The 144,179-nt window shown below is 39.9% G+C and overlaps 1 protein-coding gene, 2 long non-coding RNA genes and 1 pseudogene across 3 annotated transcripts; 1 reads left to right on the top strand and 3 right to left on the bottom strand.

The window, feature by feature from the left end:
- Positions 1-23,904: 23,904 nt before the first annotated feature.
- LOC125893873 (uncharacterized) lies at positions 23,905-126,669 on the bottom strand (annotated as a pseudogene).
- LOC125893877 (uncharacterized) lies at positions 43,111-44,869 on the top strand. The gene is made up of 2 exons (XR_007449936.1): positions 43,111-43,210; positions 44,807-44,869. It is a non-coding gene; the product is annotated as an uncharacterized LOC125893877 (long non-coding RNA).
- On the bottom strand, positions 93,533-94,526 carry LOC125893876 (uncharacterized). The gene is made up of 3 exons (XR_007449935.1): positions 94,454-94,526; positions 93,855-93,919; positions 93,533-93,681 (listed from the first exon to the last, which is right to left on the bottom strand). It is a non-coding gene; the product is annotated as an uncharacterized LOC125893876 (long non-coding RNA).
- Positions 126,670-128,770: 2,101 nt separating the features above from the next.
- On the bottom strand, positions 128,771-141,943 carry LOC125893874 (fucolectin-like). Its single transcript, XM_049584825.1, has 6 exons — positions 141,815-141,943; positions 133,326-133,361; positions 132,888-132,905; positions 131,978-132,042; positions 131,575-131,857; positions 128,771-129,168 (listed from the first exon to the last, which is right to left on the bottom strand). The coding sequence occupies exons 1-6, from the start codon at positions 141,910-141,912 to the stop codon at positions 128,994-128,996; spliced, it is 675 nt and encodes a 224-aa protein (XP_049440782.1). The 5' UTR covers positions 141,913-141,943; the 3' UTR covers positions 128,771-128,993.
- Positions 141,944-144,179: the final 2,236 nt, after the last annotated feature.

The following is a 144,179-nucleotide window of genomic DNA, read 5'->3' as shown; positions in this document are numbered from 1 at the left end:
GGCAGTCCATCCACATGCTCTGGAATCTCGTCTATTCCCTGCTCTGAACTGTCCCAATCACAGACTTACCGTGCAGACTCAGCGGCAGGCGTACAAACCTACACCTGTGACAGTAATAAAAGGCCCCCTCCCTTCTGATTTCCTCTCACCTACCTTTTCTGTCAATTACCATTCCACACATACATGGAAAACTGCAAATCTCAGCAGTCTGAGAGCCATCTCTACTTCAGCATTTTTTTTATTCTCAGGGTTTTGATTGCAAAATTATGTGAAAAGCTTGAGGTAGTGGCTTTTGAGGATAGTTCCCTGTGGAATATAAGGGCTTACAAATGGCTGCCTTTAAGTCCTAACTGAACATAACAAGGCCCTGGAGTTAGAAAAAAAAGAAAAAGCTCTAGGTGAGCTTGACTGGAGTTGAGGAAACTAGGGGAAAGCATTTGCTATATTGGAAAAAACAAGACTAAAAATGGAATTTCGCCAGCACATTATTTTCCAAATGAAAAGAACCATTTATTTCATAAGAGTGAGCATGTGCCCACAGTGAAAGAATAGATGTCACTTAGGAAGACACTATCTCATTCTGTTCTCCTTAGCTTTAAAGGTGAGAAAAAAAAAAACAGAGGAGGATGTGGAAGACTCAGCCTAAATGTATGACTTGTTGCAAACCCACAGGATGAATCAACCGCACAATAGTTAAAAGATACAACAATCTCATTTCAATTTTTTTAAACACATAGTTTAATATTTTTTCTAACTTAGCAAATAGCACTGTGACATGTAACCAAGGTAAATAACTAACAAATCACTAAGCAAAATGAATAACGAAAACACAAATAAAGGATAAATGAAAGAAAAACACTCATACACAAACCCTCAACAAGGTATCAGATATTATATCAGAAATAATAAAAAAGTGTCTAAATACAAACATTTATATACTATCCAAACCCCTGCACCCCCAAGTCCATGCAATTCAATCCCTGTATACTTCTAAGTTCATATTAGAAAACTGAGGGCAGAAGTTCATTGAATAATCACAATTAAATTCATGAATAACTCATAATTCATCAACGAATTGTCAAAATGATAAGGTTAACAATTTGCTTGGAAAACATGCTGTTGATAAATGAGTAAATACAAAAATTAAATTAACAAATAATTTGAAAAAAAGAAACCAAAAGCAATTAAACACAGTGTTCCCCCTATTTGGTTGTTGACTCTTACCAGTATCTATTAATCCAGCAGCAATACATTAATTGCTCCATTTTTTTTTTTTTTTTTACTTGTTCCACTCAGCCCCTCAATTTCTCTACACTTGGGCTTAGTTTCTGGAGCCAGTTTTTTTGTTAAAAGTTTCAGAGCAGTTATCCTCAGTATTCTAATGAGGTATTGATCTTCAAATTCAACTATCCCCTTTGGCATTTTTCCTAACAGGATGAACTCTTGACTTTTTAGGTCCATTTTTAAAACATTTTTAATTTCTTTAGAAATATATTTTCAGTAAGTATCTAAAACTGGACAAGACCAAATGATGTGACTATAATCGGCATGGTTTTCTCCACAGTCAAGGTCAAGGTCAAGGTCACATTTATTTCTATAGCACATTTAAAAAGACAGAAGTCACCAAAGTGCTTTACAAGAACACTGTGAAAATTACAAAACCACATAAATAGAATGATAAATACCAAAATATAAAAACATACAAAATACCAAAAAAAAAAAAAAAAAACCAACTGAAAAACTGAGACAGAGCATACGTATATTGCACAGAGTGAAGTCTGGCTCACAACGGGTTCAAAAGCTAATGAGAAAAGGTGAGTTTTTAACGATGATTTAAATCTTCCCAGGGATTCTGCATGTCTAACATGCAATGGCAAGCTATTCCAGAGCTTGGGAGCAGCCACTGAAAATGCTCGGTCGCCTTTAGTTTTAAGCCTTGATCTGGGCACTCTCTCTCTCAGTCTCTTCAACAATTTGGTGTTACTGATTGTTGGAGTTTGGCTTGTTGAACAGGTGTTACAGAATATCTCATCTGGAATTTCCATGCATGTTCTCACCAGAACTGAGATGCTGTTGTCGTCTTTGATGATAGACTTATATTTCCCCATTCGATATTAGACTAGTCCATATCCATTGAGTGCACAGTTGCCCACGTACAGTTTCACATGGTGTGTGTTTGGGATACAGGTCATAGGAAATTGTAGATTAAATAGTCAGCTGAACCCATTAAGAAGAGCAATGTATTCAGACAGAGTTTTTGTGAATTTGATAGTACGATTGCTTTATTGGAAGTACAGTAGTACCATTGCCAGTAGTGGGATAGTTAGTGGGCTAAAACTGTACATTAGTAGTTGAGGCAGCACGTTGAAAGGCAGATAGTTAAAGTGTTTATATGTGGGGGTGCACTAGTAGTTCACATGGGAAAGGTACAGCTAGCCCTTGTTGGAGCCACAAGGGGTTGGAATCCGGCCTTCGTTCATTTTTCTGTTGTTATAGCGCCACCCAGTTGCCAATTAGAGTTACATTTCTCCAGTCACCTTGAGGCGTCCTGTTCTACATATCTACCAAGTTTAGTAAAAATCGATATGGCGGTTAGGCCTAGATAAGAAATTAGCTCTCTAGCGCCCCCATTTTGTTTGATGGGGTCAATAATGGAGGGGTCCCCTCAGATCATGTGTGGTCATATGCCTACAAAGTTGCGTGGTGATCGGTGAAACCCTTGAGATGTTATATACCTTTATGTGATGAGCCACGCCCTCCGCAATATTCATTGCCTCAGTTTTAGTAAGTTTTCCAACTTTTGCCAAGAGGGAACTTTAGATATTGGTCCCTAGATTATGTTCACGAGTTTCATGCAGATCGGTCAAACTTCCTAGGAAGATATCGATTTTAAGTGTTTTTCGAAAAATTCAAAGTGGTGGAAAATCTGTATAACCGGAAGTTCTTGGTTCTTGGCAAATATGTTTCTCATGAGGAGAGGCATCTCTGTGCAAAGTTTCATGTCTCTACGACATACGGGGCATGAGATATGCCCATTCAAAGTTTGCAATTTCAATCAGTTGCTGTAGCGCCCCCCTTTGGCCAATTGATGTAATATTGCTTCACTCGCATCCTCCCATGACCCTCTACCACTGTACCGAATTTCACATGGATTGACCAAGTCAGTGAGGAGAAAAACGTGGAACAGAGACACAGACACACCCACAGAGTTTTCATCATATATAGTGAGATAGTAAGATAGTGTTAAGTTGAGTTCTTCTCACCATCTTATTTTTTCTCTCAATTCTTCTGATTTATTATCACCTTGCAGGATATTATATATCACTGAAATTTGATGCTTAACACCTCCACAATGTATAATTTTAGACCTGTGTCAAAGGGTGAAGTTCTGTAATGGTTCTGTAGTCTTCTTTATATCACTATTCTTAATGTAACATCTGACTTGTAAATATCTAAAAAAAAACAAAAATGCGGCTAATCATATTCTCACTGTAATCATTCAAATCGCACAATTCCTTTGTGGTTGATAAATTGTCCAAATATACTCAACCTTTCTGATTACGGATTTTAAAGATGCCTTCCTCTTTGTGTGGGATGAAGTTGGGATCTGCTTTTATTAGTCTCAATACCAGCAGTTCATTATGAATCTTAAGATCCCTGCTGACTTTATTCCAGACTTTAAGAGTGTTTTGAAACCATTTGTCATCTATTTTTGGTTCTAACTTTTTCTCAAGGAAAGGCAGGAGTTTCTCTGTGCCTTTGTAAGTTTTATTATTGTGGTACATCAAATTTACGATGTGTAATTGAGCAGAAGAAGTAATGCATCAACTTGTTTATTGTGCAACCGTACTGCAATATGACAATTTTCCACTACCATAAACAATGCACAAGGCACAGTATATTTCTGTATGACACTGTAAATAGTCCTAGCGTTATTGCCCACATAAAACATATTTCTGTCCCAGCACTGGTCTGATGACTGTCCAAAAGCTAGTTCAGACTAAGGATTCATTACCATGTCAATTACTTTGCTATTGTTTTGTTTGTCCTTATTTGCATTTTAGTGATGGGTCTGTGTATTTAAACCTAATTGACATTGATTCCACAGAAAGCGGCTGGAGCCCTGCCCGTAACACAGTTGTTTCCTCGCTACTTGACAGTCAATTACAGCTTCATGAATAGACCTGTGTGGTTAGCATACACAGCCCACCACCATCCATGAAGTTCACTTATGATTTAAAAGCCACGGGTAGCAAGCCATGAAATCTCACAATCATGTCATAATAACATTTCCATTTTGGAAGCTTATTTACACATCATGACATACAGAAATAGCAACAAATGTTTGTGATGTCACACTGGATGGTTAGGGTTATAAATATTAAAAGAACCCCAACTGATTTCCATTACCCTGCTAGCTCTGCTCCACCTAATAAAGCAATCAGGATTTACATTGGTGTGATGCTGCCGGTAAGCCACCTTCTCTACCCAGATTGACTGTGTGTGACAAGGAATGATTACAGAACTCAACCAAAGCAACGGTCCAAGCACTACATATTTTAACTTTTTTGGTAAGATGCACTGATGAATTACTGTTCAGGTTATCGGCTCTATTTCTCCCCAGTGTGTCCTATAAATGCAGTTACATACCATTTTTCCATTGGCATTCTTCGCCACACCGAGTAAAGTCATGTTGCGCCGATTTTTCTTTTCATTGTCAGTTTAGTGCCATGCTAAGCCAGGCTGGAGATGGACCTTCTCAGGAGTAGGTCCAAAAGCCAAGCCGTCTGCCCACAAGTGGGTAGTGGTGGCGTCTCGCCAACCGCAGCAAACCCCGGACGACCCCCATTCTCCCCCCTGAACAAGCGGTGTATATTTTGCAAGACTCTACTCACCTCTGTCTGCAGGAGACCAGAGAGAAAGGCGTTTTTAGAAGTCTCTGTGCATTTAGCTCTCAGTCCTTTTGTAGCTTCTAACTGAATCTCTGTGTTTTGGAGTTTAGTTTCTCTCCTGTGTCCTGTTTTCACATTAGATATTGGTTTTATTTTACTGTGTCATATTCACTATCGGCCATATTAGAAGTTGTGTGAAGTTGCTGCTTAAAAAACTCAACATTATCTTGTTTTGCTGCTCCACAATAAAAGTTCTACATGATAATATAATAGGGGACTTTCACTGTGAAGGAAATAGGAAATGAAATGTGTCATTTCTGAATTTGTGGAACTTTGTTAGCAGCTTCTCTTTAGTAAAGGCAAGTCTACTAATTTGGTAGGGAGAAAAGTTAATGTAAAAACAGCCACAGTGAGATGTTGATGAAGAGCTGCAGATAACAGGCTCTTACTGCACCTCTGCAAACAGCTCACCTCCAACAGGTAAACTTCTTTACCTGCCCTGCTTTGGAAAAACACATGCAGCAAAAATAACATGGGACTTTAGCCATGGATCAGCACTCAGCACAAACGTCATCACTCAAGACAAGCCATCACCAGTTAAAGACACACCTCCAAGAAGATAGCCCTGTTGTAATGGAAATGCAAATCCCTGCTGTGCTGGGCTGATGGCCTGAACCAAGCCAAGCCAGCCAGCCCATGACTGTCAAAAAGGGGTATTCGTCTAAATTACAGTTTCTCCTGATGATGCAGAAATGTCAAAAATGTTAGATACATAGTACATTTTATATGTTGCTCATAGTATCCTCATGCAATGGTCCATATGTTATCTTACTAAAATGCACAATCAACTGTCTGTATAATATCCTACAAATGAGTGCCCCATGAATGACATTACGTACTGAACTTAAAGTTATATTCAACATCAAGTTATGTAGGTTTGTTTTAGGCAAGGAACATTACATAGGTTAGGTGTAGGAAAAGAGGAGCCTCCACCCCTCCCAACCCACCTCTAGGGTGACCAGGTCCCAATAACCCAAATGTGGGACAAGGAGTAGTTTTGTGAGGGACAATGTGGGACACCCACCCCCAGCGCGAAGTTTAGTCATCAGAGACTTGTCACGGTACCAAAATTGGGACCCACGGTACGATACCAGTGAAAGTATCATGGTTCTGAGTAGTATCACGATACCACAGCGAGAATGAGGCAGATGTGCCTTTTGTCATTTATAAAAAGATCAATCACTTTTCTATAATACACCAATGATATTTCAGTGGAATAAATTACTTATTCACTTATTCATACTTCAAAAACAGCATAAATAAGTGATTAACATGGGGGGACTGAAACAAAATGAATAAATAAGAATAAAAATCAAGCAGCCACCCTCCTCCCCTGACAAGTAAAGAACAGTCCCTAAAATGCGGTGAGGTTTGTGGGCCGTTACTTGCCACAAAGAGAGAAATGTGAATGGCTCCTTTCTCCTCTGACACATCACATGCCTGTGTGCCGCTACGGCTTGGCTGTTCAGGTATTTCTGGGCAGTCATGAAATCAACAAAGAGGAAATTATTGGACCTGGAGCTGGACTTCTCCGTCGCCGGTAAGCCCTTATCTTGCGCTGTATTTGACAGGAATACAGCGTCTGTGACCCCCGTTCAACCCACAACCGGCAGGATTTGCCTTTCGTTTCTGCTGCTGGTTGAAATATGTACTCGCACAGCGTGCTCCTGAATGATTTGTTTTCCTTGCGCAAAACTATTTTTGGTCACAAATGCGAGTAAAATGCTCGCACCATAGAGCTCTGTGGAAAACAAATCACTGTAGCATATATAAACAAATCTAACCTACAAGTAAATAGAAATAAATAATAACTTTCACTGCTTAAAGATACTCAATAGCTCAGCTAATACCTGAAATGTCACTGGATACAAACCACATATTGAGTGCCAGGTGGCCAGCGTGTGCGCCGTTATTGGACGGCGCATGGACACTCAACCTCTTGCGATTGGACTTTGAACTTATCCCACAGTAGTGGTACCGTGAGGTACCATAGTACTATAGTACTCCAACAATGCTAGCGCGGGTGGCAACCAATCATGAGGGACATGGTCTCAATTTGCGTGACGCGTGAAAAGAGACAGAAATGCTGTGCAGTCCCGCACAATGCGGGACGTCTGGTCACCCTACTTCCACTGCCACTTGCAATCAGCAGTTAGTAGGGGGGCCCAGTAGGGGGGATTCCGACGTGTTGTCGTTGTTGCAGTGTCTATAGGGGTTCCATCATATTGTCATTGATATGGACCAATGTCAGCCGTCTCTGGGGGCCCCCTTCCAGCTTGGGGCCCTAGGCAATTGCCTAGTTTGCCTGTCCGGTTGCGACGGCCCTGCGGCCCAACCTGCCTCCTTATGCTGACTTCTTCCTTAACTAGTGTCAGTGTATTGGTCATATGATCCCAGCCTTCCCAATTACATGAGTTATACACAGATTACTGGCTCACGTTCAGTGGGATATGTGTGAATTGCGGTGGGTTATTTTTCGTAGGTATACCTATGAGCAGTGCAGGAGAAGAGCCTGTGTTGCTTTATGCAGCCAAGATGGCTGCAACTTTCACCTTCTGCATCACAAACCTCATCCATCAAACACAATGGGACATCCCATTAACTCATTGATTATTCAAATACAGAATCCCACCTGGTAGATCCTTTGCCTTTCATGGCAGAAGGGTTCAGTGAACAAGAGCTGGACAGAAATGAACTCGGATGTAAATGTGTGGGTATCACCTCAGATTTTTCTCACTGAGGGGATGACTGATGACTGTTTTTCTGCCCGACTGCCACAGTGGGTTAAGACAAGGGGCTTTATGATGCATGGACATCCTTCGTTACTAATTAACCTTCATACCACACTAATTAATTAGATTCCAGCAAGGTCAAGGTTTCTAAATGGGACAATTAAGCACCTTCCTCATACAGTATTGCACAATAAAGAGCCTAACAAAGCCTAACAAAGAGACTGGGTGTCTCCACTTTAAAGAGGAAATGATTGAATGCTTTGCACATTTTTTCAAAGTACTTGTGATGTTATTATGTGCAAAACTTTGATGGTTTCAGTTTGACTGGATGCTGCTAACTATTCAATTTTCAGGATTTTGGTAATGCATTTAAATACCTGTTAAATTCTTTAAAATATATATATTGGCAGAGATGTAGTAGACTGCTAGACAGTCATCAGATTGCTGCTTATAGCATGCACTCCAATTTATAAGGACCTACAAAGTCTGTAATGAAGCCATGGAAAGACTTTAGTATGCTTTTAAGGTGTTCCATTAAAAAACAACAAAAAAAGTCATTGTCTATTTAAGTAGTATCCTGTGAGGAGATGCTAAAACAAAAGATAACATGTATGGTTTATTCATGTTACAACAGCAAAAATCCTTTTTTTGTATTCTGAATTTGCATGTGACAGTGACCATCGATGGATAGGGGTGAGAAGTTCAAACAACAGATGATAAAAAGAAGTAAATCCACTGTGGTGTGCGCCAACACAATAGAAGACTATGTATAGCAACGAAATATTCAAATGAAGCTAGGAAATAACGTGGCAATGTGAACATGCTGAGGGCCAAAGAATGTCTTAACAACACATTAGAGATTTCACTAATGATAGTGGTAGATGCGAAGCACTAAACATTAACACACATTTTCATTTTCTTTGAAATGCCTTACAGATCTATTACTAAAAAGACGTCGTGAAAGAGAGGATGCAGGAGTCAGGAAATTAAGCTTGCATGAGTACACACACGCACATTTTCACTAGCAGGCGTAATGGACCAGTTGGACAGGACAGCTTGCTTATGCTCAGAAAAGAACTTGTCAAAAAATGAAAGGAGCAAATGCAAGCACAAACACACATGCACCACACAATCCTTTACATACACAGATGTATAAACATATGCGTGTACAGTATGCGTGTGTCTCTTACACATTTGCATACAGTGCATAAACATGTGAGCGCACAGTTTGTGGGGTAGGTATCATTTAAAAGACTATTCCCCCTGTACACTTGAGTCCATATCTGACTAACAGTGTGGAACCAGCCAAATGTGGTAGCCAACTGTTCCCCATCCTCAGGCTATCCCTGGACTTGGCCCGAGTACAACAAATTGTATCATTGTGGTGTGCATGTGTGTGTGTTTCTCTGTGTGTGTACACTGGAGAGGGATGCAGAGAACAGTGGGTTTGTGAAATAAAGTAACCTCATAGAGTAATGCAGTTAGCTTGAGGTTATGCATGAGTATGTAGAGAGATGACATGGCATCTACTCTCTTCATGTCTTTAGACTTGAGGATGCTAGTGGATCAATGTTAGGTCTCACTATCAATGCCGAAATGATTAATGTGTTAATCAGTTCGCCAATGAAATGCTACCATTTGATGAATGGCTAATTGCTAAAATAATTTATGAAGCAATAAAAAACTCGAAATCAAATGTGAGGATTTTCTGATTTTTTCTGTTTAATGCTTTTTAAAAAAAAAAAAAAATATATATATATGTAGGGCTCTGGGAAATTGGGAAATGTGTGTTTTTTAAATATATTTTTTCCAATATTTTAGTTCTACAGACTGGTTGCAGCTTTAGAATAACAGTAGGTGTTCTCTTCCATGATACTGGGTACAAGAGTAATGCGCCAAGACATCTTGCTTATGAATGCTCAAATGCTTTTTGGGAGATATTAAGTGTTAGTTAGAAATGCTTTGGTGGCTTGTAAGGGTTGTGTCAGGCAGCAGTTTCCCCCTCCACTCTGTCTACTAAACAAACAATGTCATAGCAACCATCAAGACTTGATGTATTTTCTGTCTCATTTCTTTCTTACTTACTTTCTCTGTCCAGGTGTGCATGTGTGTCTGTAAATCTATGATATTTCTTAAGGGGAATTGTGTGTGTGTGTGTGTGTGTGTGTGTGTGTGTGTGTGTGTGTGTGTGTGTGTGTGTGTGTGCTTGTTCTGCAGACGTCTAACTGTGCATTTGACAGAGATTAATAAGCAGTAACCCCATTTTGGGACTACCATGGGGCTGTAACCCTATATTTTACTAAACCCCACATAAATAAAACCACAGGGTGCCATTTGCTAGTAAAGACAAAAGGTTCTTTACACACCTTTGGCTAACTGGAAATTAAGCAATGGTAAAGAGGTAACAGGAATAGAGAGAGGAAAATCGAAAGGCGGAAGTTTTTTTTTTTTTCCATTTCACTGGGGTCACTTTGAGGACCGAATTCTTCCAGATGGTGTTTTATAAATTTTTATTTATTTCTAGGGAGTGATGTAGTTAGATGACATGGCTGATGAGAATATTTCTATGATGCGCCCTGGGACAAATGAAACGCTTTAAAGAGTACAAGGTTAAAGAGCCTATTACACAATCTGCTTAGATCACAGTAAGCACTGCAAGTCATAACAAAATGCCCTTCTCAAAGTCCTTTAAGGAATTCTCATTTTGGGAAATAGATGAGATCAACATCAGTTTCATTTCTGTGCGTTAAGTTGAGGGACTGGTCCGAGGCCTGGCTCAGTGCAAAACATCTAGCCAACATCAAAGATGCCCTATAACAACCCTAAAGCTGTTGCACTTTTCAACATGTTTAAAAAGTGTATCTACAACCTGAATATGAGGAAAACAACAAGACGCATTATTAGTTTTTTCAGTTATTTGCCCCAACACTAGAGCTTTGTGCACTTTTCAGCCATTGAGTTGATGATAAAAATACATTGACATGATGTGCATAAACTTTAAATGGGCACCCCAATTCCCAGAAGAAGTGTAGGCATTGTGTGTTTCCGCAAACCATGGATACGTTACATTCGCACTACATTGGTGCCATGCTGCATTTAATGTTGGATTTAGAAGAGATCATGTTTTGGCCTTAAAGGAACTATATGTAAGAAATCTAAAGCAAATAGTTGTAAAATCCTCCTAATATGTCACAGAGACTAAGGAATAATGTTCATATAACATACTGATCTCACCGACAACAATAGTACGGCCAGAATATTCACATTTAAAAAAATATTTTACAGTCCGCAAATCATGTTTATGTTTTGAATTTGTGTTTTGGCCTGTTGCGCCACCCACCGCCATCTACCAGTCACACAGTCAGTAGAGTCTCAGCATCAGTTACAGTTACGACTGAGCTACAGCAGCACGGCAAGCAGCATTAGCAGTGTCCCGGTACATAGCATTATCAGCTGGCTCCTCCTCCGCTGTATCCCGGCAGCAGCGTTAGCAGTAGAGAAGCTGGACTTACTCGAACGGTCCGCTGGAAAACCGAAGATCAAGGACGCGGCGACGCGGCCCTGCCACGGCAGGTGCCCGTGGGCAAACAAATCAGTCTCCAGCGTGCTGCTATCGAGCAACCTCGAATCTGTAGGGGAGGCGGGGCGGACACGACTCATGGCAGTATTTTGAATTTGAGTGTAGTAACCGTTTTGGCCACATTCTTACAGCGCCTTTAAATACCCTGTTTTGGGAGTGCAATCCTAGCAGTAAAAGCAGTGATGTCTCAGTAAAACAAAACTTTTCATGTCCAGGCAGGAAATGCAAAAAAGTCCTGGTAAAAAAAGACCACTTTTTGTGGCACTACACCTGAAAACACCTACGTTTGGAGTCTAAAAAGTTCCTGGAGAAATGTAGACAGGTGGTGACAGAACAACCGTGTTTGGGGCCAAAAAAGCAGATGGAAACATACCAACTGGTTGCTTTAAAATATCCATGGTTGGAGCCTAAATAGCCATTGGAAAACTGCAGATTTTGAGCCTAATAAGCTGATATAAATACACTGACGGGCCGCTACAAACACTCAAGTCCATGACTTGTTTTGTTATATTTGTTTGTCTAAAACAGCAGATTGTAGCCTGGCAGGTGTCTCACCTATGTGACCCGCATCCACCATCTCCTCCAGAAACTTTGTCACGGGGAAGTATTATATATTTAATATCTAATTATAATACATCTTTAGAAACATGGATATGATAACTGTGAAATGGGAAATGTTGTATTTGTGGTTTGAAGAAAAGTTCAATGCCAACATTTTCTTCTGGCGACTGGGCTGAAATTGAAAACTTTCCTGAGATTGATGTGAAGCAGTCAGTTGTTTCTCTTGAGCAGAGTTGCCATTCTTGTTTGCAGCCAAGTTTCATTTTAGCCATTACAGAATTAACATTAATACACAGATGTTATAATTTGCTGCCAGTGGTGTTTGCCATAGTTTCCTACATTGGTCTTTGCTTTATGCCAACCTGAAGCTGAATCCCACATGTAACCAGTTATGAGAACCCAACTTCACCAATATCTAATCTAAATCCAGATAGATAAGAAATTTGATGATGCATTTCCCAAAATATGGAATATTTATTTTTCAGATAATCAGTGTTTGTAGTAGCCTGGTTCCAGACCATAGACCCCGCCCACTCAACTGAGTAGGCTTGCATCTCTGGTCTGGCATACTTCAATGAATTTGCGATGTATCTCGTCCAAACGATGGACGGACCAATGAACGCCGGGGGTCTAGCGATTAGCCAATCAGCGCCATGCTGATGTCAAGCTGTACGCTGGTGGGTAACTGGTGAGGATAGCAACAATGGCGACCGCTACAGATCCTACAGACCACAGTAACGATGCTATCAAGGTATTTCGCCACTACTCGCGTTAATGGAGGACCAAATTAAGGAAGCTGCTAAACTGGATTTAACGGCAATGCAGCTGGGCATGCACGATGACGGAGACATTTTAAACGGGCAATGCTCGCTTGTTTTTGGCACCCCCGATGCATGGATACTAATGACGTCAGATTCTGGGTGAGTTGTTGATCTCTACTGATTGGTTAGGGAAAAATCAAATTCCCTCCCCTTTGTAAATCGCCTTCAATGGAAGCCATGTCAGACTGAAGGTTCTGGGAGCTTCAGTCTGACACTCAGGCTATGTTTGTAGATACGCATGGTCCATTGGCACACTGTAATACTTGTTATGACTGCGAGATTGAAGGCATTATGACAAAAATTATAAGAGGCCAGTCAAGTTCAACATTTTTAAATCAGCCAGTTTGCTCACTGCAATTGTCTTAGAATAGTGCATAGTTTTCTATAATATCCAGGTCTTTATAGATTTTATAAAGTCTATTATGCATGTGTAACCTGGTGAAATCCTAAGACAGAGAGATCGAAAGTATATGTGGGTGTTAGCAAGAGAGAGGAGGGAGTAATTAGAGAACACACTTGTATTATATTCATTCATCCACCAGGGAAGTCCAGCAACACAATGCTTTGGCACACAGAGACAAAATGCCACATCTCCAGGTGTAATTTATTAAGGAGTGACGGTAGATAATATGGATGCCCTGGCTCACACAGGAAACAATGTGTTATCCAGTTACCATTACACACAGCTAGCACGGCAAGGGGCTTAGATTAATGATGCACCCGTTTGGTCTATATGGAGTACACATTACAAGCCAATGGCTTGCATGTATTAGACCTTATTAAGAGACCTGAGATGGAGAGAAGGAGAGGTGGTTAGTGGGAGAGAAATTAAAAGATACGATAAGAGGACATGAGAGAGAAAACAAGGAAATGAAAAACATAAGTGAAAGGAGAGAAAAGGGAAAGACAGTAGGAGGAGGAAATAGATGAAAGACACAAAATGGGAAAGTAGAGACGGATTGGGATAAAGTGAATTGTTGATTAACAGTGGAAAATACCCCAGTGCTCCCAGAAAGCACACTAAATTAATCAGATACATGTACATAGATGCCACAATGCGTATATTATTATTATTATCCCAGAGACCATTGTGTTGGCTTTACTATAAATTAATGTCCATTACAGAGCAGGGTTCACAATATAGACAATAAAGAAGCATAATCAGGGGACGAATTTATCTCTCATAATGACAAGAGGTCATTACAACCATTGCCATTAACAGGGACAGTAGTTTCCCTTATTAACTAGTGGTAGTACTTACATAAATGTAACAAGATTCAAAGTGAGCGAGAGTTCTTACTGCTGCTCTTTTTTGCAATGAACAGCTGTTTATCATAAGAGCATAAATATCATCTTGAAGAAATAGAGTTTTCAATAAAAAATGTATCCAAAGTAAGCAGGTTTAGATCACAGATAATGAAATATCTCCAATAATAGCACTAGCAATTCAATAATAACATTATAATTTATCCTTATATGAAAAACGTATATTCGGTGTCCAATCTACCAAATACAGACTGATGTTCCTTTTACCCCACCATGAAAGAAGGAACTTTTTTCCCTCAGACTATTAAGAAATGACTGATAAGGAGGAGTGACAATGATCCAGCCTCTATGACAACATGCTATCATTACAGTATCAAATGACCCCTTGGGCTATATTACAACCACCCAGTGTCACCAATTACTAAACAAAGATAAGTTGTAATATCGCCAACGTGCATTTATACTGTCTGTTGTCAAATGTTAATGTTGCAAAGAGGTCATTTGGGCACACTTTGAGTCAGTATTGAGGCATTTGATGGACGGAAATAGAGCAAATTGCACATCCAATGATTGGTGGAGAGCTGCTGAGGCAGGACAAGTAGGGCTGTTATTATTACTCATAAAAAAGGAATGAGAAGCTAAGATATATCCTTTCGGGCCAAGACTATACTGCTACAGTTTCTCAAGGCACATTGTTTTGGAAATAAAAACAAAGGTTCTGTCTGCTGATATCCAAACACCCATCCCCTTTTATATCGCTCCATATCCCTCCGTTAACTGTGAAATGCAGTTTGATATTACGAGCTAGTTGTCCAAAGTCTCATTTGATTGGATGAACTTTTGTAAATGCCCCCAACGGCAGGATGAATCTGTTGCTTGTTTCATGGGTGCCAGAAGTAGGGGGGCCAGGGGGACATCCCCCCTTCCCTTATGTAATGGAGTGAATGAGATTGCATGGGTGCAGACCCATGATTCTCTCCAGTTATAGAAGGGCCCAATCCCCCTAATTGAACATTCTTTTTTGTTGAATATCTTCAATATAGTTTGTGTCTTAATTGCAAAAAATAAAAAGTCAGTGTCTTCTGCAGAGAGGAGATGAGCTGCCACCACTGCTAAGGGGTTCTTATGCAGCAAACAGCACCAGCGGGCCACTGTGGCTTGTTTGAATTGTCACCGATTTCAGCCCCGTAGTACCCCCTTAATCGCCACGCCACTCTGAATAAATTTGGCTCCGAGAGTTTTAAAAGCTGGCAGGTTATCTGCTGTTCCTCTCTTTCCCTCACTGCTTTTCGTCATAATAAAAGTGCACAAAAAAATAAATAAATTTAAAAAAAAAAAGATTAAAAAAATGCAGCCCAGATCAGTGTATTTCTGAAATCAGTTAAAAATCAAGAGGTAGTGACATCATCAATACCGATGTCATCACTCTCCCTCTTTCTCTGCATGTGTGTGTGTGTGTGTCATTTGGTAGATCGTGACCTGGGCCTTTGAAGTGCAGGGGGATGTTGTTCTGTAGTGCGTAAGCTACCCATATTCTCTGGATGAAAACCGCATTGGGAAGTTGTTTCATATTCAGTATCTGTGATGATAGAGGGTTGTCATAGATGATGGCTTTGTGGCCTTTTTCAAAAATAGAATTGTTTGTTGCTGCTTGTGTTGTAGACTGCCATGTCTGCTTGGTTATTGTATTGATTGCATTGAAAACTCACTTGTGCAAAACAGGATTAAAACTGAGAACGAACTACGTATCTTCCATTTTAATGGACTTTAAAGCCCATATTTTGACAACTAAATTACAAAATGCAGTACTTCAGTGGCTTGTACGCGAGACACACACACATGCATACATAAAATGCCTTCCAAAAGATTTAAAGTATCACTTTACATATTCAAAATAGAACCAGTTAGTAGCGGGGACGTAAATATAGACAGTGCAGGCAGGGCAGTTGCACTTGGGCCCATATATACTACATAAACTCTAAAAAGACATTCAATTAAATAAATAATTCATTTTTTTCCCTTTAATATTTTTGTCATATATGTGCCATGATGGTTTCTGGGTAATATGTTATTGGTGTTATCCAGTGTCAAGTATCTATTTGATCAAGTGAGGATAAGATTTAAAAAAAAAAGTAAAATATATTATTAAAATTGATCTGACAACTTTTTTTTAATTTAAGTTGCCTCAAGACTAAGGCAGATCATGGACTGACTCTGAGCACCCAGTTTCCTTGGCATCATCGGTTATTTTAGGCTAAAATGCAGAGATAGAATAGCCACTACCCCACTACTCTGAACTGCCGAAATAGATTAAAAAAAATCTCTCCCAAACCCCCATGGTTGCTGCTGGATCTCAATTTAAAATTGGTCCTGGTTACAGCCATGTTAGCTCTGCAGCTTAAGCTGACACACTGCAAGTAAAACATTCCTTTTAAGGGTTTTTAATAATTTTGCAGTCACCTGCATATCTGTAGTTTTTATTTTCCCTAACTTAATAAATAATATGACTCGTGTTGAATTGTGGTTTTGGCCGATAACATCTGGGATGGAAGTCAATGGATGAATGAACCTGTGTCTCAGACTGCTCCCTGGCCTCCCTTATGGACCTGAAATGACAAATATACAGTCTGGCTAATCGTCAGAGGAGTGCACTTGCTATTACACACTGCACAGCCCCACAGGGACGGTCGAAGAGAAAAGAATGGATAATTTGCTGATCTGGACATATTCTTTCTCTCCCTCTCTCCTGCTGTGCATGTATACGTGTGTCTGTGCCTGAGTCTGTGTGTGTGTGTGTGTGTGTGTGTGTGTGTGTGTGTGTGTGTGTACGTGCAGAGGTAGTGAAGTGAGTATGTGCACATGTGCAGCAGAGGGAAGAGAGAGAAAGAGAATAAATGACTGTAATAAATGAAGATGAACATTCCAGGGCCTCTGCTCTCTTCCTGTGTTTTTCTCAATTTTTCTCTCCCCCACTGCCAAATATGTATTGATTTCCATGCATATTTATAATCTGCGCTGAACCAGTGGGTCTCCAGTGTTTTCAGAGGTGATAGGCCTGCTCCGTGGAGCAGAATCAACAATATCGAACACACACAGAATCTCCAATCCCTCCTTTGAGCTCTGATGATGTAAAGCATTCACTTCCAGTTCCAGTTTGTTCGCGCATTGTGTACCTTGGGTGTGGTGGAAGGTCCATTTAGGGTTTTATGTTGCAGTCAAACATTATTTATTCTGTTTTCTCTTTTCAGTTTTATTCTCTAAATCTAACATAATGTGGATTTCTGTACTCTATTCTAATGTAGTTTGTGCACTGTATGCATTAGCATCCAATTTATTGGGTTATCTTATGTTGCTTCCTTTTCCACTCTCCATTCTCTGTTCTTTACACCTGACACTATATGTGATTATGTCTTCATATTTGCCTTACTTAAGTCTTCAAGCTGGTTTATGGCACTTTGATGAGACGACATCCCCCAAAGACACCCAATGTGATTAATTCTCCACTAATTCTGTGATTAATTGTAACTTTACACAATTATGTCCTACTTTTCTACTCTACCTTAACACTTATTCCATTCATTTCTCTTCCACCTGACACTGAGAGCAACTATGACTTCATCGTTTATTCCCTATCAATGGACTCTTTGAGCATTGAGCTCTCAAAGGGGAGGTACGGGATAAAGACAAGAGACAGGTCTCCTAAGTGGCTCTTCATCTGCCTGCTGTCAGGCTTGACCTTGCTCTGATGGCTTTCTGGATGTGTGTGTGTGTGTGTGTGTGTGTGTGTGTGTGTGTGTGTGTGTGTGTGTGTGAGTGGATGTTTCTTCTTTGTATTTGTGTGTAATAAAAATACTCTTGGCTGCTTGTGTGTGTGAGCACAATACTCTTTGTATGTTTACAACTTTGTGGTGGGCATGGATTGTGTAAGTGCTTATAAGCTTATGTGTTTGGGACCAAATGTAGTGTCTATCTTATTAAGTTGTGAGCCTTAATCCCTCAGAGAGCTTTTTTTTGCCTTTCTGTAATTTGTGTTACATTCTCAAACCAAACATTTTTTTTAGATACTGACCTAATCCCTTAATAGACCACCAAGGTGCTGCACAACATAATGGATTCCAATTTTGTCTTGTGTGTGGTACACTGGCCATAAGTGGTCAGTGATCACTGCACACAATAAGACCATACTGTACAGTCAAGCACAAATGTATGCATGTCATCGACATAGAAAATAGGCATCTAGACAACAATGCACCATCATGCACAGCCACAGACACATGTAACCAAGATGTATTTTGGTGTCCAGTCTTCCATGGAGTGATTAAATGCTAGGTGGAGCACGAAGCACTCGTGGTTAGAGGGGAGATTTCCCCTGACGCCTCATCCCTTCACTCGGTGGATCAAAACGGAGAGACAAGTGATGGAAGGTTACATCAACCAAATGCTATGTCACATGTACTGAGTACACAACAAGTCAGCCCAGCAGCTATGCACCGCCTTTTATGTACATAGGAGGACCATGAAGAGTCAGGCAGCTAATTACCATTGCACTTGTTCTGTGACAAAGCACATGAAACATAACTCAGTCAGTTTGAAGGTCAAGTATAAGAGATGTTTTGCTACAAGCCAGAGAAAGCAGGAGCTGAAATGATTTTTGAGCACAAGTCAAACAAATTGCTGTCCTGTATCCAAATGATCGTATTCATTTTTAAAGTGAATAATGTCAGCTCCATGATTTGATTTTATACAGAGATTTTCTACATATGCTATAATGCTTTATTATGGTATGTTGGGTCAGGGTCAAGGTAAGCACCCCCACTCTCGCTTGCTAATCTGCAAAGGCATTGTAAGACAGGACTGGCTCTGGAAAGGAGAAGCAGCATCAAGACAACAAGCACTGGCAGCAGAGGACACAAGAGCCGGTCTAACTGGTAATAAGGATGACTGTAATTACTTAATGGATTTGTAATGACTTAATGTCTTTGGTGGACATTGTGCACACAAGCTGCAATGGTGGGGATTTCTGAGTTTGTAGATGTTAATGCTTGTGCCAGTATTTCCTGTACATCACATGCCTATAAATGTCTTTATCTGCTTATTTATACATATATTTTTAACACAGTAAATTTACAGTTGGTGAGGTTGTGTGTGCAGTTAAAATTAAGTTTAGCAATGATAGAACACCCTTCTTGTTGAGGATTTGACAGCAAGTTACATAAAGCCAGTATATTGAACTGTATGTTGGAGTTATTTGATTATGAAAAGATCAAACCTCTTAGGGAAATAAAGAGAAGACAGAAAAAAGACAAGGGAAAGGGAAATACATGCATGGCACATATTATAGTTTTCGTCTAATTACACCTTGATAGACTACAATTTCAAAGATAGGTGGATTGTAGGATATATTATCAAGGATCAAGGATCAATCAGGGCCTTTATTTTTGTTAATTGATCAGTGTTAGCTTCATTTATCCAGTTTATTTTCTGATCCTTGTGTTGCTGTATTCCAATGCTTCCTGGCATATTATTATCAATTAGGCACTACCCTGTACTTAAACACAGGAACCCATAATTATATTGTAAGGACTGTTACTTTGAGTTAAAAAGGCTTCTTCGTATCGCCACTAGCTATTTATTAAATAGAAAAAAAACGCCCCGGCTTTTTTTTTTATTTCTTTCAACCAATCACAATCGTTCTGGGCGGTGCCACAGCAACAGTGCGCTTGCAAAAATATTGCTGGGGGGAAACAGGTTTTGGTGTAACATGCCCACAAAAATATTGCCTACAGGACGCGAACCATGGCAGAAAAATGGCTACATCCCCGCAAGATCAAACACCGCAAAAGTTAGTAAAGGACGTGCTGAAAACTGCAACCGGAGGTGGTAGGGCGGGACTTAAGCGGGTGGCTCGTTCCGCCCAATGAGAGGCTGATCTATGCAGCGAACTTCCGCTCACACAGACTAGTGTTAACTACATTTATCCAGTTTATTTTCTGATCCTTGTGTTGTTGTATTCCAATGCTTCCTGGCACATCAATTATCAAAAATTAGGCACTGCCATTTACTTAAACACAGGAACCCATAATTATATTGAAAGGACTGTTACTTTGAGTTAAAAAGGCAGCTGCTTTCTCAGCGGGAACTGCCCATTGGTCTGACAGCCCATTGGTTCGACATCCCATTGTTCCGACCATATTAAACCCATTGTTCCGAAGTCCATTCCGAAGTCATCATGATGCCCTGTGGTTAAGGTCTGGTTAGGTTTAGGCACAAAACCCACTTGGTTAGGGTCAGGAAAAGATCATGGTGTGGGTTAAAATGAAAAAGAAAGTGACAAACACATAAGCCGTGAGCCTGCTCCGCTTCAAGCCTTTCCCAGCTGACCCAGAGCCGGTCGCGGCGCACCATATGCCCGCCGCGAGCCGTTCAGCACCGCGGACAGTCGGACTTATGGGATGTCGAACCAATGGGCTGTCGGACCAATGACGTGGACCCTTCTCAGCAATAGCTTGCAGGTGTAAGACGTGTACAAAGTGGTACAGTTAGTTGAGAACTATATTTGTATTTTAGGTAATTTGTTCATGCTGGGGATGAAAAGAGGATGTCCAAAACTTACCCAGTCCTGTCTGCCAGTAGTGACAAAATAAGACTCCTCTCTCCATGGACATCTAGCTAAGCAGCATAGGACAATGCACAATAATATGGAATCATGGAATATGGAATTAAATATGGAATCAATTTAAAAAGAAGCCATTCTGCTTTTAGAAGACAGTAGTGATGGGTTTTGTGTTCAGTAATTTCTATTGTAAGTGAAGCATCATGTCAGCTGTCATTGTTTGATGCTGGTGGCAGTTAATATTCATCCTGGGGCATCGGAATGACAAAAGCAGTTCTTGGTATGTACATTTGACAGGATAGTATGGTATGACACACTCTTGCACTTTCTTTGGTTCATCCAAAACTGACCGGTCTTCCAACTTTTTAAGAAGCAGAGGCTGCATGGATGTGGAGCTGTCAGCCCATCTCTTTTACTCCCCGTCGACTGGATGATTTATTTGGCCCCAATGAAGCCTTGATGTATGCTGGAGAAAGGTTTCCACAGCAAGTTGTTATATCCAAGAAATACACATCTGCAGGCAAAAAAAAAAAAAAAGTAAGTATTGGGGGTTGTAGGGGGGTTGGGGGTGGGGGGGCTACTACCGACCCCCCTCTGACAGTGGCCCAGTGATGGAGCGTTCATGTTGGAAGCATTGCTGCTGGTGAAACTGATGGATGGTATGTCATATCTTATGGTAGCAATACCCAGAGAATAGGTCTGACGTATGGATGTGCTACAGTCATACAGTTGTAAAACTAGGCGCTGAGAGGGAGTGACAGCGAAAAGAGATGGGGAGCTGTGAGTGAAGTAAAGAGAAAGATACAAATCTACAAAGTGAACAGTTGTGGTCGATTGAGATGAGAGCAAAAAACAAAAAGAGAACATAAGAATCAAGAAGGTGTGTTACAAGAATGTAAGGAATTAGAGTTCATTGCTTCTGAGACATACAGCAGGAGTAAAGAGGTGTAACAGTTACCTTCCTACTGGTTGGAACTCCTGCACGGAAATGACAATTGCTAACATAAGCTAATTATCTGAACAGACACATTACAAGCATTAATAAAAAGTCACATTTGCATTTTTAAACATAAAAGCAAATGTAAACTACACAGTCCAGCACTAGACGGGCATGATGGGAAATGAAGGCCATCTTATCACTACAAGACTCTCAGCACCGGCAGAGTGTGCATCACAGTTGAGCAGATGATGAAGCAGAGTCAAGCGATGTCTTCACAGTTAGTTGCTGACTAGTTTGTGAAATACATTTCTGGGACATTAATTAACAATGACCCAATCATTTTTAATTTTTCACTCATGCTTATTACATCTGTTTGCTGTGTTAGTGAGGTAGCTAGGCAGCTATAGTTTGACAGTAACATTGCAGACTGAGCTGCGGCCAAGCCAGCTGTCACTCGCATCTCTGTGGTCAAATAAGCAAATGCTACGGCTGTAGTGTATCCATATACTGACATTAATATGCATTGCATTAAATAATCCATTCAAACAGCCCATAAGCTGACAGGGAGGAAACTTTGCATTTCCTAGGATAGCAAAGACATGACTTACCCTACCTTGGCTTACTCTAACTCTAACTTACGGCTCACCCTGACATTCCTCTTCTAACCTTAACCAATCCCACTCCTCTTGCCTAAACCTAACCAATCCAACCAGCAAAAGCAACAAGTACTAGCCAATCAGATGACTAGTAAGGCAGGTCATGCTTTTGCTATCCTTGGAAATACGAATTTGTAATGGGGCAAACTAGCGACGGACCTCACAAAGTTAGCGGAGGGATACACTTGTGTTTTATGTCCGATTTTCAAAATAAGGTGTTGACATGGCTACCACGCCTGGTTTTTATGGCATGCCGGCCTCTCACCAGAGGAAATCTGGACAGATTTTGGGTACAATTCACCTATCCTGATAATTGCAGGGGTGCTACCAATTTGAGGCTGGTCTGCCCAAATGATCCTGTAGTGGGAGAGTTTGGGTGGACATAATCTTAATGTTAAAGGGATAGTGCACCCAAAAATGAAAATTCAGCCATTATCTACTCACCCTCATGCCGATGGAGAGTAGGTTATGTCGGGGCTTCAGGACACTTGGATCACTACGTATGAGCAGTATGGAGAAATTTTGTGGTTTAAATTCTGTGTTCTTGAATGTTTTAATCTGGGGCACCGTCAGCCATTAGGTGGGCAGTTGTGCTGCTACCCACTACCTCATCGGATTTCCGCAAGTGTTGTGAGGACTCTGAAACTTCACCAGAGCCTCCCTCGGCATATGGGTGAGTAGATAATGACTCAATTTCATTTTTGGGTGCACTATCCCTTTAATGTCTTAATGACTGGATTGAAATCTCCTCCATTTCAAATTGGAATTATAAAAAATGTTTGATATTTATGACTTGAAATCATATAGTGTGAAAGGAACAGCAATGGAATATTTATCAGAAGCCAGCAATAGCCACTGAAAGTGGGCTGACCAGGAAGCGTCACTAAGCAGATGTTGGTACCTGTGTAGAACAGAAGCACGGCTGCCAACAGCATGAGTACTTTTGGTCCCCGAGCCAGGTGGACCACCATTCTGAAATTGTTAAGTATTAATGCCAAGTGTGTGGTCCTGCGTCTTGACTGAAGTGTCTGGTGTGCACGTTTTTACGATTAGAATATTAAAAGTCTGTTAAATCTGTCATTATGACTGTGGTCATTTTTGAAATCAGTCAGGATCTGAAAATCCTCTCGTATTAATAAGTACAACCTGACGTAAAAAAAAAAAAAAAAAAAATCAACTACTTTTCCTTGCAGTCTATTTTGCCCTGACAGAAAAGGCAGAGCCACGAGGTCCATAAACAAGCATCCAGTGATGAAGTTTGCTAGTAAGGTGAACAACAGCTGAGACAGTCTTCAGAGGCTGACAGTATTCAGGACAAAACATTGTTCCATTGACCTTTGTTCCATACATGCACAGATGTAACCCATAGTTATTTTAGGTACCCAAAAATTATAAAGGAAGAATGTAGTTTGCCTGTTTGTTGGTAATAAGGTCATTTGGAAACAAAATGGCATCAGATTGTTAAGTGATGCAGAAGTCATCACTCCATTTTCCTTGAAACGTCCAGATGTTTGCTTAGTATTATGGTAATACTGTACCCTGTAATAGTAACAGAATAGCTACCCAGTAGATAAATAATACCTACACATATTGGTAGGCACTGTACTGGTACACTGCTGGTACAAAAAGATTACACTCCTTATCTAAAACATTTAAACAGCTGATAAGCTACTGTATATGCTATTGTTGTTGTTGTTGTTGTTGTTGTCTGTATGTTGTGCTTTTAATACCCCAAAATGATATCCCTTTTTATGTGGGAGCAAATAAACAAAACAAAGATGAATGCCTTTTAAAAAGTCATTTTTATTTTGCAAGTGTAGTAGATAGTGAATCAAAATTATGAAACAGGTCAAAGAATAATGACAACACACAATTTCAGACCTTTGCACCCAAGAGAGCTATTTTGCTGACTTTTCTCAGAGGACAGTAGCACAGCATCAAGAACTGAATCCATGAGAGACTTAAGAGTGTCAACTGATTTCACTATGATCTCAAATGTCAAATTTTACAATTACCCTAACAGCATCCACAGTATACTTCTTTGTCAAACAGGCAGAAGGTCTCCCGACTCCCTTATAAATTTGTTTGGTTTTTTTTAGTCGTATAGTATGGGGAATGTAGAGTATGGAGAATGTTATAAACTTTCTGAAAAGCTGTCTATGTCAAATTCACATAGCACAGCCAAAGACAAGTCAATGAGAGCAATGAGAGTTAACAAACAGTAAGGTTGCATTACATCTGGACAGAGTCAGCTTCACTATTTTCCTCTGCTTACAGTCTTTAGGCTAAATTAGTGTGCATGTGGGACAGGTGTCACCATCACTCAAGTACATAAACAAGAAACATGGGAACATAGGAGTTATTTAATATCATGTGAGAGGACCTCAAATGACTGTTCAGCAACAACATTGTCATAAATCCAGGCGCAAGGTGTGTTTGATTTCCGGTACTGTAAAGCAAATTATAAATTTGCTATAATGGTGAATTGCCCATATTAATATTCAAATATGCAAAAGAAGCAGAAACAAGCAAAGATCAGCTTCAAAATTACGTGTACGTGAAAAGGCGGAATCATTTCAGACTCAGTTACACACATATTCAATGACACCATCTGATTCATCTGTCCCGGTGACTTCCACCTCACACAGTGTCAGATACTCTGGTCTTCCAGGAATCACAACGTTCACATACTGGCCCTGCATTCCATTACACATAAATGTTTTGGAGGTCCCAGCTGCGATAGACTGGATAACAGCACACCTGAAGAAAATGAACATGAAACAGAATTATGTGTAAAACTATGTTACCAGATAATAAACTATGCATAGTTCTCAGCAGTAGTTTTATTTGAATAGTGATGATGCATTTGCTGTGAAAACTATTGCTTTCTATGGGGAATATATGTAGATATCCAGTGCACTGATTTCCTGTGGCATATACAATCAATGTAAGATGTTCAAACCATACAAGACAGAAAGTGCAGTTACCTGGGATTAGCATTGCCATTGTCATTGAGGGAGTTTCCAATGCGGATCTCAGCACCATTAAGCCGATCGTGGCAACAATCTCCTCTGTTGGTGATGGTGACAGTGTTAATCTTATATGTTCTCAGGAGGTCCAGTCTCCACCATGGTTTTCTGTCAAGGTTTGTGTGGGTACAGGATCCTTGTCCATAGATGCTTGCCTGATTTCCATCAATTGCCTTTTCAGGGGGGCCATTCCACCCCACGGAGGACTGAGTTGCTTTTCCATGTCTAGCAATATTAGCACCTGGACAAAGTTACAGCATTTGTTATTAAAGATAGTTTCAAGAAGGCACAGATGTCTTGCACATTTTGATCTGACCAAAGCCATTAAAGAACAGGCAGTTAGCAAGTTATTGGAGAATTTGAGTGGTACAAATCACCAGTTGGAGCAGTGTTTCCTGAAGGCTGACCAGTGACTTCCACCTCACACAGTGTCAGATATTCTATTCTTCCAGGAATCACAATGTTCACATACCGGCCCTCCATTTCATTACACACAAAAGTTTGTGAGGTCCCAGCTGGGATAGAATTAATAGAGGCACACCTGAAGAAAAGGAAAATGAAACAGAATTGGGTGTAAAACTATGTTACCAGATAAAAACTATGCATAGTGCTCACCAGCAGTATTTGGATAGTAATGATGCTTTTGCTGTGAAAACTATAGGTTTCAGTCAGAAAATTAGTGTGATATCCAGTGCACTGATTTCCTGTGACATACACACCAATGAAAAATGTTCAAACCAAATATAAGATAGAAAGTGCTGTTACCTGGGATTAGCATTGCCATTGTCATTGAGGGAGTTTCAATGCGGATCTCAGCACCATTAAGCCGATCATGGCAACAATCTCCTCTGTTGGTGATGGTGACAGTGTTAATCTTATATGTCCTCAGGAGGTCCAGTCTCCACCATGGTTTTCTTTGTCCTTGTGTGTGGGTGCAGGATCCTTGTCCATAGATGCTTGCCTGATTTCCATCAATTGCCTTTTCAGGGGGGCCATTCCACCCCACGGAGGACTGAGTTGCTTTTCCATGTCTAGCAATATTAGTACCTGGACAAAGTTACAGCATTTGTTATTAAAGATAGTTTCAAGAAGGCACAGATGTCTTGCACGTTTTGATCTGACCAAAGCCATTAAAGAACAGGCAGTTAGCAAGTTATTGGAGAATTTGAGTGGTACAAATCACCAGTTGGAGCAGTGTTTCCTGAAGGCTGACCAGTGACTTCCACCTCACACAGTGTCAGATATTCTATTCTTCCAGGAATCACAATGTTCACATACCGGCCCTCCATTTCATTACACACAAAAGTTTGTGAGGTCCCAGCTGGGATAGAATTAATAGAGGCACACCTGAAGAAAAGGAAAATGAAACAGAATTGGGTGTAAAACTATGTTACCAGATAAAAACTATGCATAGTGCTCACCAGCAGTATTTGGATAGTAATGATGCTTTTGCTGTGAAAACTATAGGTTTCAGTCAGAAAATTAGTGTGATATCCAGTGCACTGATTTCCTGTGACATACACACCAATGAAAAATGTTCAAACCAAATATAAGATAGAAAGTGCTGTTACCTGGGATTAGCATTGCCATTGTCATTGAGGGAGTTTCCAATGCGGATCTCAGCACCATTAAGCCGATCATGGCAACAATCTCCTCTGTTGGTGATGGTGACAGTGTTAATCTTATATGTCCTCAGGAGGTCCAGTCTCCACCATGGTTTTCTTTGTCCTTGTGTGTGGGTGCAGGATCCTTGTCCATAGATGCTTGCCTGATTTCCATCAATTGCCTTTTCAGGGGGGCCATTCCACCCCACGGAGGACTGAGTTGCTTTTCCATGTCTAGCAATATTAGTACCTGGACAAAGTTACAGCATTTGTTATTAAAGATAGTTTCAAGAAGGCACAGATGTCTTGCACGTTTGATCTGACCAAAGCCATTAAAGAACAGGCAGTTAGCAAGTTATTGGAGAATTTGAGTGGTACAAATCACCAGTTGGAGCAGTGTTTCCTGAAGGCTGACCAGTGACTTCCACCTCACACAGTGTCAGATATTCTATTCTTCCAGGAATCACAATGTTCACATACCGGCCCTCCATTTCATTACACACAAAAGTTTGTGAGGTCCCAGCTGGGATAGAATTAATAGAGGCACACCTGAAGAAAAGGAAAATGAAACAGAATTGGGTGTAAAACTATGTTACCAGATAAAAACTATGTATAGTGCTCACCAGCAGTAGTATTTGGATAGTGATGATGCTTTTGCTGTGAAAACTATAGGTTTCAGTCAGAAAATCAGTGAGATATCCAGTGCACTGATTTCCTGTGACATACACAACCAGTGTAAAATGTTCAAACCAAATATAAGGTAGAAAGTGCAGTTACCTGGGATTAGCATTGCCATTGTCACTGAGGGAGTTTCCAATGCGGATCTCAGCACCATTAAGCCGATCATGGCAACAATCTCCTCTGTTGGTGATGGTGACAGTGTTAATCTTATAAGTTCTCAAGAGGTCCAGTCTCCACCATGGTTTTCTTTGTCCTTGTGTGTGGGTGCAGGATCCTTGTCCATAGATGCTTGCCTGATTTCCATCAATTGCCTTTTCAGGGGGGCCATCCCACCCCACGGAGGACTGAGTTGCTTTTCCATGTCTAGCAATATTAGTACCTGGACAAAGTCACAGCATTTGTTATTGAAGGTAGTTTCAAGAAGGCAAGTCACAGATGATTCGACCAAAGGTATTAAAGAAACGGTTGTCATTACTTGATTAAACTCTCACTGTGATCCCTGGACATAGAACTTCAGAACTGCTCTTTTACAGTAGTAAAATACTAAAAATCATCATCATTAATTTCATTGAACCAATTTAAAGAATAATCTCACCAGAATGGCCACTGGCCTGTCCTAAAACAGCCAACCAGACAAAGACCACAGCTCGAGTCATCATTCTGTGAAGCAAGTTGACACTCAAATAATCTTACTGAACCTTTATTTTAAAGCCTCTACATATATTTCTACACATGCATATACATTCATATACATAATGTACAGATATGTTCTTAAAGGGATAGTGCACCCAAAAATGAAAATGCAGCCATTATCTACTCACCCATATGCCGACCGAGGCCTTGGTGAAGTTTTAGAGTCCTCACATCCCTTGCGGAGATCGGCGGGGGGAGGGGCTAGCACACCTAATGGCAGACGGCGCCCCAGACTAACATCCAAGAACACAAAATTGAATCCACAAAATATTTCCAACATGCCCATCCGTAGTGATCCATGTGTGCTGCAGCCCCCACATAAAAAGCTGTTTGGAAAAACTCTGTTTTTAGCCTCAGTGTAGCCTGTAGCTCTTACTGCTTCTCTGTGCTCTGTGCTCATGTGTGCGCGCTTGTGCGAGACAAGAGAAAGCATGAGCTTTGCTTACTCATGTTTACATCACGTGACATCATGTTTGTTGAGCCGTATTTGTTTGATCCGAGTATACGGACGCGAAACTCAGGCTACTGGATGAAGCAGCCGCCACAGCTCATGAGCCTAACCCTCAGCCAGCCGCAGAATACCGCAGTCGAGCACTGGAAACCCGGTGTAGTTGTTTCAAATGCACAGCAATGCCAACGGATGAGGAAAGTCTTTGCTGGTCAGACTGGGAATTGGCGATGCCTGCACTTGACAATCTGAACATCACTACTGATGAGACTGCTGCTCTTCAGAGACCGTGCATCACCGATCACCCTGAGCGCACACATGTGAGCGCGGAGCACAGAGAAGCAGTCAGAGCTACAGGCTACAGTGAGGCTAAAAACAGAGTTCAGATGACGTTTCTCAAAACAACTTTTTATGTCGGAGCTTCAGGACACTTGGATCACTACGGATGGGCATGTTGGAGATATTTTGTGGTTTCAATTTTGTGTTCTTGGATGTTAGTCTGGGGCGCTGTCTGCCTTAGGTGTGCTAGCCGCTCCCCCCGCCAATCTCCGCAAGGGATGTGAGGACTCTAAAACTTCACCAGGGCCTCCATCGGCATATGGGTGAGTAGATAATGGCTGAATTTTCATTTTTGGGTGCACTATCCCTTTAACCCAAACTAACCTGATCAGGAAGACAGCCACACCTGACCACTACCTTTATATTATCATTTCCATTCTTTTTCATATATGTCCAAATAAACCTGATTTCTTTCTGGCACCTCACATCTTCCCCTTCCATGAAACAACGAGGGGTCCAAGCATCAGGTGTCTGCTCTCTAGTTTATGTCCCGACTAGGGGTGTAAGGCAAAGCTACCTTGTTTATCTGCATGTGTTTGTGTCAAAGGAATATCCCTATTCGTGTTTGAGGTATACTGAAAGTGCGTCAGATTTTTAGTCCTCATGCATTTATCTTTTCTGCAAACTAAATAAAGTAATATTTTAGCCATGCACCTTAATTAAACAAATAATAAAAGAGAATTTGTTTTTGAACCTCACCTTCAACCAAAGAAAAGTAAGTCTAAACAAAATATACATTTAAAGAATAAGAAAGCTATTGAAAAACTTGAAAACTTGCCCTGGTCTGTTGGCATGCAAACATGAGACAGTCTCTAACATCAGCTTCTTAGTTTCCTGTCTTCAGTCAAGTTAGGCACTGTGACAATTTTTAATATGGGAGGTGTGATGTAAAAATAACACCTGTGGAACATAAGTCCCACACTTAATAACTAACCCAGTAAACCCTGATAAAAATGCACTGAGGATGTGACTCTGTGTTTAAATATGACTATGTGTTTCAGAGTTATGACTCTGAAAAGAAATGGTGTTTGGTTTGTGGTAAATTGTGTGGAATCGATGGGAAGACTGGAAGTGTTGGTGGAGCAGGAACATTACTGCAAAAATTCTCATGTTTTTTTTGTTTTTGGTTTTTTTTTTATATATCTGTTCAGAGCACATCATCTGTGCATATCCGAATAATGTATAATTAAAGCCCTAGTCTGGACTCTTTTTAAATGGCTTAACGTCAGAACCAAGGACAACAGAGTTCTTCCTACTACCCTTCTTCTAAATCCTCAATAATTCATAATCAAAGTAATGCTTGTCTATATGCTATCTATATGCCAAATGATGCAGGGTCTTTTTCTCTCCAAAATAAACTCCCTCCCACCTAGAGCATTTTCAGACAAAACATTCAACTGACACAAAGTAGATTTAACCTGTCCTTATAGACATCACGATCAACACATCAAGGTCCCAAATATGAATAAGCATCGAAAAGAAAAATAGGAAGAACAAAAACTGGACTAAAATTAACATGATTATTAACATCAGTATCACTTGATTATCAGTGTATGTTGGTCCCATTATATTTATATATTGTTATTTTAACACTTACCAAGCTGTAATGTAAAGTGGTACCTGATTTCCTTTTTTAGTGAAATTATTAGAGAATAAAAGACGAATGATCAATAATTCCACCAAGGACCTACCTGGAAGCTCTCTGACTCCCTAGAAGCAGCTGCGATCTACATGCGTGCCTGGAGAGCAGTAACTTTTATGTCACTGTGCAGTGCATGACAGGCAACTGTTTATCACTCTAATTGTCAGTCTATTCAAACAAGTGTTGTTTTTGTATCTGCTTTAATGCCCAATGTGCCTGTCTCATCATATGATACTGTTGTCCATGGTGTCTTTTTCCAGAGGGCACACCCTTTGCTCAAATAATGGTTGACGTATGTGACAGGTAGTCGAGACAATGCACAACTAAATATAGTGCATGAACTCTGGTGCAAGGAGTTTGAAAAGACATACGTATATGTGACAAAACAAACTTAAGATTGATAAATGCTACAACTCTGAATTAGTTTAAGGATAAATGAGCAATTACTGACTGGATGTTGCTCTGTCTGCATTTGAAAATCAAACTGCAAATATTGATCCCATTAGAGGATGTAGTTTATGGTGGTGTTTAACTGTAGTGAACTGTAGGGACGGATGTTTGCTTTATTTGGCCCGCCCTCAATGATATGAACGGTGTGGACAAAATCATAGAAACGCCTGTCTTCAAAAGGATCATGTTGAATCAACACCCGTCTAAAACACTTTCAACAAAACCTGAACATAGGTTGCATGGAGGTATCGCAGAACTGTTGTATTAGACTGCATTAGTTTTAGTCATAGCTGTAGCTAACAGAATGGCAACTGAGCGTATGTGTCCTTCGGTTGTATGTTCTGTATTTGTGGTGTGTTTCATTATTTTGTACGTAAGCTGTGAAATTGATGATGTTTTTTTCATTTCAATGTCGTTTTGTCTGTTTGCATGTGTCGGGGCCACACCTTAGTTTTAGTGTCCTGACCTGATCTACTTTAAGTCTACCTTAACCACAGTGTATTTACAATAACTCTAATATTTTTGTAACCCTAACCACATCTTTATAAGCACAGATGCACAGTAAAAAAAACCAACTAAAAAATAAGTTTGTGTAACAGATCCTAGGTGTGACACCTGTTGTCAGATTACAACCTGTTTCCTAAGGATACGGAGGAAAGTTAGTCGGGATGGCTACTGAAATCCAACATAGATCCAGTTCTTACTGGTCTAAATCACACAGCAGATTTTGATGCCTTATTTTGGTGCTGGACTGTGTGCAAGAGAGTGAGAGTGAAAGTGACAGACAGATGGACAGACAGACAGAGTGTGTGTAACTGTTAGGGCCAGCCGTAGTTTTCATTGTATCTCTTTTGTTGTGTGTGGCAGCAGTGATGTTTTAGGAGCTTGAGAACTCTCGTTTCTAGTGAGGATTTTTGTTTTCCTCCAGGTGCACTGATCCGTGACATCGCTGCTGTGGATTGGCTGAGCTTGGGGAGTGTGGTGTGACACTGCTGCTCCGGACTGGCGAAGCTAGTGGCTTGTCCTATTTAACATCCACTGTAATCTGTGTTACTCCAAGAGAGCTCCTAACATAGCCTAAAAACTTTTAGTAAGGAGTCCTAGCTTAGGAGTGATTTAGGAAAGTGCTCAGAGCAACTCTGATTAAGGAAGGGACAGAGACTTTTATCTTACTGAGAGGGCGTGAATGACCCTGTTGCTAGGTGTGATGCTTTGTTTTAACAGATGTGATTAGTTGTCAAAGACACACCCTTTTGTGAGCCTGCAAGGTGTGGACACCCAGTGGAAATGAAATGAACTGCATCACAATATGAGATTCAAAGTGTTGTCATTGTTAGTGTGATCACTCTGCTGATCTCAGGTTGAGACAGACAGAAGTCATCACTGCTGCACCGTTGAATTTTTCCAGTTTTTCTTAGTACTATTTTATTTCTGGCGTTATAGCGTTGTTTTGCATATCCCAAATGAGAATCAACTACAAACATTATCCTTGCACAATCTCATCTGTAGCATTTCATTTACTCACTGTCATTTTGTGTTTAGAGACCATTTCTTCGACCTCTTTGTGTTTCCACCATTTTCTCCTCTGATTAAGAAACTCTTAAGTCTCTTCAAAGTCCTCCTCCCTGCTCCTAACAGTTTTTCACCTTAGGAGCTCTTTAAGGTCTAAGATGCTCTGTGAATAACTTTAATCTTAACAAGGACCTAGTCTTAACTTTAAGGGGGAATTCTGAGTAAATGTCACAATTCTAAAAAAAATTCTAAGAATTTTGTCATCAGGAGCAACTCTGAGCGTTAGGAAGCTTTGTGAATACGGCCCCAGCTTTATTGTTTGCTGTTTAGTCTTTCAGTATGTGTGTTAGCTTCCCGCTAGCCCAGCTCTGTGCTAACCGCGCTTGTATATATAATGTAAATAGCATTGCACTTTAGATAACTTTTCATGAAGCTGTAGGGGTGAATTGCTATTTTTGTTGAAACATTTTTCTCTTGTTTTTGTTTAGTTTAGGGAGTCAGGCCTAGCACTGTAATTTTGCTTGCTGCTTTTGCTTGAGGGGCCAAGGCAGCACTCTGGGGAAAGATTTGCAGGTTCTGTTTGTCATTTTGGCCGTGGTTCACCCTGAAGTCCTTGCTTCCAATTGCGTCCAAGTTTCTTGTATCACCAGCTTTCACATCTATTGTATTAGCAATAAATTGCACACGGTTACATAACAGTAACAGTGAGGCTGCGGCGACTGCAGCAGAGAGTACGAAGTCCTGCTGATGTTGTATACTACATCAAATTAAGCACCTTGCTATCTCCGTGAGTAATTGCACCAAAAACTCATTTCAGATGGCTGCCACTTCATCTCTGTTGTAGCTTTCCAACGAGGGCTCTGGTGCGATCATATTCCTTTCAGAGGCTTCATAATCCAACATTGAAAAGCAGTGTCTTTTTGGAGACTTCATTAAACCAATAAATTCAATAGTGAATGTCATCTGTGACTATTTATCCATGTTGAAAGAAGTTGTTGTTGTCGTTAGCCATTAACCATTAACTACAGCCTACCAAGGGCAAGAGGTATCCCATGATGCATTGGCAGTGGTGGGCTGTCAGGGCTATCAGGGCCTTCTCTGCTGGCTCTGTCAAAATCACAATCGTAATTTGTTTTTCATAGTTAAACTGAAGTGTCTCTGAAATGTGTCTGTATTCAGTTACTTGCTCAGTAGGCTGCTTATCCAGAAAACAAACATGGTTATTTTCTCATGGGACTCAGCATGGATTTTCTATGTCATTTAAATGCATCACAACTCCTCGGACCTGTGTTCTTCATATTGTTAGGCCAAAGCCCAAAGCTGCAAACGGATCACAACTTTGCATGACTGTAGTATCAACCAATCAGATTTTGATGAGTGGTAACAGAGTGCCCCAGGGGCCCGATGCAGGGGTCATATTTACAGAGCTTCCTAGTACAAAGAGTTGCTCCTTGTGACAAAATTCTTCAAATTGTGATGTTTTCTTAGAATTTCAGACAAGGTTCCTGTAAAAATAAAAGTTATTCACAAAGCATCTTAAATCTTAAGAGAGCTCCTAAGGTGAAAAACTATTAGGAGTAGATAGGAGGGCTTTTAAGAGGCTGAAGAGTTTCTGAAGCGGATGAGAAAATGGTGAAAACACAAAGAGTAAGGAGAAATATTCTCCAAACTGTGGATGACAGTGAGTAAATTAAATGCTACAGATTATATCCTGCAGGGATAATATGTGTGGCTGATCTCATTAGGGATACGCACACATTTCCCACCTGATGCTATAACACCAGAAATAAAATGATCACAATATTTGGAAAACTGAAAAAAAATGAATCAGTGCAGCAGTAATCTGGAAATCCATCGGTAAAAGAAAAAAAAAAAAAAAAAAAGGATTTTTTTTTTCTTCCTTTACCTCTGGAGGCACTGCCCGTAGTTTTTCGACTAATGGAAGTGCAGGGGCCTCAGGGATTGCTCAACCCCTTCACTTCCGGCGGTGCCCCCAGGGAATCGGCAGGAAACAGAGCAGGTAAGGACACCAAGAACACATGGGTTAGCACAGTAATAACACAGGATGAACACAGGTGAACTGACAAAGAACAAATGGAAACACACAGGTATATAGATACACAGAAGACTAACCATGAATGAGACACAGCTTGATTAGGAAGACAAGGGCAAAAGAGGGAAATGGAAATTGGCTAACAACAAGGGTGTGGAGGGGAACACTAGGGTGGAGCAAGCAAGACTAATACAGAACAGGTGTGAAGGAAAGACTTTGGGAACAGAGAGACTAACGAGACAGGTGTGACAGAAAATAGGCAGAAAAACACAGGAAGTAAAATCAGACATGAGACATGAGGAGATAATCTACAAAATAAAACAGGAAACAGATTAAACGTAAATGGAGAACATGAAACAAGGGACACAAAGAGAAAATTCCAAACAATGTCCATAGGATAAGAGAATGCAAATAAACCCAGGATCATGACTCACTGATCCTTGTGTAGTGACAGCAATCTAGCAGACAGTGGATCCTCTGCTCTGAGCATCCTGGCCACAAAGAAAATATGGGTGTTAGTGGTTCCACTGTGTTGATCTGCATGCTTTTTATGTGAGAAGCATTCAGTAAATGTATTTAAAAAATAGATATTATCAAATATTGTGAGATTTAATATGCCACTAAGGCTACAGCTATTGATTATTCTAGTAAATGAGTATTCTACCAATGAATCCATCGATTAAGACAGGTCTCTTAAATGAACATTTAATCTGTTTCCAACAATTAGGCTCCATTTGCTACTGACACCACCTGATATTTTGATTTTTGGGGTTTTTATGCATCGCTGTGAGGTGAGTTCTGTGTATGTCTGTGTTCTTGTGTGTGGGATTATCACGATAATAACATGAATGAAGCTCAGGCTTCACAATTTGACTGCAGCATTTTATTTTCTTTGGTTTTGTCCCTCAGTTAGCTCAGTGTTGCTCAAGAAAACAAACTCATAAAATAAAATGCCACATTCAGTTTGTGAAAGTCTCACCAGCCACCGAATTCATTCACATTTGTTCAAAGGGAAACACTTCACATCTTCAAACTGCTTTAAGTTACAACAGTGTGGCCATTTGTGCAAATTAACAGTGTTTGACTGTGCAAAAGACAATGCGCTGCAACAAAAGAAGCAGCAAGTGCGCACCATGCCCACCCACTCATTGTACATTCGGGACAACTTGGAAAAATAAGCTTGATTTACAGTATGGGGACATAGGGGACAGATACAGCAGCTGTGGGAGACATGTACCCCACGTCCACTACGCCCCTGCTGTGATGTATCACTGCGCTAGCCATTGGTGGTGTCATCAACTTTGAGCTTGACGTGGTGGGTTGTGAATGAACTAGCTACATGCTGAAAGAAAACACAATGGACACTGCATTCACAGCCACCTCTGATCTTGTTGTCGACCTACTTCAAGTCCCTTTTTCAAGGCAACCATTTGGAGAACAGAAGGAAATAATTATTAGAGGAACACCTACACTTAAACTGGATGAACTTATCAAGGTAAGTTTTGTGTAGTCGTTCACCCAGAGCAACTACAACCGCCTTGAGTGGCTTACAGTTAGCACAGAGTGGAAAAAGCTATTTTGCTGGATCTGTTGACTTTTTAATACTAATGAGGATACCTGGAAAAGCACTAGTTTAGCAGCCTCAACAGCTTCACCAAGGCAGCCATCAAACATCAGGCCTCAGGGTTAGGGTTAGGGGTTAGGTGAGTTAGGTGAGATGTTTGGTGAGTCCAGGGTGAATTTAAAACTTGATGAGCAGCGGAGATGGGAGACAAGCCTGCACAACCAGTTAGGAAAAAAACTTGACCTACTGAAGCGCCTTATTGATTGTGTCATCTTTTTGGGATTGCAAGAAATATCTCCATCTCTGTTCTGATGCTTAAAGATCTCATCAAAAAAGAGTTTGTGGCAGTTATAGTTGATGAGAATACCGACCCCAGCAATACCGTTCAGCTGTCAATTGTCATCAGGTACGTTACTGAAATGGGTGTGAAAGAGAGATTTTTAAAGTCTGAGGATGTAACAGATAAAAACTGAGCCCAACTGGCTGCTTTAGTGCTCAAAGTGTTGGACAGCTACGATTGCAAAACAAGGTTAGTAGCTTGGAGCTGCTGTAATGACATCAGGACTGGATGGAGTACAGGCTTGTGTTAAAGAATCGATCCCCCAGGCTCTTTTTATGCACTGTTATGCACATCCATTAAATCTTGTGATGTTCCAGGGAACATCAAAAATTAAAGATTGCAAGTTTTTTTTTTTCAAATCTGGGAGGATTGTCTGCGTATTTTACATGTTTTTACATGTGCACCAAATTACTGAATGAGTTTTGCGAGAGAAGGCTGCCACGAGTCTCTCAGGTGAGGTGGAACTTTAACTCCAGGCTGGTGTTTGCGGTCCATGACAAAAGAGTCAGTACACTGTGCATCAGGACACTTATCACATTTGAGAAGCTTTGACGTCTTCTTCTTTTTTTTTTTCTTTTTGCCTTCATTGGTATTTTTGACTTTGCTGATGTGCTCTCTGGAATCTTACAAAATAAGATCTTATATGTACAGTTCAGTCAGCATCAAGGTTACGATCACAAAAGGCTGCTGTTTGTTGCATTGCTAGATTCTCAACTGTTCCCACAATTCAAGCAGACATTTCTGAAGCAGAGCCTGGATGAGAGCTATGGAGCACAGTTTGACCCTGCCTTGATGTATAACATGGCAAAGTTTCAGGGGAAGAGCCCAAGAAACCAGGGCTCTTCCGCTCTTCTTCCGGATGGAAGATCTCCGGGGTTTGCCTACAGACTCTACATTCACTGAATGTAGAGTCTGTATGTAGAGACTAGGTGCCCAGTAGCTGCGAATGCTGCCCTCACATTTATGGCCAGTGACCGACATGATCTCCCTGCTCTCCAGGCCAGCTTGGGAGAGCTGTGTGGATTAACATTAACTGATTTTGATGCTCCTCAGTCTAAGGCCGTTGCTATGCCGACCCTAGCAATGGAGCAGCAGAGCAGCGGTGATATCTCAAGAAATAAACACCCCAGAATTTTGTTGATTGACCAATCGGAATCAAGTATTTAAGAGTGCCATGTTCTAAAGTGGAATTATACCAATATGCACCAATATGTAAACAGTCCCAATTCTAGAATAAACGGTACCGTATGGAAACGATGCGGCCGGTTGGAGCTCAAATTGAATAGGAAACAAAGTCAAGTGTTCACTTAGCTGGGCGTAACTTAGCTGGGCAATGCCCATCGATAGCTGCCACCGTGAGAAGAGAACAGAAGGGAGGGGGATATCACTGTCCAGGGGCTGCCGTAGAATGGCAACGAGGATGTCAGCCGACCAACACTCGCTACCCGGTCCCTGGTTGCAATTTGCGATGCTGGCCAGCTAGGAGTTAACTAGCAGCCAGGACAGTACAGTCCTCTCTCGTCTAGCTAACATTTAGCCATGTTACTTACTGATCCATTAGAAAGAAAGCTAGCTGGACATGGGTTTTGAAGCCTCTTTGGTCATGGAGATCCCTCCATCTCTTGAACGCCTGACTGAGGTTTACTCTTGTTTTTCCTCTTCTTTTATCACTCTCCTTTTTGCTCTTCTTTGCCCCCTCAGACAGAGGAGCTTGTTTTGTTTTGCTAGGCCGTTTTTCACTTGTCTCCAAACTTTGTCCGTCTGCCATTGTGCTTGTGACTCAACTATCTTATGCCCAACCCCTCATAAGGTCCAGCTCCAGTCCCTGATTGGCTGACTGACCAGTTTCGCAATAGATGACATGTTTCCTGCCGTAAAGCAGATTTTCTTTGCGAAACTTCTGCACTGGTGGCAGAAGCTTATTACAAAGATTGCAAAGCCACTAAGCCTAACCTATGTAAATGCTGATAGTCGGATTTTACTGTGGCCACTACCCTGTGCAACCCACATTATTTTCATATATATTTAAGAAAAGATGCTGTCTGTTGCCTCTTTAAATTTTGTCTTTTTAATCAAAAAGCCAGTCTTTAATGTCCTTGACTGTCATTTTGTGCCTTATTTATATTTTTAAGTATTGGTTCAGGCACTATTAAGGCACCTATACCATTTGTTTTGGCACCTGGTATTGGAACAAACCCAAATAAAACCAAACCCTAGTAATTAGACAGGCAGCATTTTGTGTTTTTCTGTCACACTTACTAATACACTTTGACTGCTTTCTTTAAACACAGTTGCATCTGAATGATAATTACTGAGTAACAAGATTTCAAAACAACACAGTGCAAACATTCAATAACAGCAAATTAGCACGGCTGGTAAGCACTAAAGCACTGAATAAAAAGAGCACTTCTCAACATAAATATTGGTCCCCGGTGGGTCTAGAGACCCTCAAGTATTAGAAAAGAAAATAGCTTTTGTACCAACAAGCTAGTCAGACTTGCAGCACTTATATATGTCCTGTGGAGTTCACAGAAACAGTGAACCCACTCCAGTTAGGTGACTATCTCTGCCCATAGAGTGGGCCTACCAAGTAAATTAATTTACCATGTGTTATTTTCTATATTGTGGATATGGCAACATGGTATGAGGAAAGCACACTACTTGTTCTGTTGTCAGATGCAAGAACCAACAGACAGGTTTCCCTATATTTCCATCATCTGAGGATGTGAAGATTTAATTTAATTTTCACTAAAATGTGTCCGCAACAATTGGAAAACTATTTCTTAACTAGGACCAGTACGGAGCAGGATTCCCTTCAAAACTGAACTTTAAGAATGATTCAATACAGACTGTTCATGACCTAACTTCAAACTTGGAAGCTGTAAATGCTGCCATGTTATTTTACTGTTCGTTTTGCAGTTAAATCTGATAAATTGAGCATTAGCATGTTGCATGGCTAATGTGGCTAGCCTTGATTGTAGACCCACATGGTGGAGCAATGTAATGGAGTATGTTATACTGAGAGAAACCATGTGAATATTAAAGTTAAATAGCAAGAGCAGTAGCTTGGATTTGAGTAACAGTTTTTTTCCTTTTGCTCAATGATCCATGCCACAATATATATGCGTGTGTTGCTGTGACGTTGTTTGTATGTAGATTTATTCGAAAGAGCTTCTTTGTTGAGCTGAGCAATATATTTATGGATAGTGATTTGAGACTAGATATTGTCTTAGATTCTGGACATCATAATACCATAGGTGTTATGTTTTCCTGGTTTCAAAGGCTGCATTACAGTAAAGTGATGTAATTTTCTAAACTTGCTAGACTTTTTCAAGATGTTCTGTCATTTGCCTTTTCCAACTTTTTACCTCTTTATCAAAAATTTTACGGTGTAAATCTTTTGTGAACGCACCGATAATCAACCCTACAATAGTGCTGCAATATTGACATTGAGGAATTTGGCCAAAAATATTGTGATATTTGATTTTCTCCATATCACCATTCCCTAATGCTCCGAAGGTACCCATATGAAAAACAAAAAGTCAAACTGTAAGAAATTTTGGAAATGATAATGTCGATCAATGTTAGCACCCAGTTGCTAACTCACTCAGACCTGAAGGCTGTAGTGGCCAGCTGGACAGTGTTTATGGTGTTATGCCAAAGCTAATACAATCTTAATGTTTCACAGATAAAGTGTACTGGAATACTAGCATTAGTGACACATTATTGTACCTCTGTTAAAAGTTCCAGAGTAACATAGGCCTGTAGGAATACTTCTCCTTATTGCCCCTTAGGGCAATAAGGAGAAGGTTGTATGTGCCTTTTTAAGGCAATTGGCCAGCACAAAGAGAGTAGGTTTCACACACACACACACACACACACACACACACACAAACACACACAAACACACAGGCCCAAGACACAAACCTGATTGGCTGGGGTCAGGTAGTTTAATACTAGCTGATAGGCTAAAGGTAGGTAACATCTGGACAGTGTCAGGCTCATTGTTTGCCTCTGCTTACAGCCCTTGTGCTAAATTAGCCAGCTACTGATAGCAGTTTCATATGTATCATAAAAATATGAGATGGTTATCAGTTTTTATTAAAGTACACACAAACAATAAACCCAGGAAACTTCTATACAGAAGAGTTTATTCATATCATATTAGAGGACCTCAAACAACTGTTCATCAATGCTGCTGTAAATTGAGTGCAAGTTATGTTAAATTCCTTGTACTGTGAAGCAACAAAATCTCTTGCAGAAAGTGTCTTAACAATGTGATAAATTGACTATCAAACTTTGTTTTAATAGTCACTGACCCTAAGTACAAATATTCTATTAAAGGAGAAGAAGCATGGAAAGATTAGCTTTAAAAATAAGTGGACATGACTATGACGAATTAGATCAGACTCAGCCATAAGGATGTTCAAAGGAATCATCTGATTCTATCCCAGTGACTTCAACCTCACACAGTGTCAAGTATTCTTTTCTTCCAGGAATCACAATGTTCACATATTGGCCTTCTATGAGATCACATGCAAAGGTTTTGGAGGTCCCAGCTGCGATAGACGAGATGATGGCACATCTGAAGAAAAAAAAAAGAAAGAAAAACTGAATTATGAGTGAAATTATGTTTCCTGACAAAAACTATCCATAGAACCCACCAGTATAACTATTCAGATACTGGTGATGCTTTTACTGTGAAAAATATAGGTTTTTGTGTGAAAATTACGTACGCTGATCAGCCAAAACATTAAAACCACTGACAGGTGATGTGAACAACATTGATCATCTTGTTACAATGCGATGTTCTGTTGGCAAACTTTGGGTTCTGACATTCATGTGGTTGTCACCAGACATGCTCCACCCATCTAAACACCAGTGCACATACCCCACCCTTATGGCAGCGGTACTCCCCAGCAGCATTGGCCCCCCAGCAGGACAATGCACCATGCCACAAAAACTGCTCAGGAGTGGCCCGAGGAACATGACAGAGACCTCAAGGCATTGACCTGGCATCCAAATTCCCCAAATCCCAGTCTGATTAAACATCTGTGGGACGTGGGGCGTCAGTGGCTTAGTGGTAGAGCAGGCGCCCCATGTACAAGGCTGTTGCTGCAGCGGCCTGGGTTCAAGTCCAGCCTGTGGCCCTTTGCTGCATGTCTCTCTGTCACCCCCCTTCACACTTCACTGTCCTGTCAATTAAAGGCAAAAAATGCCCCCAAAAAATATCTTTCACTAAAAAAAAAAAAAAAAAAAACATCTGTGGGACGTGCTGTTACCCCACCTCACAACCCACAGGACCCAAAAGATCTGAAGCTAACGCGTTGGTGCCAGATACTATTGGACATACCCCCAGAGGTCCTGTGTTCACGCCTTGGCAGGTCAGAGCCAAGTCCGGTCCAAGGAGGACCCACCGTGGATGGGGGGATATCTCTGGGGTACCAGCATGTCCCTCAAGTGTGCAGTCAGATTGGGATTTGGGAGATTTGGACGCAAGGTCAACACCTTGAGCTCTTTGTCCCATTACTCGGGTCATTCCTGAGCAGTTTTTGTGGTGTGGCATGGTGAATTATCCTGCTGAGGAGGCAATGCCATCAACAACTGCCACTGTCATAAGGAGGTTTACTTGGTTTGCAACAGTGTTTGGGTGGGTGGAGCCACCAGGACCCAAGGTTTTCTATGAAATATTGCACTGTTTTAATGTTTTGGCTGATTGGTGTAAATATCCAGTACACTGATTTCCTCTAACTTACACAACCAGTGTAAAATATTCAAACCTAGCATATGACAGAAAGTGCTGTTACCTGGGATTAGCATTGCCATTGTCACTGAGGGAGTTTCCAATGCGGATCTCAGCACCATTGAGCCTACTGTGGCAACAATCTTTTCTGTTGGTGATGGTGACAGTGTCGATTTTATACTTCTTCAGGAGGTCCAGTCTCCACCATGGTTTTATCTGTCCTTGTGTGTGGGTACAGGATCCTTGTCCATAGATGCTTGCCCGATTTCCATCAATTGCATTTTCAGGGGGGCCATCCCACCCCACGGAGGACTGAGTCGCTCTTCCACCTCTAGCAATATTTTGATCTGTACAAAGCAGCATTTAAAATTATATATGGTTTCAGGAGGGCACAAAAGTTTTAGATATTTGGATCTGACCAAACCCATAAAAGAACAGGCAGTCAACTTATTATCAGATAGTTTAAATGGTACACATCACCATTTGGAGTGTTTCCTGAAGGCTGACCATTGACCTCCACCTCACACAGTGTCAGATACTCTGGTCTTCCAGGAATCACAATGTTCACATACTGGCCCTCCATTCCATTACACACAAACGTTTTGGAGGTCCCAGCTGGGATAGAATGGATAACAGCACACCTGAAGAAAAAGAAAATGAAACAGAATTTTGAGTAAAAGAAAATGAAAACTTTGCATAAATCTTACTAGTAGTTGTTTTTAGTTAATGATAATGCTATTGTGGTGAAAAGAAATACAGGTTTCTCTTTGGAAAATATGTAGACATCCATTGCACTAATTTCTGTAACATACACAACCAGTGTACAAAGTTTCAACCTAATACATGACAGAAAGTGTTGTTACCTGGGATTAGCATTGCCATTGTCACTGAGGGAGTTTCCGATGCGGATCTCGGCACCATCAATTCTTTTGTGGCAACAATCTTTTCTGTTGGTGATGGTGACAGTGTTAATCTTATATGTCTTCAGGAGGTCCAGTCTCCACCATGGCTTTCTTTGTCTACTTGTGTGGGTACAGGATCCTTGTCCATAGATGCTTGCACGGCTTCCATCAATGGCCCTTTCAGGAAAACCATGCCACCCCAAGGAGGACTGAGTCACTCTTCCACCTCTAGCAATATTTTGATCTGTACAAAGTAGCATTTAAAATTATATATGGTTTCAGGAGGGCACAAAGTTTTAGATATTTGGATGTGACCAAACCCATAAAAGTAAAGCAGTCAACTTATTATCGGATAGTTTAAATGGTACACATCACCATTTGGAGTGTTTCCTGAAGGCTGACCATTGACCTCCACCTCACACAGTGTCAGATATTCTGGTCTTCCAGGAATCACAATGTTCACATACTGGCCCTCCATTCCATTACACACAAACGTTTTGGAGGTCCCAGCTGGGATAGAATGGATAACAGCACACCTGAAGAAAAAGAAAATGAAACAGAATTTTGAGTAAAAGAAAATGAAAACTTTGCATAAATCTTACTAGTAGTTGTTTTTAGTTAATGATAATGCTATTGTGGTGAAAAGAAATACAGGTTTCTCTTTGGAAAATATGTAGACATCCATTGCACTAATTTCTGTAACATACACAACCAGTGTACAAAGTTTCAACCTAATACATGACAGAAAGTGCTGTTACCTGGGATTAGCATTGCCATTGTCACTGAGGGAGTTTCCGATGCGGATCTCGGCACCATCAATTCTTTTGTGGCAACAATCTTTTCTGTTGGTGATGGTGACAGTGTTAATCTTATATGTCTTCAGGAGGTCCAGTCTCCACCATGGCTTTCTTTGTCTACTTGTGTGGGTGCAGGATCCTTGTCCATAGATGCTTGCACGGCTTCCATCAATGGCCCTTTCAGGAAAACCATGCCACCCCAAGGAGGACTGAGTCACTCTTCCACCTCTAGCAATATTTTGATCTGTACAAAGTAGCATTTAAAATTATATATGGTTTCAGGAGGGCACAAAAGTTTTAGATATTTGGATGTGACCAAACCCATAAAAGTAAAAGCAGTCAACTTATTATCGGATAGTTTAAATGGTACACATCACCATTTGGAGTGTTTCCTGAAGGCTGACCATTGACCTCCACCTCACACAGTGTCAGATATTCTGGTCTTCCAGGAATCACAATGTTCACATACTGGCCCTCCATTCCATTACACACAAACGTTTTGGAGGTCCCAGCTGGGATAGAATGGATAACAGCACACCTGAAGAAAAAGAAAATGAAACAGCATTTTGAGTAAAAGAAAATGAAAACTTTGCATAAATCTTACTAGTAGTTGTTTTTAGATAATGATAATGCTATTGTGGTGAAAAGAAATACAGGTTTCTCTTCGGAAAATATATAGATATCCATTGCACTAATTTCTGTAACATACACAACCAGTGTACAAAGTTTCAACATAATACATGACAGAAAGTGCTGTTACCTGGGATTAGCATTGCCATTGTCATTGAGGGAGTTTCCGATGCGGATCTCGGCACCATTGATTCTTTTGTGGCAACAATCTTTTCTGTTTGTGATGGTGACAGTGTTAATCTTATACGTCTTCAGGAGGTCCAGTCTCCACCATGGCTTTCTTTGTCTACTTGTGTGGGTGCAGGATCCTTGTCCATAGATGCTTGCACGGCTTCCATCAATGGCCCTTTCAGGAAGACCATGCCACCCCAAGGAGGACTGAGTCACTCTTCCACCTCTAGCAATATTTTGGTCTGTACAAAGTTATGAAATGTCATATTGAAGATCGATTTAGAAAGGCACGCATACATTAAATCTAAAATTGGAATTAATTGGGGAATTGGGGATTTTGATTGAACCAATTATGACTATTCCCTGAAAGTTGGTGATTTGAATCATCATCTCAGTTGAATAAGATTGCTTCAAGTTGAGCAACCTTTTTTTTTCTGCTAGTAAGGGTGTTGTACAGTACTCTTGGGGACACTCTGGTCCCCAGATTTTGCTGTGGAGTGAGAACTCCTGGTACAGAGAGCTACAGTCGCAGCAGCCTGAAGGAGGAGAGACTCTGACTGTAACGGTCTGACATAACTTTATCTTCTTTTTTCTGCTTGGAGGTGTTAAATTTACAGCTCACACCACACTAGCTTAATACAACACAGTCTCTGGCTTTTGTTTAATAGCTAGTGTTGGCAAAAAATGCTGTTGCACATTTCAGGTCCATTTTCAACTTAGTTAGCTTGTCAACTAACTAACTAATTCTGAGTTGAAACCAGTTAAAAGTATAATCTCACCAGAATGGCCACTTGTCTGTCCTAGAACCACCAACAAGACAAAGACCACAGCTGGAGTCATCATCCTGTGGAGCAAGTTAAAACTGTTATTAAAGCTTGATGATCCTTAAATACCTATGCAAATACTTTTACACATACATACGAATGTAAAACACACATCAATTTAAGGAATAGTTTTTGGCCACGCCTGAACTCCACCTACACTGCACAATTTCCATCTTTATACAAACATGCCCAAATCAAACTGGTTCTGTATATACATAGCTGTGTTTAGATTATACTAGAAGTGTGTATGGCTTACACTTCAAGATGTTAAATTTTTTTTGTCAGCTACATTTTCTGAATGAAAATGTTTTACGTTGCCAAGAATACTCTTCATACAAATATCTGTATGTTGAGCTGCCAACACATTTAGGTGATATTTTAACCAGTCCCACAAATTAATCAAATAATACAACATAATTTGTATTTGACATTTAATAGACCAGGAGGTTAGTGGAAGAACATAAATGATTTTATTTGAAAACTGGATGAGAGGAGGCCCAGGTTGATTTTAAAATTGGTTTGAATTGTCTATAAACTGAAAAATTGAAAATTGGTGGGGAAAAAAAGCCATAAATCCCCATTGAGCCCAGGTGCAGTTTTAAAGGAGATTGTGCATGAAATTTGAGAAAATTCAGGTGAAAATATTCATTTCTTATAAAACTGAAAAATATATATATTATATATATATATATGTATATTTTTAAAAGCCCTGTTGATCAATTTCCATGCACTTTTAAGACAGTCACTAACTTCAGCTTCTCAGTTTACTGTCTTCTGTCAAGTTAGGCACGGTGTCAGACTACACCAGATAGGATGTATGAGGTAAAAAATCACACCTGTGGAACATCAGTCTCCTATTGAACACCTAATCTGATGAAAAATGATCAAATGCTCAAATGCTGATGTTTCAGATTGACTGACTTATGACTCTGAAAAATAAACAGTGTTACGTTTGTAGCAAACTTTGTCCAAAAGGGAACTGGAAGTGGTGGTAGAGCAGGAACATTACTGCAAAAAATTTGATCAGAGCACATCATCTGTGCATATTTGTGTAATGCATTTGGTGACACTACTAAGTCAGTGCCAAATGGTCATCCCTACCACTCTCTGTCTTAATTCTCTATGATTAATAAGTTAATGTTTGTCTATATATGCAGATTTCAATAGTTGCTAATTGGTTCCACAATGCATAGAGTTAAATTAAGCATAGGTATAGGCTACTCTACATAGGAATGTAAACAAAATGATGCAGGGTGTTGTTCACTTTTTGTCTCCTGCTGATAGTTAATGTTGGTTTTGTTGTTTGTTTGTTTGTTAGGCTTTTGCAATACATGTTTTAAAAATAGTCAAATCTATAGAGAGCAATCCCCCTCCTTATCTCTTTGTTTGCCCTTTATAGTAATATCACTCCCACTCAGAACAGTTCTGAACAAAACATTTAACTGACACATCTTTAGATCAAACTCACCCCAGCAGGATCTCTGTCAGGATTTAGACATAAAGGTCCCAAATATGAATAAACCAACAGGGAAAAAGGGACATGACCATGAGAACAAAGAAAAAGTAATAACATTGTGAATTAGAAAAAAACAAACAAAAAAAAAAACATTAGTAACATGAACATTAATGTTAACATAACTTGTTTACTAGTATAATTTAGTCACATTATATTTATATAATTGTTATTTTAACAATTGATATTGAACTTCTAAACTTTTAGTCTTCTGGAAGCTTGAATATTAAGTATCATTTCACAAAACTCCTTGCCCTAGCTCTGTTGCATATTCAGACCCTCAGAACTTGCACGTAATTATTTTCACACACTTTTGATTATAACCTTGTCATAACCAAGCTGTAGCATAAAAATATTTCTGATTTAGATCAATTTTTCAATTCACAAAATTACATGTGCAAAATATATTTAATCAATAATTCTACCAGAGACCTACCTGGAAACTCTCTCGCGCCGTGAAAGCAGCTGTGATCTCCATGTGTGCATCGAGAGAAATCATTTTTATACTTTCTTGCAAAGCATGATTGACAACTGTTGGATTAATTAACATCCTGATCAAATAACACATGTTGGTTTTGTATCCCATTCAGAGGTCATTGTGACTGTCTGACTCACTTGATGTCTCAGAGGGCACACCCTGTGCTTGCTCAAATAAAGTTTGTGGAAAGTGGTAGAGGCAGTGTTCAGCTACACGTAATAATAATAATAATATAATGATAACCTTTGTTTATATAGCACTTTTCTTAATAATGTTACAAAGTACTTAACAAGAAGAGACAAAACCAAATAAGGTACATGGCAAGTGACTGAAAAGACAGATACACAAGACGCATAAAACAGTTAAAATGAATAAATACAAACAAAACAAATTAAAACAGTATAAAATAAAAGCAGCCAAACATTCCCAAAAGCATTTACAAAGAAAAAGGTTTTAAGACGAAATTTAAAAGAAGCAAGGGACCTGTGTGCCTTAGTTTAATAGGCAGAGCATTCTAGTGTGGGGGCTATAACAGCACAAGCACGATCTCCCTTTGTCACAAACTGTGACCTGGGAGTGGTCAAGAGGACACGTACTGTGTCAATAAGTCTGTAATATATTTCAGAGTCCATTTAAGGCCTTAAAAGTGAGTAATACAATTTTAAAACCAATCGGAGAACTAACAGGGAGCCAGTGTAGGGAGGGGTGCACAGGGGTGATGTGCTCATGCCCCTTTGTCCCAGTAACGAGTTGGGCAGCAGCATTTTGGACCAACTGGAGACGATGGAGGGAGCTCTGACTAATACCTGAGTAAAGTGCATTGCAGTAATCAAGTTGTGAATAAATAAAAGCATAAACAACTTTTTTTTGGTCCGTGAGGGATAAAAATGACCTAATTTTCGCAATCATCTTGAGCTGAAAGAAACAAGACTGAACAATAGAGTTTAGAATCAAAAATCACACCTAGATTCCTAGCAGCCTGCTTAATATTCTTTGACAGCTCTCCCAGATTAGCACCAGCGGAGCTGATGGAATTTGGGGGACCGAACAAAATGACTTCCGATTTCTCAGTGGCTTTTGGGACATCCAGGATTTAATGCCAGAGAGGCAAAATGAGAGATTAGATAGGCTGCTAGAAACTGTGTTTTTTAACGGCATGTACAACTAAATACCATCTGCATAGAAATGGTAAAGCATATCATGCGTCTGGATAACCTGGCCAAGCATGTATATGGAAAACAGAAGAGGGCCAAGGCCAGAGCCTTGAGGGACCCCACACCTCAACTGGGCTGAGGAAGAAGAAACATTACCCAGGGCAACAAATAGTGGGTGAATAATGGCATGCTTAAAGCTGTCAGGGAATGAGCCAGAAACCAAGGAATTGTTGAAAATTTGTAAAATAACAGGGCAGACAGTAGAAAATACCTCTTTGAGGAGCTTAGTTGGGATGGCATCAAGGGTACCGGAGGAGGAGTTCATGTGGGAGACTGCATACACTAGCTCAGAGGTTGTAACAGGTTGAAACTGAGTGAAAGAGGCTGAACTGACATGAGGAACAGAAATAGAGCAAGGGTCAGACTGGATTTGAGACTTGATGTTCTCCACTTTATTTACAAAATGGGAAAGAAATTTCCCAGGCAGCTCACTTCAGGCTCAGGAAAAGAAGCACCGGTAACAACAGAATTAATAACCTAAAAGAGGATTTTAGGATTATGGTTGTTACTTGAGATTAGATCAGAGAAATAGGCTGATCTGGCATCTTTAACCGCTTTTTGATAAATGAAAATGTGATCTTTAAGGGTTGTATGTGTTCTTCTGATGTATTGGCCTTCCATTGTCGATCAGACTTGCTACACAGAGTCTTTTAAGGGCTCGAAAGTGGTCACTCAGCCAGGGGATATTATTTGATTTTAGTTTCCTGGATTTAAATGGGGCAATTTGGTCAAGGATGACAAGGCACTGATCAGTGAATAACTTTAGCAGTGCATTGGTGTTGGGAGGAGGTATAGCAGAGTTAAAATGACAAGAATTAAAATCACTGCAGAATTTTGCTGCAGAACCAGAGTTAAAAATGCCAGAGCAAGTTGTAGAGCAGGGAGTGGAAATGGAAAGCTTTAGCAGGACTTTAAAAACAGCAGCTTAATGATCAGTAACAGGCAAGTCCACCAAATTAAGACAGTTGAGTGAGAACCCAGATGAGAGTATCAGGTCTAAAGTATGATGAATGTGTGGCTCCTCTGACAGATTGCACAAGGTTAAAAGACTCTAAAAAGATCTAAAAAGCTGGAGGTGAGGGAATGGGAGGGATAGCATACACTGATATTAAAATCGGGGTTCTATGTTTCCCGGATTCTATGTTCCCCACTTAACCCTGCAAAAAAGCTTCGATGTTCCCCGCTTGCACATTGCGGGAGCGTACCTATGTTCCCCGGGTCCTATGTTCCCCGCTTTGTATGGGATTGGGGAACATAGACCCTTTTTTAAAAAAAAAAAAAGGGTCCTATGTTCCCCGATCCCATAGCCTACAAAGCTTTTGGGGTCTGTTATTTTTAAAATTTTATTTATAATATTTATTTATTTATCCATCCTGGAGAAGGGGAGAAACATGACCCACAGATAACTTCTTCACTTCTGTAAAGCTCGCCACCACCTTTCAGGCAAAAAAGACCAGCCTGGTCGGCACACTGGGGAAAACGACGCGGGAGCTGCCACTGGGAGCTGCCACCGGGTGCAGCCACCCTCCGCTAAAGAGTCAGCAGAGCTGTTCAGCACAAAAGTGCTGAAATCCTGTGGCGTGACTCTTACCATTTACCAGTGTAAGCCCAGCAAGAATGTGTGCATTCTGAGCTCCGTGCACACAGTGTGGGCGTCACCGATGGGAAGAAGGCAAAGCCCGAGTCTTGCTGGTAACGCATTGTCTGTTTACACCATTCCGACATGCCAATGTCCCACCATTCCGACAAGGCTTTCCATGTAACGAAATTAGTCAACAGGTGACTCCCTTCTTTAAGACATGCTGATAGAGGAATGGGCTACCCACATTTGGTTGTGCGTAATTACGCAGCAGAGCTCAGACAGGGACTACATAACATTGCATTGTTAAAATATCCTAAGCAGCTGTGGGTGGAAGGTATTAAATAACTTTATAATCTAGTCAATAAATTAGCCTGTAACTAATGGCTGACTTTTTTTTCTTTCTTTTTTCGGGAATTCTGTGGGTCACAGGATTTCCGTGGGCTGGGAATGATTTGATCATGGCACTGTGACGAGACAGGAAAAAAAACAAACGGGAACGAGTGGGACCAGGAATAATAACAATAGGTCAATTTTATATGAATACGGTATGCAGTTAATATGAATTGCAACACAACACAGGATGGATATGAGACAGGACAAGATTATTTTATTGAGAGTGGGATGTGACAGGAGATCAGGACTGACCTGATCTCCTGACAGGACAGGACACGTAGTCTACGTTTCAACAAATGCGACTTCACATGTTCTAAAACATGTTTATTTGTGTGATTATGATAGTAGATAGTAGTATTATAGATAGAGTACTGCATATCAACTTAATCTCCCGAATTTTGACGGCGCAGTCAACTTACTTAATAAACACTAAGTCTCGCCATCCGAAGGAGGAGATGCCTTGAACGGAAAGCAGACCGTGGTGGTTTTCAGTCACACACTCCGACGCCACTTGTTGTTGTTGAAAAGAGTCATAAGGGGGCCGCGGCCACCTGCCAAATATTCCCGGGGTTGGAGATCTCAGGGTCGGAAGTAAACACACGTTTTTATAGATATTTTCTGTTGCGCAGTGTTATGGATAAGGCGCGATGAGTCCTACCGTGTGGATATGATGCTGTGTATGCTCATCAGTGGTTGTAGACTGTCACTCAGCCCCCTCAGCCTCAGTTTTTCTTGATTATGCTTATGGACATACTGTGCAAGATACCTTTGTGTAGCTTTGTTAGTGTCGGCTATATTTGAATTTTTGATAGTTTGGAGACATCATCAGGCTGTGGTCGTTTGAGCCCAGGTCAGGGCAGGTTGATGATAAGTGCTGATATGGAGCTTCCGTCGCTGTCCGTGGTGCTGAAAGGCTGGTTTGCAAGGTGAGTGTTAAATCAGCGAACGCATAGACCTACAGTATGTCGCACAATTCAGCATTTATGGAAATTATGGTGGAAAAAATAAGCCCTAAATGTTATTAGGACCCGTTAAGGAAAAGCGGGGAACATAGGACCCTTTTGAGAAAAAGGGTCCTATGTTCCCTGGCAACAGCGTGTACAGATCCCCGGCAACAGCAGGGAACATAGAACCCTTTTTCTTAAAAAGGGTTCTATGTTCCCCAGTCCCATACAAAGCGGGGAACATATTTCCTTTGGGGGAAAGCGGGGAACATAGAAACCGGGGAACATAGAACCCGGGGAATATAGGGATGACCCCGTTGCTGGGCTAATTTATACAATGTAAAATGCCATAGGCTTGTGCTAATAACGTTAGCATGTTGTATTTGTGGGGAAAATGTGTCCGGATTAAAGTACAGTAATAATAATAATAAAGTGTTTGTCTGTGAATGCTGAGAGTTGTAGTGAAGCCAATTGGTGTTCTTGTTTTTCAAATTGTCTCTATTAAGTCATGTTTAATGTGTGTTTTGGGTGTGTTTTGAATCAAACTTAACAGCACTTCACAGAAACCTCTGCCGCCGACTTGTGTTTTGGAGGTGTAACTGCAGAGTGACACAGACACACCACAGCAGAAGTAAAAATGCCCCAAAAAATGTAAAACTTCAGATGAGTTCAAATTACCAAGAGCAACAGAGTGGCACTTGCTGAGGCCTAACTTATAAAAAACAGCAAGGCCACCCCCTCTTGTAAATGGTCTGGAGATATGAAAATAAGCAATACATTAATATTGTGTCAAATTTCAAAGTTGCGTATGATTTCGTGATTCAGCGTCATAATATAATAATATTGTATCATCATTGTATATAAACTACACAAGACACGGGCCTTTATTTCTTCTATTCCCTCTATATTTTTCTAATGTGCTGTCATTTGCCCCATTAAATTTGCATTACATTGTCATTTCAAACTCAACACTTCCTGTAATGTGCTCTTATTTCTTTTTTTAAGCAATGGCTTTTTGTCTGGCCACTCACCCAAAAAGCTCAGCTCTTCGGAGTGTATGACTTAGTGGTCCAATGGATGGGTACTTCAGTCTCCACTGTGAGTCTTTCCAAGTCCTCCAGGGTTGTCTTTGGTCTCTTTGTTGTCTCTCTGATTAATGTCCTTCTTGCCTGGTCCTTGACTTTTGGTGGGGGCTCATTCTTGCAGGTATGTTGTGGTGCCACATTTTTTTCCTATTTCTAATGATGGATTTGGTGGTGTGTAATGAGATGTTCAAAGTTTCAGGTTTGTTTTTTGTTTTTTTATTGTTTTTTTTAATCATCAAACCCTGATTTGTACATCTCCATAACTTTAAACATGACCTTTTTGCAGAGCTCCTTGGTTTTCATGGAGCAACTTGCTTAGTAGTAAACCTTGCTGAGGCGTGTTGCAGACTCTTGGGCCTTTCAGAACAGGTGTATGTATACTAAAAACATGTGACACCTAAATTGCACACAGGTGGACTTTATTTCAGTAATTATGTGACTTCCAAAGGTAAGTGGTAACACAGTCATATTCAGGGGCTTCATAGCAGAGGGGTAAATACATGCCAAAGATATATACACAGACAACGACTTGGCGAGAAATGAAGATTTATTTAAGCTAAATATGTAACAACTGAATAAATGAATAGCAAATGATAATTATATGACACAACACAAAATTAACAGTATATAAATGGAATGGAATGAAATGAGAAGTAACACTCATGTGAGTTATTTAGTTTAGTTTTAGTTAGTTTTAGTTTACCTGCTCGACCTCACTCTTCACCACATAGCGGCTCACTCAAATTATGGAAGTTCTTGTCCTACTTTTTAGCAGCGGGGATCAAAGGTGAAGCTCCTCTTGGGGCCCCGGACTGTCGCTTCGCAGCTCCCGGTCTTTCGAACAGAATGGAACAGGCTGTCTCACATCAGAGTGGGAGCGGTTGAGTCTGCAATGTCCTGTGGGTACCCCAGGTTGGTTGCTTTAGGCTGCAGGAAGCCTTTGGGCTTGGCACGAGGACCACTGTGGCATGTGGCTGGCAGCTGCTGGTTCCGATGAATCTGGGGCGAAGAGGTTGGTCGGCAGGTGCTGGTCTACTTCGTTCTGATTACTCGCTTATAATAATGGTGAATACAATATCGTTGGCTGTTCGATATTGTTGTCAAAGTTATTAACGCGCAAAAAATGTTGAAAACACTGGAGATAAAAGAAAACTGGATCAACAAAATTTAAAAGTTCAAAATAACTTTGATCGTTAGCACAAAAGAGTTACGCATGAGCTAAATAAAGTAAACACAAAAGAGCCTATGCAAACATAAAAGCAAGAGAATAAAAAAAATTGAAGAAGACCGCAAGACGAGCACTGTTCCCTCTGAGCTGCTTTACTGCGCAATTGCACACTGCTCCCCACCTCTTTGTGCAGATGACAAAAAAGTTGTGCACTCAAATATCACTAACCAGTTTTTACTTTTTTTTTTTTTCTCATATGCACTGTCCTGTGACTTGAACAGTAACTACGTACTCCACTGTGGGCGTTTGTCTGTGCAATGAGTGACAGATGACATTGAACTGTCAGTCAGTGATGATTAAAATAAACATGCCCACCAGGCACTGCCCAACCAATACCTGCAACAGTTGTTTAGCTTGACAGCCAACCAATGGCATTATATTGGGTATTCGCTGCTGTCGTATTTGTTGTTAGCCGTTAGCCATAGCGTCGTAGCTGTGTTGTTTAAGGTGGAGTGGTTTACACACACATACACACACACACACACACACACACACACACACACACACACACACACAGAATACTGTATGTATGCACAAACACTTACAACATAAACGTATTCTGATATTTTTCTGCACTACCTGGCCAGGCCAGCAATATGTTTTTGCCAGTAAAAACTTCATTCAGTACAGCACTGTCTGTAGTAGTAGCTCTGCTACAATTTTTGTTTACAATGTATGTTCACATGCACTCATTGCACTGCCTGGGGTCCATTTCACAAAGCAGGTTTAGTGAAAACTCAGAGTCTGTTAACCCTGAAATGAGGGAAACTCTGAGTTTTCCGTTTCAAAAAGGGAGGTAACTCAAACCAGAGAAAGAGGGGTACCTCTAGCCTGTTTCAGAGAGAGAGGTAACTTAAGCTCTCGGTCAGTTACCGTAGTGACAGACTCTATGAACCTAACCTGGTCGGGACCAGGTTTTTCTCAGTGAACCTCGAGTTTCTCTCTGTCTCCGCCCTCTTTCAGAGCCACACACTCCATTTGATTTCCTCATTCAGTCAGTCAGCAGGCGAGTTTTGGCGTAGCCTACTTCTGCTGTCTGTCATTTTAAAAAATCATTAAAAAAAATCAGAGTCAGTATATTAGAAGTTCATCAGGCACAGGCACTAACATGGCATGTCCTTTTGATAACGATCCCGTGGATGAAGGAGCAGCATTACTGCACAGAGAATTAAATATTCGTCGGGAGATGGTTATCAGACCACGCATAGATGTTTTAGCATTTCCACACAATTATATTTTTGAGCGGTACCGTTTCACGTCACAGTCCATCATCTACATACACAACCTAATCCGTCCTTACATTTGCAACATTACCAGTCATAGTCATGCTCTCACATCCCAGCAGATATTGTGTGTTGCGCTGCGTTTCTTTGCAAATGGAAGTTTTTTGTACAATGTCGGAGATGCTGAGCACTTATTGAGTAAGGCAACTGTATGCAGGGCGGTCAGAAAAGTGTGCTCGTTTTACAGGCATCTGCCTTCTTTCTGTTGGCTGAGTAGAAGTATGTGTAAGTTTAAATAGGCTTAATTATTTAACAGAACATGATATAGATGAGAAGACATTTATGTGTGTGAAAACAGCATTATGTTGGGGATAAAACAACTGCACAGTCAAACAGCCACTTAATATTTACTTTACAATGTAAAACATGATCAAAATGAGGTACCCCCATGAGATTATGCCAAGATCTTACCTGTTTGAACAATGTGTTTACATTTCATCCTAAACTGCTGCCAAGTGCGCTTCTCCCCCGCGGGATTGCACCTAAATGAAATAAATTAATAGGCTACCATTCAAGACCCGAGCAGCAATGTTCTCCCACGCTGTCTCCCCTGGCCACTAATGTTTTTTGCCAGGAAAATGTTTTCATCCAGTACAGTGGCACTATCTGTAGTAGCACATCTGCAATTTAAATTTACATTTAGCTACATTTAGCATATTTGTTGCAGTTTAGAGGCCTAAAGTAGTTGGCAATTAACAGTGTTACTTATTTTGTATTCCAAACGGTGTTACTTATTGTATTCCAAACAGTGTTACTTATTTTGTATTCCAAAGAGTTGTTTGCTCTTTGTGTTGCCATCTGTGTATCGTCTCCAAGCAACTTTTATGGAGCACATTTTTCTCTTAATTGTTCACATTATGGCAATAAATGCAAAATCTATTTTGCCAAAACAATGTTTTGTTATTAGGGGCCGGGCAGCCGAGGAAATCCTACTTCCCATCACCAAACTTTGCACAAAGGTCCAGTCCCATGCCAGATTACCTTAGCTGCAAAAACAGGCCAATAGTCCTGATGGTGGCGCTACAGCAAGCCTCTAAAATTCAAAATTTTGAAAATTCACAACAAATCAACCGTATGTGCTACAGATGTGCAACTTTCACCAAAATGTAGCCCCAATACTGAAGAAACTTTTGTACATTTAAACCTATTGCAAATTATTAAGGCCATCACTCTGTTTTTTTCAAAAACTGTAAAACTTATCAAACCTATCTCCTCCCACAATTTTTGCTCAATTGACACCAAACTTGCTACAGAGCATCTTCAGACTGTCCTACACAAACAATTCAGATTTTTGATTTATCAAAAATTGAGCCTACAGCGCATCAAAATGTTTGACTGTAAACGGTATTGTAAACATATACTTGCAAATTCTTGCTAAATACATCAGCTGCTGACTATCGGACTGCACCAGTGCTGCTGCTGCACCAGTGCCATGACTTACGGTTGGACCTCGAGAGAGCAGGTCTGCAGTTTCACTTCCTTGTTGGAGCGATGTGCTATTGCTTGCAGTGTATTTACTGGGTTGCCGACATCATGGTGATATCTGCGGTGGTATCAAGGAGTGCTTCATGCACAAGTTCATCTTCAAGTGTTATGGACAGATAGAATTTACGAGCGACCCCTTTCTCGGTGAGGTGGCAGAAGAACTGTTGGAAGGGTGGTTCACCCTGTATGGTTAGGGGGTTCTCCTTGGAAGAATCATCTTTAGAATCGTCTAGCTGAACCTACAGGACAGCACTGGGAGGTGTTAACTGAGACAAGTTTTGTTCAGGAGAATTGAACTCGACTGTCGTGACCCAGTTTGAAAGCAGTGCAGGCTCGGGTTCATAGGGGTCCAGATAGATTTCTTCAGCCTCTGCCTCAGGTGAGTCGGTCAAAACGACCTGAGGGGAGGGTTCAGAGCATGCGGAGGTGACGGAAAAGAGGTCAGCTTTATCCTTTTTTTCTCTATGCATGTTCTGCATGACGCGTCTGATAGCGTCAAGTTCTTCCTCACTAATATCAACTTTTGTAGATTTATCTCTGGAGTCATTGTCCTTCTTTGTTTTTTCTTCAGACGGATCCTGCTTCAGCGGTTGTTTGCCCTGGAAGTAAGTGTCTTGTACTTTATGTCGTTCACTTTCTTTGCGGTCCCGGGTAGGACAGTTCTCCCGTTAGTTTGGTAAAAACTTATCTGAGCCGTAGTTGGGGAAACGGGGATTCCCCTTAAACTTTGGTTTCTGGTTCTGACCCGACCATGGTGGTCTGGAGTAGCCATTACTGTGATGGGCTGGTTTAGGTGGAGGTGGTTTTTCTGTCCGACCAGGCTGATGAGTTTTGGGAGGGGTTGTGCGGTGGTCATATGGTTTGCCATTAGAAACCCCTTCCAACTCCAAAGTTGCAGCTTCGAGACTCAAGATTGGGTTCTCTGTGTTTAGTCATGTTTTGTTTTTGTTTAGCAAAACCCTTTAAAGCGAGTTCTCGTAGGTGTTGACTTGTTAGAGTACGAGGACATGCTGCAACACCAAGATGGACGCTAGTAGTGGGATGTTCTGGATAAAGATAGCCTTGAAATGCAGGTCCTCCTCCATCCCAGGTTCATTTCCAACCAAAGTAGGTGAGATGCAGGCGATGATAGTATTGCTGAGGAGATTCATTTCTTCCCTGTTTGACTGTCATGGCAGAGGTCAAACAAGTTTGTGAGAGGTAGTCAGAGAATTCTTCAAGCAGTCCTTGGCAAAGAAGGGTATAGTCAGTCCTGATATATTCAGGCAGGCGGTCAATGAAAGCACTGACGTCTCGACTAGAGGTCTCCTTGATAAGGTAAATCTTGTCGTCAACTGTGCCGTTCGGAAACTTCCATAGATCGAAGTCATTATCTCTGAGTTAGAGATTGGTGTGATGTGAACCACCAAGATTGGGTTCATAGCGAGTTATGTTGCGTGTGATTTTATCTAGGTCTCTATCTGAGGGACCCTGCGCAAAGTGAGTACCCACAGTCAGGTGGGACTGTTGAACGTAAATGTAACTTACCTGTTTCAGTGGTGGCCAGGTGTCCCAAGAATGGGAGACCTGCTCAGGTGGAAACAGTGGGGTGGGTCGCACGGGCAGATCTCTGCTCGACGGACCCGGCGCAAGGTGAGCGCCAGTCACTGGATCGGGATGTCGAGTGAAGTCCCCCCTGGTTTGCTCAGTTGGGGGCCGGGTGTCCCGAGAATGGGAGGCACGTTCAAGCAACAGAACAATGGAGAAGATTGCAAGGGGAAGTCTCCTTGAGATGATTTCAGAGACTTGGTATTTCTCTTTGCTTCAAGGGGAGGTTCATCAAGAAAGACTCTGCGGCTTTGGCTCTGTTCAAAGGAGTACTGTAACTCTCTCTTTGCATCTGCAAGTTCTTCTTCTTTGATAAACTGTTGGCGTTTCAACTCAGCAACTCTGTCTTTAGCGTCTGCCAGTTGTTGGCGCAGATCGCTGATCTGCTCTTGATTCATATCTTTATACTTAGCCTGGATTTTGACTTGAGCTTTCAAGTCTCTTATTTCATTGGCGGCTTTCTTAAGAAGGTTTTTGGCCTCATCACGTTCTTGGGTTACCATTGTGAGCCTTTCCGTGGTTGCAAATAGTTCCACGTCACGGTCATGGAGGTGGTTGATCAACTCTACGTTCTTACCTTGCAATTCAGAATTCTTTTCATCTTTTGAAGTTGCACCATCAGGGCCTTCTGTGAAGTATTAGGTCGAGCTTTCAGCTTGCTAATATCTCTTTCTGCTTTGGCCAGAACCTGTTGAGTGCTCTCGAGTGTTTGTTTGAGGGCTCTCCGCTCAGCTGACATCACAACTGCCATTTTTCCTAACATCTCGGTCAGTGCCTGGCCTTTTAGTGGGGTGACTAAAGCTGTGGTTGTTAATTGTGACAGTATAGATTCAAGTTCGGAAGGTTCAGTTTTCTGGATGTCAATGACAAAGTTAGGTATCAATTCTTTAGTCATGTCCACCAACGCTGGCTCGAGATCATCAAGGGGGTCTCCCTGGCTTGAGGGTTCAGAAGAGTGACCTGTAGCCATGTTGGCTTGAGCTTCAGATCAGTGAGAACACAAAAATCATCAAATTGAGAGAGTCTATCAATAAGTGTAGTACAAGAAAGACAAAAAAAAATATTTAATTTTTTTTCAAAATGTGTAAGGTGTGTAAATATTTTATTTTCTTACATTTTATATTATTTTAATTTGAATTTTTATCAAAATTCTATAGATAGGTCTCTCTCTCTCTCTCTCTCTCTCTCTCTCTCTCTCTCTCTCTATATATATATATATATATATCATATATATATATAATATATAGATGTGTGTATGTTTGTTAGCTCTACAAATCAATAGTGCTATTAGTAGTTATAGAAAATCAGATTGGTGAATTTAAATTTTTCTTTTGAGATGAAAAATAAAATAAAATAAAACAGTCAGTAGTAACTAGTGAGTTTTCAGTAACTAGAGCGGTTAGTCTATTTAAAATTTCCTGTGGTAAAAACAGTCAAAATCACATAGCACAGTTTGTAATTAATCACAATTTAGATCAAAAACACTCAAAATAAGCTACTTATTTATGAATGGTAAGACAACTCTTAAATTCAAATGTGGTTAAATACCCTTTAAACTGAAATCAGGCTTAACATAGGTTAGATTTAAAAGAAATTGTTTTGTATAATGATAATAATATTGGATAATGGGTTTATCAGAGTTAACCAGACTTAAAGAGGCAACAGACAGCATCTTTTCCTAAATATATCATTATGAAAATAATATGGGTTGCACAGTAAAAATCCGACTATCAGCGTTTACATAGGTTACTTAGTGGCTTTGCAATCTTTGCAATAAGCTTCTGCCATCGAGGGCGAAATTTTGCGAAGAAAATCTGCTTTACGACAGGAAACACGTCTTGTATTGCCAATCAGGGACTGGAGCTGGTCCTTATGAAGAGTTGGGCATGACATAGTAGAGTCACCAGCGCAATGGCAGACGGACAGTTTGGAAACAAGTGAAAAACGGCCTAGCAAAAGCAAACAAGCTCCTCTGTCTGAGGAGGCAAAGAAGAGCAAAAAGGAGAGTGATAAAAGAAGAGGAAAAACGAGTAAACCTCAGTCAGGCGGTCAAGAGATGGAGGGAGCTCCATGACCAAAGAGGCTTCAAAACCCATGTCCAGCTAGCTTTCTTTCTAATGGATCAGTAAGTATCAAGGCTAAATGTTAGCTAGACGAGAGAGGACTGTACTGTCCTGGCTGCTAGTTAACTCCTAGCTGGCCAGCATCGCAAATTGCCGCAACCAGGGACCGGTTAGCGAGTGTTGGTCGGCTGACATCCTCGTTGCCATTCTATGGCAGCCCTTGGACAGTGATATCCCCCTCCCTTCTGTTCTCTTCTCATGGTGGCAGCTATCGATGGACATCGCCCAGCTAAGTTACGCCCAGCTAAGTGAACACTTAACTTTGTTCCCTATTCAATTTGAGCTCCAACCGGCCGCATTGTTTCCATACAATACCGTTTATTCTAGAATAAACGGTACCGAACTGTTTGGTACGGTAAAGAACTGTTTACATATTGGTGCATATTGGTATAATTCCACTTTAGAACACTAAACTTTTTTGTTTTGTTAAAATTGCTTACTAGTAAAACATTCAAATTCTTTTCATGGGGAGCAATACCGCTGACACTAGGTGGCACCAAGCTAAAAAAAAAACAAAAAACAAATCCTATCTGTTGCCTCTTTAACTTAAATCAATGTTGGTTATTTAAGACTCTCATCAATTGTAGACACAGTTGTGAACCAAACTCAGTTAACCAAACAACCAGGAGAGGGCGCTGTTCAATTTGCAAATTCGATGTAATGAGGGTCAGCAACTAGGGAGGGCGCTGTTCAGTTTGTAAATTGAATGTAATGAGGCAAAGCAAACAAAGAGGGCGCTGTTCGATTTTAAGCCTGCAATGCAATTGGGCAGAATAGCCCAAGGGGGCGCTATTATGAGGAAGTACTAAATAGTAGAAGAAGATTAGGGCAGGAAGTGATGGTTTCGCACCGCCCACTGAGTGTCTTCAGCTGTGTATTCTCAGCAGACCACAACTACTCAAAACACCCAGAGCAAAACATCGCAGGCAATCATATTGCAGCAGTTTACAATTTCACGAAACCCACACACAAATGAACACAACAGCTTCACCCGTTTAGCACAGTTAGCCAGCAGGGCAATCAGCTTTATCGTTCGGCAACGATTTCATTCACTCTTACCAAAGTAGTGAATCAACTTTAAATCTTGGCAACAGTCAGCGCTGTTCCAGCACAAGCATTACTATAGCAACGACAGTAACAACTTTTTACCCCTTCATTGCTGTCTTGGCTAGGTAGCTAATCTAACCAGAAGACACAGAGGATCTGAATTAATTACAACTTTCTGGAGTATTGTAGCAAAGCTTAATTTAAACAGGACACAATTATGACTCCGCGTTTCACGCCAATCAATGTGTCAAATAGGCCTTTCTCAATGTGTATGGGACGCTTTATTCAGATATCTGAGAGATGGTGCTGTAGCATTGTTCCAACCAGTCAACGTTCCGACCTCACATTAGTCCGACGTCCCGTTGTTCTGATATGTGATTATACTAGGCTATACTGTATTTGTGTACCATAGAGGATCAGCAAATGCAACAAAAATAGGCTACTGTTCGAGATACAAGTGTCATAGAGAGAAGAGAGTGAAACACCATAACCTCCTGTTATTAACTCTGGGGTCCGGATTGTGTGGGGAGCTCTCCGATGATTTCGGAGCAACGGGACTTCGGAACAATGGGTTTAATATGTTAGGAACAATGGGATGTCAGACCAATGGGAGGTTGAACCAATGGGCAGACCCCTGAGAGATTCGGGTGTCACATACACCACAATTGAAACATTAAGGCTTACCATAGTTTACCTCTTAACTTCAGTGTTATAACACAAATATATAATTAACCATAGTCTAAACGTGAGGACTTAAATCATCTAGCTTTTGGGTTTAGTCATCCACCCCAAAGGTTAAACTTCACTGCCGTTATTAATGCTCACACACAAATCAGAAGTACAAAAGAAAAACGCATACGATCGATCCTCCAGTGGACAACCTGCTCAGAATATGCTAATATGATAAACCTTATGGGGGCTATCGGGGAAATTTATTCTCACTACCGCCGTTAAAATTGCCAAGGTTTGTCTGTTTATATAACTTGTTTACAGGAACAATGATTTGATAAGGCCTCACACGGGGCACCATATATGTAGGGGAAATACCTCTTTGAGAATATTTGCACTCATAACAAAATTTTGGGGCACCACCATCCTAATTAGGGAAGCGACTAATCAAATTAATAACTCCTTAAGTCACTTACTAATTTGTCAGCACGCTTATCAATAATGAATCAATCTCAATATTTGGGTTATGAATTCTCTATACAGCGTATAGATACACTATAGATACAGTATTCTTCAGTATTCCGTTTAGAAATGCGTTCTGCTCTATCAACTCAAGCTCACGCTAGCACTAGGAGAGCAACGTCTGTGGTGAGGCTGGGGAGGGTGAGGGGGAGTGAGGGGGGAGCCAAAGAATTCTCAGGAGGCGCTCTAGCTGGTGCTCTACAGAGTGATGTTCATTTACCGGAGGCATTTTATATCTGGCCGATTTTTGGATACTATGGCGGGTCAAATTAGTCAATGTATGGGAAACACTGTATAGAAAACTCACGCCTTTTTTCTCCTTGTGTGATGTAATCCACATGATCCGGTGGGTGCGCCGCTTTAAGTGGTCCAACCGGCAACCTGTTGAGACGATTTAGTTCTGCGTTCCGCGTTGTCCCTCTGACTCTTCGGCGGGGGCCACAGCTTGGCATGAAATATAAGGGCCCATGGGTGATAAAATTCTCCTTTGGTTAGACTTCAGAGTAGATACCATTTATGCCATCTATAAGCAAGGATCAAGTATTCCTCAGTAATCCAGTACTGCTCAGTCCATCACACTGTATTATTTGTCAATCAAAATATTTAAGTATTATTTTGTATTAGTCAGTATTTTTGCTCTATTCAGCACAGTTAGACAGCCATGGTCATATTAAATGGTGGACTATAGTGTATGCTATGATGTGCATCGCCATGTATCATTGGTGTCCCATATAATTTTAAAAAAATAAAACTTGACTATTGATGTTCAAGTTGTTTGTGTTTGATTTGGTAGCATCTAGCAGTGAGGTTGCAGAACTGAAACTTCTTGCATGCCAAATCTGTAGGAGAACTATGGCGGCTGATACCAAAACACGAATGACCCTATCTAGAGCCAGTGTTTGGTTTGCCTGTTGGGGGCTCAAAGACAGATGTTGCCTCAAAAATGAGGCAGGATGTAACAGTTAATAAATCATCAACTAGCACTTTTGCCTGCTGTTTCAGCTGATGCTATTGCACACAACAAACTCTGAATGTACTTTGATTTGCTGTCGACAACAACTTCTCTTGTAGCCTGTCTGTGTGGCAGGCGTTTTCTGTGTCCGCTGGTGGCATTGAACCCACGACAAAATAAATGGACAAGAGAGGAGGGTAGACGGCAAATAAGGTTAACTGAACTCTGCATCTTGAGTCTTTTTGCGCCAAAGTTCCACAGCATAACCTAAAGTACTTGAGACTCTAAAGACTCAAGATTTGTTTTTATCTTATTGATTTTTTTTAAATGTCTTTAGTATTTCAATAAAACTCTGCTGTCACTCTTCTGTACTGTATCATGGCTGTACAATGATTTGTCATTTTGCAGGTATGAATTGACAGAATAAAACAACACTATTTGTGACCAAGATGAGCATGATATTATCAGGTTATCTTTTCTTTTTTCCCTCCTGATTAGACCTTTTTTTCTGTTCCTCCCCAGCTTCTCTTTCTCTCTGCTGCTCCACACACACAAGCCTGTTGGCAGCAATCAGTGATCCAAATCTGAAGCCTAAATTCCTCTGTTTAGATGGTACAATGATACAAGACAATAATATCAACACATCTCTGATTAAGTCTAGCAGATAATACTCCATGCTAAAAAAGACAGTTTCTTGCTTTTTCAACTGAGCAAATTATTTCTTATTCTCACACCTCTCTACACCTGGTCAGGATGCCTGAGCTGTTGCCAGATTCCAACTGACTGCCCTGTAATAATAGAATAGGTACCCAGTAGTTAAAAAATAACAATGGCACAACCAAAAATGTATAAGCATTTGTAATCAGCTACTGTATATGCTGTTTTTTGTATCTGTTTGTATGGTGTGCTTTAAATGTCCTACAATGATACCCATTTACATAAAGAGCCAACCTGGGACACACACACAAAAAAAAACAAACAAACAAACAAATGAATGACTTTTAAAAAGTCATTTTTATTTTGCAAGTGCAGTACATAGTGAATCAAAATTATGAAACAAGTCAAAGATTAATGACAATACATGATGCCAGACAAGAGTGCTATTGTGCTCTCTATCCTCAAGAGGACAGTGGCACAGACTCAGGAAATGAATCATTTAAGACTGAAGAGTGCCTGTAAAGTCAACTGATTTCCCCATTGACATTGATTTTATGCAAAAAGACAAAACTTTCATTAAAGTAAATGTGTCAAATTTTACAGAAATTGTCCAGAATCCTTTCAAAATTTTGTAGTTGTTTGAGCTGTAGAGTATGAAAACACTTTCTAATCTTTTTGAATTAATAATCATCCCTGCCTCTGTGTAAATTCTGTAAATGTAATATACTAAGTTATTTCTTTCGTTATATTAACTAATATTTTGTCAATTACTTTCCAGTGTGTTGCTATAAGGGAGTGTATACTAATCAATGTATCGAGAGAGTAAACAAACAGTAAGATTGTATTCATTTGGACGGAGCCAGGTTCACTATTTCCCTCTGCGTACAGTCTTCATGCTAAATTAGGATGAAGGTGACAGGTATAGCGATCACTGAACTACACAAACAGCAAACAGTGGAAAGTAAGAGTTGATGTCATATAAAAGGACCTTGCAGAACGGTCCAAACTACATTGACATCCATGTACATTTGCTATGATGGACAATCAAACATTGGCATAAATATTTATTGGAAAAGAAGCAGAAACAAGCATAGATTACTATGAAATATTAATGGATATGAAAATGAGTGATCATTTCAGACTCAGGTGCAGACATATTCATTACAATCATCTCATTCTGTCCCGGTGACTTCCACCTCACACAGTGTCAGATACTTATTTCTTCCAGGAATCACAATGTTCACATACCGGCCCTCCATTCCATTACACACAAAAGTTTGTGAGGCCCCAGCTGGGATAGAATTAATAGAGGCACACCTGAAGAAAAGGAAAATGAAACAGTTACAGATGATGCCTTTGCGCTGAAAACTCTGTCTTCCTAATAAGAATATATGTAGATATACAGTGCACTGATTTCCTGTAACATACACACCAGTGTAAAATGTTCAAACCAAATATAAGATAGAAAGTGCTGTTACCTGGGATTAGCATTGCCATTGTCATAGAGGGAGTTTCCAATGCGGATCTCAGCACCATTAAGCCGATCAATCTCCTCTGTTGGTTACGGTGACAGTGTTAATCTTATATGTCCTCAGGAGGTCCAGTCTCCACCATGGCTTTGTTTGGCAGTTTGTGTGGGTGCAGGACCCTTGATTCCAGTTGCTTGCCTGATCTCCATCAATGGCCCTTTCAGGGACCCCACCACTCAACACGGAGGACTGAGTCACTCGTCCAAATTGAGCAATATTAGAAGCTGGACAAAGTCAAAAAATGTTATTAAAATTCTGGAGAAGTTGCAGGAGTATATGATCTGATCCCAATATCCGTAGTGGAGAGAATTGAAAGGTCGGTTAGCTCCTATATTAGGAAGTGGTTGGGTGCTCCTAGGTGCCTAAGTAGTGTTGCATTGTATGGAAAAGAGATACTTCAGCTGCCAGTATCTAGTTTAACAGAGGAATTTAAATGTACCAAGGTCAGGACAGAGCTGTTGTTATCTGGGAGTAAGGACATGGTAGTTAGGAGTGTGGCTCCAAATCCAACCAAAGGGAGGAAGTGGAACCCAAGATCAGCAGTTCAGGAGGCAGAGGCAGCTCTTAGGCATGCAGAGATTGTAGGTAATGTTCAGTTTGGCCGGGGAGGCCTGGGGCTTGGCTCAGGCAAACCGGTATGGAATAAAGCAGGTCTCAAAGATAAAAGAAAGCTGGTTGTAGAACAGATACGTAGACAGGAAGAGATGCTAAGGGGTGCAAAGGTAGTGGCCCAGGCTAAACAGGGACAGTGGTTGAATTGGGAAAGTGTAGAGAAGAGGAAGCTCAGTTGGAGGGACCTGTGGAGTATGGAGCAGAATCGTATTAGATTCCTGGTAGGGGCTACATACGATGTGTTACCAACCGCCCAGAACCTAAAACTGTGGGTAAATGAGGACCCATCATGCCCATTGTGTTCACGTACCGCAACCTTAAAGCATATTTTGTCAGGCTGTAAAGTTAGCTTGTCACAAGGCCGATATACATGGCGACATAATCAGGTGTTGAAATGTTTAGCTGCAGGCATCGAAGGGAAACGAAGACAGGTGAATTCAGAAGGTGTTAAGGATAGGAGTTTAGTAATTCAGTTTGTCCATGAGGGAGAGAAACGCAGACGAGATAAGTTAGTGAGGAGGCAAGGGTGTGGCCGCCGAGAAGGTGCTTGTGATTGGGAAATGCAAGTAGATTTAGGGGGAAAGCTTGTTGTTCCCAGGAAATAGTTTGTACCAGGCAGAGGCCTGACTTAGTGTTGTGGTCAGTGAGTCAACGGATAGTTTATTTCATTGAGCTGACAGTTCCTTGGGAAGACTCAGTGGAAGAAGCCTATGAAAGAAAAAAGCTTAGATATGCAGACTTAGGAGCAGAAGCTGAGCAGCGAGGATGGAAGACTAGGATTTGTCCAGTGGAAGTGGGGTGTAGGGGATTCATAGCAAGATCAGCTGTCTCGCTCCTGGGGGAACTCGGAGTGCGGGGACAGAGTTTGAGGAAGGCAGTGAGGGAAATGTCAGATGAAGCAATGAAATGTAGCCAGTTTATCTATAAGAGAAGAAGTAATGTCAGCTGGGGGCCAGCAGGGGGAACTACTAAACAGGGCACATAACTCCTTGAGATCAGGTGGAGAGATCCACTTCCTCTCAGGAGGAAATCCAGGAAGAGGAAGTATTTAAGTGTGGGAGTGGCCTATTTGAATCCATTTTGTTTGAGGCCATGCGGCAAGGTGAGTGTGTTTGCTGATCCTGTAAGTTCATTTAGCTCCTTTAACTTTAGCTTATATTGGAGTTATGCTATGTAGCATGCGAAAGAGTATGGTGAATGTGCTAAGAAAGGTAGTATCAGCCCTGCTTCTACCTAGAGCTCGCATGAACGGAGCCTGGGTTTGGTTGAAGGTGGCAGTGCTGTTTGGGCTGAGAAAGCCATGTGTATGTAAGGTACAGGAGGTTATTGGGTTGGTGCAGGGAGGGGAGCAGTGAGACCTGGCATTAGGGGAGTGTCTCTGGGATGCTGGAGATCACTGTCTAGCCTCCTGGAGGTGTCGTGGGACCAACTAGACGAAACACTGGTGAAAGGAGGTTTCCACCCGATGACCCAAAAGACATGTTAGTTATCACTGCTCATGAGTTTGTATTGTTAAGCCTTGCCATATTAGCTTATCATAGGGCTTAGGTTTTTCACTGAGTGTTGATCCTTTCTCTAGAGCACAAGCTTCTTGTGTTTTATTTGAATTGGATGATCTGACCAAAGCCACCAAAAACAGGCAATCAGCACATTATTATGTAGTTAAGGTGGTACATATCACCAGCTGGAGGAGGGTTACCTGCAACCTGACTAGTGACTTCCACCTCACACAGTGTCAGATACTTATTTCTTCCAGGAATCACAATGTTCACATACTGGCCCTCCATTCCATTACACACAAAAGTTTTGGAGATCCCAGCTGGGATAGAATGGATAACAGCACACCTGAAGAAAAAGAAAATGAAACACAAGTATGAGTAAATTATGTTATTGTTACCAGATCAAAACTATGCATCGTGCGCATTCATTTTTGGATACAGATGATGCTTTTGCCCCTAAAACTTTGTGTTTCTATTAGGAATATATGTGGATATCCAGTGCACTGATTTTCTGTCACATGTACGACAAATGTAAAATGTTCAAACCAAATATAAGATAGAAAGTGCTGTTACCTGGGATTAGCATTGCCATTGTCATTGAGGGAGTTTCCAATGCGGATCTCAGCACCATTAAGCCTACCGTGGCAACAATCTTTTCTGTTGGTGATGGTGACAGTGTTAATCTTATATGTTCTCAGGAGGTCCAGTCTCCACCATGGATTTCTTTCACATTTTGTGTAGGTACAGGATCCTTGATTCCAGTTGCTTGCCTGATTTCCATCAATGGCCCTTTCAGGGACCCCACCACTCAACACGGAGGACTGAGTCACTCGTCCAAATTGAGCAATATTAGAAACTGGACAAAGTAAAAAAAAAAAAAAAAAATGTTATTAAAGGTAATCTGGGGAAGTTGCAGGAGTATTAGGTCTGTTGACCTGACCAAAACCACCAAAAACAGGCAATCAGCATATTATTGTATAGTTAATGTGGTACATATCACCAGCTGGAGGAGGGTTACTTGAAAGCTGACCAGTGACTTCCACTTCACACAGTGTCAGATACTTATTTGTCCAGGAATCACAATGTTCACATACTGGCCCTCCATTCCATTACACACAAAAGTTGTGAAGGTCCCAGCTGGGATAGAATTGATAGATTGACACCTGAAGAAAATTAACATGAAACAGAAAAATTAGTAAATTATGTTACTCAATGAAACTGTGAATATATGTAGATATACAGTGCACTAATTTCCTGTTACATACACACCAATGTAAAATGTTCAAACCAGATATAAGACAGAAAGTGCTGTTACCTGGGATTAGCATTGCCATTGTCATTGAGGGAGTTTCCAATGCGGATCTCAGCACCATTAAGCCGATCATGACAGCAATCTCCTCTGTTGGTGATGGTGACCATGTTAATTCTATATGTCGTCAGGAGGTCCAGTCTCCACCATGGTCTTCTTTCAAGGTTTGTGTGGGTACAGGATCCTTGTCCATAGATTCTTGCCTGATTTCCATCAATGGCCCTTTCAGGGACCCCACCAAACGCCACAGAGGACTGAGTCACTCGTCCACCTCGAGCAATATTAGAACCTGGACAAAGTCAAAAAATGTTATTAAAGGTAATCTGGGGAAGTTGCAGTTTTAGATCTGTTGATCTGACCAAAAGCAACCAGAATCAGAAAACTATTCATCATTAATAATTTCATTGAACCAGTTAAATAATATAGTATAGTATAGTATAGTATAGTACCTTATAGTATAGTATAATCTCACCAGACTGGCCACTTGTCCGTCCTAAAACAGCCAACAAGACAAAGACCACAGCTGGAGTCATCATTCTGTGAAGCAAGTTGACACTCATACAATCATATCAAACCTCCATTTTAAAGCCTCTACATATATTTCTACACATGCATAAACATTCATATACATAATGTACACATACATTCTTAACACAAACTAACCTGATCAGGAAAAAAGCCACACCTGACCACCACCTTTACATATAATTTCCATCTTTACACACTCATGTCCAAATCTACCTATTGCAAATGTGTTCACACTTTTTAAATTGGTTTCACACATTTTCAATCCCCTTTTTAAAAAAAAACCCCAAAAACAGTTAACACAGATCTCCTAGACTCAAAACTATTTTGGATTACCTGTGTTAAACAAAAGGAAAACATATATTCACAGCTAATAAAAATTACTCAAATAATAATGAATCTCTACTGCACCTGCACATTGCGTAACTCTTCAACCAGCAATCAGTCTGTATCCACCTATGAATGATGCCACCTCTGAGCTGCTATTGGCAAGCATGGATCAAAGAGGAAAAAGGGATGTAATGAGACGAAGAATAGAATAGAATAGAATAGAATAGAATAGAATAGAATAGAAAGAACTTTATTAATCCCCGAAGGGAAATTCAGCTGCCAGGCAGCGCACAGTAAAATAGACATAAAATAAAATACACCAAAATAAATGCACAAATACACATTAAATTAATATAAAATTGTCCATTAAGAGAGCATTATTTTGCATTTCTGAGTTTGAAAAGTATGAAAACAAGACTATGTCAAAACCTGTATGGCTGTAGTGGTCAAAGCAAAACATGGAATACAATTTTTTTTCCCCAGATGTTTCTGAATATTTCTTAGTTTGGGTGACAGTCTTTACTAGTTATTTTGTGAAATAAGAATGCAGCACGAAAGCTTTGCCATGATGAATGACTGTCGTGCAACACGAGTCCTACTCTTGGTGCTTACAGTCGGTCTCATATCATTTCAATGACAGTTGATGGGCACAGAAAAACACAAGAAGGAATGAATGAAGAAAACTAGAGTTTAGAATCTCTTGTAAAATCATCTTTGGAGAAGAGCTTACAGATTACCCTGTGATACGTTTACTTGCCATTTTTGGCACCTGCTATGACTATGCAAAGTATCCACAAATGGCACAGGCATATGGCATAAATTTCGACAAGGTCAGCTGTATGTTTTATTTTATTGCGCAGTGTGCAGTGATTGACTGAAAGAATGTATTCAATTGACCACAAGTTGTGTCGATTGATGGAAACATTTGCTTTTGTTGTGTGTTTTAATGTTTTGTGAATGTTCTGAACGGACAAATGTGTTTCAGCAAATGAGACAAACTCCAATGTTGGTATCTTTTTGTTTCTTTGTTAGGTTTTTCCAATAAGTATTTTTTAAGACTGTTAAAAATATAAATAGTCATTCCTCTCTATCTCATTTCCTCTTCTTTCTCTCTTTATCTCCCTCCCACCGAGAGCATTTTCAACCAATTTATTTAACTGACACATTTAGATTTAACTTGTCCTTGTAGACATCAAGATCTACACATCAAGGTTCTGAATATGAATTAAAAAACTTCAAAAAGAAAGAAACAGACATGAGCACAAGAACAAAAACTGTACTAACATAAACACATGTAACATCAACATTACTATCACTTGATTTTCAGTATTTCTTGGTCCCACAGTATTTTTTATCACTATTTTAACAGTTACCAAGATGTAATCTGCAATGGTTACCTGATTTAGTTTTGCTGACCAGAAAATTACATATGGCAGAGAATAAAACAATAATGGTCAGTAATTCTACCAATGACCTACCTGGAAGCTGTTGGGCTCTTGGAAGCAGCTGTGATCTGCACAGAGAGCAACGGATTATATACTATTGTGCAGAGTGTGTCATATGAGTGTCTGATAACTCATCCCATTGTTTAAACACGTGTTGTTTTTTAACATCTTTAAAAGTCAATTTGCTTGTCTCACCATTTGACAATGGCATTCATTCCATCCTTTATTTAGGATTCACACCCCGTGAAGTTTGTGCAAGGTAACAGAGAGAAAGCGTAACTTTATACATTGCCTGACTTCTGACTCACACTTCTGGCTTCTGGTCTGCATTTGAGAATCAAACTGCAGGCACTGAGTACTACTAAGGTTATAGTTTGTGGTGGTGTTGATTTGTATTACAAACCAAAAAGATTAGATTAATAAATGGTGAAAATGATCTGCAGATTAATCCATAATGAAATTCTCATCAATTAATAATTGAAAATGGGCTCCAACTCAAACAACTACAATTTCTGTTTTTACATTAATAATAAGTAATAATAAGCTGATCATATCTGTAATACCACTCTATAACAGTCAAATGGGACATTTTTTCTTAGTACATTATTTTACCTTTTAGTACTTTAAGTACATTTGCCTGATTATACTTACATATTTTTATTTAAGTAACATATGAGTGCACGGCTTTTACTTGTAATATAATATTTTAACAGTGTGGTCGTTGTACTTTAGCAGGGTAATGGATTTATGTACTTCCTGTCATGCTCCAAGCCCTGCTGAATGGTCAGAGTGAAAGACACTTAGCTCATGTAACACACCTGCAAGAGAAACAAGACAGCGCAATAATTCATAATTCACAGTGGTGTTAGAGGAAAGTAAGTGCAAGTGCAAATACATACACGCTCATACACAGTGAACTTAAGTTGGGAGAGCAGGCAAACTTGTTAGGCACAATGGTAGTATTCAAACCTCCTACAAACTAGATAGAAGAGAACCTGAGAATATGACCGCAGGCAGTGCATGTATTAGCTCTCTACAGTGGTGACTGTTTGTGTGTAACGTGCCCAGAGCTGACAGCGTGTTGCTGGTTGCTGAGCACGTTAAGGGGTTAATGAGTTACTGAAAACGTAACTCACATGTATAATGAAGAAAGAATGACATAAAAGGACACGGTGAAGCTTATGATGCAGCTGTACATACTGCCATTCTGTGAGGAGAGCTGTGCAGGAGGAGAGAGCTCTTGTTCAGAGGGCACCATTATCCTCCCCCGCAATGACATATGTGTTGTCATGTTTCAGAAACAAAATGGAACTTCTCAATATCTAGTCTCAAATCATGAATACCAAGTCAAACTCGTGGCTTTCGGCGGTGTAAAATAAGTTTCAAGTCTCCAAATTTGCGACTCAAGTCAAGTCATGTGACTCGAGTCCCCCACCTCTGGTTGTATTAGACTGCATTAGTTTTAGCTATAGCTGTAGCTAATAAACTGGTAATTTAGAACATGTGTCCTTTATTTACTGCATGTCTGTGTATTTGGTTAGGTTTTTTGTATTTGATTGGGTTGTCTGTGTTTGGTTGTATATTTTGTGTTTACTAAGTATTTTATTATTTTACATATGTGCTGTCAAAGTGAATAAGATGGTTCTTTATTTGCATTTCTTTTGTCTATTTTCGTGTTCACTATGTAGTTTGTGAACTCTCACGGCCACACCATACTGGTGGCGGTTAGCCCTGAAGTTAGTGACAATGTCAGCCACTCCTAAACACATACTGGGGAAATGTCTGCTGCTGAGTCTCTCCCAGTTTTGCTATTGACTCTCATTTTGTACTTTTTTTTTTTTAATTCTCAAATATAGATTCAGGCACAGTTTAGGAATCCATGTACCCTTTGTTCTTTCGCTTTTCTGTTTCGAAACCAAATCAGAAAAACAGGAAAACAATCTCATTTTTCTGTTTTTCCATTTTAAAATCGGAACAGAAAAACAGGAAAACAGAACAGAAATCACACCTTTTGTAGTTGTTTTTTGTTTTAAAATTAAAACAGAAGAATGTGAAAATGAAGTTTTTAATTTCTTTGTTTTGTTAAGGTGATATATGAACTTCTGAAGTTGGCAGAGGAGTGCTCCATGCTTGACTACTTGTGGCCTAGTTATGGCCGCACTCCAGCCTTATGCAGACCTGATCTGTGAACTTTTTGAGAGTGGCAAGACACACGCAGAAATCAGTGACATTTTGCAACGTGAAGGGGCCACGCAGTGTTCCATATTGAGCGTCAGGAGATTCTGCATACAGCGCAACCTTCGTCGAAGAAGTGTTGTTTCAGAAAACAGCTGTGGTTTCTGCAATAAACAGGGTATGTATGTATGTGCTGTATGTATGTATAGGGTATCCATCCTCATGGTGGGTGAAAAGACAGATCAACTGGTGTTGACCTCTCATGATCTTGGTTGTACTCAGGGGAACATTTAGGCTCCTTTTTAAACCTTTGCCAAGATGATTCTTTAAACCTGAGACAAGCGATGTATTGCTGCGTGAGGATATTTGCTAGGGCTGACCTTCGACTCCATTTGTGGACATTCGAAGCTTCGGAGCTCAGAACGAATTTAATTCTGAGCATTCGACGACGACGGGAATGGGGGGGTCCGCGCGGACTAAAAGCGGACGTCCGCAAGCCCTGTGTGGTCAAAGCTCAGATTTTACGACCGCGTGGACTATGCTCCGCGCGCCAGTGTCACTCAAAAGACTGCTCGGCATGTATTTTTCACATCGCCATGACGGAAACGCGCAAGAATTGGGGGTAATGACATTTTTACAGGAAACTACAATGCGGAAGTGCACTCGACTATGGAAGCCTGAATGACTGCGGACATTCCTCGCGGAGTCCGCTCCGCTTATAGTGCGCCCGAGTCTGTGAGCACCTTAAATTAAAACCCTCAGCGCACATTGCAGCACAATCAAACAGATGCGCAACTCAGAGCATCAGAAGTGTCTCTGACACCAGACTCAGAGCGGCTCTGAGTGCACTCGGGGTTAGTGTTGCTTTTAAGGCCTCCCCCAAAAAAACGAAAAAAAAAGCGCCGAAGCTTCAGATTTTTTTTTTTTCACAATCAAATCCCGTGCCATCAAACAAAGCTTCGAAGCTTCGAATTTTTTGGGTCAGCCCTAATATTTGCCCACCTGAGAAAGTTGATATAGCATTATAGCCAGGCACGTGGTTTAGTGGTAATATTGGTGCATGGAGAGCTTTAAAGTATAAAGCGTACCGTCACGGCTCAGACTAGTTTAGTTTTGAAAGTTGCAGTAGTTTTTCGTGAGGGCAGTAGAAGCCTAGCAGCCTTGAAATCGGTCTCTCTCCACCTCCACTACACTTAAATCTGAAGTTTTATGATTGACATGTGGCTTAAAAGTGGATAAACAAGTATGACAATTGCAAAGGAGCTTCTGACAAACAAACACAATGCTGACACGTGTTTCTCCTCTGGCTGAGGAACTAGATGACAACTTGCGACTGTGATGAGAAATTGAAAGGATAAGAGAATGTCATTTGAAAGGAAAAAAAAAGAAGAAAAAAAAAGCACCATTGCATTGATGGCATTAAGCCACCATCACATTCATGGCATTGCGCCTCATAGCCTTTGCAGGTTAAGCATCATCACAAGGTGAATTTTGTTTCTGTCTTTTCATGATACACCATTGATTTTATCATTTGACCTGAACTATTTCTGTGTCTAGCTCATTTCTGTGTCAGTACTCCATATATTTATGGAGCCGTAGAAGCCACTGCATTATCAGCAACATGGCACTGTGAATATTTCACAATAAAAAGCCTTGTGTTAAAGGCGCTGTATGTAAGAATGTGGCCAAAACGGTTACTGCACTCAAATTCAAAATACTGCTGCGAGTCACATCCACCCCCCCTCCCCTACAGATTCGAGGTTGCTGGACAGCAGCACGCTGGAGACTGATTTGTTTGCCCACGGGTGGCTGCCGTGGCAGGGCTGCGTCGCTGCATCCTTGATCTTCGGTTTTCCAGCGGACCCTTCGAGCAAGTCCGGCTTCTCTGCTGCTAACGCTGCTGCTGGGATACAGCTGAGGAGAAGCCGACTGCTCATGCTATGTACTGGGACACTGCTAATGTTGCATGATTTGCGGACTGCAAAAAATTTTTTTAGATGCAAATATTCTGGCTGTACTATTGTTGTCGGTGAGATCAGTATGTTATATGAACATTATTCCTTAGTCTCTGTGATATATTAGGAGGATTTTATGACTATTTGCTTTAGATTTCTCACATATAGCTCCTTTAACAAAAGAAGGGATTTTGTCCACAAAAACATTGTCAGGGGACCTTTATTTTGAAATGTGTTGAGTCAATATACCTATAGGTTTTTTCATGTCTGTGACTGATATAAACATTAAAACTGTAGTAAAGGGCGGTACATTGTCAATATGAGTATCAAAAGACTGTTTTCATTGCCAACTTGTTGCTGAAAACACGTGTGGCCGTATAAAAAAAAATAAATAAATTGGAAAGTCACAAGACTCCTGTTGTCTAGAAGTTCCGCAGTTGAGCAGCAACCAAGCCTACCTGTGGTCCAGGTGTTAGCTGTCTATCTGTGAAGTCTAAGGCTAATGTTACCTTTTTCAAAGCACCTATTGGATATCTCATCACCACTGATTCCCAAGTAGTCTGCCATTGTTATTGTTTCCAGCTAATTGTTTGGGAATTGCAGAAAGCATCAATAAGCATGCACCATCTGAGAAGATTACGTCATCAGTTTCCAAACACTCTGTTTTACATGTCTACAAAGATAAACTGTCAGACATTTGAAAAAATATCTGTTTTAAAAAATATCTGGATATATAAAGACAGGGCCTTAGATACTGATGATGCTATTTTTTTTAAGAAATGCAGGTTTTTGTGAGGACATTATGTAGATACCCAGTGCACTGATTTCCTGTAACTTGCACAATTAATGTAAAACCTTCAAAACTAACATAAGACATCAAGAGCTGTTACCTGGGATTAGTGTTGCCATTCATGTCATTGAGGGAGTTTCCCATACAGATGTCAGCACCATTGAGCCTACTGTGGCAACAATCTTCTTTGTTGATGATGATGACAGTACTCTTTTGTCCCAGCTCATCAAACGTCTCTGTTACGTCAGCTTTGTGTCGGCCCATACCTGCCCACATACAGAAGTCGCCACGGAAGGCGGAATTTTATCTCCGAGGTCTTTGTTTGGAACTGAGCTCGCAGTTCACAGCATATCATCGCAGTTGGTTTCAGGTAAACTAATTGGAATAAATTGGTAGAAAATACCTATGTTGTTTATTCTGTGACCCTGGTGAGTGGTGAGGCACAACGTGGTGTTTATAGCACAGGTCCCCACCAGCTAACGTTAGCTAGTTTAGCTCATGTTAGCTAACACGCTACAACTGTGGTGTTTTCATTTTATTTTCGCTGGTTGACGTTATCTGCTTATCTGGTTATCGTGAGCACTCGTTTTGGGTTAAAGTAGAAGTGCCCGTGGTCCTGGGCAGGGCTCGAGACTTGGGATCCACTCACCTATGGTCCCACCCGGCCTGACCTCCACAGCCCTCCCTGGACGGATGCACAAGTGTGGGGGAGAACAGCAGAAAGGACCGCGGAGGGCAGGCCGGGCAAGCTGACACTGTGTATCCCAGAACAGGTGCTGAAGTGTGGGTGAGAGGAGCGGAGAGGCCCGCAGAGGTCAGGCCGCGCGGGCCGACACTATGTATCCCAGAACTGGTGTTTAGGTGTGGGTGAGAGGAGCGGAGAGGAGTGGAAATGGTAATGTATAGTTACCTGGGCTTCATCAATCAAATTATGCGTTACTGACACTGATTATAACTATTTAATAAGAAAGTAGTATTTGGATATAGCAAAAGAATAAAAATAAACTTCAGGTTGCAGCCTCTGCTAGGAAAATTAAACGGTCCTAAAAGTGCGGACCTGAAACTGCAGCCTCCAGTACTGCAGCTTTACCTTACTCAATTTTGCGGCTCCGTGTGAACAGAGATCGTTTCAATAACGTCGTCATATGAACGCGGAAGTTTTCTAAAATGCAAAGGACAGACTTTTCCGTTGAGAAACCTTTGTCGTCTAAACAGGGCCATAGCGAAGTTTAAGGATGCATTTGGTATGTTGTTAATGTGATTTTATGGGCAATTTATCAGTCGAGGTCTCCTCCTCTGCAAAGCAAACTGACCCAGTGGCTACAGGTAATAGCGCAGTTTTGAAACCACTGTTTTTCCGAGATGGACTGATTGTTGAGCTGCTGTTAACAGTTAATGGAGTTAACGGATCCCGCTATTCAACCGTTTTGTAGGGTGGTCAAGCCTGTTTATTTTGGATTCACACTAAAGGACTTTTACTCAGCATCCTGACATCAAAGATAATTGGTGACCAACCACCGGGTCACTTCAACTCAACTGATAAGCTCTCGACAACCCCCAACTCACCAGATGTGGCTGGAGGGTTTACGACACGTCACAAACTCTGGAAACGAAACAAAGGGACAGACTCAGCCACATGGTCTGAAAGGTGTTTCAAACTTAACTTTATTATTTAACATGTTGGTGTTATCCAGGAAGAAGACTCTGACACGAGGTCCCCTATGGTGCAAACGTCTGTGTGTACTGTATGCTAATGTGATAACACCCACCTTTTCCTGTGGTTGTCTTTTAAGAGGACAGACAGAAATGCGGATTCCAGGAACCAACATGTGTTGATTGTAATTTTATGTTTCACCTTTCTTTCTATTTCAGTGCATATACATACACATGTGTATATATATCTGATGTTATAACATGATCACCATGTATAACATTTAAATCTGAATTAGAAGTGTCTGTTGACCACTTATTTATAAGTTGGTAATATCCTGTTGCAGACAATGTGTGTTTGATACCATTCAATAGCAGACAGCGCCTCGTTGGTAAATATGGAAGCATTAGAAATGTTCCAAGCTTCATTAACTATCTAGGAAGCAATTAAAGTAAATTAAACTTTAAACTAGCAAAGGTACAGGAGGGGAGGAGTGAAATGTCCCGCCAGTGACAGTGAACTGCTCCCACTGGACTCAGCCTGACACAGACAGCTGGCAAAGCCAATCACAGCGCAGAGGCCGGAGCCTGCCTGCCAGTCTCAACCCCTTTGAACAACTATAAGATGAGAAGAGACTTTTTGTCTTGTTAAGGGAGGAAAAGAAAAGAGAGAGAAAGAGACAAATAATCTTGAAGAAGAACTTTTGAGAGGCCAGTGGGGCCATGCGGGGCCCCATCCAGCATGGCCCCGCCGGGCAATTTCATGGCATCCTGAGCAGAACTGAACATGCTAGAACCCAACAGAAAGAACTTCATGCCACAAAGTCTGCCTAACTCCTGTGTCCTGGACCAACAAGGTCAGGACTGAAGAAAGGCAGACTCCTGCATGCCCACACTGGGTGTGTGAAGATGACCGACATGGAGGACCAAGCTCACCTGAGTCAAGGTTGCCATGTGGGCTCAGGAACGCCCAAAAGTGCCCAAAGGCTCCAGGAGGTTCGACCGAGGAGAAGAGAGGGACCAGCTGAGCGGGCTGCCCCGTGGGACAGCACTAAGAGCAGTTCACACCAAGGAGCAGTGCTGCTTTTTCCTCTTCCCCCTCCAGAGCATCTTCTTTCTGGTCTGCTACAACTCAGGTGAAACAACATCATTTTCCTGTGCTGGGGTTTGATGCGTAGTTTAATAAGTATGGTAGGGAGCATTAGATAAAACTAGGATTTCCCCTAAGTTTTCAGATGTTTCCTTTTGGCTTCCCATGCCTCTCAGCTGTTGAATGGTCCGGTAACACTTTACAATAAGGTACACAAAATTAGAGTAGTTAATGGGGAACTAATGAGGAACTAATGAGTAGTTACTGAGGAACTAATGAGGAACTAATGAGTAGTTACTGAGGAACTAATGAGGAACTAAGGTACACAAAATTAGAGTAGTTACTGAGGAACTAATGAGGAACGAATGAGGAACTAATGAGTAGTTACTGAGGAACTAAGCTACAGAAATTTAGAGTAGTTACTGAGGAACTAAGCTACACAAAATTAGAGAAGTTACTGAGGAACTAATGAGTAGTTACTGAGGAACTAAGGTACACAAAATTAGAGTAGTTACTGAGGAACTAAGCTACACAAAATTAGAGTAGTTAATAAGGAACTAATGAGGAACTAATGAGTAGTTACTGAGGAACTAATAAGGAACTAATGAGTAGTTACTGAGGAACTAATGAGGAACTAATGAGGAACTAAGGTACACAAAATTAGAGTAGTTACTGAGGAACTAATGAGGAACTAATGAGTAGTTACTGAGGAACTAATGAGGAACTAATGAGGAACTAATGAGTAGTTACCGAGGAACTAAGGTACGCAAAATTAGAGTAGTTACTGAGGAACTAATGAGGAACTAATGAGTAGTTACTGAGGAACTAATGAGTAGTTAATGAGGAACTAAGGTACACAAAATTAGAGTAGTTACTGAGGAACTAATGAGTAGTTACTGAGGAACTAAGCTACACAAAATTAGAGTAGTTACTGAGGAACTAATGAGTAGTTACTGAGGAACTAAGGTACACAAAATTAGAGTAGTTACTGAGGAACTAATGAGTAGTTACTGAGGAACTAAGCTACACAAAATTAGAGTAGTTACTGAGGAACTAATGAGTAGTTACTGAGGAACTAAGCTACACAAAATTAGAGTAGTTACTGAGGAACTAATGAGGAACTAATGAGTAGTTACTGAGGAACTAATGAGGAACTAAGGTACACAAAATTAGAGTAGTTACTGAGGAACTAATGAGGAACGAATGAGGAACTAATGAGTAGTTACTGAGGAACTAAGCTACAGAAATTTAGAGTAGTTACTGAGGAACTAAGCTACACAAAATTAGAGAAGTTACTGAGGAACTAATGAGTAGTTACTGAGGAACTAAGGTACACAAAATTAGAGTAGTTACTGAGGAACTAAGCTACACAAAATTAGAGTAGTTAATAAGGAACTAATGAGGAACTAATGAGTAGTTACTGAGGAACTAATAAGGAACTAATGAGTAGTTACTGAGGAACTAATGAGGAACTAATGAGGAACTAAGGTACACAAAATTAGAGTAGTTACTGAGGAACTAATGAGGAACTAAGGTACACAAAATTAGAGTAGTTACCGAGGAACTAATGAGGAACTAATGAGGAACTAATGAGTAGTTACTGAGGAACTAAGCTACACAAAATTAGAGTAGTTACTGAGGAACTAATGAGGAACTAATGAGTAGTTACTGAGGAACTAATGAGTAGTTAATGAGGAACTAAGGTACACAAAATTAGAGTAGTTACTGAGGAACTAATGAGTAGTTACTGAGGAACTAAGCTACACAAAATTAGAGTAGTTACTGAGGAACTAATGAGTAGTTACTGAGGAACTAAGCTACACAAAATTAGAGTAGTTACTGAGGAACTAATGAGTAGTTACTGAGGAACTAAGCTACACAAAATTAGAGTAGTTACTGAGGAACTAATGAGGAACTAATGAGTAGTTACTGAGGAACTAATGAGTAGTTAATGAGGAACTAAGGTACACAAAATTAGAGTAGTTACTGAGGAACTAAGCTACACAAAATTAGAGTAGTTAATAAGGAACTAATGAGGAACAAATGAGTAGTTACTGAGGAACTAAGCTACACAAAATTAGAGTAGTTACTGAGGAACTAATGAGGAACTAACTATTAGTTAATGGTCAGTTCTTAATTAACTCATGATCAAATTTCATAGAGGAGTTCATCACGACTTAATAATTAGTAAACTAGTCTCAATAACCTGTCTATTAGTTAACCTTTTTATGTCGTAAAGAAAGTGACACATAATGAGTAGTCTTTCATTACTTCATCATCATCTTTACAATTAGTTCCTTAACAAATAAAATCACAGACAGCAGGATTCTTGAGAAGAGTTTAATTAATTATTTTCAGACCACATACACATTAATATGACCATCCATGTTATTCTGTACAAGGTGCTGACACACCAAACAGACATCAAAGAACTAGCGGCAACGAAAGCCAACTGTTGCATCATCTACGTCGCCTCACGTCACCCTGTGTCAGTTGCATTTAAACACACCACAAAGACTACACCCAACGCTTGAAACTGTTACTCATTTATTTTGGCACTGCCCCATTGTCAAAAGACTCTGGAGTGATATTTGTAATTTTACTGCGAACAATATTAAAAAAATAATTTAAGCTAAATAAGAGTTTTATTCATTATTTTCAGACCACATACACATTAATAGGACCATCCATGTTATTCTGTACAATGATGCCTTAGAAATAAATATGATAGTGTGTCACATTTTAGGTAGGCTAAGCTTAAAGAATTTATCATGGGGGCTGCGTGTAAAGTACTGTATACTGATCACACCATTGTTCACAGTACAGGTGTTTGAGGTGCACAAAATTGAAACAAATTTGGAATGAATGAGGAACTAACTATTAGTTAATGGCAAGTTCTTCATTAACTCCTAATCAAAGTTCAGAGTAGTAGTTACTGAGGAACTAATGAGGAACTAACTATTAGTTAATGGCAAGTTCTTCATTAACTCCTAATCAAAGTTCACAGTAGTAGTTACTGAGGAACTAATGAGGAACTAACTATTACTTAATCATTACCTACTCATTAGTTACTCTTTTTGTGTACCCTAAAGTAAAGTGAGACATCAAAATGATTAGGTAATGATTCAGTATTCATTACCTACTCATTTTGATGTCTCACTTTACTTTAGGGTACACAAAAAAGGTAGGTAATGATTAAGTAACAGTTAGTTCCTCATTAGTTCCTCAGTAACTACTCCTCTGAAATTTGATCAGGACTTACTGAAGAACTAATAGTTAGTTCATCATTCATTCCAAATTTTCGGCTGATTGAGCATGTTGAGTCGGCAGCGGACCTTGTTGGTGAGAGAGATCACTCTGATTGGCTGTTCAGGTGTTATATCCTCGCCCCTGTAGCGAGTGAATCTGCCTGTAGTGAAACCGGGGCTAACCGGTGCTTCCTCCTCAGGCTCCACTTCACTCAGCTGCCCGACAGATCCGCTGCTTCTTCCCACTTTAACCTGAATAAGAAACCAGAGCTAGCTGGGAGCGGCTAGCGGAGCGTTAGCCGCAGCATGACCGGAGGGAAGCAGCCAGTTAGCCTCCGCTAGCTTCCCAGCTAACGTTAGCCCCGGCTCTCCGTTTGGATCCAACCTGTTATTCAGGTTAACGTGGGAAGAAGCAGCGGGTTTGTCGAGCAGCTGAGTGAAGTTGAGTGAAGTGGAGCCTGCGGAGGAAACACCGGGACCGTCTGGATGTAATAGTCCGTGGAGGTGCTGCGGTGCTCGGCTGCACAGATAGGAAACCCCTCGGCTGACAGGATGTATCACTCTGTCACTCCGCGCTACTTTGTTGATCTCATGCATTCAACGGACTTCCGGTTTCCCTTTTTGCGTTATTTCCTTTCACGCAGGCGCAGAACGTATGTGCTACTTGGCTGTCGGATGTAGTCTTCTTTTTTTCCCCCACAACTTTATTTAAGACAGGAAGTTTACAGAATGCAGATCTTCAACATTACACATATGGGTCATTCTCAAAATACGGTGAAAAACATGTCCCTGCATTTTCCAGACACACAAATGCTTGAAAATTTAAAAAAAAATCATCCACATTAAACCAATATTATGTAATTCAATACCATTTTAAATGATGATGATAATTTCAGTTTATATATTTGCAGTTTTATTTTTTTATTTAAATTTTAATTTCCTTTGTAGCTAAAAAAACACTTGTCCCACTGCCATGATTCAACGGTATTGGACGGTGTAAAAATATTTCCTCTTTTTTGTTTAAAAAAATAATAATTGGTCAATTATGGACAAACACTGCTCTTAATATATGAATAAAATTAAAACTAAATTGGCTATTTAATAATAAAAATATTTTTTAAAAGAATATCTGTCCCTTGATTGGGTGTCATTGGTGTTACTGGTATCACAGACCCTTATTTTGAAAGGTCAAGAATATGTAAGAGGTCAGGTCAAGGTCAGAAAGAAGAAGAAGAAGAAGAGCCATTTAAGTCAATGCATGGTGAGTGTCTCTTTACTGAGTAAAAGTAAGATATTTTCAGTTAAAGTTTTGTTTTTCGACATGGTTCTTTTTGTTGTGTCATTGGTGTTACTTTGATTTGTGCTAGAGTGAAATATTTTTATGGAAAAAAACAGGTTAATTAGTGTAATTTACAGATTTTAAAATGCTGACTCATGCCACATTTGAGCTACCTTAGACACCATTTTGTGCAATTAGCCTGTTATTCGATGTTTGTCATTGGTGTTACTGTCATTGGTGTTACCGCCCTTGCCTGTAACACCAATGACTATAGGCCTGTGTTTTATCATCATTTAGCATGTTTTATCTCAACTAAAACATATAAATATACATTTAATACAAAATTAAACAGTTATTTTGATTATTTTCATAATGTATGAAGAATTCTGAATGTCCTAATCTATTTTACAGGGAGGCTATGGCAAAAATAAGTGCCGCTGAAAAACAACGATTGTACAGGCAGAGACGAGATGCAAATGTAAATGTGTATGTAAACATTACAAAATGAAAACATCAAAAATCAACAACAAGCAAAGATGAATTTACAGCTCTTTCAGAGCTGCAGAGACCAGTGCCTTCTTTTTTGGCCCTCGTTTGTTTGCACTAATAACAGAGATAGATGAAATAGCTCTTGAAGTTTACGTTTTAATGTTATGCCTGTTTACTCCATGTTATGGAATTTTTAATGACTGTTTTAATGGAAGTCTTTAGCTGTTTTAAAGTCATTCAGGCCTATCCTTGCCTGTTTTCTGTTCTTTTTTTTTTACTGTTATCTTTACCTTCATCAGCTATGAATGAGAACAGTTAGATTTTATTCATAGAGTTGAAATGCATGAAATTAATTGAAATTGAATTTGAAATTAAATTAATTGTTATACAGTGTTGTACAGTGCCATTTATTGGAATGTTAAATGTAACAATGAATAGAAATTATTTGTCATACAGTATAAAGTCATTGGTGTTACATTTGTCAGTGGTGTTACTACAAGGAAATTTGAAGATCATATAACATTAGACATCATTTAAGATATTATTATTACTTATGTCAGTGCAATTTAACTTTTATCCAAATATATTATTATTTGACTTCATCCATGGTAAATTTCAGTAATTTTATCAGCATATTTTGTCTTTTATCAAAAGTACACATATAGTCGAATAAAACATTATCACTGAAATTGAGTAATAATGTTAAATATTTCAAAATTAATTCCAAAAATTACTGTTTTATTTCATGGAGTTTGTTCAACAGTTTCCAGATGTTGTGATATGTACCTTTTGATTCATTTTATTGCATTCATGAATCTTGTAATTATAACCGAAAGTGTGGTAACACCAATGACAGAAAACTAAGTACGCCTTATAAAAAACATAAAAAATTTTAAAAAAGACAAATGTTCTAGTTGTCCATTACAGTTGTTAACATGGTCAACATGCTAATAAATACTTCCCATTAAATTACATTTGTGAAAACTGAATTAATTTTTTTTACTTTTTTGAAAACTGAAAATCACCGTATTTTGATAATGACCCATATATGTCATAAATCACATATGCCAGGGGGAATAAGAGTTTACAAGAAAATATTAAAAATATAAAATGTTTTCTATGTGTAAACTTACATTTGTGAATGTGAAATCTTGCCAAAAGTAAGATGAGATTTATAATAAATCTTTCAGTGGGTTTTGCCATATTTCTGTTAAAGTCAAAAAGTCCAAACAGCACATCCCTCCAAAACAGCTTAAATTATTTTTTAATATTGTTCGCAGTAAAATTACAAATATCACTCCAGAGTCTTTTGACAATGGGGCAGTGCCAAAATAAATGAGTAACAGTTTCAAGCGTTGGGTGTAGTCTTTGTGGTGTGTTCAAATGCAACTGACACAGGGTGACGTGAGGCGACGTAGATGATGCAACAGTTGGCTTTCGTTGCCGCTAGTTCTTTGATGTCTGTTTGGTGTGTCAGCACCTTGTACAGAATAACATGGATGGTCATATTAATGTGTATGTGGTCTGAAAATAATTAATTAAACTCTTCTCAAGAATCCTGCTGTCTGTGATTTTATTTGTTAAGGAACTAATTGTAAAGATGATGATGAAGTAATGAAAGACTACTTATTATGTGTCACTTTACTTTACGACAGAAAAGGTTAACTAATGGACGGGTTAGTAACTAGTTCACTAATTATTAAGTCGTGATTAACCCCTCTGTGAAATTTGATCATGAGTTAATGAAGAACTGACCATTAACCAATAGTTAGTTCCTCATTAGTTCCTCAGTAGCTACTCCTCTGAAATTTGATCAGGGGTTACTGAAGAACTGACCATTAACTAATAGTTAGTTCCTCATTAACTACTCCTCTGAAATTTGATCATGAGTTAATGAAGAACTGACCATTAACTAATAGTTAGTTCATCATTAGTTCCTCAGTAACTACTCTTATTTTGTGTAGCTTAGTTCCTCAGTAACTACTCTTTCGTTCCTCATTAGTTCCTCATTCATTCCTCACTAGTTCCCTAGTAACTACTCTAATTTTGTGTAGCTTAGCTCCTCAGTAACTGCTCATTTGTTCCTCATTAGTTCCTCATTAGTTACTCATTCGTTCCTCATTAGTTCCTCAGTAACTACTCTAATTTTGTGTACCGTAGTTCCTCAGTAACTACTCATTAGTTCCTCATTAGTTCATCAGTAACTACTCTAATTTTGTGTACCATAGTTCCTCAGTAACTACTCATTAGTTCCTCATTAGTTACTCATTCGTTCCTCATTAGTTCCTCATTAGTTCATCAGTAACTACTCTAATTTTGTGTTGTTTTTGTGTGTTTTGTTGTTAGTTGTATTGCGTCTCGGTCTCCTGTGTCAGTAGTTTAGAATAAATGTTTGTCTATAAAGTCGTTGTCTTGGTTTTCTGTAGGATTACATTCAGTCACTTTACGGGTGCAAAGATTCTGGCTACTTGAGCTCTATTTGAATTGACAATTGATAATTAATAATTTCCCCAAAGTGCGTTAAACATTCTTGTCTGATCAACAAGAGGTGTGTTTTTATTCGTCTGACGTCTGAAGTGGTTATGTTTAATAATTCTTATTAATGTCACTTTTTCCTAATGTTGAGCAAATCAAACCCTACAGTATTCATGGTGAAAAACGTAGGCACCTGAATAAACTGTTTATAATCAAATCAAAATTTACATATGGTGGAGAATTTCAGCGAGCATTTATTTAATAAATGCTGCCACAGAATAAATTATAAATTATGTAACAATCAATATTTCCCACAGTTTCAACACTAAAATAAGCAGAGTGATGGACCCAAAGCCGTCAATCTGGCTAAAAGGCAGCTAAAATGGTAAAAAAAAAAAAATACAGTGGTTAAGTTGGGATTTGTTTCTTGAAGTCATGTGCTCATTGTCTTTTCTGTCTCTTGCAGGCTGCCAGGAGAAGCAGACTGGCCATCAGATATTGTTTGTGGAAATTTGAAAATAAAGTTTGTCAAATTGACTTTTGTCTCTTCATTGTGCACACTTACACATGAAAGAGGGTAACAGTCAGCTATTTTTGAATGTTAGCATCGATTTCTCACATTGGATTGTGAAATATTTGTAGTTTGAAAGGTCCAACCTAAATGAATAAAGGTCGTAGTTAAGGAAGCATAAATATTAATATAGAAGGAGCGCCCACTGAGCACAGCTTCATTTATTGATAGTTTGAACGCCGTGTGGTGGTCATTTTAGATTAAAGGCCGACGTCTCAGCGATGTATTGGCAATGAGCAAACGCTCTTTCTGCTACTGTATGTCTTAACGATCTAAACTTGATACATCGGGCCGACGTCGGCCAGATGTACGTGTGCTATCTGGGCAGATGCTTGCACGATTTCAATCAACAGCCATTTCAGGGATGCCATCAAATATCAGGGAGGACTGTAAATTAATTTTAAAGGAAGTCAGAGGGAGATGCAGAAGTATTAGATCTTTTGATCTGACCAAAGCCACAAAAACAGGCAGTCAGCATACCAGATAGTTTATGGTACAAATCACCAGTTGGAGAAGTATTTCATGAAAGCTGACTAGCTACAGCTAACAGTTTTGGTCTCTGTAGCTAATTCTCCCTTTATGACAACTGTACCAGTGGTCGATGTTTTCACATCCCACTCATTTACATTTTGTTAAAGCTTAATGTTATACATAATTAAAGGTGAGATGCTTTGAGTGACAGGCTGTCTGCTGATAGTGTCATCAGCTTTACAGTCAGATCCACCCCTTGCTCCTCCACAGTGCCACCCTCATGCCCAAATATGGTCACTTGTGGTTCCAAAAACCAACATGGCTACTGCTGAAATTGACAGAATAAAACAACACTATTTGTGACCAAGATGAGCATTATTATCAAATTATCTTTTACTTTTTCCCTCCTGATTAGACCTTTTTTTCTGTTCCTCCCCAGCTTTTCTTTCTCTCTGCTGCTCCACACACACAAGCCTGTTGGCAGCAATCAGTGATCCAAATCTGAAGCCTAAATTCCTCTGTTTAGATGGTACAATGATACAAGACAATAATATCAACACATCTCTGATTAAGTCTAGCAGATAATACTCTATGCTAAAAAAGACAGTTTCTTGCTTTTTCAACTGAGCAAATTATTTCTTATCCTCGCACCTCTCTACACCTGGTCAGGATGCCTGAGCTGTTGCCAGATTCCAACTGACTGCCCTGTAATAATAGAATAGATACCCAGTAGTTAAAAAATAACAATGGTACAACCAAAAATGTATAAGCATTTGTAATCAGCTACTGTATATGCTGTTTTTTGTATCTGTTTGTATGTTCTGCTTTAAATACCCTACAATGATACCCATTTACATAGAGAGCCAACCTGGGACACACACACAAAAAAACAAACAAACAAAACAAATGAATGACTTTTAAAAACTCCTTTTTATTTTGCAAGTGCAGTAGATAGTGAATCAAAATTATGAAACAAGTCAAAGATTAATGACAATACATGATGCCAGACAAGAGTGCTATTGTGCTCTCTATCCTCAAGAGGACAGTGGCACAGACTCAGGAAATGAATCATTTAAGACTGAAGAGTGCCTGTAAAGTCAACTGATTTCCCCATTGGCATTGATTTTATGCAAAAAGGCAAAACTTTCATTAACGTAGATGTGTCAAATTTTACAGAAATTGTCCAGAATCCTTTGAAAATTTTGTAGTTGTTTGAGCTGTAGAGTATGAAAACACTTTCTGATCTTTTTGAATTAATAATCATCCCTGCCTCTGTGTAAATTCTGTAAATGTAATATACTAAGTTATTTCTTTCGTTATATTAACAAATATTTTGTCAATTACTTTCCAGTGTGTTGCTGTAAGGGAGTGTATACTACTCAATGTATCGAGAGAGTAAACAAACAGTAAGATTGTATTCATTTGGACGGAGCCAGGTTCACTATTTCCCTCTGCGTACAGTCTTCATGCTAAATTAGGATGAAGGTGACAGGTATAGCGATCACTGAACTACACAAACAGCAAACAGTGGAAAGTAAGAGTTGATGTCATATAAAAGGACCTTGCAGAATGGTCTAAACTACATTGACATCCATGTACATTTGCTATGATGGACAATCAAACATTGGCATAAATATTTATTGGAAAAGAAACAGAAACAAGCATAGATTACCATGAAAAATTAATGGATATGAAGATGAGTGATCATTTCAGACTCAAGTGCAGACATATTCATTGCAATAATTTCATTCTGTCCTGGTGACTTCCACCTCACACAGTGTCAGATATTGTGTTCTTCCAGGAATCACAATGTTCACATACTGGCCCTCCATTCCATTACATACAAAAGTTTGTGAGGCCACAGCTGGGATAGAATGGATAACAGCACACCTGAAGAAAAGAAAAATGAAACAGTTACAGATGATGCCTTTGCGCTGAAAACTCTGTGTTTCTAATAAGAATATATGTGGATATACAGTGCATTGATTTCCTGTAACATACACACCAGTGTAAAATGTTCAAGCCAAATATAAGATAGAAAGTGCTGTTACCTGGGATTAGCATTGCCATTGTCATTGAGGGAGTTTCCAATGCGGATCTCAGCACCATTGAGCCTATTGTAACAACAATCTTTTCTGTTGGTGATGGTGACAGTGTTAATCTTATATGTTCTCAGGAGGTCCAGTCTCCACCATGGATTTCTTTCACACTTTGTGTAGGTACAGGACCCTTGATTCCAGGAGCTTGCCCGACTTCCATCAATGGCCCTTTCAGGGACCCCACCACTCAACACGGAGGACTGAGTCACTCTTCCAAATTGAGCAATATTAGAAACTGGACAAAGTAAAAAAAAATATATATATATATATTAAAGGTAATCTGGGGAAGTTGCAGGAGTATATGGTCTGATGATCTGACCAAAACCACCAAAAACAGGCAATCAGCATATTATTGTATAGTTAAGGTGGTACATATCACCAGCTGGAGGAGGGTTACCTGGAAGCTGACCAGTGACTTCCACCTCACACAGTGACAGATATTCCTTTCTTCCAGGAATCACAATGTTCACATACCGGCCCTCCATTTCATTACACACAAAAGTTTGTGAGGCTCCAGCTGGGATAGAATGGAAAACAGCACACCTGAAGAAAAAGAAAATGAAACACAAGTATGAGTAAATGATGTTACTGTTACCAGATCAAAACTATGCATTGTGCGCATTCATTTTTGGATACAGATGATGCTTTTGCCCCTAAAACTCTGTCTTTCTATTAGGAATATATGTGGATATCCAGTGCACTGTTTTCCTGTCACATGTACAACAAATGTAAAATGTTCAAACCAAATATAAGATAGAAAGTGCTGTTACCTGGGATTAGCATTGCCATTGTCACTGAGGGAGTTTCCAATGTGGATCTCAGCACCATTAAGCCTATTGTGACAACAATCTCCTCTGTTGGTGATGGTGACAGTGTTAATCTTATATGTCCTCAGGAGGTCCAGTCTCCACCATGGTCTGCTTTGATAGAGTGTGCGGGTACAGGACCCTTGATTCCAGAAGCTTGCCCGACTTCCATCAATTGCCCTTTCAGGGACCCCACCATCCAACACGGAGGACTGAGTTACTCGTCCTAATTGAGCAATATTAGAACCTGGACAAAGTAAAAAAAAAAATTATTAAGGGTAATCTGGGGAAGTTGCAGGAGTATAATGATCTGATGATCTGACCAAAACCACCAAAAGAGGCAATCAGCATATTATTGTGTGATGATCCCTGTGTCATCTTGGGAGAGTTTGTCAGGCCTGTCTCTCCCAGGCTGACTTGATTGCAACTCAGTGCACCTGGGCCTGGTGCACTGAAAGTGATAAAAGCTGTGCTCATTCACTCACTCTCTGCTTCTCCCCACAGGCAACCACTCTGGTCTGTTTGTTGATGTTTTAGTTCCTTTGCTTTCATGCACTCTCCAATACCTCCACATACACACTCTCACACACCCATCATTTAATACTCACACATAATACTGATATCACTGACATTCACACTCCATATGTTGCTCTTATTTAGTTATTTGTTAATTTGGTCTAATTTGGTTTGATTTGCTTCTAATAAAATATCCTTTGTTAACTGTTAATCATGGTGTGTCTCCCTTTTGTTATGGCCACTTGAGCCGGGTCGTAACAATTGTATAGTTAAGGTGGTACATATCACCAGCTGGAGGAGGGTTACCTGCAAGCTGACCAGTGACTTCCACCTCACACAGTGTCAGGTATTGTGTTCTTCCAGGAATCACAATGTTAACATACTGGCCCTCCATTCCATTACACACAAAAGTTTTGGAGATCCCAGCTGGGATAGAATGGATAACAGCACACCTGTAGAAAAGAAAAATGAAACAGTTACAGATGATGCCTTTGCGCTGAAAACTCTGTCTTCCTAATAAGAATATATGTCGATATACAGTGCACTGATTTCCTGTGACATACACACCAGTGTAAAATGTTCAAACCAAATATAAGATAGAAAGTGCTGTTACCTGGGATTAGCATTGCCATTGTCACTGAGGGAGTTTCCGATGCGGATCTCAGCACCATTGAGCCGATCGTGGCAACAATCTCCTCTGTTGGTGATGGTGACAGTGTTAATCTTATATGTCCTCAGGAGGTCCAGTCTCCACCATGGATTTCTTTCACATTTTGTGTAGGTGCAGGACCCTTGATTCCAGATGCTTGCCTGATTTCCATCAATGGCCCTTTCAGCGACCCCACCACTCAACACGGAGGACTGAGTCACTTGTCCAAATTGAGCAATATTAGAAGCTGGACAAAGTCAAAAAATGTCATTAAAGGTAATCTGGGGAAGTTGCAGAAGTATATGATCTGATGACCTGACCAAAACCACCAAAAACAGGCAATCAGTATATTATTGTATAGTTAAGGTGGTACATATCACCAGCTGGAGGAGGGTTACCTGCAACCTGACCAGTGACTTCCACCTCACACAGTGTCAGGTATTGTGTTCTTCCAGGAATCACAATGTTCACATACTGGCCCTCCATTCCATTACACACAAAAGTTTTGGAGATCCCAGCTGGGATAGAATGGATAACAGCACATCTGAAGAAAAGGAAAATGAAACACAAGTATGAGCAAATGATGTTATTGTTACCAGATCAAAACTATGCATCGTGCACATTCATTTTTGGATACAGATGATGCTTTTGCCCCTAAAACTCTGTGTTTCTATTAGGAATATATGTAGATATCCAGGGCACTGTTTTTCTGTCATATGTACAACAAATGTAAAAATGTTCAAACCAAATATAAGATAGAAAGTGCTGTTACCTGGGATTAGCATTGCCATTGTCATTGAGGGAGTTTCCAATGCGGATCTCAGCACCATTGAGCCTATTGTAACAACAATCTTTTCTGTTGGTGATGGTGACAGTGTTAATCTTATATGTTCTCAGGAGGTCCAGTCTCCACCATGGATTTCTTTCACATTTTGTGTAGGTACAGGACCCTTGATTCCAGTTGCTTGCCTGATTTCCATCAATGGCCCTTTCAGGGACCCCACCACTCACCACGGAGGACTGAGTCACTCGTCCAAATTGAGCAATATTAGAAACTGGACAAAGTAAAAAAAAAAAAAAAAAAGAAATATTAAAGGTAATCTGGGGAAGTTGCAGGAGTATATGATCTGATGACCTGACCAAAACCACCCAAAACAGGCAATCAGCATATTATTGTATAGTTAAGGTGGTACATATCACCAGCTGGAGGAGGGTTACCTGCAAGCTGACCAGTGACTTCCACTTCACACAGTGTCAGATACTTATTTCTTCCAGGAATCACAATGTTCACATACTGGCCCTCCATTCCATTACACACAAAAGTTTTGGAGATCCCAGCTGGGATAGAATGGATAACAGCACACCTGAAGAAAAGGAAAATCAAACATAAGTATGAGTAAATGATGTTACCATATCAAAACTATGCATCGTGCACATTCATTGTTGGATGCAGATGATGCTTTTGCCACTAAAACTCTGTTTCTATTAGGTATACGTGGATATCCAGTGCACTGATTTCGTGTCACATGTACGACAAATGTAAAATGTTCAAACCAAATATAAGATAGAAAGTGCTGTTACCTGGGATTAGCATTGCCATTGTCGTTGAGGGAGTTTCCGATTTGGATCTCAGCACCATTAAGCCTATTGTGACAACAATCTCCTCTGTTGGTGATGGTGACAGTGTTAATCTTATATGTCCTCAGGAGGTCCAGTCTCCACCATGGATTTGTCTGGCAGTTTGTTTGGGTGCAGGACCCTTTTTTCCAGACGCTTGCCCTATCTCCATCAATGGCCCTTTCAGGGACCCCACCATCCAACACGGAGGACTGAGTCACTCGTCCACCTCGAGCAATATTAGAATCTGGACAAAGTCAAAAAATGTTATTAGAGGTAGTCTGGGGAAGTTGCAGTTTTAGATCTGTTGATCTGACCAAAAGCAACCAAAATCAGAAAATTATTCATCATGAATAATTTCATTGAACCAATTAAATAATATAGTATAGTGTAGTATAGTATAGTATAGTATAATCTCACCACACTGGCCACTTGTCCGTCCTAAAACAGCCAACAAGACAAAGACCACAGCTGGAGTCATCATCCTGTGAAGCAAGTTGACACTCATACAATCATATCAAACCTCCATTTTAAAGCCTCTACATATATTTCTACACATGCATAAACATTCATATACATAATGTACACATACATTCTTAACACAAACTAACCTGATAAGGAAAAAAAGCCACACCTGACCACCACCTTTACATATAATTTCCATCTTTACACACTCATGTCCAAATCTACCTGTTGTGTACTTTTCCTCCCCTCTATAAAACATCAGTGGGCCCCGACGTCAAGTGTCTGCTCTCTGGCCTTTTTCAATTGCTCAGACACATTTAATGAAACATCACCTTACTGTTACAGCAGAAATCTTGTGTTGCAAATGTGTTCACACTTTTTAAATTGGTTTCACACATTTTCAATCCCTTTTTAAAAAAAAAAACAAAAAAAAAAACAGTTAACACAGATCTCCTAGACTCAAAACTATTTTGGATTACCTGTGTTAAACAAAAGGAAAACACATATTCACAGCTAATAAAAATTACTCAAATAATTATGAATCTCTACTGCACCTGCACATTGTGTAACTCTTCAACCAGCAATCAGTCTGCATCCACATATGAATGATGCCACCTCTGTGCTGCTATTGGCAAGCATGGATCAAAGAGGAAAAAGGGATGTAATTAGACGAAGAATAGAATAGAATAAAAAGAACTTTATTAATCCCCGAAGGGAAATTCAGCTGCCAGGCAGCGCACAGTAAAATAGACATAAAATAAAATACACTATAAATAAATGCACAAATATACATTAAATTAATATAAAATTGTCCATTAAGAGAGCATTATTTTGCATTTCTGAGTTTGAAAAGTATGAAAACAAGACTATGTCAAAACCTGTATGGCTGTAGTGGTCAAAGCAAAACACGGAATACAATTTTTTTTTCCAGATGTTTCTGAATATTTCTTAGTTTGAGTGACAGTCTTTACTGGTTATTTTGTGAAATAAGAATGCAGCACGAAAGCTTTGCCATAATGAATGATAACTGTCGTGCAACACGGGTCCTACTCTTGGTGCTTACAGTCGGTCTCATATCATTTCAACGACAGTTGATGGGCACAGAAAAACACAAGAAGGAATGAATGAAGAAAACTAGAGTTTAGAATCTCTTGTAAAATCATCTTTGGAGAAGAGCTTACAGATTACCCTGTGATACGCTTACTTGCCATTTTTGGCACCTGCTATGACTATGCAAAGTATCCATACATGGTGCAGGCATGTAGCATACATTTCTACAAGGTCAGCTGTCTGTTGTTTTATTGCGCAGTGTGCAATGATTGACTGAAAGAATGTATTCAAGTTGTGTCGATCGATGGAAACATTTGCTTTTGTTGTGTGTTTTAATGTTTTGTGAGTGTTCTGAACGGACAAATGTGTTTCAGCAAATGAGACAAACTCTAATGTTGGTATCTTTTTGTTTCTTTGTTAGGTTTTTCCAATAAGTATTTTTTAAGACTGTTAAAAATATAAATAGCAATTCTTCTCTATCTCATTTCCTCTTCTTTCTCTCTTTATCTCCCTCCTACCTACAGCATTTTCAGACAAGACAAGTAACTGACACATAGTTACTAGGGTTGGGAATGATTAACCGATACGACCGGATATCGGTTTTAACAAGCAAGAGATACGGCTGCGTCAGTAGCAGCCTCCTCAATCGACACGAATCAGCCATGAATCCTTAGATGAATCGATTGTAGAGTCATGGATCGGGTATTGCGAGACTAGCAATCGGTTGACTGGCTTTAACAGTTTGCATCGCTAAAACAACATGAGAGCCGGCGGCATGCTCCGTAGCAGGCATTACTGACAACGACAATAGATGTAAACATCAGCGCCAGCTTGACCGGTGGAGATAAGGAACAGAAGCTAATGCTGGTTGGATAAACCAGGGAGCAGCCAAGCTGCAGCAGAAACTAAAGGCGAATCCTGCCGGTTGTGGGTTGAACGCGGGGTCACAGACACAGACAGAAATACGTATTCCTGTCAAATACAGCGGCCATAGTTCACACACATTTCCACAAACCTCACTGCACTTTAGGGACTGTTCTTTACCTGTCAGGGGAGGAGGGTGGCTGCTTGATTGTTGTTTTATTTATTTGTTTTATTTTGATCCCCCCTTATGTTAATCACTTATTGATGCTGTTTCTGAAGTGTGAATAAGTCAATAAGTAATTTATTCCATTGAAATATCATTGATGTATTATAGAAAAGTGATTTATCTTTTTATAAATGACAAACACAGAGTGTAGCAAACACAGAGAAATAGTCTAACATGCTGTCAGTGATAAGCTGCTAGTCATCACAGTCCATGATATCAGCTAATAACAGGAGATGTCAGATTCTGCCCCTACATTGCATGTTATTATTTTATTCTGCTTTATGTTTATATTGTACAGTGTTATGATAAACTTTATTCCAGACTCAAGTCCATATAAGATACACACAAAAACACAGACAATACCATAAAAACAACACAACAAGTAGGTTTAAAACACTTAAATTTGACTTAAAGTTCACTTCACTTAAAGTTTAAAAGTTCTTCTCATTTTTATATTGATCCCATCCAACAAAATGATGTTCATTCAGCAAGACTTTTTTTGGTCCATGTCTAAAAATAAATACATTTGACATGTGATTTGGTTGTTGTTTGACTTTTTATTTTATTTTTGCCAGTGCCATACAGCAACAATGCTTGGGGATGTGGTCTTTTACAAATTTGAAAATACTGTAAGAGAGATTCCCAACCCTAATATTTACACACATAACTTGTCCTTGTAGACATCAAGATCTACACATCAAGGTTCCAAATAGGAATTAAAAAACATCAAAAGAGAAAATGGGGCATGACCACAAAAACAAAAACTGTTGTTTTTGCTGATTTAGCTTTTGATTTATTTATTTTTTGACCAAAAATTACATATGTTAGAAAAAAAAAAAACCCAGAATGATCAGTAATTCTACCAAAGACCTACCTGGATGCTGCTGGGCTCTTGGACACCCTGGAAGCTGTTGGGCTCTTGGACACCCTGGAAGCAGCTGTGATCTGCACAGAGAGCAGTGGTTTATATACTATTGTGTAGTGTGACATGCGACTGTTAACTTATCCAAATATTCAAACAAGTGTTGTTTTTGCTCTTTAAATATCAATTTGCCTGCCTCACCATGTGATTCATGTCATCCTTTTCTGACAGGGCACACCCTGTCTTTCTCAAATAATGATTTATGTTTGTGCTTGGTAGCAGAGACAACACACAGCTTCATACAGTTTATTATTTATGGCTGACATTTGATACTAATGTTCATGTCATCCTTTTCTCACAGGGCACACCCTGTGTTTCTCAAATAATGTCTGAAGTTTGTGCCAGGTAGTAGAGAACACACAACTTCATACAATGCAAGTCACACACAGGTCTCAAATCTTTACTCTGGTGAGAATCAAGCAAGGGGAGTCCTTGCCATTAGTCAAACATGTTGAGGCAAGTTATGGCTCAGGTCATGGCAAACTCAAAATAACATAAGCTGTGGTGGTATGTAGTGGTGGTATTTAACTAAATACATTTACTCAGATACTGTAAATACAGACGTGAGTCTTCACTTCTCATGCTACTTTCTACTTGCTACTAAGCTGTAGTTATGAGTTAAATTATAAATTAAAACTTTGCACACAAAAACTATGAAAATTTACAATCACAGCTAGAACTATTAGTCAGTTTTTTTTTTTTTAGAAAAATAGACTTGGACTGTTGGTTGGACAAAGCAAACTCTGTCAGTCATTTTGGGCTATTGGTCATTGTGACTTCTTATTATTTCCAGAATTTTTACAAACCAAACAATCAGTTAATGGAGAAATGAAGCTCTAGCAAAAGTTAAGTCAGGAAGACAATACTTTTCATGCTGTGTAAGTTTTCTTTCTTACCCTGCCATACACTCCTTGCACCCATGCTCACTTACTTTGTCTATATGTCACTACTGCCATAGTTTTTTCTTGCTGCCTAGTCTATACGGATTCATCAGCCTCATACGCCTCAGCAGTCAGCAGTCTCAGGGCCAGCAGCCACCACTTTTAACGTTAAGTGTTAATGTATTGTTTAATTTTACATTCAAATATGCCCCGGTGTTAAAATGAAAAAAAAGCCAGTTTTGTCATTGACTCATTTTTTTAGACACCATTTAGGCAACTTTACAATTTCAAAAGTATTGTTTTGGCACTGGTATTGGCAAAAACCCAAGCGATAACCAACCCTTGTATTTGACCCTTCGCTAAGCTCTTCCCCTTTGGTCCTTAAAACTGTTGGAGCTAGCATGGAGCCCACACTGTCAATGACTGCACTCCCTGAATCACACATAAAGCAACAGTTTACTATTGTCATTACCGCCGATATGATCGTAACAAGCACCTTACTGAAACTATACTGAAACGTCCAGCAGCAATGGCCAAACTTGAAGTAAAATGGTCACACTACAGCAGTTTGATGGCAGTACTGTCTCAGCCTCCGTATTCGCTGCTCCTCCAAGTGGCTAGATGATGCATTGAGGCTGGTTTTCGCATGTGCTTAAGGGAAATTGTAATCACTTTGGTGATCTCCCTGTATTTTCATTTAGAGTCACCACTACACACACACATAAAATTACCTTTTACTAATGTCATGCCCATCAACCTCAGATGTTGTTTTTTTCTTATACTAATTAGCAGATGCTAGCATGCTAATATGCTTAACTAAGATGCATATGTCAGCTAATGTAAGCATGCTAGCTGCCGACCAGTTAGTCGATAACTGTATCTGTCTGAGCTGCTGAGCAGATGGGTTTAGTGGGTCTGAAGAGCTTTTTCGCTGAAACAGCAGCCTATTGTGGCCAAAAACGATGCTGTAAGAACAGTCAGAGAGAACAAACAGTAAAGCTGCGGGGTGTAAAGCAAAACCATGAGTTGAAACTCATTATGATGCTCTGTAGGGGAGCTGCAGATTCTGGTGCTAATTCATTGAAGGTTCATATCACACATTACATATATGTCATTTGATACATTGTTCATATAGATATTCAAAAAAGTTTTATACTTTTCAAACTGTTTTACAGAGTAGTGTTGCTTTCTAAAGCATACCTACCGGTGCTACTTTGGGGAAATATGCTTAATTGCTGTCTTGCTAAGAACTAGATGAGAAGATGCTAATTGTGAGAGTTCAGGCCACGCACAGGTCAAAGACTGAGATCTGAACCTGCTTGATGCTGCTGAATTTAAAACCCAGAGCTATAATTACATTGTTTGTAAATTCTTCTTCAAGGTTACATGTGCTTTGAATAGGCTTTCTCGCTATTAAAAACTTACTCTTCTGACAATGGCAACTGGCCAACACAAATAATACAAAACCGAGGCCAAAGTTTTACACAAAAAAGTGTTCCAACACACAATCCTGTTTGGTTGGGGTCAGGTTGTTTAATAAACACAGGACACTTGGATACAGAAGAGTTTATTATTATCATATTAAAGGACCTCAAACAACTGTTGTAAATTGGGTGCAAGTGATGTTAAATTCTTTATACTGTAAAGCAATGAAATCTCTTGCAGAAAGTGTCTTAACATTGTGTGAAATTGACAATTAAACTTTGCTATAATGGTCATTGACCATAAATATAAATATTTAATTGAAGGAAAAGAAGCAGAAACATGGATAAACCCCTTATCCAATCTAGACATGACTATGAAGAATTAGTTCAGACTCAACCACAGGGATTTTCAATGGAATCATTTAATTCTATCCCAGTGACTTCCACCTCACACAATGTCAGGTATTCTTTTCTTCCAGGAATCACAATGTTCACATATTGGCCTTCCATGAAATCACACATAAAGGTTTTGGAGGTCCCAGCTGCGATGGAAGAAATGACAGCACATCTATGGAGGAAAAAAAACAAACAGAATTATTAGTAAAACTATGTTATCTGACAAAAACTTTCCATAGAACCCACCCGTAGAACTATTTAGGCCCTGCCTCTACATATACAGATATTTTTGTAAACCAATATTTCCCCCTCCATTTTGAAAAAAAAAAAAAATTCTGTCCACTTGACCTCTTTTTACAAAATACATGCGTCTATACTGGAACGCTAAAATGACTCCAAACGCTCTCGTGTGCGGTGTTCACATAGACAGTGGTGCTGCTGCAGAGCTGCCTGCTGCTGCTGTAACTACTGTATTTTTACAACTGAAAGCCAATACTCCACATATTTATGGAGCTTTGCAAGCCACTCCATTAACAACAACATGGTCTGCAAATATTTCACAATAAAAAGCCTTGTGTTAATGAATGATGGGATCCTGTCCACAGAAAAATTGTCGGGGGACTTTTATTTTGAAATGGAAACAAAATTGTTGAGTCAAACATAAATACTTAAAGATGTCTTCATTTCTGTGACTGATATAAAAATTATTACTGTAGTGAAAGGCAGTACAATGCCAATATGAGTATCAAAAGACCATTTTTATTGCCTATTTATTGCTGAAAAGGCACGTGCTGGCCTGTGGTCCAGGTGTTAGCTGTCTATCTGTGAAGCGTACAGGCTAACATTAGTTTTTTCAAAACACCTACTGGAGATCTCATCTTACTATATAATGACAAAACTCTGTCTTTGGGTATGTCTGTGTGTGTCTGTTCCACGTTTTTCTCCTCACTGACTTGGTCAATCCATGTGAAATTTGGCACAGTGGATCAGTGGATGAAGCAATATTACATTGTCAGGTCCAAAGTCACAGTGTCAGATCAGTCACCCCAGTCAGTCAGTAATGCTGCCTCCTAAAGGCTGTGGAGCAGTACATGTCTCCCTGCTGAGGTGAGGAAACTCAAGGCTGATCAGCTCACCAGCTGAGTGGGAGCACCTGTCTGCAGTGCACCAACAGATTCACTCTGCACATCAGAGTGGCTCCAGCAGACAACAGAGAGACAACTGTTCAGCTTGGGGGAAACCACAAAGAGGCTACTGGTATGAATTGATACTGACAAAATGTTTACTGTCTTAATGAATTAATTGAATGAAATGGCCTGCTTAGATTTGATTTTCTCTTTGGCTTATGTTTCTGTTTAAAATACTGTACTGTTTAAAGTGCTGCAGGTTACACATTGATTTCACTCTTTAATGTTAAAGTAACCAGTGATGTTAAATGATAATGAAAATAAATGTTCTGTTTGTGAGTTAGAGTTTGAATAAGTTATACAGTATTTAACAAGAAAAGGATATTCATCAGAATTAATTATTTTCAAGTAACAAAATGGCCTATGTAAAAAGAAACTGTATTGCAGTGCATATGTTTCTGCCAAAATAGTAGTTTGTTGCTCTCTAAGTATGCATTCCAGTAGTCAATGTTAGCTAAACACTATGAACATTGGTCATTTAATAAGATGCATTGATGTAGCATGTTTGAAATGTTAAAATAGCAAACATTGCAAGTTAAAACCATTCAAGTTAAAGTTAAATTATTTAAAATATTTAAAAATGAGTTAAAGCATTGTCTCATTTCCTTTGAGAGTGATGATTGTATATTTCTGTTTCTATTTGAAGGTTTTCAACCTATTATACCTCTAATGGCAAAATAAAACTGTGAAGAGGAAAAGAGTTGTTCCCGTGCTTATTTGTGGTTGATCAAGCCACTTTCAAGTTTGGGCAGAAGCTGAACAGACAGGATAACTTGACATACATCAATTGGCCAAAGGGGGGCCCTATAGCAACTGATTGAAATTGCAAACTTTAAATTTCAGTGGGTATGGACTAGTCAACACTGATTCCAATTTAAGGATGAAGAAGCTCACTTAAATGTTAGGAAACCGGTAGTCCACCATTTTTATTGTTGCTTGCAGTGTTTGCTCATTGCACTAAGTATCAATAGCCATGCGCGATCTGCGTATCATTGTTTACATCATCAACGCTCTGTTTTACGATGTTTTACTGTTTTTAAGATTGATAAATCTCCACCACAGAGGGCGTTTTAAAAAAATATATGTTTTGGGTACCTAAAACTTTATTTGCATGTGGACAAGAGGCCCAAACGTAGAGGAAAATATCTGTTCACAAAAATATCTGGATATGTATAGACAGGACCACAGATACTGATGATGCTCTTGTTGTTAAAAATACAGGTTTTTGTGAGGACATTATGTAGATATCCAGTGCACCGATTTCCTCTGACTTGCAAAGATTAATGTAAAACCTTCAAAACTAACATAGCACAGAAGGTGCTGTTACCTGGGATTAGCATTGCCATTGTCATTGAGGGAGTTTCCGATGCGGATCTCGGCACCATTGATTCTTTTGTGGCAACAATCTTTTCTGTTGGTGATGGTGACCATGTCGATTTTATACTTCTTCAGGAGGTCCAGTCTCCACCATGGTTTTGTTTGTCTGCTTGTGTGGGTACAGGATCTCTTTCCCCAGTTGCTTGCACGATTTCCATCAATGGCCCTTTCAGGAACACCTTGCCACCCCAAGGAGGACTGAGTCACTTTTCCATCTCTAGCAATATTAGGACCTGTACAGATTTATGAAATGTCATATTGATGATGAGATTAAGAAAGGCATACATACTACATGTCATTTAAAACTAAGGAAATCAATAATTTGATTGAACCAATTATGAGAATAATCTCACCAAAATGGCCACTTGTCTGTCCCAGGACAGCTAACAAGACAAAGACCCCAGCTAGAGTCATCATCCTGTGGAGCAAGTTCACACTCATGTCATGTCATTGAACCATAATTTAAAGACTTTTTCACACGCACACGCAAACACGCATGCACGCATGCACACACACGCACACACACACACGCACGCACGCACGCACGCACGCACGCACGCACGCACGCACGCACACACACACACACACACACACACACACACACATAATACCAGAAGTGGGTGTGGCTTACATTAGAAGATGTTGGACATTTTGCAGTAAGCTATATTTTCTGAATTGCCATTTATACTCCTGATAGAAATGTCTATATGTTGAGCTGCCAACAAAATTATGTTATATTTTAATCATGCCCCCAAATTAATAAAATAATAAAACATAATTTGTATTTGAACCGTACTGTCAGTGAAGGAAATGTGAGTTTAGGGGTGAAGTCACTAGTGATAGTAGACTGGAAGGTCTACCCATGATTCTACCCATGATTCTGCAAACCCATGTAGGGTAGGCATAGCCTACCCTACATGGGGATGTGAACACAATGATGCAGGGTGTTCCTTTTTGTTTGTTAGTTTTGCAGTACATTTTTTAAAGACAGTTAAAACTACTGAGAGCAATCCCCCCACTCATCAAAGTTTTTACCCTCTACAGTAATATCACTCCCACCAACAGTTCTAAACAAAACATTTAACCCACATTTATTAGATCGAACGTACCCTAATTCGATCCCTGTCCTTATGTAGTCATCAAGGTCCCAAATATGAACACACAAACAAAGAAAAGAAAGGGACAGAAAAAGTAATTACATAAACATTAGTAATGTGAAAGTAAACCTATATCACTTGATCATTGATATCTTTTGATCACATTGTATTTATGTAACTGTTAACAAAAGTTGAAATTAAACTTGTTTTGTGCTGAGATGCGCAAAGCAGAATCTCCTAGAAACTTGAATGCAAAGTATCGTCTTATTAAACTCTGCCCGACCTCTGTTGCATATTAAGACCTTCAAATTTTTTATGATCATTACTTTGTCATAACCAAGCTGTAGTGTAAATATAAACCTGATTTAGTTCACTTTTTTTCCTGACAACATTACATATGGAAGATAAAATGAAGAATGTATTTGATCAATTATTCTGGCAGAGACCTACCTTAAAGCTCTCTCGTGTCTAGGAAGCAGCTGTGATCTGCATGTGTGCATAGAGAGAAATCATTTTTATACTTTCGTACAAAGCATGATTGACAACTGCTGGATTAATAAACACCCTGATCAAATAACATGTTGTTTTTGTATCCCATTCAGAGGTCAATGTGACTGTCTGACCATGCAGTGTTGGTGTCTCCGAGGGCACACCCTGTGCTTGCTTAAATTAAGTTTGGGAAAAGTGGTAAAAAATAATGTACAGTTACGTGTAATACATGAATATTGTGTCCAATGTCTAACTTGCATTATGATTTATCCAGTGCCATAATATTATATCATCTGTGCCCTCAGTTCGGACTGGAGTGGGTTTGCTCAAAAGCTTTGTGCTTTGTCTCGTCATGGCGTTTCACATTGCTGCTTTTAATAATCCCCACATTTTGGAAATGGTACTGATTTGTACAGAGATATGTGTCTATTATTTACCCCACTTCCACTGATACGAATGGGGTGGACAAAATAATAAAAACACCCATCAGTGTGACACGATACAATTCAATATCCAAGATGATCATTTGGTTGAATCAAAACCTCTCTAAAACTTTTTCACCATATACTGTACACAATATCCTTTGTATGTTACACAATACACACCTAGTGTTTATGGGTTGTAGTTCATTCAAATGGATTTAGTTGCATAATGATAGCTTAACAGGCTGGCTACCCAACTTTTTTGTGTTATCTCCAGTTGTTAGTTCCCCCTTCTGTAACTTGCAGCATACTGCAGTCTTCTGTTTACAGCGTGTTTATGTATTTCATTGTGTTGTCTCTATTTGGCTGTATTTTCCATATTTGCAGCATGTCTTATTACATTGCATATGTTATGTGAGCTGTCAGGGCCACACCGTACTGTAGTTTTTGTTACCCTAATCCTTTTTAACTCTACTTTAACCCTAGTGTACAAGAACCATAATCTTTATTCTAAACTTAACCACACCTATGTATGCACAGATATAATAATAAGTTGGGTTTTTTTGTTGTTTTTTTTTTTTTAAAAAAGAAGTGTAACAGGCCCTGAGTGTGATGCCTGTGTCAAATTCTAATTTTGTTTTGTGGAGATCAGGGAAATAATAAGACAGGTGAGAGGCAGTGTTCTTCTGCCAGACTTTCTTATACACCTGCTTTTAATGCATTTTTTAAACGCACATTCTTCTGTATAAACGTCACTGAGTTACACAATCTCAAAAACAGTATAAGTTCTCAATACATAGCTGTGTTTTCTATTCTGAACGTAAATCTACTAAATGTGACCTTTTGTTTTTGCTCCCATTTTTCACAAGTTTCAGTTAAAAATCTAAGACTTTTCATGCACTCAGTAGATAGTTTCCATTAATTTGGTAGTAGATCCAACCAGCCTCACAGCCGCAGAGCACATGTAGCCACACTAAGTCGGAACCTCCACATTTAGTGTCTTCACTTGGGAGACCAGCCAACAGAACAGTGGATGACGCTCATCAGTATGCTTGTCATCCTCACCAGGATCTTGACCTGACAGCAGCTCATCATTGTACCCGACTTTTGTGGTTGTGATGCTGGTTGGATGTACTGCCAAACTAACGTAAATGACATTTGAGACGTCTTATGGTAGTGAAATGGACATTCAGGTCACAGGCAATTGCTCTGAAAGGCATTCCTGCAGTCAGCATATCAATGGCACGCTCCAAACAGTGTGACATCTCTGGCATTGTGTTGTGAGATTAAACTGCTCATTTCAGGGGCTGTCCACACCAACCCGGGTATTTATAAAACCGTGACTCTTTGCTCACAGTTTGGCCTTTCATCCACACGTAACCGCAGTTTTGGGCCCCTGTAACCAGAATTATTTGTAACCAGAGTCCAGGGTGAACTTTTTGGAAAAGTCCGGTGTCAGCAGTCGTATATGGACAGGATAACCGGAGTTATTTTGTCTCGTCTCCATTGTATGATGTCACAGTGTGCGATGTAAACAGAAAACAGCTGTGTTATTACCCGATCCAGTGTGTGTGAGGATGGACCTCAACAAAATACTGCTGCTATTTAGCAGCATATCAGCACTTTGTGGCTGTAGCATCATGGACGTCGGAACTATTTTCTGAGGGGGGGGGCGGGATTTTTGTTGGGAGGGGCGGGGGAAGCACGCACTTATCAATGATTAAGGATTTGATTTGAAATTATTTTATAATAACATGCAGTTATAAGAGAACTAGCATGAATGAACACGGCATCTTTATTATTAAGAAAATGAAACTTTGATAACTAAATCAAGCCATTTAAGGAACATAACAGCATTATTTGTAACCTTGAATGAAAAAAAGAAAAGTCTGCGCTCCTGACTCAGGGCTTTCATGCATTTCCAAAAGTGGACCTTCTCTCATGTTGACCTCCTGATGAAGATTTTAAGCTCTCTCTGCACAGAAGAGATACATTTATTTATAGTAAACACATTTTATAGTGAGCAGCATACATACTGTATATTCCCTACAAATCTCAACCGTGTTTACAAAGTTTGAATGAACAAGACAGACGCAATCAGAAAGGATTTCAGTACCACGGACAGCAGGCATAAAAATACTTGACAAATGTCTCCTTTAAATGTGTTTGCTGCTGCTAGAGAAATTATACATAATAAATAAAGACAGTGAAATATTTTCAATAAAAAAAACAATGAGTTGAACGTTCATTTCAAGCTTTTGTGGTACAACGAATTTCAGAATTGTGTGAGTGTGGACGGAGAGCGAGAGTGTTTGATGCAGAAATCTCGATATGGACTTGAAAATCAGTTTCGGAGTGGGGGGGTTTCGGAATGGAGGGCTGTCCCCTGTTGGAACATTGTGCGCACACAGCCCTTCACCACCTGGATCCTAAAATAAACACCTGTTTTATTACATAATCATGCTTCCGTGTTGCGCCATTCATTAAGATCCTATATTTCTGTCATTCGAATAACAAGAATTGTGGTTTAATACTCTTAATTATGACAGCCAGCTTATTGAAAAATGTCGGGTTTAAATCAGGCTCAGGCCCATAATTACAGTTAACTGGACAGGCTGGGCCGGTCCCGGACATAACGTGCACAGGCTCGGGCCGGGTTGGGCTGTTTTTTTTTTGGGCCCAATCTAAGCTCTATTAGCCACTCTCGTGGAAAGGGGGTCAGTTCCGGGGAACCCACGTCCACTCGTTTCCCCTGGGCCGCCTCAAGAACTGTCTGCCCTCACCCTGCAGCTACGCGGAGTCCCTCCTGATCAAAATGCCGCTCCACCTCTGAGCACAGCAGGTCCAGGGCCTCTGTAGCCTATGTTGTCAGGCAGGCTGCATATCACATCAAAAGCATAGATCTATGCATTAATGATATGAAAGAGATAAATGTAAGTCAGACAAATTGAGCTCAAATTCAGATTCTTTTTTTTTTTAAGTGTAATGCAGTGGGTAGGGAGGCTGATGGGGTGGAGGGGGGCAGATGGGAGGGGGTCCGGTAATGACGTTTTACTGCCTTCTGATTGGCTACAGTGGCCTTACAGTTAGGAGTTATATCGCCACCTAGTGCTTTGGCATGTGTATTACATTGCTTGATAGTGGAATTTGAGGTGTCATGTGGACGCAGATTTTTTTAAAACTGGAGGCCAAAAAAGTTTGGTTTTAAAAATACCTGCGCTCGTGTGGACTAGGCCTTAGAGTGCCCATTACCTGTGACCATCCCATGGCACACCAGTGTAGTAATCATGCTGTTAAATCAGTATCTTGATGCCACACCTGTCATGTGGATGGATTATCTTGGAAAAAGAGAAATGCTGACTTACATGGATTTCAACAAATTTGTGAGCAGATTTTTCTTTAAAGAAATATATCTGTTGAGCACATGTAAAAAGTCTTGGATCTTCAACTGAAACCTGTGAAAAATAGGAGCAAAAATAAAAGTTGAGTAGAATGGGAAATCGCATTAGCAACATTGCACAGTTGGCAAGACATTTCACGTGAACATACAAAACAGCATTTAAGAATACAAACTCTAAATTAAATCACATCTTGTGATTGTCACATTTCCATGAACCTTTCAAAATAATAGGTTACTAACATAATCTGGGGGTTTGCAGAATCATCTGCTTTTGATTGCTGATAGAATCGAAATGCAGCCTCTACAACCTCATTATTTTAGTGATTTTAGTTCATAGTTTGGAGCTGTTAGGCCAGGTTCAGACTGCAGCTTGATTACAGCTCAACCCTGCCAGCAGCCTGTCGGCTCAAATCAGGAATGATGTGTCATGCACAATAATTAATACTTTTTCCCTTTTTCTCATAGTAGATGCAACATCCAGGAAACCTCCTGACGTCCCACTATATTTGATTTTTTTTCCCAACACTCTTTCCATCACAGCTGTCACTTTGACCAAAAGGAACACAGAGCAAAGTGCTGCCATGGATACCCCAGCCTTTCTGATATTCCCTTGAGGGACTACCATGACAGAGGAAAACTATGGCGTGAAATAGTAGAGTCAGCTGCATAACCAAAAATTCACAGATAGTGGCTGGGCCTTTACTTCCCACAACTGCAGAGGGCACCGGTTTTATTTGAAACAGATGACATTAGATATGGGCCTTTATTTCTCAACAAAGGCCTTTATTTCTCATTCCCTCTCTATTTTTCTAATCTGCTCTCACTTGCCCTGTCAAATTATTGCATCATGCTGTCCTTTCAAGCTCAACGCGTCTTGTATTTGATTGAAATTAAAAGCCCCTAATTGTTCCAGGAGAAAGAATACCTTTTTTTTTTTTTTTTTTCAAAAAAGGCTTTTATTGTGAAACGTTTGCAATTGAACTTGTTGTGGAGAATTCAGTGACTTGCATGGTTGGTCCCGTGTTGCACTTTTTACCTTACCACAAAAATACTGTAGTTTGGCTGGGACATGAACATGGACATAATAACTGAAATAATAATTATAGTAATACCAGTACTAGTGCTAATACTGATACTATTGTTACTAATAATAATATTAATAATATAAAAAAATAAAACACTAGATGAATAATCTGATGACATGACACGTCATGAAAGACGATCAGTGATGATTGGTCCTGGACCAACACGTAGTCTGTCATGTCTGTCGGCCAAGTCAGAGCAAGATTCTATGACTCCACAATTGCCTAATCTGAAATGGAGACTGTCAGAACAGACAAACATATCATGTAGTCTGAACCCGGCATTAGAGGTAGTGGTCAAGAATAATACTAAGTAAGAAAATTAAAAGAACAGCTTTAACTTTTCCTTCTTCCACAGAATTCTGCTTATGCGATACAAATAGCTGTACTGTTTTCATATTTGTTATGCAAAAATGACAAGGGATTGAAAAAAAAGTCCCCAAAATTGCCATAGCAACTGTATGGGCCTATCAGTGGCTCTGCTCTTTTTGGCCCTATTCCACATCCGGTCTGCTTCCCCTTCCTACCCTCTTTCACTCTTCTAACATTCAGCCCTCCTGTTCTCTCTTCTTCCTTTACAACATGTCTGCCTTCTCTCTGTACATCTGCCTCTCTACACGACCTGCCTTGCTTTCATTCTGTCAAGGTCCACTGTGTCCAAGTTCCTCTCTTTTCTTCTGTCTGTTTACATTTAATTCATGTTTTCCTTTTGCCTTTCAATTAAGATACTAATCTGCATACTTACCCCAACTTCCTTGTTCTTTTGCCAACCGCTGCCCGTCCTGTCACCTCGACATCCTTCTTGTCCATTCTGTGTCTCTACACACTCTTACCTCCCACCTCTCATTCCATTCCTATTCTGTACGCTTTCTTAACTTCTTCCATGTTTTCACATTATACCTCTGCATTACATTTTGTATTGTCAGTCTGTGTGTGTGTGTGTGTGTGTGTTGGGGTGTGTGCATGGGACAAGCCACATGCTCACTATAAAGAAAATTCAAAGTGGGTCAGGCCTGCTTTCCTAATGATGCCATGGTCTGCTGACCTGACTTGCCTACCCTATGTCTGATGTCTGATTTTGTGTGTGTGTTCATGTGTTTTTGAATGTACGTACCCATATGTGTGTGTATGTGCATGTGTGTGTGTGTTTTCATGCTGGCATTAGTCTGTGTAAATTTGTCTTGTTGTGTGTTAAGTCTCTAATGTCATGTTTGCCTGACAGTGTATCAAATATGATTCCTGTTCATTTTCTAAGTGTTTGCCCAGCTACACACTGTAATAATAAGGACCTCAATTTCCTGGTGACACATTGACATAGTACCTTGTCAGAGAGCAGTCAAATCAGCCGGACATTATTCCGGCCACAGACTGCCTGACAGTCTGCCATAAGGGACACACTCCAGAGTGACTGCTCTCTCTAAGTACTTAACCTCTTGTTACAAGAGGGGACAGTCATAAAACGGTGTGTGATATGGTTAATGTACGCACCATCTGGTCCCTGGTCAAAAGGTCCTTGATCATTTGGAGACAATATTAAACAGGAATTATTATATGACATTGGAAATTGATGGCAATGTATGTATTTGGACATGTAACTTAAACTTCAGTTAGGGATAACTATGATCACTAAAGTAGAATGCAGTAATTTTATTTGATGTGACAGGTTTGTTAGGAAAAGATACAAAATGCTTTATAGGGCTGTATGAAAAAAAGTCTTGATTTTTAACTGTGTAGTTAACAAGATAGAGACAGTTTGATGGTTCATATGGTAGCAGTTAATATGATGATAACAAGATATCTTGCAATAAGATGGTGTGTAAATTTGCAGAAATCAGGATTAACCCTGCATCCTCGGTATGAAGACAACTGGATTCTGTGCTCCAAGACTGCACTCCATTTATTTCAGTCCTGCTCACGGTTTCTCCAGACTTTAGCTTCAGCCAGTGTGTGACTGAGTTGGCCGAATTCCTGCACACAAAAAGTCATTTCTGAATATGTAAGGATCTCTTTTTTCTCTTTCTTATTCAACTGATGGCTTTGTAATGGCTGTTTCATGGAAAAAAGTATTTCAGAGGCCGAGCATATCATGTAACCTTCAAATTGGCACACAACAAGGTGCTGTTCCTGAGAAACTGGGAGTATCTTGTGGCATGCAGGTACCTTAGAAGCAAAACAGGAGCTAGTGCCAAAATAAACCTTGCCTATCGTGTCCGGCTTTGCTGCTGTGTAAGCACTCACGTGGCTTTGTGCTGGCACGAAATGTAAGGGTCCAATGGAAAATTCTCGTGTAGTTACACTTCGGGGTAAATACCATCTATAAGCAAGGATCAAGTACTCCTGAGCAACGAAGTACTGCTCTGTTGCAGAACCCTCAGGAATATTTTTATTTTCAAACTCATCACACTGTATTATTTGTCAACCAAAAGGTTAAAGTATTATTTTGGATTAGTAGGTATTTTACTCTATTCAGAACAGTTAGACAGTCATGGTTGCATTCAATGACATATAATGATGAAAAAAATGACTACATACAGTATGCTATAGCATAAGCATGGGGGTCATCCCTATATTCCCCGGGTTCTATGTTCCCCGGGTTCTATGTTCCCCGATTGGGGAACATAGGACCCTTTAAAAAAAAAGGGTCCTATGTTCCCCGCTTTCCCCAAAAGGAAATATGTTCCCTGCTTTGTATGGGACTGGGGAACATAGAACCCTTTTTAAGAAAAAGGGTTCTATGTTCCCCGCTGTTGCCGGGGATCTGTACACGCTGTTGCCAGGGAACATAGTACCCTTTTTCTCAAAAGGGTACTATGTTCCCCGCTTTTTCTTAACGGGTCCTAATAACATTTAGGGCTTATTTTTTCCACCATAATTTCCATAAATGCTGAATTGTGCGACATACTGTAGGTCTATGCGTTCGCTGATTTAACACTCACCTTGCAAACCAGCCTTTCAGCACCACGGACAGCGACGGAAGCTCCATATCAGCACAACAGCCTGCCCTGACCTGGGCTCAAACGACCACAGCCTGATGATGTCTCCAAACTATCAAAAATTCAAATATAGCCCACACTAACAAAGCTACACAAAGATAACTTGCACAGTATGTCCATAAGCATAATTAAGAAAAACTGAGGCTGAGGGGGCTGAGTGACAGTCTATAATCACTGATGAGCATACACAGCATCATATCCACACGGTGGGACTCATCGCGCCTTATCAATAACACGGTGCAACAGAAAATATCTATAAAAATGTGTGTTTACTTCTGACCCTGAGATCTCCAACCCCGGGCATATTTGGCAGGTGGCCGCGGCCCCCTTATGACTCTTTTCAACAACAACAAGTGGCGTCGGAGTGTGTGACTGAAAACCACCACGGTCTGCTTTCCGTTCAAGGCATCTCCTCCTTCAGATGCCGAGACTAGTGTTTATTAAGTAAGCTTTCACTGACTGCGCCGTCAAAATACGGGAGATTAAGTTGATACGCAGTACTCCTATCAAAATCACACAAATAAACATGTTTTAGAACATGTGAAGTCGCATTTGTTGAAACGTAGACTACGTGTCCTGTCCTGTCAGGAGATCAGGACAGTCCTGATCTCCTGTCACATCCCACTCTCAATAAAATAATCTTGTCCCGTCTCATATCCATCCTGTGTTGTGTTGCAATTCATATTAACTGCATACCGTATTCATATAAAATTGACCTATTGTTATTATTCCTGGTCCCACTCGTTCCCGTTTGTTTTTTTTTTCCTGTCTCGTCACAGTGCCATGATCAAATTATTCCCAGCCCACGGAAATCCTGTGACCCACAGAATTCCCGAAAAAAGAAAGAAAAAAAGTCAGCCATTAGTTACAGGCTAATTTATTGACTAGATTATAAAGTTATTTAATACCTTCCACCCACAGCTGCTTAGGATATTTTAACAATGCAATGTTATGTAGTCCCTGTCTGAGCTCTGCTGCGTAATTACGCACAACCAAATGTGGGTAGCCCATTCCTCTATCAGCATGTCTTAAAGAAGGGAGTCACCTGTTGACTAATTTCGTTACATGGAAAGCCTTGTCGGAATGGTGGGACATTGGCATGTCGGAATGGTGTAAACAGACAAGGCGTTACCAGCAAGACTCGGGCTTTGCCTTCTTCCCATCGGTGACGCCCACACTGTGTGCACGGAGCTCAGAATGCACACATTCTAGCTGGGCTTACACTGGTAAACGGTAAGAGTCACGTCACCGGATTTCAGCACTTCTGTGCTGTCGTTTTCCCCAGTGTGCCGACCAGGCTGGTCTTTTTTGTCTGAAAGGTGGTGGCGAGCTTTACAGAAGGGAAGAAATTATCTGTGGGTCATGTTTCTCCCCTTCTCCAGGATGGATAAATAAATAAATATTATAAATAAAATTTTAAAAATAACGGACCCCAAAAGCTTTGTAGGCTATGGGATCGGGGAACATAGGCCTATGTTCCCCGGGTCCTTTTGGGGAAAAGCGGGGAACATAGGACCCGGGGAACATAGGTACGCTCCCGGAGCGGTCCATGCTCAACTACTTGTGGCCTAGTTATGGCCGCACTCCAGCCTTATGCAGACCTGATCTGTGAACTTTTTGAGAGTGGCAAGACACACGCAGAAATCAGTGACATTTTGCAACGTGAAGGGGCCACGCAGTGTATGGGGCGCCGTTTGTAAAGTGTCTCACGCTGAAAATAACATCAACATTTTGCCACATTTAGCTTCAAACAATGTTTAAAAAAGTATTGTGATTTTTTTAACGTCACCTTTTACCACATTTACAGCAATATTTGTTAACTTAGAAATATATTAAATAGTTAAATCTAAATATTAAATGTGGCACCTAAATGTTAAATGTTAAATCTAAATGCTAAATCTAAATCTAAATCTAAATGTTAAATCTAAATGTTAAATCTAAATGCTAAATATAAATATAAATATAAATATAAATGTTAAATCTAAATATTAAATCTAAATCTAAATGTTAAATGTTAAATCTAAATGTTCCGGGTGAAACTAAATATTTAGCTAATATGCAAATTCACACTGCCGGTCACCGGAAGTACCAAAATAAAAGCTCGAGATGGTCAGACTGTTTATAGAATCAAATAACGAATTAAAACCAACTTATCGGGGGAAATGGACACTTGAACATACATTAGCGTGATAATAACTACCTAAAATAACAAGAAACGTGTTTGGAGAAATTTTATTTGACGTGTACTTTGAGTTGTTAGTGTCCCTTCGGAGGGATTAACAACCTAAGCTAAGCTAACAACCGTCAGTTCTTAGCCCTGTTAGCAGTGTCTGTAATGACTCATTAACTCTTAAACGGTCCGTGAAAAAAATATTTTTTTCCAGCGGATGTCTTAGTTACAACATGATTGAGCTAGCAAAGCAGTTTTGTGTTGCGATGTGTGGTATTTATTCAGTTTTGGGAAATCACAATGTCTAGAAAGCACCAGTGGCCGCAGCAGCAGCAAAGCTATCAGGACGTCATCTGTTAAATGTCTCCCATTGTCGGATACGACATTAAACTACTCCAGTTAGCTCAATCATGTTGTAACTAAGACATCCGCTGGAAAAAATATTTTCTTCACGGACCGTTTAGAGTTAGTGAGTCATTACAGACACCGCTAACGGGGCTAACAGCTAACAGTTAGCCTCGCTAATCTACGATAACCATGTTATTAATTTCAGACCATGATAGTAATGTTTGTTCAGTCATAGTGTTTATAGACTTTACAAACACCAGATCAGTCTAAACGGTGATACAGTGACGTGAAAAACGTGAGATATGCATATATATGTTGCTAAACTCTGCTGGTTTTCTACCTGGAAGTATTTGTAAACAACAAGGTGATTCCCTCAGAAGGGACACTAACAGCTCAAAGTACACATCAAATAAAATTTCTCCAAACACGTTTCTTGTTATTTTAGGTAGTTATTATCACGCTAATGTATGTTCAAGTGTCCATTTCCCCCGATAAGTTGGTTTTAATTCGTTATTTGATTCTGTAAACAGTCTGACCATCTCAAGCTTTTATTTTGGTACTTCCGGTGACCGGCAGTGTGAATTTGCATATTAGCTAAATATTTAGTTTCACCCAAAACATTTAGATTTAACATTTAGATTTATATTTAGATTTAATATTTAGATTTAGATTTAGCATTTAGATTTAGATTTAATATTTAGATTTAGATTTAGATTTAGCATTTAGATTTAACATTTAACATTTAGGTGCCACATTTAATATTTAGATTTAACTATTTAATATATTTCTAAGTTAACAAATATTGCTGTAAATGTGGTAAAAGGTGACGTTAAAAAAATCACAATACTTTTTTAAACATTGTTTGAAGCTAAATGTGGCAAAATGTTGATGTTATTTTCAGCGTGAGACACTTTACAAACGGCACCCCATACGCAGTGTTCCATAATGAGCGTCAGGAGATTCTGCATACAGCACAACCTTCATCGAAGAAGTGTTGTTTCAGGAAACGGCTGTGGTTTCGGCAATAAACAGGGTATGTATGTATGTACTGTATGTATGTATAGGGTATCCATCCTCATGATGGGTGAAAAGACAGATCGACTGGTGCTGACCTCTCATGATCTTGGTTGTACTCAGGGGAACATTTAGGCTCCTTTTTAAACCTTTGCCAAGATGATTCTTTAAACCTGAGACAAGCGATGTATTGCTGTGTGAGGATATTTGCTGGGGCTGACCTTCGACTCCATTTGTGGACATTCGAAGCTTCGGATCTCAGAACGAATTTACTTCTGAGCATTCGACGGCGACAGGGGGTGGGAGGGTCCGCGCGGACTAAAAGCGGACGTCCGCAAGCCCTGTGTGGGCAAAGCTCAGATTTTACGACCGCGCGGACTATGCTCCGCGCGCCAGTGTCACTCAAAAGACTGCTCGGCATGTATTTTTCACATCACCATGACAGAAACGCGCAAGAATTGGGGGTAATGACATTTTTACAGGAAACTACAACGCGGAAGTGTGCTCGACTATGGAAGCCCGAATGACTGTGGACATTCCTCGCGGAGTCCGCTCCGCTTAAAGTGCGCCCGAGTCTGTGAGCACCTTAAATTAAAACCCTCAGCGCATATTGCAGCACAATCAAACAGATGCACAACTCAGAGCATCTGACACCAGACTCAGAGCGGCTCTGAGTGTGCTCGGGGTTAGTGTTGCTTTTAAGGCCTCCCCCAAAAAAACGAAAAAAAAAAAGCGCCGAAGCTTCGGATTTTTTTTTTTCACAATCAAATCCCGTGCCATCAAACGAAGCTTCGAAGCTTCGAATTTTTTGGGTCAGCCCTAATATTTGCCCACCTGAGAAAGTTGATATAGCATTATAGCCAGGCACGTGGTTTAGTGGTAATATTGGTGCATGGAGAGCTTTAAAGTATAAAGCGTACCGTCACGGCTCAGACTAGTTTAGTTTTGAAAGTTGCAGTAGTTTTTCGTGAGGGCAGTAGAAGCCTAGCAGCCTTCAAATCGGTCTCTCTCCACCTCCACTACACTTAAATCTGAAGTTTTATGATTGACATGTGGCTTAAAAGTGGATAAACAAGTATGACAATTGCAAAGGAGCTTCTGACAAACAAACACAATGCTGACACGTGTTTCTCCTCTGGCTGAGGAACTAGATGACAACTTGCGACTGTGATGAGAAATTGAAAGGATAAGAGAATGTCATTTGAAAAGAAAAAAAAAGAAGAAAAAAAAAAAGCACCATTGCATTGATGGCATTAAGCCACCATCACATTCATGGCATTGCGCCTCATAGCCTTTGCAGGTTAAGCATCATCACAAGGTGAATTTTGTTTCTGTCTTTTCATGATACACCATTGATTTTATCATTTGACCTGAACTATTTCTGTGTCTAGCTCATTTCTGTGTCAGTACTCCATATATTTATGGAGCCGTAGAAGCCACTGCATTATCAGCAACATGGCACTGTGAATATTTCATAATAAAAAGCCTTGTGTTAACAAAAGAAGGGATTTTGTCCACATAAACATTGTCAGGGGACCTTTATTTTGAAATGTAAACAGCAAGTGTTGAGTCAATATACTTATAGGTTTTTTCATGTCTGTGACTGATATAAACATTAAAACTGTAGTAAAGGGCGGTACATTGTCAATATGAGTATCAAAAGACTGTTTTCATTGCCAACTTGTTGCTGAAAACACGTGTGGCTGAATAAATTGGAAAGTCACAAGACTCCTGTTCTCTAGTTCCGCAGTTGAGCAGCAACCAAGCCTACCTGTGGTCCAGGTGTTAGCTGTCTATCTGTGAAGTCTAAGGCTAATGTTACCTTTTTCAAAGCACCTATTGGATATCTCATCACCACTGATTCCCAAGTAGTCTGCCATTGTTATTGTTTCCAGCTAATTGTTTGGGAATTGCAGAAAGCATCAATAAGCATGCACCATCTGAGAAGATTACGTCATCAGTTTCCAAACACTCTGTTTTACATGTCTACAAAGATAAACTGTCAGACATTTGAAAAAATATCTGTTTTAAAAGATATCTGGATATATAAAGACAGGGCCTTAGATACTGATGATGCTATTTTTGTAAGAAATACAGGTTTTTGTGAGGGCATTATGTAGATTATGATGATGGTGACAGTGTCAGTTTTATGCTTCTTCAGGAGGTCCAGTCTCCATCACGGTTTTGTATGTGTGTTTGTGCAGATGCAAGATCCTTGTCCCCACCCAGATAGCACACATACATCTGGTTGACGTCGGCCTAAGGACAACACATCCCTTAATTTATAACATCTGACAAGCGTCGACCGCATGGGCTGATATCTTTAAATTTAATAGTCTTTTGTCCCAGCTCATCAAACGTCTCTGTTACGTCAGCTTTGGGTCGGCCCATACCTGCCCACATACGGAAGTCGCCACGGAAGGCGGAATTTCATATCCGAGGTCTTTGTTTGGAACTGAGCTCGCAGTTTGCATCATCATCATCATCATCATCATCATCATCGCAGTTGGTTTCAGGTAAGCTAACTGGAATAAATTGGCAGAAAATAGCTATGTTGTTTATTCTGTGACCGTTAAAAGAGGTTCCACCCGTGGTCCCGGGCAGGGCTCGAGACTTGGGATCCACTCATCTATGGCCCCACCCGGCCTGACCTCCACAGCCCTCCCTGGATGGATGCACAAGTGTGGGGGAGAGGAGCGGAGAGGACCGCGGAGGGCAGGCCGGTCAGGCTGTGCGGGCCGACACTGTGTATCCCAGAACGGGTGTTTAGGTGTGTGTGAGAGGAGCGGAGAGGATTGGAAATGGTAATGTATAGTTACCTGGGCTTCATCAATCAAATTACGCATTACTGCCCAACACTGATTATAACTATTTGATAAGAAAGTAGTATTTGGATATAGCAAAAAAATAAAAATAAAATTCAGGTTGCAGCCTCCGTTAGGAAAAGTCCTAAAACTGTGGTCCTGAAACTGCAGCCTCCAGTACTGCAGCTTTACCTTAATCGATTTTGCGGCTCCGTGTGAATGGAGATAATTTCAATAACGTCGTCATATAAATGTGGAAGTTTTTTCATTGTGCACACTTAGAAATAGGGTAACAGTCAGCTATTTTTGAATGTAGCAATATAGCATCGATTTCTCACATTGGATTGTGAAATATTTGTAGTTTGAAAGGTCCGACCTAAATGAATAAAAGTTGTAGTTAACAAAGCATATGAATATTAATATAGAAGGAGCGCCCACTGAGCACAGCTTCATTTATTGATAGTTTGAACGTCGTGTGGCGGTCATTTTAGGTTAAAGGCCGACGTCTCAGCGATGTATTGGCAATGAGCAAACGCTCTCCCTATGTCTTAACGATCTAAACTTGATACATCGGGCCGACGTCGGCCAGATGTACGTGTGCTATCTGGGCAGATGCTTGCACGATTTCAATCAATGGCCTTTTCAGGGATGCCATCAAATATCAGGGAGGACTGTAAATTAAAAGTTAAACCTTTGTTTTAAAGGTAGTCAGAGGGAGATGCAGAAGTATTAGATCTTTTGATCAGACCAAAGCCACAAAAACAGGCAGTCAGCATACCAGATAGTTTATGGTACAAATCACCAGTTGGAGAAGTATTTCATGAAAGCTGACCAGCTACATGCAACAGTTTTGGTCTCTGTAGCTAATTCTCCCTTTATGACAGCTGTATCAGTGGTCGATGTTTTCACATCCCACTCATTTACATTTTGTTAAAGCTTAATGTTATACATAATTAAAGGTGAGATGCTTTGAGTGACAGGCTGTCTGCTGATAGTGTCATCAGCTTTACAGTCAGATCCACCCCTTGCTCCTCCACAGTACCACCCTCATGCCCAAATATGGTCACTTGTGGTTCCAAAAACCAAAATGGCTACTGCTGAAATGCCAAACTTGAGGCTTTGAAATGGGATTCTACAAACCAGTGGGTTGGAGGGGAGAAGGGAAATGAGGATAATTGAAAGTGAAGTATTACAGACTCTAAAGACTCAAGATTTGTTTTTGTCCTATTAACTTTTTTTTTTTTTTAATGTCCTTAGTATCGCCACAACTCTACTGTCACTCCTCTGTACTGTATCATGGCTGTACATTGATATGTAATTTTGCAGTTATGAATTGACAGAATAAAGCAACACTATTTGTGACCAAGATGAGCATGATATTATCAGGTTATCTTTTTTTTCCCCCTCCTGATTAGACCTTTTTTTCTGTTCCTCCCCAGCTTCTCTTTCTCTCTGCTGCTCCACACACACAAGCCTGTTGGCAGCAATCAGTGATCCAAATCTGAAGCCTAAATTCCTCTGTTTAGATGGTACAATGATACAAGACAATAATATCAACACATCTCTGATTAAGTCTAGCAGATAATACTCTATGCTAAAAAAGACAGTTTTTTGCTTTTTCAACTGAGCAAATTATTTCTTATCCTCGCACCTCTCTACACCTGGTCAGGATGCCTGAGCTGTTGCCAGATTCCAATTAGCACTGATTTGTCTTCAGCTGAGACAAATTCAACTTGTAGCTAAACCAAATCGATGTACTGCTGCAGTGTTGGTACTTTGGTACGTCCTTTTACTCCCAAAGCTCAGCTTGTCAGTGTGAACAGACTTCAGATTAGCTGACTGCCCTGTAATAATAGAATAGGTACCTAGTAGTTAAAAAATAACAATGGCACAACCAAAAATGTATAAGCATTTGTAATCAGCTACTGTATATGCTGTTTTTTGTATCTGTTTGTATGGTGTGCTTTAAATACCCTACAATGATACCCATTTACATAAAGAGCCAACCTGGGACACACACACAAAAAACAAATAAAACAGATGAATGACTTTTAAAAAGTCATTTTTATTTTGCAAGTGCAGTACATAGTGAATCAAAATTATGAAACAAGTCAAAGATTAATGACAATACATGATGCCAGACAAGAGTGCTATTGTGCTCTCTATCCTCAAGAGGACAGTGGCACAGACTCAGGAAATGAATCATTTAAGACTGAAGAGTGCCTGTAAAGTCAACTGATTTCCCCATTGACATTGATTTTATGCAAAAAGACAAAACTTTCATTAAAGTAGATGTGTCAAATTTTACAGAAATTGTCCCTTAAAATTTTGTAGTTGTTTGAGCTGTAGAGTATGAAAACACTCTCTAAACTTTTTGAAACAGTCATTAAATTAATATTATTATCCCTGCCTCTGTGTAAATTCTGTAAATGTAATATACTAAGTTATTTCTTTTTTTATATTAACAAATATTTTGTCAATTACTTTCCAGTGTGTTGCTATAAGGGAGTGTATACTACTCAATGTATCGAGAGAGTAAACAAACAGTAAGATTGTATTCATTTGGACGGAGCCAGGTTCACTATTTCCCTCTGCGTACAGTCTTCATGCTAAATTAGGATGAAGGTGACAGGTATAGCGATCACTGAACTACACAAACAGCAAACAGTGGAAAGTAAGAGTTGATGTCATATAAAAGGACCTTGCAGAACGGTCCAAACTACATTGACATCCATGTACATTTGCTATGATGGACAATCAAACATTGGCATAAATATTTATTGGAAAAGAAGCAGAAACAAGCATAGATTACTATGAAATATTAATGGATATGAAAATGAGTGATCATTTCAGACTCAGGTGCAGACATATTCATTGCAATCATTTCATTCTGTCCTGGTGACTTCCACCTCACACAGTGTCAGGTATTCTAGTCTTCCAGGAATCACAATGTTCACATACCGGCCCTGCATTCCATTACACACAAAAGTTTGTGAGGCCCCAGCTGGGATAGTATTAATAGAGGCACACCTGAAGAAAAGGAAAATGAAACAGTTACAGATGATGCTTTTGCCCCTAAAACTCTGTCTTTCTATTAGGAATATATGTAGATATACAGTGCACTGATTTCCTGTGACATACACACCAATGTAAAATGTTCAAACCAAATATAAGATAGAAAGTGCTGTTACCTGGGATTAGCATTGCCATTGTCATAGAGGGAGTTTCCAATGCGGATCTGAGCACCATTAAGCCGATTGTGGCAACAATCTCCTCTGTTGGTGATGGTGACAGTGTTAATTTTGTATGTCCTCAGGAGGTCCAGTCTCCACCATGGTCTTCTTTCGCAGTTTGTGTGGGTGCAGGATCCTTGATTCCAGATGCTTGCCTGATTTCCATCAATGGCCCTTTCAGCGACACCACCATGCAACACGGAGGACTGAGTCACTCGTCCAAATTGAGCAATATTAAAAACTGGACAAAGTCAAAAAATGTTATTAAAGGGTAATCTGGGGAAGTTGAAGGAGTATATGATCTGATGATCTGACCAAAACCACCCAAAACAGGCAATCAGTATATTATTGTATAGTTAATGTGGTACATATCACCAGCTGGAGGAGGGTTACCTGCAAGCTGACCAGTGACTTCCACCTCACACAGTGTCAGATACTTATTTCTTCCAGGAATCACAATGTTCACATACTGGCCCTCCATTCCATTACACACAAAAGTTTTGGAGATCCCAGCTGGGATAGAATGGAAAACAGCACACCTGAAGAAAAAGAAAATGAAACACAAGTATGAGTAAATGATGTTATTGTTACCAGATCAAAACTATGCATCGTGCGCATTCATTTTTGGATACAGATGATGCTTTTGCCCCTAAACCTCTGTCTTTCTATTAGGAATATATGTAGATATACAGTGCACTGATTTCCTGTGACATACACACCAGTGTAAAATGTTCAAACCAAATATAAGATAGAAAGTGCTGTTACCTGGGATTAGCATTGCCATTGTCACTGAGGGAGTTTCCAATGTGGATCTCAGCACCATTAAGCCGATCATGGCAACAATCTCCTCTGTTGGTGATGGTGACAGTGTTAATCTTATATGTCCTCAGGAGGTCCAGTCTCCACCATGGATTTGTTTGGCAGTTTGTGTGGGTGCAGGATCCTTGATTCCAGTTGCTTGCCTGATTTCCATCAATGGCCCTTTCAGCGACCCCACCATGCAGCGTGGAGGACTGAGTCACTCGTCCACCTCGAGCAATATTAGAAGCTGGACAAAGTCAAAAAATGTTATTAAAGGTAATCTGGGGAAGTTGCAGGAGTATATGATCTGATGACCTGACCAAAACCACCAAAAACAGGCAATCAGTATATTATTGTATAGTTAAGGTGGTACATATCACCAGCTGGAGGAGGGTTACCTGCAAGCTGACCAGTGACTTCCACCTCACACAGTGTCAGATACTTATTTCTTCCAGGAATCACAATGTTCACATACTGGCCCTCCATTCCATTACACACAAAAGTTTGTGAGGTTCCAGCTGGGATAGAATGGATAACAGCACACCTGAAGAAAAAGAAAATGAAACACAAGTATGAGTAAATTATGTTATTGTTACCAGATCAAAACTATGCATCGTGCGCAGTCTTTTTGGATACAGATGATGCTTTTGCCCCTAAAACTCTGTGTTTCTATTAGGAATATATGTAGATATCCAGTGCACTGATTTCCTGTAACATACACACCAATGTAAAATGTTCAAACCAAATATAAGACAGAAAGTGCTGTTACCTGGGATTAGCATTGCCATTGTCACTGAGGGAGTTTCCAATGCGGATCTCAGCACCATTAAGCCGATCATGGCAACAATCTCCTCTGTTGGTGATGGTGACAGTGTTAATCTTATATGTTCTCAGGAGGTCCAGTCTCCACCATGGCTTTGTTTGGCAGTTTGTGTGGGTGCAGGATCCTTGTCCATAGATGCTTGCCTGATTTCCATCAATGGCCCTTTCAGCGACACCACCATGCAACACGGAGGACTGAGTCACTCGTCCAAATTGAGCAATATTAGAAGCTGGACAAAGTCAAAAAATGTTATTAAAGGTAATTTGGGGAAGTTGCAGTTTTAGATCTGTTGATCTGACTAAAGCCACCAAAATCAGAAAATTATTCATCATTAATAATTTCATTGAACCAATAAAATAATATAGTATAGTATAGTATAGTATAGTATAGTATAGTATAATCTCACCACACTGGCCACTTGTCCGTCCTAAAACAGCCAACAAGACAAAGACCACAGCTGGAGTCATCATCCTGTGAAGCAAGTTGACACTCATATAATCATATCAAACCTCCATTTTAAAGCCTCTACATATATTTCTACACATGCATAAACATTCATATACATAATGTGCACATACAATCTTAACACAAACTAACCTGATCAGGAAAAAAAGCCACACCTGACCACCACCTTTACATATAATTTCCATCTTTACACACTCATGTCCAAATCTACCTGTTGTGTACTTTTCCTCCCCTCTATAAAACATCAGTGGGCCCCGACGTCAAGTGTCTGCTCTCTGGCCTTTTTCAATTGCTCAGACACACTTAATGAAACATCGCCTTCCTGTTACAGCAGAAATCTTGTGTTGCAAATGTGTTCACACTTTTTTAATTGGTTTCACACATTTTCAATCCCTTTTTTTAAACAAAAAAAGCAAAAACAGTTAACACAGATCTCCTAGACTCAAAACTATTTTGGATTACCTGTGTTAAACAAAAGGAAAACATATATTCACAGCTAATAAAAATTACTCAAATAATAATGAATCTCTACTGCACCTGCACATTGCGTAACTCTTCAACCAGCAATCAGTCTGTGTCCACCTATGAATGATGCCACCTCTGTGCTGCTATTGGCAAGCATGGATCAAAGAGGAAAAAGGGATGTAATTAGACGAAGAATAGAATAGAATAAAAAGAACTTTATTAATCCCCGAAGGGAAATTCAGCTGCCAGGCAGCGCACAGTAAAATAGACATAAAATAAAATACGCTAAAATAAATGCACAAATACACATTAAATTAATATAAAATTGTCCATTAAGAGAGCATTATTTTGCATTTCTGAGTTTGAAAAGTATGAAAACAAGACAATGTCAAAACCTGTATGGCTGTAGTGGTCAAAGCAAAACACGGAATACAATCTTTTTTTCCAGATGTTTCTGAATATTTCTTAGTTTGGGTGACAGTCTTTACTGGTTATTTTGTGAAATAAGAATGCAGCACGAAAGCTTTGCCATGATGAATGACTGTCGTGCAACACGGGTCCTACTCTTGGTGCTTACAGTCGGTCTCATATCATTTCAACGACAGTTGATGGGCACAGAAAAACACAAGAAGGAATGAATGAAGAAAACTAGAGTTTAGAATCTCTTGTAAAATCATCTTTGGAGAAGAGCTTACAGATTACCCTGTGATACGCTTACTTGCCATTTTTGGCACCTGCTATGACTATGCAAAGTATCCATACATGGCACAGGCATATGGCATAAATTTCTACAAGGTCAGCTGTATATTGTTTTTTTGCGCATTGTGTAATGATTGACTGAAAGAATGTATTCAAGTTGTGTCGATTGATGGAAACATTTGCTTTTGTTGTTTGTTTTGCTTTTTTGTGAGTGTTCTGAACGGACAAATGAGACAAGCTCTAATGTTGGTATCTTTTTGTTTCTTTGTTAGGTTTTTCCAATAAGTATTTTTTAAGACTGTTAAAAATATAAATAGCAATTCTTCTCTATCTCATTTCCTCTTCTTTCTGTCTTTATCTCCCTCCTACCTACAGCATTTTCAGACAAGACAAGTAACTGACACATATTTACTAGGGTTGGGAACGATTAACCGATACGACCGGATATCTGGTTTGACAAGCGAGAGATACGGCTGCGTCGGTAGCAGCCTCCTCAATCGACACGAATCAGCCATGAATCCTTAGATGAATCGATTGTAGAGTCATGGATCGGGTATTGCGAGACTAGCAATCGGTTGACTGGCTTTAACAGTTTGCATCGCTAAAACAACGTGAGAGCCGGCGGCATGCTCTGTAGCAGGCATTACTGACAACGATAATGGATGTAAACATCAGCGCCTGCTTGACCGGTAGAGATGAGGAACAGAAGCTAATGCTGGTTGGATAAACCAGGGAGCAGCCAAGCCGCAGCAGAAACTAAAGGCGAATCCTGCCGGTTGTGGGTTGAACGCGGGGTCACAGACACAGACAGAAATATGTATTCCTGTCAAATACAGCGGCCATAGTTCACACACATTTCCACAAACCTCACCGCACTTTAGGGACTGTTCTTTACCTGTCAGGGGAGGAGGGTGGCTGCTTGATTTTTATTTTATTTATTTGTTTTATTTTGATCCCCCCTTATGTTAATCACTTACTGATGCTGTTTCTGAAGTATGAATAAGTCAATAAGTAATTTATTCCATTGAAATATCATTGATGTATTATAGAAAAGTGATTGATCTTTTTATAAATGACAAACATAGAGTGTAGCAAACACAGAGAAATAGTCTAACATGCTGTCAGTGATAAGCTGCTAGTCATCACAGTCCATGATATCAGCTAATAACAGGAGATGTCAGATTCTGCCCCTACATTGCATGTTATTATTTTATTCTGCTTTATGTTTATATTGTACAGTGTTATGATAAACTTTATTCCAGACTCAAGTCCATATAAGATACACACAAAAACACAGACAATACCATAAAAACAACACAAGTAGGTTTAAAACACTTAAATTTGACTTAAAGTTCACTTCACTTAAAATTTAAAACTTCTTCTCATTTTTATATTGATCCCATCCAACAAAATGATGTTCATTCAGCAAGACTTTTTTTGGTCCATGTCTAAAAATAAATACATTTGACATGTGATTTGGTTGTTGTTTGACTTTTTATTTTATTTTTGCCAGTGCCATTCAGCAACAATGCTTGGGGATGTGGTCTTTTACAAATCTGAAAATACTGTAAGAATGTCACTTTTATAGAATTGGCTTCTTTATTTTATAATGTATGATTAATGTCTACATCAACAAATGTTAACCATCGAATCGTATTGTTCCTACACTGTATCGAATCGTTCTGTATTAAAAATATATCGTTTTTGAATCTTATCGTAACCCGTGTATCTAGATACGTATCGAATTGTCTATCACAGAGAGATTCCCAACCCTAATATTTACACACATAACTTGTCCTTGTAGACATCAAGATTTACACATCAAGGTTCCAAATAGGAATTAAAAAACATCAAAGAGAGAAAATGGGGCATGACCACAAAAACAAAAACTGTTGTTTTTGCTGATTTAGCTTTTGATTTTTGATTTTTTTTTGACCAAAAATTACATATGTTAGAAAAAAAACAAAAAAAAAACAAAACAGAATGATCAGTAATTCTACCAAAGACCTACCTGGATGCTGCTGGTCTCTTGGACACCCTGGAAGCTGTTGGGCTCTTGGACACCCTGGAAGCAGCTGTGATCTACACAGAGAGCAGTGGTTTATATACTATTGTGTAGTGTGATATGCGACTGTTTAATTATCCAAATATTCAAACGAGTGTTGTTTTTGCTCTTTAAATATCAATTTGCCTGCCTCACCATGTGATTCATGTCATCTTTTTCTGACAGGGCACACCCTGTCTTTCTCAAATAATGATTTATGTTTGTTCTTGGTAGCAGAGACAACACACAGCTTCATACAGTTTATTATTTATGGCTGACATTTGATACTAATGTTCATGTCATCCTTTTCTCACAGGGCACACCCTGTGTTTCTCAAATAATGTCTGAAGTTTGTGCCAGGTAGTAAAGAACACACAACTTCATACAATGCAAGTCACACACAGGTCTCAAATCTTTACTCTGGTGAGAATCAAGCAAGGGGAGTCCTTGCCATTAGTCAAACATGTTGAGGCATGGCTCAGGTCATGGCAAACTCAAAATAACATAAGCTGTGGTGGTATGTAGTGGTGGTATTTAACTAAATACATTTACTCAGATACTGTAAATACAGACGTGAGTCTTCACTTCTCATGCTACTTTCTACTTGCTACTAAGCTGTAGTTATGAGTTAAATTATAAATTAAAACTTTGCACACAAAAACTATGAAAATTTACAATCACAGCTAGAACTATTAGTCAGTTTTTTTTTAGAAAAATAGACTTGGACTGTTGGTTGGACAAAGCAAACTCTGTCAGTCATTTTGGGCTATTGGTCATTGTGACTTCTTATTATTTCCAGAATTTTTACAAACCAAACAATCAGTTAATGGAGAAATGAAGCTCTAGCAAAAGTTAAGTCAGGAAGACAATACTTTTCATGCTGTGTAAGTTTTCTTTCTTACCCTGCCATACACTCCTTGCACCCATGCTCACTTACTTTGTCTATATGTCACTACTGCCATAGTTTTTTCTTGCTGCCTAGTCTTGCAGCCTCATACGCCTCAGCAGTCAGCAGTCTCAGGGCCAGCAGCCATCACTTTTAACGTTAAGTGTTAATGTATTGTTTAATTTTACATTCAAATATGCCCCGGTGTTAAAATGAAAAAAAAAAAGCCGGTTTTGTCATTGACTCATTTTTTTAGACACCATTTAGGCAACTTTACAATTTCAAAAGTATTGTTTTGGCACTGGTATTGGCAAAAACCCAAGCGATAACCAACCCTTGTATTTGACCCTTCGCTAAGCTCTTCCCCTTTGGTCCTTAAAACTGTTGGAGCTAGCATGGAGCCCACACTGTCAATGACTGCACTCCCTGAATCACACATAAAGCAACAGTTTACTATTGTCATTACCGCCGATATGATCGTAACAAGCACCTTACTGAAACTATACTGAAACGTCCAGCAGCAATGGCCAAACTTGAAGTAAAATGGTCACACTGCAGCAGTTTGATGGCAGTACTGTCTCAGCCTCTGTATTCGCTGCTCCTCCAAGTGGCTAGATGATGCATTGCGGCTGGTTTTCGCATGTGCTTAAGGGAAATTGTAATCGCTTTGGTGATCTCCCTGTATTTTCATTTAGAGTCAAGCTGCGGGGTGTAAAGCAAAACCATGAGTTGAAACTCATTATGATGCTCTGTAGGGGAGCTGCAGATTCTGGTGCTAATTCATTGAAGGTTCATATCACACATTACATATATGTCATTTGATACATTGTTCATATAAATATTCAAAAAAGTTTTTTACTTTTCAAACTGTTGTACAGAGTAAAAAGCATACTTACCGGTGCTACTTTGGGGAAATATGCTTAATTGCTGTCTTGCTAAGAGCTAGATGAGAATATGCTAATTGTGAGAGTTCAGGCCACGCACAGGTCAAAGACTGAGATCTGAACTCAGCCTGCACCTGCACCTTTAAAAAGACCAGGCCCAACTGAACCTGCCCAGAGCTATAATTACATTGTTTGTAAATTCTTCTTCAAGGTTACATGTGCTTTGAATAGGCTTTCTCGCTATTAAAAACTTACTCTTCTGACAATGGCAACTGGCCAACACAAATAATACAAAACCGAGGCCAAAGTTTTACACAAAAAAGTGTTCCAACACACAATCCTGTTTGGTTGGGGTCAGGTTGTTTAATAAACACAGGACACTTGGATACAGAAGAGTTTATTATTATCATATTAAAGGACCTCAAACAACTGTTGTAAATTGGGTGCAAGTGATGTTAAATTCTTTGTACTGTAAAGCAATGAAATCTCTTGCAGAAAGTGTCTTAACATTGTGTGAAATTGACAATTAAACTTTGCTATAATGGTCATTGACCATAAATATAAATATTTAATTGAAGGAAAAGAAGCAGAAACATGGATAAACCCCCTTATCCAATCTAGACATGACTATGAAGAATTAGTTCAGACTCAACCACAGGGATTTTCAATGGAATCATTTAATTCTATCCCAGTGACTTCCACCTCACACAATGTCAGGTATTCTTTTCTTCCAGGAATCACAATGTTCACATATTGGCCTTCCATGAAATCACACATAAAGGTTTTGGAGGTCCCAGCTGCGATGGAAGAAATGACAGCACATCTATGGAGGAAAAAAAACAAACAGAATTATTAGTAAAACTATGTTATCTGACAAAAACTTTCCATAGAACCCACCCGTAGAACTATTTAGGCCCTGCCTCTACATATACAGATATTTTTGTGAACCAATATTTCCCCCTCCATTTTGAAAAAAAAAAAAATTCTGTCCACTTGACCTCTTTTTACAAAATACATGCGTCTATACTGGAACGCTAAAATGACTCCAAATGCTCTCGTGTGTGGTGTTCACATAGACAGTGGTGCTGCTGCAGAGCTGCCTGCTGCTGCTGTAACTACTGTATTTTTACAACTGAAAGCCAATACTCCACATATTTATGGAGCTTTGCAAGCCACTCCATTAACAACAACATGGTCTGCAAATATTTCACAATAAAAAGCCTTGTGTTAATGAATGATGGGATCCTGTCCACAGAAAAATTGTCGGGGGACTTTTATTTTGAAATGGAAACAAAAATTGTTGAGTCAAACATAAATACTTAAAGATGTCTTCATTTCTGTGACTGATATAAAAATTATTACTGTAGTGAAAGGCAGTACAATGTCAATATGAGTATCAAAAGACCATTTTTATTGCCTATTTATTGCTGAAAAGGCACGTGCATGTGTCAAAAAATGGGCAAGCCACAAGACTTCTATTAGGCTCCTAAATAATTCCGCAGCCAAGCAGCAACCAAGCCTGCCTGTGGTCCAGGTGTTAGCTGTCTATCGGTGAAGCGTACAGGCTAACATTAGTTTTTTCAAAACACCTACTGGAGATCTCATCTTACTATATAATGACAAAACTCTGTCTTTGGGTATGTCTGTGTGTGTCTGTTCCACGTTTTTCTCCTCACTGACTTGGTCAATCCATGTGAAATTTGGCACAGTGGATCAGAATGAAGCAATATTACATTGTCAGGTCCAAAGTCACAGTGTCAGATCAGTCACCCCAGTCAGTCAGTAATGCTGCCTCCTAAAGGCTGTGGAGCAGTACATGTCTCCCTGCTGAGGTGAGGAAACTCAAGGCTGATCAGCTCACCAGCTGAGTGGGAGCACCTGTCTGCAGTGCACCAACAGATTCACTCTGCACATCAGAGTGGCTCCAGCAGACAACAGAGAGACAACTGTTCAGCTTGGGGGAAACCACAAAGAGGCTACTGGTATGAATTGATACTGACAAAATGTTTACTGTCTTAATGAATTAATTGAATGAAATGGCCTGCTTAGATTTGATTTTCTCTTTGGCTTATGTTTCTGTTTAAAACACTGTACTGTTTAAAGTGCTGCAGGTTACACATTGATTTCACTCTTTAATGTTAAAGTAACCAATGATGTTAAATGATAATGAAAATAAATGTTCTGTTTGTGAGTTAGAGTTTGAATAAGTTATACAGTATTTAACAAGAAAAGGATATTCATCAGAATTAATTATTTTCAAGTAACAAAATGGCCTATGTAAAAAGAAACTGTATTGCAGTGCATATGTTTCTGCCAAAATAGTAGTTTGTTGCTCTCTAAGTATGCATTCCAGTAGTCAATGTTAGCTAAACACTATGAACATTGGTCATTTAATAAGATGCATTGATGTAGCATGTTTGAAATGTTAAAATAGCAAACATTGCAAGTTAAAACCATTCAAGTTAAAGTTAAATTATTTAAAATATTTAAAAATGAGTTAAAGCATTGTCTCATTTCCTTTGAGAGTGATGATTGTATATTTCTGTTTCTATTTGAAGGTTTTCAACCTATTATACCTCTAATGGCAAAATAAAACTGTGAAGAGGAAAAGAGTTGTTCCCGTGCTTATTTATGGTTGATCAAGCCACTTTCAAGTTTGGGCAGAAGCTGAACAGACAGGATAACTTGACATACATCAATTGGCCAAAGGGGGGCCCTATAGCAACCGATTGAAATTGCAAACTTTAAATTTCAATGGGTCAACACTGATTCCAATTTAAGGATGAAGAAGCTCACTTAAATGTTAGGAAACCGGTAGTCCACCATTTTTATTGTTGCTTGCAGTGTTTGCTCATTGCACTAAGTATCAATAGCCATGCACGATCTGCGTATCATTGTTTACATCATCAACGCTCTGTTTTACGATGTTTTACTGTTTTTAAGATTGATAAATCTCCACCACAGAGGGCGTTTTAAAAAAATATATGTTTTGGGTACCTAAAACTTTATTTGCATGTGGACAAGAGGCCCAAACGTAGAGGAAAATATCTGTTCACAAAAATATCTGGATATGTATAGACAGGACCACAGATACTGATGATGCTCTTGTTGTTAAAAATACAGGTTTTTGTGAGGACATTATGTAGATATCCAGTGCACCGATTTCCTCTGACTTGCAAAGATTAATGTAAAACCTTCAAAACTAACATAGCACAGAAGGTGCTGTTACCTGGGATTAGCATTGCCATTGTCATTGAGGGAGTTTCCGATGCGGATCTCGGCACCATTGATTCTTTTGTGGCAACAATCTTTTCTGTTGGTGATGGTGACCGTGTCGATTTTATACTTCTTCAGGAGGTCCAGTCTCCACCATGGTTTTGTTTGTCTGCTTGTGTGGGTACAGGATCTCTTTCCCCAGTTGCTTGCACGATTTCCATCAATGGCCCTTTCAGGAACACCTTGCCACCCCAAGGAGGACTGAGTCACTTTTCCATCTCTAGCAATATTAGGACCTGTACAGATTTATGAAATGTCATATTGATGATGAGATTAAGAAAGGCATACATACTACATGTCATTTAAAACTAAGGAAATCAATAATTTGATTGAACCAATTATGAGAATAATCTCACCAAAATGGCCACTTGTCTGTCCCAGGACAGCTAACAAGACAAAGACCCCAGCTAGAGTCATCATCCTGTGGAGCAAGTTCACACTCATGTCATGTCATTGAACCATAATTTAAAGACTTTTTCACACGCACACGCAAACACGCATGCACGCATGCACGCATGCACACACACACACGCACACACACACACACACACGCACACACACACACACACACACACATAATACCAGAAGTGGGTGTGGCTTACATTAGAAGATGTTGGACATTTTGCAGTAAGCTATATTTTCTGAATTGCCATTTATACTCCTGATAGAAATGTCTATATGTTGAGCTGCCAACAAAATTATGTTATATTTTAATCATGCCCCCAAATTAATCAATTAATTAATAATTAAAGAAACACAAATAATAATAATAAAAAAATAAAAAAATAAGTGGTGGTGGGGTGGAATATTAATGCAAAAATTTTAATATTTTTCTTATCTGTTCAGAGCACATCATCTGTGCATGTATGTTGAATGTATTTGGTGACTCTACTAGTGGGGATTCTAAATGAATAACTAAGTCAGAGCCAAGTGGTTATCCCTACCACCTTCCTTCTACATTCCCAATCATAAAAACTTAAAGGTGTGCTTGTAAATAGTATATTGTTTTCAGTAGTTAGTGGTGGGGGCTTCATTGTACAAAATTGAAATGCACATAGGCATAGCCTACCCTACATGGGGATGTGAACACAATGATGCAGGGTGTTCCTTTTTGTTTGTTAGTTTTGCAGTACATTTTTTAAAGACAGTTAAAACTACTGAGAGCAATCCCCCCATTCATCAAAGTTTTTACCCTCTACAGTAATATCACTCCCACCAACAGTTCTAAACAAAACATTTAACCCACATTTATTAGATCGAACGTACCCTAATTCGATCCCTGTCCTTATGTAGTCATCAAGGTCCCAAATATGAACACACAAACAAAGAAAAGAAAGGGACAGAAAAAGTAATTACATAAACATTAGTAATGTGAAAGTAAACCTATATCACTTGATCATTGATATCTTTTGATCACATTGTATTTATGTAACTGTTAACAAAAGTTGAAATTAAACTTGTTTTGTGCTGAGATGCGCAAAGCAGAATCTCCTAGAAACTTGAATGCAAAGTATCGTCTTATTAAACTCTGCCCGACCTCTGTTGCATATTAAGACCTTCAAATTTTTTATGATCATTACTTTGTCATAACCAAGCTGTAGTGTAAAGATAAACCTGATTTAGTTCACTTTTTTTCCTGACAACATTACATATGGAAGATAAAATGAAGAATGTATTTGATCAATTATTCTAGCAGAGACCTACCTTAAAGCTCTCTCGTGTCTAGGAAGCAGCTGTGATCTGCATGTGTGCATAGAGAGAAATCATTTTTATACTTTCGTACAAAGCATGATTGACAACTGCTGGATTAATAAACACCCTGATCAAATAACGTGTTGTTTTTGTATCCCATTCAGAGGTCAATGTGACTGTCTGACCATGCAGTGTTGGTGTCTCCGAGGGCACACCCTGTGCTTGCTTAAATTAAGTTTGGGAAAAGTGGTAAAAAATAATGTACAGTTACGTGTAATACATGAATATTGTGTCCAATGTCTAACTTGCATTATGATTTATCCAGTGCCATAATATTATATCATCTGTGCCCTCAGTTCGGACTGGAGTGGGTTTGCTCAAAAGCTTTGTGCTTTGTCTCGTCATGGCGTTTCACATTGCTGCTTTTAATAATCCCCACATTTTGGAAATGGTACTGATTTGTACAGAGATATGTGTCTATTATTTACCCCACTTCCACTGATACGAATGGGGTGGACAAAATAATAAAAACACCCATCAGTGTGACACGATACAATTCAATATCCAAGATGATCATTTGGTTGAATCAAAACCTCTCTAAAACTTTTTCACCATATACTGTACACAATATCCTTTGTATGTTACACAATACACACCTAGTGTTTATGGGTTGTAGTTCATTCAAATGGATTTAGTTGCATAATGATAGCTTAACAGGCTGGCTACCCAACTTTTTTGTGTTATCTCCAGTTGTTAGTTCCCCTTCTGGAACTTGCAGCATACTGCAGTCTTCTGTTTACAGCGTGTTTATGTATTTCATTGTGTTGTCTCTATTTGGCTGTATTTTCCATATTTGCAGCATGTCTTATTACATTGCATATGTTATGTGAGCTGTCAGGGCCACACCGTACTGTAGTTTTTGTTACCCTAATCCTTTTTAACTCTACTTTAACCCTAGTGTACAAGAACCATAATCTTTATTCTAAACTTAACCACACCTATGTATGCACAGATATAATAATAAGTTGGGTTTTTTTTGTTGTTGTTTTTTTTTAAAAAAAAAAAGAAGTGTAACAGGCCCTGAGTGTGATGCCTGTGTCAAATTCTAATTTTGTTTTGTGGAGATCAGGGAAATAATAAGACAGGTGAGAGGCAGTGTTCTTCTGCCAGACTTTCTTATACACCTGCTTTTAATGCATTTTTTAAACGCACATTCTTCTGTATAAACGTCACTGAGTTACACAATCTCAAAAACAGTATAAGTTCTCAATACATAGCTGTGTTTTCTATTCTGAACTAAAATCTAAATGTGACCTTTTGTTTTTGCTCCCATTTTTCACAAGTTTCAGTTAAAAATCTAAGACTTTTCATGCACTCAGTAGATAGTTTCCATTAATTTGGTAGTAGATCCAACCAGCCTCACAGCCGCAGAGCACATGTAGCCACACTAAGTCGGAACCTCCACATTTAGTGTCTTCACTTGGGAGACCAGCCAACAGAACAGTGGATGACGCTCATCAGTATGCTTGTCATCCTCACCAGGATCTTGACCTGACAGCAGCTCATCATTGTACCCGACTTTTGTGGTTGTGATGCTGGTTGGATGTACTGCCAAATTAACATAAATGACATTTGAGACGCCTTATGGTAGTGAAATGGACATTCAGGTCACAGGCAACTGCTCTGAAAGGCATTCCTGCAGTCAGCATATCAATGGCACGCTCCAAACAGTGTGACATCTCTGGCATTGTGTTGTGAGATTAAACTGCTCATTTCAGGGGCTGTCCACACCAACCCGGGTATTTATAAAACCGTGACTCTTTGCTCACAGTTTGGCCTTTCATCCACACGTAACCACAGTTTTGGGCTCCTGTAACCAGAATTATTTGTAACCAGAGTCCAGGGTGAACTTTTTGGAAAAGTCCGGTGTCAGCAGTCATATATGGACAGGATAACCGGAGTTATTTTGTCTCGTCTCCATTGTATGATGTCACAGTGTGCGATGTAAACAGAAAACAGCTGTGTTATTACCTGATCCAGTGTGTGCGAGGATGGACCTCAACAAAATACTGCTGCTATTTAGCAGCATATCAGCACTTTGTGGCTGTAGCATCATGGACGTCGGAACTATTTTCTGAGGGGGGGGGCGGGATTTTTGTTGGGAGGGGCGGGGGAAGCACGCACTTATCAATGATTAAGGATTTGATTTGAAATTATTTTATAATAACATGCAGTTATAAGAGAACTAGAATGGATGAACACGGCATCTTTATTGTTAAGAAAATGAAACTTTGATAACTAAATCAAGCCATTTAAGGAACATAACAGCATTATTTGTAACCTTGAATGAAAAAAAGAAAAGTCTGCGCTCCTGACTCAGGGCTTTCATGCATTTCCAAAAGTAGACCTTCTCTCATGTTGACCTCCTGATGATGATTTTAAGCTCTCTCTGCACAGAAGAGATAAATTTATTTATAGTAAACGTCTGTGGATATTCTCATTTATCCAGGTCAATTCCATATTTGGCAACAATTAAATCGTAGGCAACTGGACTTTGATTTTGTCTAGAAGACGTTTCGCCTCTTATCCAAGCGGCTTCATCAGTTCTCAACGCATCGGTCTGACTAGTCCTCACTAGTCTGACCTTGGTCAGACTAGTGAGGACTTGGACTTGGTCAGACTAGTGAGGACTAGTCAGACCGAGGACTAGATGGGAGGGGGTCCGGTAATGACGTTTTACTGCCTTCTGATTGGCTACAGTGGCCTTACAGTTAGGAGTTATATCGCCACCTAGTGCTTTGGCATGTGTATTACATTGCTTGATAGTGGAATTTGAGGTGTCATGTGGACGGAGGTATTTTTATTACACTGCTCGTGTGGACGCAGATTTTTTTAAAACTGGAGGCCAAAAAAGTTTGGTTTTAAAAATACCCGCGCTCGTGTGGACTAGGCCTTAGAGTGCCCATTACCTGTGACCATCCCATGGCACACCAGTGTAGTAATCATGCTGTTAAATCAGTATCTTGATGCCACATCTGTCATGTGGATGGATTATCTTGGAAAAAGAGAAATGCTGACTTACATGGATTTCAACAAATTTGTGAGCAGATTTTTCTTCAAAGAAATATATCTGTTGAGCGCATGTAAAAAGTCTTGGATCTTCAACTGAAACCTGTGAAAAATAGGAGCAAAAATAAAAGTTGAGTAGAATGGGAAATCGCATTAGCAACATTGCACAGTTGGCAAGACATTTCACGTGAACATACAAATCAGCATTTAAGAATACAAACTCTAAATTAAATCACATCTTGTGATTGTCACATTTCCATGAACCTTTCAAAATAATAGGTTACTAACATAATCTGGGGGTTTGCAGAATCATCTGCTTTTGATTGCTGATAGAATTGAAATGCAGCCTCTACAACCTCATTATTTTAGTGATTTTAGTTCATAGTTTGGAGTCTGAACCTTGGTTATGCCAGGTTCAGACTACAGCTTGATTACAGCTCAACCCTGCCAGCAGCCTGTGGCAACCCTGCCAGCAGCCACAAATACTGGCTGGGCCTTTACTTCCCACAACTGCAGAGGGCACCAGTTTTATTTGAAACAGATTACATTAGATATGGGCCTTTATTTCTCAACAAAGGCCTTTATTTCTCATTCCCTCTCTATTTTTCTAATCTGCTCTCACTTGCCCTGTCAAATTATTGCATCATGCTGTCCTTTCAAGCTCAATGCTTCTTGTATTTGATTGAAATTAAAAGCCCCTAATTGTTCCAGTAGAGAGAATACCTTTTTTTTTTTTTTTAAAAAAAAAAAAGGATTTTATTGTGAAACGTTTGCAATCGAACTTTAGGCCGTAAGGTGAATCAGAAAAAGTCTCATAGAAACTAATTTCAGCTCCGACATCTGGGGACTACGCGATCTTTACTTCATAAAAAAGATCGATACATGTTCAGCTAATCTGCGGGAGTTCATAGCTCATAACCTCGCAAGAAGCCTGTGATCGGGTCATAATTCGGCACTTGTTCTGTCTGAGCGTAATAATCTGTTTCGCCTGAGCGTAATGAGATTTGGTACGCAAGTAGTGGCACGGCCGTCACATGATCGCGCTACACCAATAAGGTACCCGCATTTCGTGTCGCCATGGTTTCATTCAGCAGGGGAAAACAGACCCGGAAGTCCTCAAAAGTGAGCAGAAATGAGCTGAAACAGCGCTATTCACATAAGACATGGGTCTTATAAGAATGGACTACAATGAGTACCGGGCCATCAAATCACAGCATCCATGGTGAGAGGACATGGAATTGTGTGTGCTTTTACACACGCAGGTGTAGGTGATCACGGATATTTGATGTGGGAAAGATGGAGCCAGATGTATTACCTGTTTTAGATACGTGGTTGGCTGTCCGTCCGTCCGTAGCGCGAGTCATGTGCGCCACTTCACCACCGACCCGTACGTAAAAGCGCAAACAGTCCCTCCTTGAGGCAATGAATGAGGAAATAATTGCCCCGGTGTTTAATACGCAAAATGGGGTCAAACCCCTGGCGGCTATTAGATGCCTGGCGGCTATATGCCACCGGGCGACTATTTGGAAATATACGGTATGTGACAATAATCAAATGTGTATAATAACAGTAGAAGTGTGACTAATGATAACAGCAGGAGGCATGTAGCAGGACCACGGCAGCTCTTGTAGGCTGAAATCAAGACGATCACATTAAACAGTGCGCAATCATCAGGCTTGACAATTATCACCGGAAAACAATCTTTGTTATATCGAGATAACGAGATAATTAATTCGTTATCACAAGAAAACAATCTTTGTTATATCGAGATAGCGAAATAATAAGTCGTTATCACGAGATAACAGTGCACAAAAACAAAAAAAAAAAACATGGCCGTTCTCGTATTCCGTACTGCACAGCTATGTTGTCTATGTAATAATACGTCGGTTATGCCCAGGTATTGAATCAAATGTGTTTTAAGACATTTTTGCTTAGTTCATCTTATTGTCTATTTGTCTCATCGTGTTTCATGGACACGGCGATGTGAATAGCGCTGTTTCAGCTCATTTCTGCTCACTTTTGAGGACTTCCGGGTCTGTTTCAAGACTATTCAAGAGAAGGCTGAGACATGGGGTCAAACATGGGGGGATTCCACATGCGCAGTGTAACTTGAACTGCAATGCTGGAGGGTGACAGCAGGGGGGCTAGATAAAAAGCGCAGGATCCGCTCAGGCGATCAAGGAGTGCGGTCTGCTTGGACTTCTGGACGGCGGCTGCCTGAAGTTGTCGGAATTGTATCTCTGTCGTTCTCACCCACAATACAGGCCATCAGTGACAGTCCAATAATAAGCTGTGAAAATGACATGCATGCACATCCCCCTTAGTGCACACCAGATTTTACTGCGCATGTGCAATCCCCCCATGTTTGACCCCGTGTCTCAGCCTTCTATTGAATAGCCTTGGTCTGTTTACCCATAGACATATATACATAGACGCCGCATCGAGTGCCTGAGCGCATCCTCGCCGGCCGCCATCTTGGATGGGTCTCCCTTCGCCTCCACAGTGCATTCATTTCTATTGAGGAAGGATCTGTATGCATAAGTAAAATAGAATAACTCACTGAATTTTCAACTGATTTTCACGAGGTTTGGTTTGTTACAAATGGCACACATGTAGTAATGATACAGGATGCTTTCGTACATTAAAAATACAGGATTTCATGGATTAATACTTTCTGCAGATAGCAACAGCATGTTATTTAGGTCAGGCCTGCTTTCCTAATGATGCCATGGTCTGCTGACCTGACTTGCCTACCCTACGTCTGATGTCTGATTTTGTGTGTGTGTTCATGTGTTTTTGAATGTATGTACCCATATGTGTGTGTATGTGCATGTGTGTGTGTGTTTTCATGCTGGCATTAGTCTGTGTAAATTTGTCTTGTTGTGTGTTAAGTCTCTAATGTCATGTTTGCCTGACAGTGTATCAAATATGATTCCTGTTCATTTTCTAAGTGTTTGCCCAGCTACACACTGTAATAATAAGGACCTCAATTTCCTGGTGACACATTGACATAGTACCTTGTCAGAGAGCAGTCAAATCAGCCGGACATTATTCCGGCCACAGACTGCCTGACAGTCTGCCATAAGGGACACACTCCAGAGTGACTGCTCTCTCTAAGTACTTAACCTCTTGTTACAAGAGGGGACAGTCATAAAACGGTGTGTGATATGGTTAATGTACGCACCATCTGGTCCCTGGTCAAAAGGTCCTTGATCATTTGGAGACAATATTAAACAGGAATTATTATGTGACTTTGGAAATTGATGGCAATGTATGTATTTGGACATGTAACTTAAACTTCAGTTAGGGATAACTATGATCACTAAAATAGAATGCAGTAATTTTATTTGATGTGACAGGTTTGTTAGGAAAAGATACAAAATGCTTTATAGGGCTGTATGAAAAAAAGTCTTGATTTTTAACTGTGTAGTTAACAAGATAGAGACAGTTTGATGGTTCATATGGTAGCAGTTAATATGATGATAACAAGATGTCTTGCAATAAGATGGTGTGTAAATTTGCAGAAATCAGGATTAACCCTGCATCCTCGGTATGAAGACAACTGGATTCTGTGCTCCAAGACTGCACTCCATTTATTTCAGTCCTGCTCACGGTTTCTCCAGACTTTAGCTTCGGCCAGTGTGTGACTGAGTTGGCCGAATTCCTGCACACAAAAAGTCATTTCTGAATATGTAAGGATCTCTTTTTCTCTTTCTTGTACAACTGATGGCTTTGTAATGGCTATTTCATGGAAAAAAGTAATTCAGAGGCCGAGCATATCATGTAACCTTCAAATTGGCACACAACAAGGTGCTGTTCCTGAGAAATTGGGAGTATCTTGTGGCATGCAGGTACCTTAGAAGCAAAACAGGAGCTAGTGCCAAAATAAACCTTGCCTATCGTGTCCGGCTTTGCTGCTGTGTAAGCACTCACGTGGCTTTGTGCTGGCACGAAATGTAAGGGTCCAATGGAAAATTCTCGTGTAGTTACACTTCGGGGTAAATACCATCTATAAGCAAGGATCAAGTACTCCTGAGCAACGAAGTACTGCTCTGTTGCAGAACCCTCAGGAATATTTTTATTTTCAAACTCATCACACTGTATTATTTGTCAACCAAAAGGTTAAAGTATTATTTTGGATTAGTAGGTATTTTACTCTATTCAGAACAGTTAGACAGTCATGGTTGCATTCAATGACATATAATGATGAAAAAAAATGACTACATACAGTATGCTATAGCATAAGCATATATGGTGTCCCATCATGATATACTGCAAGTGTTTATTCCACACATTTGATAATTTAGCACTTTTAAGAGTGCAATCAACATAATCTTCTCCCCAGCAAAAGAGCCTCAGTTTAGAAAAGGTAGTTTTGCAGTGTGAATTAAAGGTCCACCATGAATGATACTGTGGCATCTAGCAGTGAGGTTGCAGAACTGAAACTTCTCTTGTGCACAAAACGTGTAGGAGAACTACGTTGGCCTAAGCGAAAACACCTATCTAGAGCCAGAGTTTGGTTTGGCTGTTCTGGGCTACCGTAGAAACAACATGGAGAACTCTGTAGAGGAGGACCTGCTCCGTATGTAGATATAAACAGCTCATTCTAAGATTAAAAAAAAAAAAAAGAAACACGACTCTTACTTTTTGATGAAGATAAACAAATGAAAACATAACTATGAATATACCATTTCTGCCAATAGATGTCCCGGAATCCTACACACTGGACTGCTAAAATGTATTTGTTAATATTTGTGAAGACATCATGTATTTGACATGAGCGAGCAAGGAATAAAAAAAAGTATAAAGAGGGGTGTTAAGAGGGAATTTCAGTGAAAGAACAGACTCTACACCGGCTCTCCAGGGAAGCACTCTCTGCTCAATCGCTTGCTCTTAGGTCCCATCTAATGACATCTCTAGCACCAGATTGCCTCCCCGGCTTGAGTACTTGTTTCAGTCTATTGTCCCAGAGAGATGTTCCTAACATGGGGTGTTGAGCATGTGGAGGTGGGAGGGGAGGCAGTCTATCAGACAATCAAATGATAGGATTTTCTCTTCCAATCATTTTTGATAGCGTGTCTCTTTCCTCTCCTCTGGCTTTTCATGCTATAAATACAAGGAAAAGATTGCGATTAAAAAAAGAAAAAACTGTAGTCGTCCTTTTGTCCTTTGCCATCAGGTCCACGAACATCATTTGTCCCGTTTTTTTTTTTCTTGGATAATAATTTTCAAGTTGCTTGTCTTTCATTTCTCCTTTCCACAGATCCGAACCACAATGCTCTCTGATTCCTCGTATCCACAACCAGCAAAGCCTGGTGACTCAGCTGACTGTAGCATTAGTGCTATTTTAAGTACAAGGTTGCTCCTCCAGCTTTCCGGTAATTCCTTTAAAAGAACTTTTAAAAATGAAACACAAAAAAGTCTGTATCTACCTTCGGGTGAGAAGAATTTTCTCATATCTGATGTTTCTTAATGCGTTCCGGATGCAACAGCAGAAAACGGTAAGAGAGCGATCCCAATCCTGAAGCATAGTCGCTCCTCCCTCCACTCTAAGAGTGCTGTAAAAGTGATGCTGCCTCGAAAATGTGGCAGAATGCCGCAGTGCCTGTTAATATATCACTGACTACCACTTTTGCCTGCTGTTTCAGCTGACGCTATTGCACACAAGAAACTCTGAATAAAGTCTGAACTGATTGGCAGCGACTGCTCTAGTATCTGTGTGGCAGGGGCTGTCTGTTCCCATTGGTGGCATCGGAGCCACGACAAAATGAATGGACAAGAGAGGACAGTAGGGGAATTGAGGTAAACTGAACTGTGCATCTTGAGTATTTTTGTGCCAAGTTTCCACAGCATAACCTCAGGTACTCTGAAGACTCAAGATTTTTACTGACTTTTTTTTAATTCCCTTGGTATATATTCATGAAAGCCAACAAAACTCTACTCTTACTGTTCTGCACTGTATCATGGATTTACACTGATATGTCATTCTGAGGTTATGAACTGACAGAATGAAGCAACATTATCTGTGACAAAGATGAGATTTATACTATCAGGTTATCGTTTCTCGTTTCCCTCCTGTTCCTCCCCATCCTCTGTCTCCCTCTCTCTGCTGTTCCACACACACAAGCCTGGTGGCAGCAATCAGTGATCCAAATCAGAAGCTTAAATTCCTCTGTTTTGATACAGGACAATAATATTACACGTCTCTGATTAAGTCTAGCAGAAAATATTCTATGCTAAAAAAGACAGCTTCCTGCATTTTTAATGAAGCAAATTAATCCTTATCCTCGCACTTCTCTACACCTGGTCAGGATGCCTGAGCTGTTGCCAGGTTACAATTAGCACCAATCTGACTCCAGTTGAGATAAATTCAACTTGTAACTAAACCAAATCAATGTACTGTTGTGCTATGGGTACCGTGGGAGTCCTATTACTCCCAAAACACAGCTTACCAGTGTGATCACAACTCAAGATCAGCTGATTTTACTCATCTTAATAGGCCAGTGAGGTGTGAACTACCCAGTGTTATCTGACCATGAGTACACAGCTTGTTCCACTGAGGACTGGGTAGGAAATGTGGGGGAAAAGTATGTAGCTGTATGTAGTTGATGAAGTCTTATCTACCACCCCTGAAAATGCTCTTTCCCTAATCAAGTCTGTTTGTACATAATCACATCTTAACACACATCATGAAATGCATTTATTTATTGTTCCAAAGGTAATTTGTAGACAAATGACATTGTACTGCAGATAGGCGTGTGAGATCAGAAAACATCTCTACAGTAGGTGTCTTTCTGGAGGGTTTGGACAAACATTTTAGGAGACTGTTGTACTAGTTAGCCTTGACTAAGTACTATACTAAGTACTATAGTACTATATATTGTACTATATGTAGGTCTACATCCTCACCATATGTTGGTGTTGGACAGTGGGTGGCTGCTGCTGCTCCCTGGATGTGTGCATGTCACACACACACACACACACTCATTGACTGAAAAATCGGCACTGGGTATTTACCTGGCATATTTACCATGAATACGGTTCATCTGAACTTGTTTTATTTGTTTTCACCATTTCATTCCTACTAGAAATGCAGCTCTAGCAAGTATCTCACTATCATTATCCTCATTCATATTTTAAGAAGCTACGCATTATATACAGCTACAAAATAAGCCTGAAAAGCTTGAAGTTAGAACGGAAGTACAGAGAGTTGTTGCTATGGAGGTGGTACAGCATCTTGTCCATTCGCATGGTGTAAACTGTTAAGTGCAACACACACCGCCGCCAGCGCGGCGCTGTGGCCGTCAAGTGCCACCCCCCAACACACACTGGCAGCGGCGCGCAGCGGCACCGTTGACGTGTATTTCCCACCCCAGCCCGCTAGGTGGCTGTACCTACACTAGTTGCCAGCGGTTGCCAACTGCTAGTAATGGAAGCTTCAGCCTGCTGTTCTATTTCCAGCGCGGCCGGCGCTCATGCCCGCGCTGCGAGAAAAGCCTTCTATGTACGTCTCGGCCGCCGTAGTATCAACTCCGGTTGTTTCAAATTTTTAATAAGACAATTTTGATAAGAAACTCACCCATTAATCCAAGTTGTTGTTGCCTCAAAGTTTTCCCTCTTCTTCTCCCGTTACTAGCAGTTGGCAACCGTTGGCAACTAGTGTAGGTACAGCCACCTAGCAGGCTGGGGTGGGAAATACACGTCAACGGTGCCGTTGCGCGCTGCTGCCAATGTGTGTTGGGGGGCGACATTTGACCGCCACAGCGCCACGCCGGCAGCGGTCTGTGTTGCACTTTA

This window comes from Epinephelus fuscoguttatus, linkage group LG8, assembly GCF_011397635.1.
Source record: "Epinephelus fuscoguttatus linkage group LG8, E.fuscoguttatus.final_Chr_v1".
NCBI classification, from domain to species: Eukaryota; Metazoa; Chordata; class Actinopteri; order Perciformes; family Serranidae; genus Epinephelus; species Epinephelus fuscoguttatus.
Note: the sequence above shows the minus strand (reverse complement) of the source record. Positions and strands in the feature narration are given on the sequence as shown.

Coding starts and splice junctions, on each gene's coding strand:
- LOC125893874 (XM_049584825.1), bottom strand. CDS start 141,912: ATGCTTCAGGATTGGGATCGCTCTCTTACCGTTTTCTGCTGTTGCATC. Junction 133,362..141,814: donor AAAATTCTTCTCACCCGAAG/GTAGATACAGAC, acceptor GCACACATGCAG/ATCACAGCTGCTTCCTAGAC. Junction 129,169..131,574: donor AATGGCAATGCTAATCCCAG/GTAACAGCACCT, acceptor TTTCCTCCATAG/ATGTGCTGTCATTTCTTCCA.